This window comes from Pseudonaja textilis, chromosome 3, assembly GCF_049901715.1.
Source record: "Pseudonaja textilis isolate UNSWEBS1 chromosome 3, rPseTex1.2, whole genome shotgun sequence".
Lineage (NCBI taxonomy): Eukaryota > Metazoa > Chordata > Lepidosauria > Squamata > Elapidae > Pseudonaja > Pseudonaja textilis.
Genome location: NC_141992.1, coordinates 34,268,674 through 34,388,762, shown reverse-complemented (window position 1 = coordinate 34,388,762; position 120,089 = coordinate 34,268,674). Strand labels below are relative to the sequence as shown.

The 120,089-nt window shown below is 36.2% G+C and overlaps 4 protein-coding genes across 9 annotated transcripts; 1 reads left to right on the top strand and 3 right to left on the bottom strand.

The window, feature by feature from the left end:
* Positions 1 to 4,293: 4,293 nt before the first annotated feature.
* On the top strand, positions 4,294 to 43,845 carry MMP24 (matrix metallopeptidase 24). 3 transcript variants are annotated; one of them, XM_087929236.1, is made up of 10 exons: positions 4,294 to 4,449; positions 19,012 to 19,160; positions 20,627 to 20,743; positions 28,831 to 29,135; positions 35,493 to 35,654; positions 37,606 to 37,820; positions 39,539 to 39,677; positions 41,043 to 41,309; positions 42,771 to 43,010; positions 43,644 to 43,845. In XM_087929236.1, exons 1-10 carry the CDS (start codon positions 4,294 to 4,296, stop codon positions 43,709 to 43,711), a joined length of 1,818 nt encoding a protein of 605 aa, XP_087785362.1. In that variant the 3' UTR covers positions 43,712 to 43,845. The 3 variants fall into 3 exon arrangements, with proteins under 3 accessions (XP_087785362.1, XP_026553511.1, XP_026553510.1); XM_026697726.2 differs by lacking the exon at positions 43,644 to 43,845 and having other exon boundaries at positions 4,294 to 4,416; positions 42,771 to 43,145; XM_026697725.2 differs by lacking the exon at positions 43,644 to 43,845 and having other exon boundaries at positions 42,771 to 43,145.
* A 2,979-nt stretch (positions 43,846 to 46,824) lies between these two features.
* EIF6 (eukaryotic translation initiation factor 6) lies at positions 46,825 to 54,024 on the bottom strand. The gene is made up of 6 exons (XM_026697722.2): positions 53,845 to 54,024; positions 53,032 to 53,117; positions 51,973 to 52,148; positions 51,071 to 51,247; positions 50,438 to 50,619; positions 46,825 to 49,632 (listed from the first exon to the last, which is right to left on the bottom strand). The coding sequence occupies exons 1-6, from the start codon at positions 53,949 to 53,951 to the stop codon at positions 49,623 to 49,625; spliced, it is 738 nt and encodes a 245-aa protein (XP_026553507.1). The 5' UTR covers positions 53,952 to 54,024; the 3' UTR covers positions 46,825 to 49,622.
* A 4,293-nt stretch (positions 54,025 to 58,317) lies between these two features.
* Positions 58,318 to 73,612, bottom strand: SACK1C (scaffolding CK1 anchoring protein C). The gene is made up of 4 exons (XM_026697721.2): positions 72,744 to 73,612; positions 68,859 to 69,026; positions 65,670 to 65,794; positions 58,318 to 62,520 (listed from the first exon to the last, which is right to left on the bottom strand). The coding sequence occupies exons 1-4, from the start codon at positions 73,263 to 73,265 to the stop codon at positions 61,659 to 61,661; spliced, it is 1,677 nt and encodes a 558-aa protein (XP_026553506.1). The 5' UTR covers positions 73,266 to 73,612; the 3' UTR covers positions 58,318 to 61,658.
* Positions 73,613 to 83,593: 9,981 nt separating this feature from the next.
* Positions 83,594 to 111,488, bottom strand: UQCC1 (ubiquinol-cytochrome c reductase complex assembly factor 1). Of its 4 annotated transcripts, none has more exons than XM_087929235.1 (10): positions 111,218 to 111,488; positions 108,419 to 108,523; positions 107,973 to 108,074; positions 105,754 to 105,855; positions 103,997 to 104,069; positions 100,598 to 100,655; positions 96,850 to 96,958; positions 88,201 to 88,278; positions 86,270 to 86,383; positions 83,594 to 85,230 (listed from the first exon to the last, which is right to left on the bottom strand). In XM_087929235.1, the coding sequence occupies exons 1-10, from the start codon at positions 111,470 to 111,472 to the stop codon at positions 85,096 to 85,098; spliced, it is 1,131 nt and encodes a 376-aa protein (XP_087785361.1). In that variant the 5' UTR covers positions 111,473 to 111,488; the 3' UTR covers positions 83,594 to 85,095. The 4 variants fall into 4 exon arrangements, 3 of the variants coding, with proteins under 3 accessions (XP_087785361.1, XP_026553503.1, XP_026553504.1); XM_026697718.2 differs by having other exon boundaries at positions 111,440 to 111,488; XM_026697719.2 differs by having other exon boundaries at positions 111,449 to 111,488.
* Positions 111,489 to 120,089: the final 8,601 nt, after the last annotated feature.

Sequence of the window (120,089 nt, the reverse complement as noted above, 5' to 3'; positions counted from 1 at the left end):
TATTTTTTAGTAATCTGTTTCATATATATATTTTCAATTAACAGAGTAATCCGTTATTTTTCAACCTTGGCAGCTTGAAAATGAGTGACTTTCAACTCCCAGAATTCCCCAGCTTACCTGCTTGCTGGAAAATTTGGGGAATTGAAGTCTACAGATCTTCAAGTTTCTAAGTCTGAGAAGCACTTGGATAGTTAGTGAAACATATCAGATGTTGTGAATTATAGTTCCCAGCATTCATTGTCACTGGCTGTGCTGGGGCTACTAAATGCTTCTATTTTTAAAAAAATATAAGTCCAATAAGTTGCTGTTGATGGAACAATTTTTATCCTATTTACCCTTGCTCAAAAACAAATTAATAGCAGTACCTTCATAATCTTAATATCTAGGGAATGTCCTTATTGATATTTAAACTAGTATTTTGCTTATTCAGATTCATGTCTACATTTGTCTTAAATTTCAGTTGGCCTCGATACTTTCAACTAATTTTAAACATCAACTAATTTTAAAATTATGTACTTTTAATTGGTTAATTAAAATATATATATGTCTACCATCCTAAAACCAAGTTTGGCTGGCTCACAACCAAAGCATAATATATATTTAAACAGCAGAACAGAAGAACCTGGCACCACAATCAAACTTCCCCAGTGCAGCTCTCAATAATATTCACCTTTGACTTCATCCTATCCCAATGCCTGAGAGAAAAACCACCTCTTGTGTGCTTTCTGGGCGGTTAAAAATGTAGGCTTTCAAAGGGAAAAGTATTCCATAAGGCAGGGGCTCCAACAAAAAAGGCAGACTTTCTAACTCTTGCAAGATAGCATAGCACTTAGACTTACATACTGCTTCGCAGTGCTTTACAGCCCCCTTTAAGTAGTTTACAGAATCAGCATATTGCCCCCAACAATCTGGGTCCTCATTTGACCACTTTGGAAGTGAGAATCAAACTGCTGAACTGCTAGCAGTCAGCAGTATTAGCCTGCGGTACTGCATTCTAACCACTATGGCATCACAGCTCTTAATGGTAATGAGAAGACCTAGACGGCCTATTTTATCTGAACTGATGAGATAGGCAGATATTGTCAGGGGAAGGTGGCCTTGTTACATTTTATATATGATTTTATTAAGCTTTTTAAAAAGCAGGAAAAAACAATGCAAACTAATTTATAAAGTAATTTATAGAGAACAAAAAGAAAGGGAAAAGTACAAGAAAAAATAGAAAAAAGATACAAAGAAGCAGCTTCTGATATTCTTCACAGCAGCTATAAGCACAATTATATTTTAACCTCACTTTAAAGTTACATCATGATATTGGTTTTTTCTGTAATCTATCCTGCCTATCAAAGCATAAATCACAAGTTCATTTTTTTCATTTTCATACTAAATGTAAAAAACAGCTCTCCAGGCAGAAATACATTTACAATTCATAGTTAGGCTAAGATGATAGAAAAGTCAATACCTTCATGCCCAATGTGGAATCCTCCTCAATGCCTTATATCTGCTGTGACAATCTCGTCTGTCATTGTCACTTCCATTTGCATTCTCTCCAAATCTTTACAATTTTTTCTTGCCTTCTGCACAGAGTTCATTCTCGATCTCTGTGGTTTAAAAGTAAAAATCACTCTTTCTAATTTACCAGATCTAAATGGAATTTTCTGTACCATGTCTCACACTGTTGCAGCAAATTTTTGAATCCTTCAGTGTTATTTTTCATGGGCCTATAGAACTGTATGGATGAATTGCAAAGATGGCCTTTCTTCCCCACCGTAGAAGAATTGTAAGTGCTTGTCTAATGCAATCCATAAAACTTACTTTGCAAAATATGAAAATCATATCATTTTCAACTATAAGCAATTTGGTACAATATCTAGCTTATTGATTGAGGAAGGAAAGGAATTTCCATGCTATAAATTAATGTTCCAAAAAAGGAAGAGAGCTGGAGCTTTGTCCATTGAAGACTATAGATACTATCAATTTGGAAATCTGACGTTCTTGGAATTTCATTTTGCCAGGATTTGTATTATTAACACTGACTCCATTGATTGTGCCCAAGTGTAGTTTTCTTCATGGCTACATACTGTATCCTCGGTCACCTTAGTACTAATATTTCACAGAAGTAATATATTAGGAAGAAATGTCTGCAAGGTAAGCGCGATAAGATGACATTAAAATGTACTAAAAGTAAACAGTATTATTTTAAAACTATCTTAAAACAACCTGCATGTTTAAAGTAAAATACATTTAAGTTTTAAAAATAATGTAAAATTACACCCGATATCTATCTCAACATTCACGCTGGCACATTCCTCATTTTTTTTCTAAATACAAAGTTCAGCAAAATATTCTAAAGACCTATGGAAATAGCAGCTTATGCAGCAGCTTCAAATAGATTTCCCCCTAGAATACTACTTCATTATTTGTAGAGACATCGTGACATTTTCATGTCCAAAATTAAATAGAATCTTATAGAAAAATGTTGAGCATAATTTTACATACCAATTCCACTCCCAATACATAAATTTTTTAAAAATGGACTGGGATCCTTTTATGTGCAGTTGTTGTCTTTATATATTTATAGGGAAGGGGGCAATAATTTTAAGAAAAAATCCTTTGGATTATTTATAAAAATGCTTATGAATTTACTTTATTGAGTCTCCTTAAAAATCTTTATAACATTTAAGGTGATATCACAGGCATTTGATATATCCATGATAAAACTATTCTCTTGTATTTAAACTGTTAAAAACAAGTCATATGATACATTATCAGTTGATTTCTATTTTTCAGTGATTAAGTAACAAATGAAGTGGATTTTATTCCATGAAAACGTATACTGTTATACATATACAGTATTTAGAGTGCAATAATATGGTGTCAGCCTTTGTAGTTTTAAGTTAGAGCATAAGAATATCTGCATTTACAACTTCAACATTTTATGCTTGAATAAATGAGTTATGAATACCTATCACTACACAGAGCTAAATATTCTCTTTTTATTTATTCAATTTATTTATTTCAATTTATTCAATATGCTGGGTATATATTGAGGAAGATATTTACAAAAAAAAGTGTGTTTTTAAACCTGGAGCAAGAAACATCAATAACTTGCATTAATACTGATGACACTACTGATAGGTGAAAATGGAAATGAAGTTCTAGTAAGGAAAGTGGAGTACAGTGAACAAATGTTAACTTTATGATAACCTTAATGATTAAGGTTAACTATCAAGAAGACCAAGCTAATGACAACAGGACTTGACAGTACAACCTTAGAACAACCTTGGAATTGACACTAAAGATACTGAAAGTGGTTGATAGCTTCTGCCTTTAGGATTGACTCAACAATAAAAGTAATATGCTGCAAACTGGCACTTTGTATAGTCATAATGGAAAATATTACTCAAATGTATTATGCAACCATCATATTCCCTGTGATACTCTATGAAGGGGAAAGTTAAATTTGAAGAAGATAGTTGTGGCAACAACACAAAGCGATGTTCTTCCTTCCAAGAACAAAGACACTGTTTTAGCCTTTTCACAATTAGCCAAGGTTGGCTAGGGGCTCCTACTTGCTGTATGCATAATAAAAAAGCAAATATCTTCACAATTGGCTATGCCATCTCAGAGGAATAAAATAATGTTTTGACTTAATTTTAGCTTCTCATTTCTTAGAACCAAAAGGGGCAAATCTTTATGATTAAACTTATTTCAATGCCTCCACTATCATGATTGTCATAATTTCTTAACAACACCAAAGTCCTGAAAATGGATTTTCAGGCTGAGGCTGAAGCCCTAGGTAGGTGGGCTTGATAGGAAACCAAACAGCATTCAGCACCCTTCTGTTGAGGATATTTGCATAGGTCTGAGCTGATGTTTTGAGTTTGCCTATACAACTCACCAGATTGCAAGTTGAAGGACAAGTTTTTAATTAATTCAAAAACTGCGAATTGCCACCCGTACTCACCAACAACTTCTAAACGGTTTCCTGCCCATCGCAATCCGCAGATCCAAGCTAAGTTTTCACCGACTCAAATCAGCCGCTTCTGTTGCTAACGCGTTTTGCTGTTCTTGCCGAAATCTGCCATGCGCCCATTTAGGCTTTTCCCGTAGTTTCTAGCTTAGCATCCTCTCTTTCGCCACCCCAACCCCTCCCGCCCCTTAAAGACTTTTTTTTGTTATTACCTCAAAGAACTGAGCGGGGTTGAGTTGCATCGCATCCTTATCCCACCTCTCCGGCCGAAGCGCATGCGCGGTCGGCCAGGCCCTGCTCTCCCTGCCTGAGCGGGTGCAGGGATGGGCCCCGCTATGGAGCGGAGGCAGCGAAGATGCTGCGGAGCCTCAGCCTGGGGGTGCCGTCGCCTGCTGCCCTTTCTCAGCGCCCTGCTCTGCGCTTATGGAGACACTAGCGTCGGTCCGGTAGGGACGGGGAGCAGCGAGTTGGCAGCTATGGTGGGTGCTGTGAGGGACAAATAAGAGGAGCCCGGAGAGGCTTTCCATTGCGGGTGGGGGGGGGGAGCGCAGCCGGGCGTCGCCTCCCCACCCCAAGTGGTCGCTGCCTGACCCGCGCAAGATGCTCACCAAGCTGGGCTGTAGACAAGGCAGGTTGAGTCATCCCTAGTGATGGGCGATGGAGCCATCCATACCAATTAGCCTTCTCCTGTCTGGTTATCAGGGAGGGGTTGGTGAAGATGTTCCCCCTTTCTCTGACAGCGTGGACCTTTCCTTACCTAAATGGAGGGTGGGAGGCAGATCATAGTGCCCCAGTGCTTCGGTGGCTGCGGCTGCGGCTGTGGCTGTCTTCCTATTTCTCTCTCTGTTATAAGGAGGAAGGAGAGCCTGGGGGAGAAACAAGGACAGGGAATATTTGGTTGGGTGCCGCTGTCCTGAATGGCTTGGAGGACTTTACACAGAGGCAGTGATGCAAAACAGTGGAGGGCTGAGTGACTTCCCCTCAGTAGGAAAGAAGTGATAATACTGCAGGTCAAGGGAAAACTCAGGTAATTGAAGCTCAGGGATTCAGGGAAAGTAAAGGCGAATGATTTCATGGACATATGTACCAGACAAATGGGCTGTACTTGGTGAGGTGGGGTGGGGTAGTAGTTCCACTGGACTGAAAACATTTCCTATACACCCTTAAGGATATGCTTCCAGTTTTCTACAGATTGACCTGCCAATCTATCACTGTATCTGCATGTTACTGAATGAGTTAGGATTTGCTTTGTGATAAGCAGTAGAAAAAACACAAAAAGGAAGTCTAGTTATGTCTTAGATAGATTGGGTTTTTTTTGTTGGTTTGTTTGTTTGGTAAATATTGATGATGTGCTGATCTTAGTGTGTACTGATATTTCGGAGCTTTTCTGTGAGCTTTGATGGCATTGTGTGAGACTGCTTCCAGTGGCATCAGCTCAGACGGACAAAAACCATGATGAAAATGCTGAAAATATTGAAGATATGCAGTGAGAATAATGTAATTTAGTTACTCAAGGTGGCAAGCATGCATAATGCTGCCTCCCCTCTCCTGTTTTTTTCTACAACAACCCTGTGATGTGGGTTGTGCTAAGAAAGAGCACAATTTAGCTTTCATGCATAAGAACTCAGAGTTTCTTGGTTTCTTGGACAGTGCCTTTATCACTACACCAACCTGGCTATTAAGAAATAAAGGAAGAGTTACTAAACACCATTTGTATCACTTGGAAGTATACATTAATAGCACAGCTTTTTAGTATTTTGGAGAGTATGAAGAAGTGTGCAATTTTGTTTCTATTCTTGACATTCTTGAATATACTTGCATATACTAATTTTAAGGTGGTATAAATTAATGATGGATCCCATAAGTAATAGGAAAAGGTAAACAAAATCAATTTTTTGATTTTATTTGTATCCCGCCCTTATTATTTTTACTAGTAACTCAAGGCAGCGAAGATATCCAACACACCTTCCTCCTCCTATTTTCCCCACAACAACCACCATATGAGGTTGGTTGGGCTGAAAGACAGTGACTGGCTCAAAGTCATCCAGCTGGCTTTCATGGCTTTCACAGGACTTGAACTCATGGTCTCCTGCTTTCTAGCCTAGTGACTTAACTACTGTTTCCTTTGGCTCTCCTAATAAACTAAGGTGATATAACAAGTTGGTGGCTGGGCCACTTAACCTATTCTTCTTGTGCCATATCCATCATCAGAAATTGGCGGTCATGTTGGCGACCTTATTACTAACCTATATATAATTCTTAATGCATGACTGCATTCGTACAACTGAATCTTCCAGTGGAAGCTGATTGGAAACTGCCGACCTGCGGGCTGGATGCATCATGCTCAGGCCATAGCTGCCCCAGCTCCGCAAAGGGGAAAACCATTGTGACAGCTTGAAACTAAAGAAACTTTCTAAAACAGTTTGAAATAAATATTTGGCAGGAGAAAGGATCTGCTGCTCAAAAAAGGTAATTTTTGGTAGACATGCCAAGAAATCATTTGGATCACATCTTTTATATTAAATAACAAAAAGACATTCTTCTGTTAACCTCATACATACAAAAATAAATCTAAACGGTCTGGATATTTGATATGAAAAACTATCAAATGAGGAAGAAAGAAAATATATATAAATAAATGCTATATTTTGACCAAAAACTATAGTGGTTATACTCTAAGAATTCTTTTCAGGTAGCTGGCAGGACACATTTGAGTGATGCTCTTATACACCCCTCAACATTTTAGACATTTGCTACTTGAACTCTAGAAGTAGCTAATCTTTCTTTAATGCGAGACTTAGATAATTTACTAACATAATTTGATAGTATATTGCGGAAGTTTTCTCTGGAACATAATTTAAAGATGGCAATATTTGGATGGATTCGCTCTGGATTACTGAATCCTAGTTTGTAGAACCTTTCTCTACTATTCATCTCTGCCACTTAGTCTGCTAGATCTACTCAACATTCAGGTGTAGTCGCGTCTCCTATTGTATTAGAGATATATAATGTCATAGGCTTTTAAGAAAAGCATCAATAATGGAACCAATAGAAATGAGAAGTGAGTGCATTGCCTAGGGAACAATACTCAGAAGAATTTTATAAGTGGGATTGTGAGAAGAATTGGTGAATGGTATTGTTAGAAGAATCATTAAACTGAAACATTAGTTGAATTCATATATAATGCTAAACCAGAATTTTTAAAATTAAGGTTTGTTGAACAAGGTATAATTGATGCACTCACATAATGTAAAGCCATTGTGGTTAAGTTCACACATCTTGCTAATCTGAAAGCAAAGAATTAGGAGTAAATTAAGCCTTTAAATTAGTCAATAATAGCTTGATATAATAACAGCTATCTAACTGCAACAGGGTGCAATAAGTAGTTGCCTTCACTAGAAAGAACATGAGACTATCACTAAGTTGAGTGTATTCTGCAGGATCCAATCTGGGTTGGTCATCGGGACCAGAGGTTTAGTCTTCCAAACTTTCAGACTTGTGCTGGAGCCCATCCTCAGGGAAATTCTGATGAGCTCAAGAATGAGTCTGAAAGCTCAGAAGACTAAACCTCTGGCGACTGACCCAGATTGGATCCTGCAACATTATCCTGAGACATGTATATTCACCTTCATTCGTGAGTGTATTCTTTCCACAACTTTAAATTGGATGGAGAAGAATCCATGTAAATTGACATCTTTTCTTGCTTCTAGAAATCTTCAGGTATTGGAAATGTTACGTTCTAATACATCAAAATACATTTTCTAGAGGGTAGCTGACTTTGGAACACTTTCTCACAGGAAGTTCAACTAGGACCAACTTTGCAAATCTTTTCACACTTGGTCAAGGCATTTTTATTTATCAAGGCACTTTAAGCCTCCATCTTCATCATATTTTGATAATATTACTACATTTATCTGTAGTAATAGTTGCATGAAATACTTTTAGCAATTAGTAGGCCATGCAGCTCTTCAGAGTCAGTATCCAAACGGTACCTTGGAGTTGGGAACACAAACATAACTCTTGACTGTGACACTTGAAAGCTTCTGGGTCATTTCCTGGGATTCCATAGTGGTTTTAAGGTGCTGCCAACAAGTGCTGCATTTGCATTCCCTCAAGCTCTGAACCACTTTGGGGAGATTGAATAGGAAGTAGTGTAGAGCCCTAGCAATCAGCCTTTGGTGCTGTTTTTGTATTCATTTGTTAAGTAGAGATGTATTTCTTGTAGATTGAAGCAACAGATCAAAGAACATACATTGTAATTGTTTGTCTACATTAAAATTAAATAGCATGCATCCAGATTCTCCAGTTGGCAGACAACCTTTGAAATGCCCTAGAAGCAATTGTTTAATACTATAATCAATATTTCCTTCTAAAGTAATATACCAGGAGATATAATGCTAGAGAAGTAATTGATTAGTTGCAATGGACAATTATTTTTTTACTATTTTGAGTAAGATCTGCTATTTTTTCTATTGATAATCTGACTAAAATGGATTATATATAAAAATATTTAAAAAACAGAATGTAAAAGGCACAAAACAAATGTTACATGCATATATCTTGTTATTGTAGAAAACCTTTATTTTTACTTTAGGCCATAATACATTCTGTAAACATTTATTGGAATGGAGCAGTGCATTTTACATTTCTGTTCACAATTGTTATTTTGAAAAGTGTATATTTTTACTACAGTATCTATGAAGCCACTGTTATCAAATCACCTATAAAATTAGTTCTGTTCAATAGAAAGTTGCATCACAATCCTTCCCGCACAGCAACTGGGAATTTGAACTAATATAATTTTTGGAGAATTTGATAATTATTTTCAATTACATATCTGTCTGCGATGCTAGCCGAATATCCTATTTCATGGTATTATGCTGGCACAGCAGTCAATATATTCCAAAGAGACTTGTCTGCTGATGCAGCAAATATTAGGACTGGCTTGTTAGTCATTGAGGCATACAATCGAAAATGCACTGTGCCCAGAGTTTACATTATAGTTTAATTATTTTAATAGCTATAAAACTGAAATGGTTGCAGACCAGTAGAGTATGTCCTGTTCAATCTGCTGCTCAACTAGTGCTTTGAGGAAAAAGAAGTCGGGGAAAGCATTTATACATTACAGGTTGAAGAAGGTAAGCTTCCACTTGGGAACTGCTTATGATAATTTTTATATTTTGGTTTTAACCCATACCTGACTATGACAGAGGAAATCTCTGCATCTGATTTCACCTCCTTTAGATAGAAGACTTTTATTCTCTTGATCTTGTGCTGTATAAATGGTAATTATGATGGTACAGTTTATGAAAAATCTTTAGATGACTAGAATGATGAATGTGAAGGGCCTTGCTTTAGACATCAGAATTGCTGCTTATACTTTGTAATTGACAATTGCTTTGTTTTTAGAGAGCTATTTAAGATCTATCCATAGTCTTCTGAGGATTTTAAATTTTTGACCTTTAAATACCAAACCCATAACATAAATAGATTTCCAAATTTGCTTTTGTTTCAAAAAATATTTGCAATCTAGTTAAGTTGGGGAAGGTTACTGTTGTTCAAAAATAAACACCAAACTCCTTTAGGCACACAAACCAAGATATTAGCTTATAGTTATTCTTATAAAGTCTAATAAAACCATACAAATATAATCATCCATGTATGAATTTATAGTTAATGCATAAGATTTACTGTATTATTTCTAACTTTGATCAAGATTTTAACCAAATTACTACTGTACTTCATAATTATTCTAAGATATTTATTCAAAGAAATAAATAAATGATGGCAGTTCTTATTTTAATGATGAAAAATGGGAAGCATATTTCTAATTACACTGTTATGATTTCTTTGCAATCATCTATAGCTTTACAATAGTTTGGGGTATTTTTTAGAGCCTTCAAGTCATTATTGATTGCCTGCAATAGTCCCTGCAATTTTCTTGACCAGATTTTTTTGAAAGTGGGTTGCTGTTGCTTCTCCCTAGGGCTAGAGTGACTGGCCCAAGGTCACTCACCTGACTTTGTGCCTAGGTGTGACTAGAATCCCCAGTCTCTTTAACCTTATAAAGCAAACACATAAATGAAACCAAAGGGAAATGGACACATTGTTTTTTATTTTATTTTATTTATTTATTTTTGTCAATTGCTTATAAGATAATAGGTATCATTGTCTCATGTATAACTATCCTGTTGCTATTTTTGTCCCTATAGGACAGATCCAACAATTGTTGCTGAATAAATGTTTCTTCTTTATTGGTTGGTCTCCTCTACAGATGGTCTCCTCTACAGACAGTAATTGGGACTGGAATTTCCATTGCTTAGCAATGCAGTCATAAAGAGCAATGTCACGTGATCCCAGCAATCCCTGTTAGTGTTGTTAAGCAAGGATCGCAGATCCTTAAGCAGGTCCCAGTAGCTTGATAGCAGGCAAGTAAATGGCTACTGCTGGACCGGGGATGGTGCATAGGTAATAGCTTAAGCATGGCAGGGCTGGAGGTGGCTATTGCCAGGAAGAGAAGGGTGTGGGGCTAGCCATTGAGGTGAAGCAAAGTGCCACATAAGTGCAGCTGGACTTGGGTGTAGCTGCTGCTGGGCAGTGGAGGTGTGTGGATAGCCAGGAGGAACAGTGTGACCATGGCAGGACCAAATGCAAGCAACTTTTGGGAGCAATTTGAAGCCTCCTGCTGCTTTCCCCATTGGTTTTGCTTATAGGAAGCCAACAGGGAAGGTCACAAATGGCACTCGCATGGCTGCAACTTTTGTAAGTATGAGCTGGTTGCCAAGCTCCCAAAACACAATCACATGATCACAGGAGTGCTGGGACTGCCAGAACTTTGAGGACCAGCCATTAAGTATCACTTGTTCAGTGTTGTGGTCATATGAAAATAAATCTTCAGTGGAGCCCAATCCAATGTATGCAAAAATGCAGCAAATCATGCCATCATTAAGAAAATCTGGCTTCACTGACTTTGTTGGAAGCAGGGGTGGGATTCAGCCAGTACAGACCAGTTTGGGTGAATTGGTAGTTCTGGTGATAAGTTGGCCCTGCCCACATGCCCCTGCACTGGGACACCAAAAACCCCAGGGGTCTTAAAATTTTATCCAGCCTCCTCAAATGCTGTTGCCTTCCAGCCTCAGCAATTTATGGTGTGGTTGGGATTTGTCTAGTAGAGCTGCCTGAGGAGGCTTCTGTTTCCTCTTTGGCTTCTTGATTTTTCTGCCTCTGTCTCCCTTCCCTTTTAAGGGAATGCTTCCTTGTTTGTTTCTTCACTCTCAGCCATTCCTCTTGTGACACTACAATATGCTGTTGTTGCTGCTGTTGGTATTGGAATTCCATTCATGTGTCATCAGGCTAGCAGTCCAGTGACTGTTGTAATCAGACTTTGTCTAAGGAACAGGCTTTCTTTTGGGCACTGATTTCCCTGTAAACGTATGGAAAAAGATTTTCTTTGTTTTATTGGGAATAGATTTGCTTTGTAAGCTTGGAGCATTGGTGTTTTTTTTGCACCCAAAAGGCTTGTGTTTACAGTCCCAGGGGAACATCCTAATTCAGATCTTGCTCTGATCTCTATCCTGGCTTCCCTTTTCTTCTTTCTTTTTTGTTTATCCCCTGATTTCCCCTGATATATGTTCTTTTCTTGGCCAACCCTTGGATTTTGATGTCCCTGGATTTTAGATATTGCTTTTGAAGTTCCACTCTTCCAGTCTATTCTTTGCTTTGGATTGAGGGCATGGTCAAGTATTTTGTCAGTTGAAATAAGCATTGCTTTTGTCCCTGTCCTTGGATTCCCTGATTATTCTTTATCCTTTACCCTGTTTAGCCATGTGATACAGTTTCTGGTGTCTTTGTTTATCCTCATGGTGACTATCTTCACCCTGTGATGTACTACCAGTATATGTACAAGTTAGATCTAATTGCTGCTGCCTTTCCACCCCAGCTTTGTGCTGTTGAAGCTGTGACCCTTTTAATAGACAAATTCTCTGAACTTCTTAAGGCAGGGGTCCCCAACCACCAGGCCCCGGACCGGTACCGGTCCGTGGATCATTTTGTACCGGGCTGCAAAGAATGAATAATCGTGATTAAAATATATATTAAAATGGCGGCTTTCTTCGCCTTCGGTGAATGCTGCTGGGATCAGGGATCAAGAACACAAAGGAAAGAAGGGGAGGGAGGAAGCCATAGTTTCAGATCAGCCCCCTGGTTGCCGCCAGGCCCCCGAAGTGCCTGCCGGCCCTCTAGCACCCAAAGCCTGTCCTGCTCTCCGGCTCAGTGGCTTCCGTTTCCTCCTGCCTCGTTCCTCTCTCAGTCGCTCTCTCGCTCCTCCACCAGCCCAGAAAGAAACTACTTCAAAGAAGCCGGCAGAGTGGCTTTTCCCAGCTCCTCCGAAGTGCCCCTTCACCCCGACACAGCCGCCCACGGTTCAATCCAGTGCTCCATTCTGCCTGCCTGCCTGCCTTCGTTTCTGGTTGTTTTGAAGCAGCTTCGGCTGAGAAAAAGAGGTTATATAGTTATTAAAGGGAGGGAGACACCCGAGGGACGAGGCTGAGGAAGGCAGGGCCGAGAGGCGGGGCTTCTCAGCCATCCTGCAGGGACTTGTCCTGAGCCGCAGAGACAGCTGTGGGCCGCCGCCGCCCAGCGCTCAGTTTTGATGGCACTCCTCAGCCAGGTGCAGTTCCTGAATCTGCAGCTGAAACCCTCCCTTTTAAATGTCCCAATAGAAGAGAATATCTGTCACTCAGGGTTGCAATGAGGAGGCCTTGGCGCTCCCTCAACTTGGTGGTTTGCTGGTGGACGTTTTATTACCTGACTAGGTAACAACATCAGATGTTACCTAGTCAGGTAATGAAACATCTGCAAGCAAACCACCAAACTCGGACTCCACCGCCCCCACCCGGTCCTTGAAAAAGTGTTTCTGCATGAAACTGGTCCCTGGTACAAAAACAGTTGGGGACCACTGTCTTAAGGGATCTGCCTAACCATATATGCTTACCCCTGTGATGGTAGGCTTCTGTCTTATCACCTACGCTTGCCTTTGACTCCCCAAACAGCTGAGCCAATTGGAAATAGCACTCTTAAACTCTCCCATTGTTACTGTTGTCAGTTTTTCCTCCCAAGATCCCACCTTCCATTTACATCCTTGACTTTCAGCTATTCATTTTGTAACTATACGAAGTTATAATAGCATTAAAAGAAAGTGAATTATGGCCTTTTTTCAGTTTGACAGCTGTCGCATCCTGTGGCCATATGATCAAAATTCGGACATTTGGCAACTGACATGTACTTTTGATGGTTACATCATAATGGTCCCTGGGGTCAGGTGCTCACCTTTTGTGACCTTCAGAAAAGGAAAGTCAGAAGCCAGATGCACTTAACAATTAATTGTTAAATGTTATTAATTTAACTGCATTGATTCATTTAACAACTGTTGGCAAGTAAAGTCTTAAAATGGGGCAAACTCACTTAACATCTTGCTTAGCAATAGAAATTTGGGCTGAACTGTGGTCATAAGTTGAGGACTACCTGTACCCTATCTCCTGCTGAAAGTTTTTCCACTCATGGTTGTTTTTTATTGCTTATGAACTTCTTTCTCACCCTGATATTCAGTAAAACCCCACTGGAAGTGCTGATTTTTAATTTTATACTTCTGTCACTACTTGCCATACTCCCCCTGAGAAACAGGGTGCTGGATATGTGGGTATGTTCTCCTTTTGAATGTGTTAAATTAAGTTCTCTGCTTCCCTTTGTTTCTGCTCAAGTTGGTGAGTTACGTGCTGTGACTTAAGCTTGTCTTTTAACCTCTAGTTCCTCTATTAATATTTATACAGACAGCTGTTATTGTTTTGAAACTATATCACTATGGCCATCTTTGCCAAAACCATGGGTTTCTCACATCCTCTGGTTCTTTGATTCAGAGTGCTGATTTGTTTCCATTTTACTTAAGCCATTCTTCCCGCTGCTGCTGCTGATAGTATTAAAATGAAGGGCCATTCTCAGTGCCAATGAACTTGCTGATTCTTGTGTTAAATATACTGGTCTCCTGTGGTTTGTATACAGAGTACTTTCCTACTTCTTTTTTTATCTTTGCTGTCTGCTCAAAAACCCGACCTAGCTTGGTAGAACTAGATGCAAACAGCATATTTTCCTAGCCCTCCAGGCTCCAGATGGTCTCCTAGCCTAGGGGTGTCAGTGGTGGCCCACGGCCTGGATGCGTCACACACAGGCCACACCCAGCCCAGCTCCGTGAAGGCAAAAACATGGTGGTACATCAATGTGACGCAAGTTTGACATCCGTATAAGATGATCCCTCACATTGGTCTACCTTTCCATTTAAGCTTAGGCAAAACATACGTTTTCTTAATGTAATGTAGTAGTGTTGTTACAATACTGGCAAAAGGATTTCAGTTTGATTTGTAATTGATGGTGCTTATGAGTTAAAAATTTCTGGCTTTTTGCAACAAATTAATGGTGGATTGACTACAAATAACTAAAGTGGACTGATGCTCTTTTCTTTGCTCTAATATTCATGGACAGTTTTTAGATATTCTTATAATTGTACCTACGTTTATCTGTAAAAGTTTGATCTTCTAGGTAATCACCTCACTATTACCTTATCTGCCTCTATAGGAAGATATAAAACTATCTCGGGGGATATAGGAGGAATTGGTATCCGTGATGAACTACATTATCAATGTTCATGAACTACATTAATTAAGATTCAATGTATGATGCTATTTGTTCATTCTTTAAGACATATGAATTTCTGTTAATATTCAGTGACAAAAAAATCAGAAAATCCAAAAGGAGGTAGATATATTTTTCATAGAAATTTACTGTACTATACATACAACATTTCTCCCCTGAAATATTCTTGAATTTATTACTTAAACAATGACTGAAATATTTTGCTTAAAATTGGATTACTTAGTCTTAATTCCAGGATCATTTAGAACACAAGAATATAAAATCTTCAGTTGTGCTTATTAATGAGTTAATTATTCCATTATTGTCAGTTATTTAGGGAATTTGTATTATTTATTGAACAGGTCAGATTTGATGGGCAGAGCAAGAGAATTTATATCTTTTCCCTAGCTCCAGCTAAGAATTTTTTTTATAATTGAAAGGACTTCATTTGCTGTCACCTCTGTAATCTCATCTTAAGTATATCTTTTTTTTTTCTTAGCACGTAATCATGGATGTTAGAGACAATTGCCAAAAAACAGTTATTCTTGATAAAACCATGACTGTTGTGATCTCCCAAGTCAGTTCTTGTTTTTTATTCTTGTGGCTCAAAATGAGGCTAAAGAAGCCACAACGTGAAGCAAGATAGCTCTTCTCTAGATTTTTTTTTTAATCTCAGTCCTTCACTATTGTTGAAAACTTTGAGTTGTAAAAATGACTAGAGTTTGAAGTATTTGCATTTCTTTGCTGCTATTCTTTGCTGGGTATCTGGAGTTTACATGCAGATCTGGTAACCAGTATACCAAAGAATTATTTTTGAAGTTACGTATGCATCACCAAATTTGGTTAAATCTATATGGGTTATTTTGTTTTGTTGTTGTTGTTGTTGTTATACAATCTAGTAAGGGTCATTTGGAGTGTCTATGAGTGTATTATCACATGGTGTTATGGTGTAGCTTAAAATGTTATTTTCAAATCTAAGTAAAAATAGTGCAATATCCCTTGACATGTGATTAGTCAGGACAGATTTTCTCCTTCCATGAGTGCACCTGCTTGCTACCAAGTAGCAGGTAAGGAAGTATATAAGCAGGTCATTGATAAAATCCCTTTATGTTCTATCAACCTCTTATTTTACACTACTTTACTGAGAAATATGTTGAATTTATTTAAGTTGTAGTCCTTCTCAATACTTGACAGATCTGCAACCAATCCAACACCAGGATTTGCAGCTACTGTATATTTTATGCTGGTGATGCTTTTTATGGAATACTTAGGTAATGATATCAATTAATTAAAATTGCTAAGTTCTCACACCAGGTTTGATGCAGTCAAAATGGCATCATTCATGTATAAGTAGAAGGTATTATCAAGCTTGAGAAATCCCCAAGATTTTCAGAACCATAAAAGAGTGGGGAATGAGATGGAGAAAATTTGAATCGGTTGAAAGGTTTCAGAATCTTCCCAGTGAGGAATAGGATGTGATCAATGGTCATGGCATACTATTGGCATTGCTGATGCATAGGAAATTGTTAAGTTTGGGAAATGAGAGGCTGAACCAGGGCATGGATGCAACAAATACTTTATTAGAATAATAAAGGACTGAACGTGCTTGCCAAGCCTGGAACTGGCTCGCAGCGATCAGCAACTGGTTGGACCCCGCAGCCTGTTTTTATAGCTGGCTGCTGGAGAGAACCAACCAATGAGCGAGGGGGCAGCCGCCCCCGCAGCGCGAACAGACCTGAGTGGGAACTCCTTAGAGTTCCAGGGACATAACAGAAATAATATAAATTTGGGAGGAATAGAATGGGCTGTCTTCCATCCCTGGAATCTTGAAAAGGGAAACGCTGGATTATAGTTGCCATTTCTTCTGTACTATTACCAGTTTTGAATGATTGAAGTTACATACTTGATCAATCAATACTTGATTGTTATAAAATAGGAGGGGTGATATAAAATGCAGGTGAGGTGAATTTAAGAGAATATACGTGCATTAGTGGGAAAATTACATTTATTAGCAAATAAATTATATAGTATAAATAAATTATATAATAAATTATATATACATAGATTATCATCCTACCTTCACTTGTCCAAGCACTTGTTGAAACCCGGGCTTTCTGAGAGATGGAGAGCAAGTTGGGAGATATCTGTAGGAAGATATGGCACAGGACAGGGACAACTTAAACGCCCCTCACAATCTGTAAGCTTTCCTTTAAAAATATCATTCCTTAGCAATATTTGCAGAAGTAGTTTGCCATTGCCTTATTCCTAGAGCTGAGACAGTAACTGGCCCAGAATTACCCAACTAGTTTGCATGCTTGAACAGGAGTTCTAGACAAGAATAGCGCTCATAGTCAGCTAGCTGAGTATCTAGCTGACTATCCTTAATTATTATATCAGTGTTTCTCAACCTTAGGAACTGTAAGTTGTCTGAAGCTTAATACCCAAATTCCTCAGTCAGCAATTCTGGAAGTTGAAATCCATCCATCTTAAAATTGCCAAGGTTGAGAAACATTGTACTATATCAATTTGGCTCTTGAATATACAGTAGTTTTAAACAATCTTAAATATTAATATGTCAATCCATTGTTTCCATTTTTGTCACATCTTTGGTCATATCATGCCTTTGGTTTGATCTAGTATGCCTTCTTAGTGCCGATGTTTCTTAGCCAAACCACAGTATAGACGCCACATTACAGTATGTGAAATGCTCTCTTAGTAGACTTTATATTTGGAAAAAATGTTGGACAAACTGAATCCACGGTAAATCATATTTTTATGCATAAAATAAGAATAGCAACTGAACTGAGAATTGTGTTCTGATAAAATATCTGAATTTGCACACACAACCAAGAAAAGTTGATAGACCAACATTGCTTTTTGCTATTATTCTTATTGTCCTATGGTTATCTTCATATATTAAAAAAAAGCAAGAAAGGTGAATATATCAACAATTGTTAATTCATGTTTCAACTAAAAATGAAACAAGCCAATATACATACATACACACAAACATGCATACATAAGTGTATGTGTGTATATATATGTGTGTGTGTGTGTATATATATATATATATACATACACACACACACACACACACGAACAAAGCAGAATACCATACATGTAAGTACCCGTGAAAACTTAAGAAAACATATATATATATATATGTTTTCTTAAGTTTTCGCGGGTACTTACATGTATGGCATTCAGCTTTGTTCGGGTATTTTCCCACATCATTGTAGTTGTGCTTTTAAAGTTGTAGCAACGTTTCAACAGAATCTCATCTGCCATCATCAGGCTTGTGTATTGTGTTCATCTGTGAGTCAGACTTTCACAGCCGTTTCTGTTTTAAATTTGGGGCTAGCCTACTGCTGTGTTAGAATGGTTTTTTCTTCATCCTGATTGATTGGGAGTCTTGGTCTGTGTTTATTGGTCTTGGAGTTTGCTGTGTTCTGCTTGATTGGTGTTTCTAATATCTTCTGTCTGTTTTGTAGTGTTTTTTTTGTCTTGATTGGCTGGCAACATTGTGTTTCCTGTATTGGAGGCTTTTAGTGCGGCTTGGCTTTGGGTAAATGGACGGCTATCATTTAATAGGAAGCTAGGTTTCATCTGGGTGCCTGGTTGGGGTGTGTTTGAGCTGGAGGTATCGGGGGGGGGGTCGGGTCTGTTTGTGCCCAGTTGTTTGCTTGGCTTGTGATGTGGAGATTTTTTTGTTTGTGAGTGCAGGCTTGGAGATAATTGACAGTCTGGTGGAGTCATCTCTGCTATTCATAGTTTCAGGTCTTTTTTCAATCTCTATGGCTTCTCTGATAATTCTGTAGCTGGGGTTTTCTATAGTGGCTAGAGTTTTGGTGCCATTGAAGTCGATGCTATGACCTGTGGCTTTCATGTGTTGGACTATGAGGAGGAAGTGTGTTCCAGCTTTTTTACTGCATTTTTGTGTTCATCCAGGCAGGTACTTATTCTTCTATTGGTCTGTCTGATGTATGTGGCCGGGCATGATGTGCAGGGGACTTCATATATGCCTTGATTTTCCAGATCAATTTTATCTTTGGGATTTCTTAAGATGGCTGCTATTTTTCTGTCTGTTTTGAAGGCAGTCTTGATGTGATGCCTGTGTAGTATCTTACTGATTTTGTCTGTAGTACCTCTTATGTCCTGCCCTATAAGCCTGATGATGGCAGATGAGATTCTGCCAAAACGTCACTACAAGTTTAAAAGCACAACTATAATGACGTGGGAAAATACCTGAACAAAGCTGAATACCATACACACACACACACACACACACACACACACACACACACACTGTTAATTCGGGCTGTGTTTAAAATCTGGGTTTGCTTTGTCTTATTTTTCAGAGTTGGTTAAAAACCTACGGTTATCTACTTCCATCTGATACAAGAATGTCTGCTCTGCTCTCAGGAAAAGTTATGCAGTCTGCAGTCACCACTATGCAGCAGTTTTATGGCATCCCTGTAACAGGAGTGTTGGATCACACCACTATTGAGTAAGAATGATTTTTGCAGATACTTTAAAATAATGTTCTTGCCCAGACCATTATATATAGCATCCTGAAACTTTATGTGAGCCTAATAAATTTGCTGAGTCAGCTTGCCAACCGTGTCTCTTCCATCACTTAGATCAACATTCTCAACTGTGGCAATTTTAAGATGAGTGGATTTCAACTCACCAGGTTCTTAGAATAGGCAGCGGTAACTAACTTCACATCTCAAAGAATTCATCCAGGGATTTGTACTGATTTAACAAGTGGCTTACCAGATACTGCATAAGTCATCAGATAAAATGGCAATAGAAATGATATGCTGTATGTAATGGGCTACCTTGATGGCCATTCATAGGTTTTAAATGTTATTGTATATGTGCATTGGTATTACGGTCATTCTATATAAAAGTAATCTTTGTTTAATGACCTTAATTGGGACCATCAATTTTATCACCAAGTGAAGCAGTCATTAAGCAAAACATCACACATCAGCTCCGTTTAGCAACAGCAGTTCCAACAATCCTAATTCCGACAATCCTTAAGAGACAACTTGCATTCTTCTGCTGGCTTCCTCCACCGACTTGCTTATCCAAAGCCAGCTGGGAAGGTCCTAAATGGTGATCATATGGTTGTAAGATGCTGCAACTCTTATAAATGCATGACAGTTGCTGAATGCCTGAATTGTGCAGGGACACTGTGACTGTCATAAGTGTAAGTCGCTTCTCTAGCACCATCATAACTTTGAGCAGTCGCAAAACAAATGGTCATTAAGCAAGGATTATCTGTACATAGAAGAACTATGTGCATGGAACCTGGTTTGCACAGGTCTTTTTTTTCATTTCTAGCTTCCAGTATATACCATAGTACAGAAGTAATTTTGTGAGTCCTAAGTGAATTGATAGTGTCAGCAGAAAAGTTGTAATGCTTTTACTGTGCAATCCACAATCTCATTTTTTTAAAGAGAACCCAGGTTTCCATTACCTTCTATTACAACTTTACCGTTTTCCCCATAGTTTCATCCACTGAACATTCAGTTATTGAGAGAAAACCCTTTATGGACTGGTTGCTTATCCATCTGAAAGTATTATAAAATTATAAAATGTAATAATTATACACAATGAAACAAAGCTCTCTACTGCCACACATGGTTGAAGTTCCAGAGATGGAATTTTTCGCTTTCTTTTTGGAGGGAGAAAACTTGAGCATAGCAATACCTTGTAGTCTGCTCCAAACTAACTAGCTCCAAAGCTCAAACTTACTTCTCTAACCTACTTCAAAATTGCACATTCTCTAGACTGGTCAGAACTTTAGTCTTAAACCTTACTTTGACCAACAGGTAGGCAGGCAAGCATGTCCCAATTGACTGGCGATCTATTTTCAACTACACTAACAAAACAGGCTGAAATGGCTCAAAGCCCTATTTTTGTACCATATATTACTGATTTATCAGGAATCTTTTTACTTTCTAGGTGGATGAAGAAACCTCGCTGTGGAGTTCCTGATCATCCCCATCTAAGCCATAGACGAAGGATTAAGCGATATGCACTTACTGGACAAAAATGGAGGCAGAAGCATATTACCTACAGGTATAATCCAACTTGTTAAAAACCTTAATGGAGTTTATACTTTAAATATGATGCAGTGCCACCAGCCTTGTAATTAGTTCATATTCCTTGTTCAAGGAATTGAACTTGACTGGGAATTCTAGGAGGTATAGTTCCAATACATCTGGAAACTTAGACATTTTTGAGTATAATTTTTTTATAGCATGTGGTTTCCTGTGAGCTTCAGTTTGGTGATGTAGCCTTTTCAAAAAATGCAGTTTTAAAAGCTTTAATTTAGCTTTCATTAAAAGAAAGTTTCATATATTCTACATAGACATTAGTAGTGTTACTTGGAGTCTTTTTAGGACTATAATTAAAATCAATATATAAATACCTTAATTAAATATTAAATGTAAGAAAAAAGGAAGGGTATCAAATAATGTATATTCATGTGGGTTACATTTCATTGCCTATTTTGCTATATCTGTTTCATGGCTTTTGAAGTAATTAGTCAAGGTGCTCACTTGGTATACAAGGGAGAACCAAAATATCAGTTAAATACTATGATGGGTGAATTTATGCATTGTATGTTCATTTAAACCATGTGAATTCAATGCAAATTGTTGCTGCCTTCTCTCAAACAATTATAATTTGAGACAGGCAACTACCCAGCTAATGTCTCAATTGCTACTGAATGATTGTGTCTTTCTCACCTTCCTGGTCCTGAATAAAATGCATTCAATTTTTTTAGCTTAAAATGTATCTATTGAGTACAAGACAACTATTCCAAATGCAAAATGGAGTGTTTCAATTATTTTGATAGTGCTTTATGCTCAAAACAATGGAAAACTAAAATTTAAAATGTGTCATTTGAATCCAGGATGGCTCAATACTTGAATTTGTTTGTTTCCCATCTTTATTATTTTCCTAAATAATTCAAGGCAGCAAACAGACCTAATACTCCTTCTATTTTTCCCACAACAACCCTGTGAATTGAGTTGGACTGAAAGAGAGTTGCTGACCCAAAGCCATCCAGTCAACTTTCATGCCTAAGGCAAGGCTAGAACTCAGTTTCCTTTTTTATACTGTGTAGATGGATTCTATAACCAATAGTTGATACTGACTCTTAAAAGAATTAAGGTCAAGGATTCCTGAATAGCTAAAAGTGAGGTTAGATGTTTCAAATTTTAAAACTTTATTAGGTTTAGAAATGAAAATGTAAAGAATAAAAAATAGAAATATAATTAGAGAAAAACCTTTTGGTTCACCCACTCTACTGTATTTAACTGATTAGAGAAACTGTTAATCTTTAAAATCCTACATGGTATGAATCTAAGTACTTGAAAGAGTGTTCTGATATATGTGCCTGTGTTAAGATCTTTATGCTCTGTGTGTGTGTGTGTGTGTGTGTGTGTGTGTGTGTGTGTGAGAGAGAGAGAGAGAGAGAGAGAGAGAGAATTTTAAGGGTTGTTTTCTGAGCAACTTTCAGCAAGTTCTGTTGGTTCTTGTTTTAAAGTAAGCTTCAAAGTGGTTTTATTTTATCTACTTTTTAAATGAAAACTTTTACAGAACAAACTTTTACAGCAAATTTTTTTGCTTTTTTTGGTCAAAGATTTTATGTTGTTATTCATTTAGTTAACTAGCTTACTGTATTTAAATTACCTGTTTATACATTTTTAATTGAATTTGTGTGATTCCTACTGTATAAAAGGTAGAATATACATGTTTAGGGAATAATGGTAGAGATCTTTATAGCTTACTTAATATAAATTTTTTTTGAAGCTGTTTGATTTTGGAAATAAAAATGAATAAGCTACATGAATATTCAGTTATTATTCAATCATCTACTGTTGAAAAAAGATTGCTTTTGTAATATGTCATCATGATATGTGCTGTTGTCATTAGTAAAAGCTTGAAGATCAGGTTTGATCAACTGATTTTGTTCAAAAGACAATGTCACAATGTGATTCTTCCCTTTCATTTTAAAGCTCTTTAATCTTTTATTTTTGCTATCTTTGATTTAGTGTCTGACATGTTATTCTTTCTAAATATAATTCAAAGGTAGTTGTTTTCTCTTAAATTATTCTAGATTTGCAAAATAGAACTGATTACAGGAACAAGTCTCCTTTTGGGAAATTAGTCTAAAACAGAGGTGGGCAACTATGGTCCCTTTACGATCTGTGGATTCAACTCCCAGAATTCTTGAGCCAGCATGGCTGACTCAAGAATTCTGAGAGTTGAAGTCCACAAGTCATAAAGGGACCATCGTTGCCCATCTCTGATTTAAATCAATGTTCCTCAGCCTCAGCATGCTAACTGGGGAATTCTGGGAGTTGAAGTCCACACATCTTAAAATTGCTGAGATTGAGGAACACTGAAGTTGAGATTGATGAGTTGATAACTAGCACTAAATTTTATTTTATTTTTTATTTGTCTACTGCTTACAAGATAATAGGTATAAGTAAAAACATAGTTATGAATACATGGATACATATAAGAAAAATAAAAATATATGAAAGAAACAATAGGACAGGGATGGTAGGCACGTTGGTGCACTTATGCACGCCCCCTACAGACCTCTTAGGAAAGGGGTGGTCAATAGTAGACAGTCTAAGGTTAAAGTTTTTGAGGTTTGGGGGAAAGAAACCACAGAGACAGGTAGAGTATTCCAGACATTGACCATTCTGTTGCTGAAGTCGTATTTCCTGCAGTCAAGTTTGGTGCGATTAACCTTGAGTTTGTATCTATTGTGTGCTCTTGTGTTGTTATGGTTGAAGCTGAAGTATTCATTGACTGGTAGGACATTGCAATGTATGATTTTATATACTATACTTAGATCAGACTGAAGGAGGCATAGTTCTAGGTTTTCTAGGTCTAGAATTTCAAGTCTGGTAGCATAAGGTATTCTGCAACGAGTAGAGAAGTAGAGAACTCTTCTTGTGAAATATTTCTGGACTTTCTCAACTGTGTTAATATCAGATACGTAATGTGGGTTCCAGACTGATGAGCTGTATTCGAGTATTGGTCTAGCAAATGTTTTGTACGCTCTAGTTATTAGTGTAATATTACCAGAGAAAAAGCTACGTAAGATTAGGTTAGCAACTCTTAACACCTTTTTGACTATGTAGTTACAGTGGTCTCTAGCACTTAGGTCATCAGAGATGAATACTCCAAGATCCTTGACAGAGTTTGGATCATCAACAAGGTCTTGACTATTCAGCCTGTATTTTATTTTCTGAGTGTTAGTAAATGGCTATATATATTTTATTCCCAAAATATATATCAGAGACAGAATTTTTTTCAGTATTACCTTAGATTTAACTGAGACTAACCAATCCCATTAATGCTTTGAGTGAGTGATCGTCTGAGATATATTAAATTATCTTAGTGTATGAAGTTTTCTGTTAAAGCTGGAAAACATTCATGAAAAAAACACAGATTATCAAAGGGCTGAAATAGCTATCCAGCGAGGACAGGTTACAGCTTTAAACTTTGCACTTTATGACAATGTAAATGAGACCAAGATAAAGGCATATGATATTAAATATGATATATAATAAGTAGCTCAGGAGAACCCTCCTCAACCCCAACAACAGATGTTGCAACATGGGAACCAGTCACTCGCAGGCAAGAAAGAGCCATTACATAAACATACTATAACCGCTTGCCTTCAAGGGCCCTCAGCATCACTTGAAGTCTGTTCATTCATTCAGAAGGAAAAAAGTATTGAGTTAAAGCCTTGAAAACATCTTTGCACTGCAGTGCACAATCACTTATTGTGAGGATGGTATCCCTCTTGTCTGCAATAAAGATTCAGATTTAGTCAAGCAGCACCCACTAAGAAGGATTTGGTGGGGAGATCAGTGATTTGCTCTCAATTCCAGGATGAAAGCTGTCAACCCTGTTCAAATTTAAGACTGTGCAATTGAACTGGTTGGATATTCAGAAAAGACAAGATGAAATGTTTCTTTTTGCATAAAGTTGGCCGTTTAAACAGTTTTAAAAGTATTTGGAAAAACACTACAGAGTGCTGTTGTTCAGTTCATAACTCAATGGACATAATATCATCATGTTTACTTGTGATTACTTTTTGACATTTTAACGGTACCGGTGTTATCAGTAGGTAGCCATTTTGTCTTTTGTCAGGCTCTTTTCTGATTGCTTTGAAAATCAGGTGTTTCTCCAGCTTTTGCATTAAGTGTCCAAAATATGTAAGCTTTAGCTTCATAGTTTGTTCTTCCACTGAAGGATCTGCGGTTACATCTGATATAACTGAACCATTTCTTGTTCTTCAGGTCCAGGATATTCTCTAGCATTACAATTTGAAGATTTTCTTTTGATTTTTCAACCTTTCTGACAATTCAGCTTTCACAGTCATTTGTAATAACTAAGAAAAACATAGTTTTGACAATACATATTTTGTTCATTATTGGGTCCTATTTTCATTTGTCTAGGGACTCTAGGCTTATTGTAGCCTTCTTCCAAGTAGCAGATGTCTTATTACTTTCATCATCCCTGTGAAAATTTGAGCCTTGGAAGATAAAATCTGTTACTCTTTTAACTACTGCTAATCCTTTTCCTCCTCCCCCCCCTTTTTCTACTTGCACTGAATTGGCATTGATTAGCGACATAACTTAGTTTTTTAAATATTTATATAATATGTATATACAGAAAGCATCAGAATAGCTTTTGCACTCTGTCCTTTCACCTTCCACAAGAACTTCCTTAAGCCTTCCTCATGTCTACAAGCAAAGTGACATCAGTATATTTGAAGCTGTTATTTCTCCTTGCAATATTAATGCTAAATTCCATTACTTCTAGTCCAGCATGTATTGTGCATATAACTTAATTAAACAAGGTGACACTATAAAACTGTAGCATTCCTTCCCCAATTGTGAATAATTTAGTTGCCTCATATTCCATTCTAACTGTTGTTTCCTGATTATCATGCAAATTATTCAATAGATCAATGGGATGGCTTGGTACCTTCATATGTTTTAGGACTATCTGTAATTATCCCCTTCATATAATCAATAAAACAAAAATTAGCATCTTTTAAGAACCTTCTTTTCCATATTTCATCAGATGTTAGCAATGTGGTCTTGGATGCTCCTGCCTCTTTTAAATTAGGTTTATACATCTGGCAGTTCTTGTTGAAATATCAGTAGCAAAATCTCTATTATTGCCTTACAGCAGGGGTGTCAAACTCACATTGTCACAGCAGCATCACATGACATAACGGGACTTTTTTCCCCTTCGTTAAACCAGGCGGGGGCCAGCATGTGATACATCTGGGCCACAGGCCATGAGTTACAGGCAAGGGAGAGAGCCATACCATGGTAGTTAAGTGGCTTGAACTTCCTTTGGCACTGTTTTTTTTTTATATTGGAATAAAAATGGATCATTTTTAGTTTCTTGGCTACTACTGTATTTTCTGTATTTGCTTACAAACCATGAAATACTTTAACTGCATCATCTTGTAAGATTTTAAACAGCTTTGCTACTATCTTCCCCAAGCCCCAAAAACTTTAATCTTAGACTGTCTACTATTGACCTCACCCCTTTCCTAAGAGGTCTGTAGGAGGTGTGTATAAGCGCACCAACATGCCTACCGTCCCTATCCTATTGTTTCTTTTATTTTTTTATTTTTCTTATATGTATCCATGTATTCATGACTATGTTTATACCTATTATCTTGTAAGCAATTGACAAAAATAAATAAATAAATAAATAAAAATAAACTATTTCATCAACTCCTGCCGCTTTGTTGCTAGTGATGTTTTCAAGGGCCCATGTAACTTCATTTTCCTGACTATCACTCTCTGGTTCAGTGGTCACACTTATTTTTGATTTAGGGATTTTTAAAACAATTATTCTTTATATTTACATGATCTCTTCTTTCTTTTAGCCCTATTTGTCTTATATTGTGCCTATTGTTGCATAAAGGTTTCCCTTGATTTCTGTGATTTTCTTAGGAAATAGGAAATAGAATTCTTCATTGGCCAAGTGTGATTGATTGGACACACAGGGAATTTGTCTCCAATGCATAAGCTAAATCTCTTGGCCTTTCTATTCCATTGTATTCTCAATTTCCTTGATATGCTTATAATATTTATATAGAACTATTTGCTCTTCTCTTGAATATAATATTTAGCTGGGCAAGTTTTCTTCTCTCTGTGTCGCCTTTTACTTTCTGCCTTTATTCAGTTATTTTCAGTGAATCAATAGACAGCTGGAGGGTTCTCCTTCCAATATAACGTTGACACTGTCCAGATGGTAAATATCTGTTTAGTTTTGGGGGAAGAATACTGGAAGGTATTTGTCATTTGCTTATTCAATAAATTGTTTTTACTCTGACCTTTCTGGGAGTGTACATTCCAGTGATAAAATTCATACTATATTCATTGGGATGTGCATCTCCTTCGCCATTATAAGATAAATGCCAGACCCAAGCAACCAGAATAGCTCCAAGGTTTAGGTCAAGAGATTTCTTTATTGTTTACAGCAATCTCATTAGACTGTTTCCCTTCTCTTGGGAAAGCCTAAGATAGTCTTAAGTGCTTGATTGAATATGCTCCCTCCCTTTATGGAGTCCAAGCTGGAATATCTCTTAACTCCCCCTGCCACAGCTTCCTTCTTTTCAGTCATTGATTCCACCATAAATAACAGTCCATTTAGGAAAATGTAGGACAATAGCTGTTTAGGAATTCTAATGTCAAAGACAGTTACTCTTTTTATAAAAAGGTTTTCATAAGACATGAAGAGATGGATCAGGTTACTTTGATTTATTTGATTTATTACTGTGTTTCCTTATTATTTTATGTTTTCTACATAACACTGTTTACTCCAAAAGAAAGTATAATAGTATGGGTATGTATGCATGTATGTACAGTATGTATGTATGTACGTATGTATGAATGTATGTATGTATGTCAAAAGCAGTATGCCTCTCAATGCATACTCACTATTTCTTGAAAACATGAATGATGAGGTACTGTTGTTAAGAATTGTGTTTAGCCATCCGACAACTTAATGTTGGTCTGTTGAATAGTGATGTTAAAATCTCTTAAATCCCTTTGAAGACCTCTGTATGGTAACTCCATACAGAGTTGCCAATTCCTCCCTGGAATGTTCTTGGACATAATCAATATGTATAATTTGATTAGGCTTTAAGCCCAATATCTCTGGTGTGGTGTGAGTATTTAGGTCTACAGGAACTTTTGATGGCCAGAGTCCAGTTGCTGAACAACTTACAGTTACAATTAAAGCATTGGAATTCACTAAAATATCTATGGCATATACTTAGTTATCTAAAAGAAGTTATAGATACTCCAATATGGATATGGTTATCTAATGCGAACAAATAATTTTGTTTCTGCCACCTCCATATTATTCTCAACATCACAGATGTATCTTTTCGATACAATTAAGTATGGACAGACAGAGCTCAATAGCTACTAGATAAAAGTTGACCAAAACAGTTCTGCAGTATATGTTTCTAATAGAATATTTTATTTTCAATATCATATTTATAGATTTGAAATGGTTTGAATTAAAAACATTTCACAAATTTCTACTTTTCTGTGACTACTTTTATAAGTGCCATTTATTCTCTTTCCCTCCTCATATGAATAGGTCAATTAAGGGTCTGAATCAGTTATGCTTATCCATATAAGGAACCCATTATTACTCCCAGATTCTGCAGTAAATATATGGAAGGTTGAGCACTGCGGTAATTTTGCTGATCAGACTTGTATCTTGCAAAAGTTTTAGAATCCTTGGGCATCTTTCCACTATATTGATTTAGTCCAGTTTTTTTCAAACCTGGTAACTTTAAGGTGTATGGAGGTTAACTCCGAGAATTTCCCAGCCTGCATGGAATTTAAATTTCACACATCTTAAAATTATTGAATAGAAATTTAATGCCATATTTCATATAGTTCTTTTACATTAAAATAGATGAAACATTATAAAACTGTTAATTCATAGCTGAAATACTTCCAAATAGTATCAAAGGTTACCAAATTTAATGTTGCAATTGTACTAATCCAAAATTTGAATGAAAGTTGTTCATGTAAGAAAGCAATCCTTTATAAATTTTAAATAAGCTCTTCTTCTCCTTTATACAGTGTACACAACTACACCCCCAAGGTTGGAGAACTTGATACAAGGAAAGCCATCCGACAAGCATTTGATGTTTGGCAGAGAGTGACTCCACTTACCTTTGAAGAAGTTCCTTACCATGAAGTAAAAAGTGACAGAAAAGAAGCAGATATCATGATATTTTTTGCTTCTGGTTTCCATGGAGATAGCTCTCCTTTTGATGGGGAGGGTGGATTTCTAGCTCATGCTTATTTTCCTGGACCAGGAATAGGAGGTGATACTCATTTTGACTCAGATGAGCCATGGACACTGGGAAATTCTAACCATGATGGTAAGATCCTATGTATATTAACAGTATAATGCTATTGTAGAAAAAGGATTTTAGAAGATACCCTTATAATGGGATTTCCAATGTGAACTCAATCCAAATGTTGGGAATGCTATTGGATAAAATCAGAAAGACTCTTATTTGATTGCAGTCTGAAAGAAATATAACAAATAATTATATAGCATTCAGTCTTCCAGGCAAAGTGCTGTATTTATAGATTGCTAAAATGTACAAAAACATGGTTTTATTCTCTAGAAACAGAGCAAAGCGAACATGTAAATCCAACTAACATAAACCATCAAGCATATGATGTGATGCTAGTAAATGACCAATCTCTGATTAGTTTGTGACAGTTCAGAATAATTATTTATTTAGAATAATTATCCATTGAAATATATTACTTGTAATTACTAAACACTGCATAAAATGTTTTAATTGTTTTAAATTTCAAAGGCAAAACTATATGTGATACTAAATTCATTACTGAAAGCATGTTTATTACTTATTTAGTAAATGGAGTCAAGAACTGCAATTTTAATTCAATTGACTAATGAGTGGGTATTGGGGTTTTTTTAAAGAACATTATATGCTTCAAATTCAGTTATCAAAATAATCCTTCCCACCAATATGGTTAGTCTGTATCTTCCTTAATCTCAGGTCCCTGACCAGAGGCCTGGCAGTGTGAGGGTTTTGCACAGGATCTTAACTTTTCCATTCACTGCAAACTTCTGAACAGAGAATTTTGATGTTATTCTTCAGCTCTGTTTGAGCCACTTTCCTAGCTTAGGAGTCACATTACTGGGACCACTCTGGACTTTACTTTCCACATCCTCTCCAATTCCTCCTTCAGGTCCTGGTACTTCTCCAGTTTCTCATGCTCCTTCTTCCTGATGTTGCTGTCATTTGGCACAACTACATCTGTCACCACTGCTGCCTTCTGATCTTTGTCTACTAACACAATAGATGGTTAATTGGGCAGTACTTGCCTGCTTGTCTAGATCTGGAAATCCCATATTGAGAAATCTTACTTTCCTTAACCTCCTGTGGGATCTTCAGTCTAGACTTAAGAGTGTGTACAGATGTTCCTGTACCCAATGCCAACTATTTGGTTGTGCTGTTCGGCATATGGTATTCTTGCCTGTATTTTTCACCCTGCCACTATCTGTTGGATTGTCTCTGAGGCCTCTTTGCATAGTTCGACTGTGTTCCTATCTTGTGTGGTAGATCCCTCTTCTATGGATCTGCTGCTTAGTGCTTGTTCTTGTACTGCTACGATCAGTGCCTCTGTGTTATCTTTTAGCCCTTTCCAGCTACTGGTAGGATTTCCCAATGTCTGCCACTTCAGTTATGTGTCAGTGGTACATTCCATACTGGCTCTTGTCTTGCCATGGCACTTCCTCTGCTTGATCTTTCTCCCACATCTGCTGCTGCCATCTTGCTGATTTTGGGTTTCATTCATAACAGTGGCGTTGGCACTCACCAGATCCCCGACTGTCCTCCTTCTGCCTAGTGTACAATTTCTGGGTGTTGGACTTGGGGTGGAAATCTCTGTACATGGTGAGGAACTTCCATGTTTTCACATCGGCAACTTCCATGTCCTTCTTTTGCCAGCTCACTATATCGGCAGGGTATCTGATGAATGGCAGAGCATACGTATTAATGGCATGGCTCTTCTGTTGGATTTTTGGTGGTAATTGGATGTTGCTGTCTTCCTTCCCTCCTCAGTGTAGTTCCCGTGGATGCCAAGGCACTTGTAATGATCTCTATGTCTGCTAGGTGACCCACAGATTATTTTATACAAAATTATTTTACCCAGGAATCTTACTTGCTTCTTATTCTGTTGGGTTTTTCTCTGATAAGTAGTATTAGTGTCTTCCCCACCCTTTCCCTGCCTGCTCCTGTACTTTTAGTTTGGTGATTGTGTTTCTTCCTGTGACTATCTTTTCCCATTTTGTGCATGATGGGTATCTGTTTCCTGGATCTAGCAACCCTGCGTATAATTCTGGAACTGGTAGTATATTGCTAAAATCCCCATATATGCAAACAAAACAGAATAATGAATTTGTAGATCTTAAAAAGGAAGAGGATTATAATTTAGATTTATATAATGGAGAGTAAACATATGCAACCTCTACAAATTTTCATGTTTCAGAAGTCACTAAGGAAAAAAAAATGCCAGTACTTAGTGGTAGATGTTCCAAGAAAGCTAATCCCACATGTTCATTATGCTTAGTATGATGAATAAGAAAAATATTGTCCATTTGGATATGAAAGTACGATACCAACCTCCCCCCCCCCAGATCTAATTTGGAGAAGCAGTACCCTGTAGTTCTGCTGGGCTATAAATATAGTTAATTTTTTTTAACAATGCTTCTGTGTAAAATGTTCTCTAATTATGTTGATTATATTGGAAACACAGATCCTTTAAATCCCTAGTATAAGATTCATTTCTGTAATACCACAGTATGAAGTCAGCCACCCTCTGAGACTGTTACACAGCACTGGTGAAAAATAATTGGACTTAAAGTGTTCATCTGTGCTGAGAGTGCTAGAGTAAAATAGATTCTTGATTGTTTCTGGAATTTAAAAATTATTTTAATAAGTCTCTTAGTTTTTTAATTTCTAAGAACCATATTTGTACTTCTAGTTTTATTTTACATATTTTCCTTTATGCATGTCAACTTTTATTTTGTAAACTGGCGTTGCCTTGCTCTGTTAAAGATGAAGAAAGCATAGAACAATAATAATAGTAGGTGGGCATGGAATGTTGCAAGTACATTATTAGATGGATGAAGAAGAAGAAAAGGTATTGGGATAATAATTGAAGGATAGTGAAGAAGATGCACTGAAGCTAATATACCAGAAAGGCTTACTGAGTGCTGGAAAGATCAAATTGGCTCACAAGAAAGATCAAATGAAGAACAGAAAACAGACATGGCAAGACAAGATATTACATGGTCAGCACATTAAAAAAAATAGCAGGCAAAGCAGATAATAATACATAGCAATGGCTAAGAGCAGGAAAGTTGAAAAAAGAGACAGAAGAGCTCATTCTGGCTGCAAAACCCCAAGACTTAAATGCACACAAAGCCAGAATTGAGAACACAGAAATCGACAGCAAATGCCACCTCTGCAAAGAAGCTGAAGAAACAGTAGATTGCCTGGTTAGCTGTTACAAGAAGATAGCACAAACTGGCTACAAACAACAGCATGACAAAGTCGCAGCAATGATATATTGGAAGATCTGCAAGAAATACCATTTGTCTGCAAGCAAGAACTGATGGAGCCACAAAATAGACAATCTAATAGAAAATGAAGAGGCTAAAGTGCTTGAGAATTCACAGACAAGCACCTGCCACACAATACCACAGACTTAATAATTGTCAATAAGAAAGACAAAAAAGTCTGGATAGTGGATGTGACAACCCCTGGAGACAGCAGAACAGAAGAGAAAGAACTGGAGAAGATAACAAAATATAAAGACTTGCATTCATTCACCCACCATTTGAATTTATGAAAGCGCTGAAAAAGGAGACTTAACACTGATCCTCAATGTTCAGGCCATCACAGAATCCCACCCCCCCCAGTCATCTGATAGTAATTGGCAATAATTGGCTGTCACATCAATTGCAACATCCTGCAATCACATGATTATCAATTGGGAAGTTGGCAGGAAAGATAATAAATCACTCCACTTAGTTGCTTGCACCCTCCCCTGCCTGGGTGCCCTCACCCCTGGCCCTGCCACGTTCATGCTGCTCCTTGCTGGCCACTTCTGCACCCTCTCCCAACTGGCAATAGCCTCCCCTTCATCCTGCTGCACTTGGGCCAGGTATCAAGCCTTACCTGCCTGCCATCCTGCTTGCAAGCTACCTGGCATTTGCTTAATGATCCATGATCCTCGCTTAACACTGGCAAAGAGAGGTGGTGGAATTGCTGTTGCTAAGCCATGTGGTCGTGTAACATCACGTTTTATAACTGCATTGCATACAATGGATATTCCAATCTCAATTACTGTCATTAACCATGGACTACATGTAAAGAGCAGCCTGAATCTGTATGTCAGGTACACTAACAATTTTCTGCCCTAAATAACTTTGCAGAACAAGTCCTTTCACAGTTCTTTTTAATTAATAATGTAAAGGGGTGTGTGCCCTTTTCTTTGAAAATTCTGTTGTGTGCTTTGATCATTGATATATAGGCACTTTGATCTTTAAAATATAGACTCTTATTTGGTATAGACTTTTTGCAAGGGAAGAGAATAGAACAATCAAGATGCTTTAGATTTCTTGATTGATATGTAATATTGGATTTCAAAATGCCCTGCAACCATACTGCATATTATGCAGTTCATTAGTTCATTCGACAATTGAGATCGCAGAAAAACTTGACTATTACAAAATCAGATGCTTTTACATGCTTCTAATCCAGATGAATATTCAGATGAAACTTTTATTGTTTGTGAAATCTTTGTGGATCCATCCAAAACATTCTTTCATTGAGCAGGAGCTAGGCAGAATTTCCTGATGGATAGCATTTGGAAAGTTACATTTGGATGCACTGCTATAGAGACAAAGGACTGTTTTGTTAGATTTAGGTGCACAAAAAAAATTGATCAGTTTGGTCCATTACATTTCCCATGTATTCAGTTAATGATGTGAAGAAGCCTATTAAAAATTCTGTAAATTAGATGGCTGTCAAGGACGGTCAACATTGAAAATGACTGCCAGGAGTGGCAAGATGCAATTAAGAACCAATAATGTAATAGATCATATAGAAGTTGTTGTTCACTTACACTTTTTAAAAATGTATATTTTGTTATTATTAAATTTGTTAAAGAAAATTATTTTCTAAAAGATCTAAGTTCTTCCGTTAGGGAAGTCCTGTAAACTGTAAAAATACAAGTTAACATGCTACAGTTTATTTGTAATAGTTATTTTTTCATCGTTAGCCTTGTTTAACATAACATTAATAGGATGCACTCCCATATATATTTTGACACTGTACTGAAAAATCTATAACTTCTACACTATTACTATAAAGTCTACACTTTGTAGCAATATATTAATGCACGTTATTTTGTGTTCTTCCCCCCACTTGCATCCCATCAGTTAGTTGTCATGCATGAACTTTTATAGAGCATGATGAGAATATTATATAAAAATTAATATTTCATGCTGTTTTTTCTATTGTAGACAGCTTAACCTATGGCTGTGCCATTATGTTTTAGAAAGCCAGGAAACTTAATCATAATTAAAACTATTAACTGAAAAGCCTAAAATACAATATGTTTTTGAGAAAAGTATGCTAATATTTGAATAACATACTCTCTTAAAATATGGTTTTGCTAAAGTCATTCGGTGATCTTTGCTGAGTTGTCATTGCTAAAGTCAATGGTTCTTATTTATTTTAATTTACATTTTCCCACTCTTATGGAACATGGAAAAATAAGTTAGATATGTGTTCCATTGAGAGTCCTCATGTAGACATCAGAAAGCACTAGATCACTTACAGAGTATGTGTTTTACACTGGATATAATGTACATACATAAGCATCTTGAAGACCTCTAGCTCTATGGATTTTAGTGGCTTAAGATACAAAATAAGAATGAATGCCTAAAACTAAAAGAAAAATTGATGTTGGACTGTCTCATAGTATTGTAAGATGTCCTCTTTATTCTAAGTGCTACTAAGAATTTTTTTCCAGACTTTACCTGGATTTGGCGCAGAATATTCTAAAATTAGATTTCATATTTCATCTTTTTGGACTGTACATTGTTTAAAACTGCCTGTTTATATGCTCTGTGCCTTGATAAATGATAAAAAGAAGACACTTTGACCTCTCAAATTCTTTCCCTGCAAATTAATTGTACATTTTACAGTGTATTACAACTAATGTCTTTGATAGCTTAGTCACATACTATCAGCAGTCTTTTGCAAAATCTTGTTAGCAAGAATCAAATTATCTTTAATGAGCAACATTGCTTTGTGGTATGCTTTCTAAGAATGGTGTAAGTCATAATCCCAAAACATGTACAGGGCACCATATTAGAAAATTGTCTATGAACCTGAACTAATTTGCGTAGCTGATACTGGTTTTGATATTGTTGCCAGGACTATTGAGATGATATTGAGTCAATTAAGTACACAAAAATTGTTAATTCTATTATACAAACAGAAACACTGTACAAAAGACACAAGAGATATTGCAATTATATTCAGATGTAGCCTGAATTTCATTGTAAAGCCGTAACTGTTATATCGCTATAATGATGAGATAATAAGAATTTGTGAAGCTTGTGATTGAAATTCTTGTCCTATTAATGCAGAAACTAATAGTTACACATTTTGCCTCTATAGGAAATGATCTTTTTCTGGTTGCAGTACATGAATTGGGTCATGCATTAGGCCTTGAGCATTCCAATGACCCTAGTGCTATTATGGCTCCTTTTTATCAGTACATGGAGACACACAACTTTAAGTTACCCCAAGATGATCTTCAAGGAATTCAGAAGATCTACGGTAAGATAAATTCCTAATGCCATAATTTCAGATGGTTTTTCTATAATTTATAGTACCAAAATTATGATTCTGAAGAGTTGGAGCATTTCTCAAATTTGTTTCATTTACTGTGGGAAAATTATCAGTTAAAATAACTTCATTCTTTATTACCAATGTTTGATGGATTAACCCTTAAGACACCCATTTTATTTCATAAATTGACTTTAGCCCCTTCAGAAAAAAATGTAGTTTTGTTGCTTGCCTGCTCTGCGCTGCTAAGAGCATCATGAACCCCTTGAATTTCCCACCACTGAAATAAAGACACGTCTTCAGAAAACTGCTCAGGCATTTCAGGCTCCACATTCATTATTGAATTTAAAATTGTGTTTTTAAAAGTATTCTATTTTTAGATGTAATTAAACAGAGATTCAATAAGAAATATGCAACATGGAGTTTGCTGCAAATGAAGATTGCCTCCATGAATGCATCAATTGGAAGGAAATTACATCAATTATAAGGAAATGACATTTTGTCAAGCCAAAACAAGCTGTTGTTGGTAGCATGCTATTTCACCACTATAGCAAGGACAACTATTGAGTATAAACCATAAAGTAAAATGCAGTTACTGAAATGTCACACACATTTATTGACTAGCACATGTAACATTACATAAGACAAGCATGGCACCCTCTGTCCTTTTCTCATACCTGGGCCAGCATTATCCACAAAAATATTTAGGCGGCAAATGTCAACATCGGTCATGCCAAGGGATGGACTTTTAATGCCATTCCCCATGGGGTTTCTTTCACAAGACTGCATTTCTGTTTCTTAATCCTTTTTCTCCTTCCTATTTTCATGTGATCACTAAGAGCTTCCTTCTGTAGTATTAGAACAATTTTTCTCCTTCAAAGCAATAAAGAAAAGAGCAACAAAACAGAAAAACTTGAAAAAGATTAAGAGCTACAGCTTTTACCACGTTATCACCATGCTTTGTATCCAACAACCTGCGTGTAGCAAATTGGTGAAGTCGGCAGGGGGAAAGGCTGGAAGTCCCAACATTGCCTCTCAGAAGCCCTGATCCTGCTCTGGAGTCATGGCCTGGTAGTTTCTGCTTTTACTACTTATCTTCCAGAGAGCTTCACCCATCTGGCATCCAATTTATAAGCCCAATGTATTTGAGAGATAGGTCTCTTTCTCTATTTACTGCCCTTCTGCTTAAGCTTTTAACAGAAAACAAAAACTTTAAAACTTTCTAACTTTAAATATATAAAACTACAAGCATTTCATTGAAGAAGATAAATTACAGACATGCCTACATTATAGTAACACCACACCTGGGAAATCAATTAAAGAAGAAAAATGCAAAATAAATATAATGCCACAAATTGGCCCTTGTCTGCAATAAGCAAAGCAGCCTTTCCTGCATCTCTATGCCAGTATCTCCACACATCTCTGTACCCTCAGTCCATCCAAAATTATAATTGAATGACAGCTTGCAGTTCCATGGTACTTCTAGCTTGTATTAGTGTGCAAATGTGCTGCCAGGTTGTAGCAATCCAATATAAACATGTCCCCTGAGCACTGGAGTGACTCATAACCCAATAAATATCTTCTCCACACTTGCAAGAAAATAATAAACGGCTTTAATTTTTTTTATTTTTTTCCAAGCCTTATCCACATGTGATCTGCAATACATTCCACAGCAACCATAAAAGGATTGCATCCACTGATAATTAGACTAATAGCTGAAGTGCTTTATGTAGAAAAATCTAATATTGTTGGTAATTATATTATCCAAAAGTACAACTACAATTTGCTGCAGGATGATGAAAATTATATTGCAGTTTATAGACAAAGGAAATATTTTGATAAAATCTGTAGAAAAATATGCTCAAGCTGTCTGACAGTGTTTAATGTGCGGAAAATAGTCCCAACAGCCTTTTGATTTTCCACCTTCCCTTTTTTTGCTTAGGTCCACCTGCTGAGCCCCTGGAACCCACCAGACCTTTACCAACCCTCCCTGTTCGCAGAATCCATTCAACTTCAGAAAGAAAACATGACAGACATTCACGGCCACCCAGGCCTCCTTTAGGGGACAGGCCTTCTGCTCCAGGCAGCAAACCCAACATATGTGATGGAAATTTCAATACTGTGGCTCTGTTCCGAGGAGAAATGTTTGTTTTCAAGGTAGGAAGGACTGTTCTAGAAGTGCAGTTTGTATTAATCTCTATAAACTACAAAGGAGTGTATAACTGATTGCCTGTCAGCCAAGTCATTTGGTGTTTTGATATCACTAATCACATTCAATAACGGTTGACTTGCAGTGAATTTGCCTGCATTCTTTGTCTGAAACATAAGGATTCTCTTCACATTGTTTCCAAGAGTGGGCTGTGCTCTGATATCAGCGTTTGTTTTAATGTAGCAATTTTCTGCCTGTGGGAATTCTAGTGCACGTGAAGAGTTCTTCCAACTGAGAGTAGTTCTGTTTCATAAATGCAACCTAGGTATCTCCAGGGCATGAGGATGGGGTTTGTAGCAGGGCAAGTATTTTCATAGCTGATATTTTGCTCTGCAAACATGAGAAGTATTGATGCTATGCTTTTATATTAATTTTCTGAAATGAGTTAGACCATTAGAGGATATTTGAACCAGAACAGACCTCTTTTCTGTCAGAAAAATCTGTTTTCTGATTAATTTCTCACTTTTTGATGATTATCTAATTGAAAAGTTTTGTATCAAATGTTTTTTTTAAATCAGAATGTTAAACCTTAACAAAACAAAGGGCCATAATATGCTGAGCTTTGTATCACTGATATATCAAATTGTCTTACATTGGATTGCTTGCACAAATAGAAATAAGTTTGTACATTTTTCTCTGTGATTTAGAAAAAACAAGATTTTACAAGTACCATTGCATCCTATCCCAAAAGTGCAAATATTTTATGGTAGTCATACTGTAGATCTAGAAGAAGTTATATCATAATGTGTAAATCTGCTGAGCAAAGCAGGATGTATCATTAAGCTGAGTAAGCTGTGTAGCATCTAAATGTATTTCCTGCATTGGTTTAATTGTGGAAAAGGAAAGTGATTGCTGTTTCTTTAAAATGTTCTCCTGAGCTGAGTATCTGACTTGGAAAGAAAGATAGATTGGTCATGTCTTTAGATAAAGATTACAGATCTAGGCCAATGGGTATTCATTATATTGAATGAGACCATAGCCAAAGATACTAACATTTTGAATTGTTGCGTGTTTAATGTCTCCATTATATTCTTTAAAAAATCTTTTAAGAATACTTCAGTGTTTTATATATATGTTGCTGTTTCTTCCTGTTTTAAAATATTATCTTCAAGATGGGTTTTTATATTGTTTCATATTGTAAACTCTTGTTATGTCTTGTTCTGAATTTCTGCATGTCTTTAAGTAAAATCAATGGGAGTGGAAGGAGAGCCAATTTGTGCATCGTTTGATACTTGATTTGAATGTAAAGATGAATGTAGAATGTAGAAAAAGGAAGGACATGGATTTGAGATGGTTTTCTTCTGGAAATCAATGATATCAAGTAATCTCAAAGGTGGTGAGAAAAACACACTGGAATCAGGATCTAGTTCTATTATTAGATAGAGTGAGTGAGATAGCCTATCTTACACTTTTACTTCCAGGGAAAGAGGGAGGTATTGATGTTATAAATAATATAGGTGCCTAATAGTATAAGTACCTTTCTACTTTTCTAGAAGTACAATTCCACTAGTGCCAAAATAACTGGGTAGGCTTGAGTACATCTCATCCAAGTAGCAAAATGACTTGCAGTGCTTTTTGAAAAAGAATACAATATAAAACCCGCTTCGCTATTTTGTGTCCTCTTACATCTGAGGTATAATCCTAAAAGATGGTTTTCTTTTTTTAGGACCGCTGGTTTTGGCGTCTTCGTAACAGTCGAGTACAAGAGGGTTATCCCATGCAAATTGAGCAGTTCTGGAAAGGGCTCCCAGCCAAAATTGATGCTGCTTATGAAAGATCTGATGGAAAATTTGTTTTCTTTAAAGGTATTTTTAATTTTATCATGGAAATACAAACAGTTCTCTAATAATATGAATATTTTCAAAACAGATGCCAGCACACATTGAAAACTTGATCTTAATAAATTTTTGTTAAGTTTTTCATCTTTGATGATTTTTGAATAATCAAGAGATTAAAGAAAGTTAGTGATTCTAAAATGTAATTTTAAAATATATACATAATAAAACATGTGTGTGAAATATAATTTGTCACCATAGTAATGTGTGTATTTATATGTATATTTTCTTTATCTTCAAAATTTCCAAACCAGGCAAACCAGATGTTGATTTGGTCAACATCTGTGAAAATATATCAGTTAAGTCTTTTCACTTGCAGTTTCCTCCTCCATGATTGCTGGAGGAACAACTCTATAGGTAACAATTTCAACGAAAAGATACTCTCAAAGGCCTTTGTTTATACTTCAGACTAAAACTAGTTTTTCATTGGTTTTTTATTATAAGCTATATCTTAGAGAACCTTCAATTTTTTCATAAACTGCTGTTAGTTTGGTGTCAATCCACCATATTCTTAAAATATTGTTTGTATAGTATGAGAAGCAGAAACAGTAATGTAATAGAAAAATAAATAATGTGTGTTGCATGCAAAATTGGGTTGTTGTATTGAGAAAGGCATAAATTATGAATTAAGATATTGGATTCCCATAATGCTTTGCAATAAAATGGGTTTATGTAGATTGAACATTCTGTCTAGTTTTGAGTGGGAACTGATCAGGGCTCTTAGGATAAAGAAAAAAGAGATTCATGGAAGCAAGACACGTATAGTCCTTGTTGACCTGGGTGATAACTGATCCAGTATGGGTTTCTTTAAATTACGTGTTACCATTTTGTTAATAGGAGAGACACTTGTCTGTCTCCTCTAAATAAAGCAAAGAGCAAGCCCCATCAAGGTATTTTTATTATTTAGAAAAGTTGGCGATGTTCAATGTTTTTATCAAAATTAAAAGCATAGACAAAGTGTTCTTATTGCAAAGTATTTCTTTTAATCTATTCTTTAGATAATCAATCCGAGAGACACAATATTTAGTGTAACCCATATTTGTATCAACTTTCTGAATTGTGGATTATTTTCCAGAAAACTTTTAAAATTTCTAACACATTGCAACCAAACAGTCAACTTTATGAAAAGGCAGTTTTCAACTGCAATTTGCTGCTACTCAAAAGATTAAGCTCTCTGGCTGATTCGGCTATCAAAAAACCCTTTTGAATCAGATAAGGAAATCAGTGAAAAATTGTTGCCTGCTATTTTCTGAACCTCTAGCATAAAAAAAAAACAGTTAATGGTTTGCTCTTAGTAATTATGTATTATGTGTGTTCTTTCCTCCTCAAATCTAGGAGATAAGTATTGGGTTTTTAAGGAAGTGACAGCAGAACCCGGGTACCCGCACAGCCTAGTGGAGTTGGGCAGTTGTCTTCCCCGGGAAGGGATTGACACAGCTTTACGGTGGGAACCTGTAGGCAAAACATACTTCTTCAAAGGAGATAAATACTGGAGGTATAATGAAGATAGGAGAGCAACAGATCCAGGCTATCCCAAGCCAATCACTGTGTGGAAAGGGATTCCACAAGCTCCACAAGGGGCTTTTGTCAGCAAAGAAGGCTGTGAGTATAAACATGTTGCATTTGGTTCAGTAGTACTTCATGTGTAGTTTTTATTTTTTGCTAAGCGAAGTGTTTGGAGGGCTATGACCAAGCAATCACAATAATGCAGTCATGTGCTTATAAGTGGATTCCTGACCAGACAATACATATTCTGTTCTTGGAAAATAGGCTTCTGTTCTGATTCACTAAATCCTGCATTTCAGCTAGGCTGGATTGATTTCATTGGTGAGCTTTCTTTTGACCTTAAACAATAAATGGATGCTTATTCCTATCCTCATTTTTCAAATTCTTCCTGATGCAAATGAAGCAAATATAATTTTCTACATGGAGGAAAACCTAAATAATTGTTTCTTTTTACTGTCTTCTGAAGTATGGCTAGTTTTGCCACATACATAATTCTCCACTTTATCTTCACTCCTTAGCATGCAAATTTGCCATATCCTTACTTTCAGCAAAGCATTTGATAAAATACTCCATGACATACTGATTAATATAGCAAGTTAGTTAAGTGTGGCTTAGATTGCGGGACAATTAATTGGAATTGCAAACTGAGACTGTATTCCAAATTCTGTTCAAGGTTATATTCAGAGTTCTCAGGAATAATTTCTCATTCAACTATGTTGAATGGGGTGTCACAATCAGTCTGGGATCCTCTATTTTTCAGTATTTTATTATTTGGTTGTGGAGATGGAAAAATACAACAGATCCAGAGTGGTATTCAGCAGGTTCAAAGAACTGGCATATACCACCTCTGACTGGCCCCACCCCCATCTATACTCTGCCTCCCGAGTCCCAACTGATTGGCTGGGTCTTCTTTTATTGCCCTGCACAGGAGAACGGAGCTGGAAAGCAGGTTAGTGGGGTAGGGAGGGAATGAGGATTTTACAGTATCCTTCCCCTGCCACCTTCGCCAAGCCACGCACACAGAACCAGTAATAAAAGTTTTTGAATCCCACCACTGAACAAATCTGCAAATGATACAGTATTGACTGCAGTAGTTAATAGAGGAGAGAAGTAAAATTTAAGATTTTGCTGATAGATTTGAAAAAGGGCCTGAAAGTAAATCTTTAAAAAATATGTAAAAAGTTTTTCACTTATGAAGCAAAATCAAATGCAGATGTGTACGATGAAAGATACCTGACTTATTAACAATAGTCGCAAAAAATTTTTTTGAATTGTTGTTCATTACAGACTGAATATGCAGACAAAAATATATTGTGGCTGAAAAAGATGGAAATTCAATTTTAGACTGCATCAAATGCAATTACCAAATCATAAGAAGTAATCATTCCAGTCTATTCTGTTTATTAGGCTCCACTTCAAAAATGTGCTCAATTCTGGACAGCAATTTGTCTGAGAAGCTTTAATTTGGTCTCCTATATATAATAATGGCCTCAAGGACTGATTCCAACTGTGATTCTAGTGGTTCATAAATGAAGTAATCTCTGCTTTCTTTTTCAGTTTATACTTACTTTTATAAGGGTAAGGAATACTGGAAGTTTGATAACCAGAGGCTGACTGTGGAGCCAGGGTATCCTAGGTCGATTCTCAAAGATTGGATGGGTTGCAACCAGAAGGAAGTTGAACGAAGCAAAGACCGACGCCTCTCTCATGATGATGTTGATATTATGGTAACTATAAACGATGTGCCTAGCACCGTTAACGCAATTGCAGTTGTGATCCCCTGCATTTTATCTCTGTGTATCCTTGTCTTGGTATACACAATCTTCCAGTTCAAAAATAAAGAGGTCCAGCAAAGCGTGACATACTACAGAAGACCTGTCCAGGAATGGGTATGACAAGTTCAGTAGCTCATTTGGTTCATGAGATGATGATGGGCTGCAGACATTAGAAGGCGGTTTGATGGATAGACTGCCAAACAACTTCTTCAAGAGATGTGAGTCAGAGAATTCTGGGACTGAAAACAAAAACAAAAATCAACTAAACCCAGGTGGCCTTGCACTGTAGAGCCGCTTTCCTTCTGACTGCCTCAGTGCCGTGTGTCTCAGTATGACATATTTGACCAACCCACTCAGTGAGTGTTGGGAGACCTCAAGAGAAGTTTGCTTCAACCTTTTTTCAATTCACTTGAGCAATCTTCTTCAGTGCCCTCTTTTAAACCCAGCATTTGCCAGTGTAGCCAACCACCTATTGAGTATTTTTTTTCTACACTAGCCTCATAAAAAGAGACAGTTCTGTGGGTCACAAAAGGAACATTTCAGTACCTTCTGAAGAGGACATTCTGAGGCTTAGTCATTCTGAAAGATTTTAATTTATTACAGGATCCAGGCAATTACCTGAAATATCATTTTTTTTCCAATACCTGCTGGTCAGATGTTTTGTACATTCATGGTAATGTTTCCACTCTTCAGCAACAAACACAAGGAGCTCTTAAGAGGTAATTTTGTGTAGACCACAACTTCAACCAGCTCTAATGTCCTTTCAGATCACCAAAACTAACAGAAATGAAATTTCTGAATTCTACTAGTCTGCAAGACTAAAAAATTGAATTTACAAACAATAATGATGTGAATGCAGACCTTAATGATCTTGTTTTTAATAATGTGTCATGTAATAAATATTTAAATGTCATACTACCACTATTTTAAGTTGGCAACAATAAATTGTTACCATTATAAGATGAAATGTATGTTCCATGATATTTTCACCCATTTATATAAGAGAAAATAAATCACATATGCATTAGAATAGTCAAATTTGTGGGCAAGTTTGCAATGGGAATTTGGTTTGCAATGATGGAAAGGGTGACATAAATCAAAAAATATATTTTAAAGCTTGTAATTCTAAAATTTGACAGTGTAATTAAGCCACTGTTTATTGACATTAGTATATTTAAATAGAAGGGAAATAAGAGATGAAAAACATGACTAAGGGGGAGATAAAGGCCTTCAGAAGATTAGAGTTGGATAGAGCCCTGTCTGTCAATGTTCTTGGTTTTGTCTGCAGCCTGTCTTCCCTAGTCCCCTTAGGTGTTGCAGTCCAAAATGGGACAATTTGCCATGGTCTATTTGCCACTGCCAATTCACCATGGGACAATTTAACCACTCAATTTATTTAAAACAATTTAAAATTATTTTAATTTTTGTCATTTACATTTCGTCTCTGTGATGACCTGGGGTGTGGCACAAAGGCAATACAGTCAAATAATAAGTAGGAGTCCCTTATTTGCTCCAACTTTGCCCCCAATGACCTGGTTACCTTCTGGGCTGGAGAAAAACTCTTCGAGGAACAGCCTTCGGCTGCAGAGATTCAAGTCCAAAACATTGTCAACAAAAACTGAAACTATAAGTCCAATCAAGGCAAAATGAGGTAACTAATCCGGCAGGGCAAGAGAAGGAATTCCAGACATGAAGGAACGGCAGTAATTCAACCCAGTTGGGAGGATGGCAGGAACGCAGATAAGCAGTCAACACAAGATAAATTTGCTCTTTTAAACTCTCTTCCCAAGTGTGGCTAATGAAGAGAATCAGGGGCCTTTCCTCTCCTGTAAGCCATACAACCCATGTCGCTCTCTTCTCTGTTCCTCCCTGCGTGCCTTAGGATGAAGGGGTAGGCCTGGGTCTTCCTCTTAACTCCCTCTCCCTTGTTCTACCTCTTTCCTGCTCTGCCCAGCCAGACTTTACCCTTCCCATTTCCTCCACAGCCAATGGAGCCACACTCCCACTCCATCAGCCATGCTATTTTCTCACGGTGAGTTGGTTGTGGCAAATTGGCCGCAGCAAGTTGTCCTAAACCCATTGCAGCCAATGTCCAGAGATTCAAATACAGCTTGACGGACGTAAGAAAAGGAAGGTCCTGAGATCAATCGACAGAGATTTTAACCGAATTTTTAAATTTATGGTTTTTATTTTATATGGCATTTTATTCAATGTCTGTAAGTTGCCTACAATCACCTTTGATGAGATGGGTGGCATACAAATTTGACAAATAAATAAATGGATAGACCAGTGCATAAGTGGAAGAGAGTGGGAAAGAGAACCAGGCATCTCAGCCTTGTCCTATTCAGTCTCCCAGCAGGGCCTTCTCTGGAATGTCTCAGCCAAAACCCTTAATCCTCTAACATTGCAGGCACTCAGGCAAGTTAGGGAGAACTTATAAGGTAGTTTCATATTCAATAAAAAATATTTTTGTTTTGGATAGTGCCTAAACAAGCCAAACCTAAATATGTTTGAGATCCAATCCACGAAAAGGGTATAGACTAAAGGTAACGTTTTTGTCACGTTCTCATTCTAAAAACCCTGCCTCTTCTAAAGGAATGATGAATGGACTATATTATGGGATTATAGGAATCTCCCCAAGTGGCATAACAATTTATGTGAGCAAGTTCTCACACATGGGAGGTAGTATGGTCCTCTCCTCAGAAAACTTTCTTACTCATCAGAAAAGTTGAACTGGATGGTGGCTACACCGTGCCGATTCTGTTAAGAGAATAGGAATATACAACCCATTAGCAGAATGAAGGCTGTTTCCAGATTTTGTCATTTTTACGCAGATCCATTCAAATCAAAGTGGCAAGTTTTTAATGAATGCAAATCTATTGCTTTCAATCTTTCTACTAGGCAATAACCAAATAAAGGATGAAAAGGTGCAGCTTTTCCAAATTTTTACTGATTCTATTCTATAAATCCACTCCAAGCTGTCTTTTTCAGCTGGGCTGAAACATTAAGGCTCAGCTGGGGAAAATGATTGAAAATTATTCAAGAGAAAAATTAAAGAAAACAGATATGGTAAAGATTAAAGACTCATATTTCACACATATTACAAAGGGGAAGAAACCTAATATAGTTAAGTTTGTTTTTGAAATTGTTAGTTCTGTCTCAGCCCCAACATTGGAATTAATAAAAGTTATACTAACTTTTATGTATGTTGTAACTGAGCACATACCAAATAGTTCAGCTTGAAGATTGTAAAGCACTTCTTTAACAATAGATTAAAAGGCAGTGGTTTTTAGGGGAAGCATGTTGATGTAGCCTTGGGGATGCCTTTTTTGTGCATTCAACATGAAATGCAGTACAGACTGTATGTGATAATAATGTGCTATTATTATGTACCAAATTGGTATGAGCACACCATCATTTCAAGCACGATGACAGAAACACAGGTTAATAGCACATGCATTTTCAGTCCTAATGGTCAAGGTCTTCAGCCATTTCATTGCAAAGACATTTTAAAGATTTGGGCAGAATACCCACTTATGTTGCAAATGTTAATCTTGATTTTAGGCTCATTTGTTTATAAGATTTTACTGTACTGTATGCTATTAAGCAATCTTACAATATATTTCTAGTCCTGTATGAATTGATCTAAATATAGCTTGTACTTTGGAATTAATCCAGATGAGACTTAGAAAATGACCATAGCAACTTTTTCATAGAAAATTAAGAACCATCTGAACGGTTATTTCTTTAGACAATTTAAAAGTGGGTAGGATTGAATTTGATCACTGAGAAGCCAAAGATTTCAAAGTCCACCATACTCAAAACTAAGGCTACTAAAAAAAAATTCCAATTGGATTTAATGCCAAGTTATTAAACTACAGTGTTGGTTAATAGAAATATATGCTGATTTGATATTGCTTGGGGATCAAGTTTGTACTTCCTCTCTTTGATACTGAGTTTAGTATAATTGGCTAGAATAGTGTTGAGGGGTCACATCTCCCACCTTCAGGTGTATTGAGAATTGCTGCTGCAATTTCATCTCAAGCCTTACATCAGATAAAATACTTTATGTACTATGCTCATGCTTGGTTTATAGTACGAACTTGGATTAAATTATTTCAGCCTTAGCTTTTCTTTCGATCATATAGGGCTTAAGAGACATTTTCTGTTTTCAGCGCTGATATGAAAAGGCCTGCTTGCACATGCATTTAAAACTAGCAAACCTTTCTTCAATGTTATTCTGTCAATTATCTTAAAATATTTTTCCTCCCCTTAGTTTTGGGCCCAGATTAAAGCTTTGTAAAGTAACTTGATTCAGTCATTGGCAAAAATATTGCTATTATCCATTTCTCATGCCTCCAAAGAGGCTGAATCAAGTACATAGCTTGTCTTATTTTGTATGAAGAGGGACAGAAGGAGTAAAGTGGGTGCTCTAAGCCTTGCAAAGGTTTAGGGTGCTTTTAAAAACATTGGAGAAAAAAAATCACAAATATTGGAAGCCTGACCTCACCCACTGTTAAGAATATGTCACACATCAGATTCGGCTGTTAACAAAAGCTTTACACTTCTACTATGATACAAATGAAATTTTCATGAAATCAAAGCCTGATAGATTTATTGAAAGAATTTATCATTTCCAAAGGGCTACAATTTTGTCAAATTCATTCTAAAACTAATTATCTGTACCACATCATTAAAATGCTTTAAAATCTGATTATCTCATTAATGGTCCAAGAAATCTTGTCAGTTTCTAAGATGTAAGTTCACTGTTTATTTTTGTTTACTACCATAGCAAAAATGTGAATTTCAGTTTACTGCTTATCTACCTACACTCCACAAGTAGAGCCAAATGATGGAAACAATGTCTGGCCCTGTAAATTCCCATTTAAAAATACAAACATTTCCCGGATTATGTACAACCCGATTTACATAAATTCAGCTTTACTGAACATTTTCTAAATGCATACAAATGTGAACTTTGCACAGAACACAAAATAGTACAGCATCCAGATGAACATGCAACCTGAAGTTATGCAAGATTTTCCAAAACAGTGCATAAATTGGGGATTGGCTATAAGCCACTGGACTCAATAGATTCAGTAGTTAGATGCTATGGTTTATGTTGCAGCCTTTAATCATGGTCGAAGCCATCCTTGGGTGCTATATATAGTTAGCAACTAATTGCCTTTCTTGATATTTTAATGAAAGAATTACTATATCTACAATGGAACTTATTACAAAAGTGTAAGTTAACTTAGCTCTGTCGTCATACTACTTATACTAATCTTATCCTACTAAATTTTACAGTAGTATCTTATACTACTAAAAGTCTATATTCAATTTATATTGACTGTGAGTTAAGTCTTTCCTAGCTTCTCTCAGCAGTGTATGAAAACTGCAGGAGTCCACATTTATGAGTCAAGAGAGCAAAGGTTGATTCTGTTGAGAGGCTAAGCAATAGGCAGCAGTTGAAGGTTAAGTATGTAATATTTTTCATTTACCTCCAGCTTACCCCTTTCTTTTATTTGTGTGTGTCATGCATGAGCTACAGAGAGAACAGATGAGACTGCGTCAGTCTGATCACTTACATGTATCATCACTTCAAATGGGAGATACAAAGCAATTCTGCTAAGGAATACATATATGGCAATGAGTTTTTATCATTTTAGTGTATGTTCAAGACAGCAAACTACAGTACACTAGATTGATAAAGCAAAAGTTGCAGTCTAACATGTAACTTCAATTTGATACAGCCAGCTCTTGTTTCAAGATTCACCTCAGTGTCCATACCAATTAGTTCAAAGGATTAAGGTTTATTAAAGCTTTAAGTTTAACCTGACTGTGTTGCTATCATAAAAGGTCTTTAATTCCAAATTATATAACTGCAAGTTCTTTTTTAAGCAACAGCTAAGATGGTAACCTTGTAAGACATTGAAGCAATACATTTTTATATTAAAAGATAAGCATGAAGGCATCAGAAAAAGAACAGTTTCAAATTAAATCTATTTTTCCTGATAGAGAAAGACTTTCTATTAAAGAACAGATAACAGTTCTCTTTGGCTTTTCAGTGACGTCACATATGGACAAACCAGATTCTATTTATATAACCTCCTAAACATCTTACTGAATGTTTGGCTTTGTTGAAATATTCCAGAGATTCTTTCAGCCCCTTAAAACATTGTTTTGGATATACAATGATGCATGATAGTAACATAGGCTACATTGTTCTGATCTAGCTGGCTAAGGAAATGTTATCTTGAAAACTTCCAGACTGAAATCAAACAAATGCCAGCCATTTCTGAACAGAAAACCATCAGGATTCTTCATGCAGCATTCTGGTGAATACTGGGAAAAAAATAATAATTCTTTTCCTTATTGTGATTGCATGTATGTATCAAGTTCTAAACTTTACCTCATGAATTAATGAAAGGAAAAGAACACATTAACGAAACAAAGGAACATAATGTTTTTTTCTTGTTCAAGTCTGTCTTGCCAAGGGAAGGGAATTTAGAATAATATGCTTTTGAAACTATGATTGTAGTAGAGATCTCCTTCTTGGCCTGGATGAATTTGCTTCAGTGAGCAGTCAAGATCACAATTTGGCATTTCACACCTGCAGTGTTTCTGGAGAACATCATGTTAAGCTACAAAAGGGAAAAGAAATTATTAGCAAAAAACATACTCGAAGGGTTCCAGTTTTACTTTCATATTTGATCTATAAAATCAGACAAAGTCCAATTGAAAACCAGTACCCCAAACTAAAACTAAGTTGCATATAAAAACATCAGTCTCAAAATTAGGAAGTAGCCATTCTATGCACAGAAATGGTAGTTATCAGTGCAATACTGGTGGCCTTCACTTAATGACTGCCCTGTTTAGCAACTGTATGAAGTTATGGCACTGGAAAATTTAAACTTAGAACAGCATTCCTTTGATCAAGTAATTAAGATTTTGCAACCAGAGAATATTTACAACTGTCATAGCTTTCCACAATCTAGTGTTTGCCATTTGCGCACTTCACAGCCAGCTTTTGACAGGCAGAGTCAATGGAGAAGCTGGCAGTAAAAATCACAAGTCGCAATCATGCGATGTCTCACTTAATCACATCATTTAGCAATAGAATTTCTGATTCCAATTTTGAATATTAAGTGAGGACTTCCAGTTGACTTGACATATCATGTCAGTGCAACAATTGTTTTTTTGCCTTTACCAGCAATTAAGCACTATGTGCTCTTCTTGAGAGCAGATACAAGCAAGTGGGAGAGGGAGAAAATACATTTACATATTATTAACAAGAAAGTAGTACTATACATCTTCTCAGAATGCTGAATCCCTTGGGATTTCCAGAAGATTGGAAACATAGTACCACTGAAGAAAGGCATTATTAGTATATATTCTGGCTACTATCAATCGCTAATAATTTTGAAAGTAGATTAATATCTGACTTACCTGTCAATCAAAGAATCTCTCATAGTGGTAGCAATGGTACTTGGCTGTGCTTCATTAAGTTTGAAGACACTCTCAATAACAGATAATTCTGTGCTGGTTGTGTCCAGGCCACAGAAGGCACACCAATCATTCACAACCATTCCAGCTGCAATCACCTCACTGCCACGATTAACAGTTCCAGCCTGGTAAGAAAGATAACTAGTATCTTAAGGACTCCTTTCTCATGTATTATCAGCTCTTCTTGCTTAAGGTTGCATGAATATAAATCTTATTTATAACTATTCAAATCAGCGGTCTTCAAACTTGATAGCTTTAAGACTTGTTGACTTCAACTCCCAGAATTCCTCCTCCAGTCATGTTAACTCAGGAATTGAAGTCCACAAGTCTTAAACTTGCCAAGTTTGAAGACCTTGATTTAAATAGATCAGATTTTTTCTTTGAAAACTTTTCACTTCTCATCCGAGAAGCTTCTTCAGCTCTGAGTTACAGTTAAGTTACAGTGGCATATAGATGGATCAAACTGTCGACGAATATATTCCCAAGTCATAAGATGTTAAGATTCTATAATTTGGCTCAAAATATAGTTTAAAGTAACTGAACACTCTCAAAGATTTGAACAGAAAAAACATTTACCACAAGGGGGACTTGCAACAACGAGGAAAGCTCATCCTGATCTTCTATAGAAGTCTTAGGGTGTACCAATCCTCCCTGGTTGCTGAATGTGCAGTAACTTCCCACAAGTACTTGGTCTGCTATTGTCTGTCTGAATACTTCGACTTTTAATACATCAGCTAAAATCTCTTCTGTCTCCTATGGAAAAAAATTGAGATTTAAAGTTAGGGTTGGTTAGAACACATTTATCTGATTTTAAGTGATCATAAAAAGTAACTGAAATGCCTATTTAGTGGCAACATTGATTAGCTATCAACTAAATCTTGTAAACCTATTTCAACCTCTACTGCACTGCCCAGCAACAGAACATGCCGCATCTTGCCATTCCATCCCACAGCACTCTGCACACTCTTGCTTCTTGTGCTGTGGCAAATCTAGCTCTTTTGTACCCCTGCCTCCACTACTGGTTCTGTCCTACTTCTTCCTCCTGATTGGGACAGGAAAGCTCCCTTCTGCAGATGAAGTTCTGCCACCCTGCTGTGGTCGCTGCACATGACCTGGGCCCAGCACCTGGATCCAAACCATCAGCAGAAGGAACAGGGCAAAGGTCAGTTGGAATGGGAGGCAACAGAGATATGTAGCATAGTGCAGGACAGTCAAACAACAGAGATAGTGGGAGAAAGGTGAGCGAAGAAACTTGATGCAAAGGGCAGGAGAATGTGCTCCTGGGACACTGCAAAGATTGTAAATGCGGGGCAGTAACCAAGTGCCCAAATTTCAATCACATGACCATGGGGGTGTTGCAATGACTGAAACCTTAAGTCTTAATTATCATTCATTCAGCACAAAAAACATTAAACTGTTGTTCAAGTTTAGTTACTGCAAATATAATGTTTAGTACTATGATTTATTTTTATATTTACTCTGTCAATGTCTGGGTGGGCAAGTGCTACGTAGTCATTGCATGCAGTGACATTGCCCAATGCAGAAAGACGTTCTTCCACCCTCTGGATTCGCACTGAGTCAGGAAGGCAGTTTCGAATATGCTGAAGTTCCTGGTCAGTAGTATTGTTTGGGACTAGTAAACCATGCCGGTTACCTAAAATATAGGGAGAAAAAATTGCCTTCAATTCCTATCTCCAACATTCTATGCCGTAAAGTAATAACTCAGGACATGATGAATCTAATCAACGTTCTTTAACAGTATCTGACCTATAACAATTTGCAGTACTGCCAGAGTTGGTTTTCTATCTACAGCACAAATGCAAGCATATATTTGAAAAAAAGAACAATGTTCTGCTTATTTATCACCTCTCTCAATTCCACTACTACTGTCAGGCATAAAATTGAATTTAATAAAAGTATTATAGATGAACAACAAGATAGTAAATGGAAATGGGCAACCATAATGAATTTAAAAGGACGATTAATCGGCTTTATATTACAAAACAACACGTTATTTTCATTAGCACCTCTTACAATAATGTATAAAATTTTGAAAATAAACAAGGCAGTGATGAGAACCCCACCCCATCCTCCCCATTTAATCTCTGTAGGCACTTAGATAATAAGTTTCTCCATCTTCCCAGAAACTCTAGGAATTGATGCAATGAGAGCCCACAGACTGAATCCAAATTATATGAATGTTTTCCCATTAACATAAAAAGATTGTCAAATACAATCCCATAGTATTATTGTTAATGTTTCAATTCTAGAGCCTGGTATCATTTCTAATGGTAAGCAAAAACCTTTAAACTTTTTCTAGTGATCTAAAAAGCTATCAGGATAAACATGAGCAGAACTCAACAGCACATTTAGACTTTATAAATGAAGAGCGCAATAGCAGCTTGCATTCCTTTTTTGAAATATTACAAACTATAGGTAGTCAAACTACTTGTCAAAATATATTAAGGATAAAATAGGATGAGAATTCTGCATTTTAAAGGAAATTCAAAATAATTTATATGAATAAAGCAGCTTACCCACACACATTCTGCCAATGATTCGACATCCAGCAATAGAAGCATGAATTACAGGAATGGTGTCAGAAAGCTCTCCCTCGAATACACTAAAACACAATAGAGTACGATTTAAACATGCGAGGAAGATCATGAAGTTCAATTCAAACATGCTTGAAGACTTTAATAAAGGGACAATTTGCAGAGAACTTGCCTTACGGACATCTTGTGATCAAACCTATTCAGTACAGGTAGTCCTCGACTTACAACAGTTCATTTAGTGATGGTTCAAAGTTACAACAGTACTGGAAAATGTGACACGACCATTTTTCACACTGATGCCCACTGTAGCCTCCCCCGACTCACATTTATGACAGTTGCAGTGTCCTGGAGTCATGTGATCCCCTTTTGTGACCTTCTGACAAGCAAAATCAATGTGGAAACCCAGATTCGCTTATCAACCATGTTGTTAATTTAATAACGGCGGGGATTCAAAGGTGGCAAGAAAAGTCGTAAATTAGGGCAAAACTGACTTAACAAAAATTTTGGGCTCAATTGTGGCCATAAGTAAAAGAGCAGGCCTTCACTGGTGCTGACCCCGATTTAGCCGTCATTTTTGTCTGCTTGGTTTTGACCCACCCAACCGGTCTCAAAAGACGCTTCAAGTCATAATCTCAGAAGGGGAAGAAAAAAAAAGGCCCAATGGGGCTCTTTCGGTATAAAAAGGAAGGGCCTTGCAGCCTTTCCCACTTATTTTTCTTTAAATTTATTGCCTGTCGGATAATCAAAGCAAATCCAGCCGAAGATCCGGAGGGGAGGAAGAGAAAAAAGGCCGACCTGTAGAAGCCCTCGGAGCCTCCAATGGCCACCAGGCAGTAGGCGTTGGTGAGCTTGGCGAAGCAGCCGATCTCGTTGTTGTTCTCGAAGCTCGCCCGGACCGCCATAACCGTCAAAGACCCGGCAAAAACAGGCAGAAAGCGAGTCCGCCGGCCCGACACACGAGGACAGGCCTCGAAGACCGCTGCCCGGAAACGGATAGTGACGTTATTCCGCTTGTGATGTCATCTCACCCGGGTTGGTGCTGATTGGATGACTGCAACCCCGCCTTGGCTCTCCTTTTGGGGCGGGGTGGTGGTGTCTCTCTTCCCGGAAGCTTCCGCCCACCAAACTGAGAAAAGTTGCGGGCGGGGGGAGAGGGGAGGGAGGGAGGGAGGGCGCCGGACTCGGAGGGCGAAACTCCGGGCGCCGCTGGATGAGTGCAAAGAGGCGGAGCTTTTCTACTCCACCTGTAGGGAGAGAGACGGCCCCGCCTTTTGGCTCCTCTTGGGCTTGGGCGCTGTTCCCTCATGGAATCCATTCGTGAATCTTCGGTACTTTTTTTTTTTTAGATGCCTCCTCATACGGCCAGTCCCAGTAGTATTGCGCCTTTTGGCCTTAGCACTCCAGTTATACTTTCTCTTGCGTTTAGCAGGATATCCCCATTTTCCACAGGTGGACTCTTCTGGAGATGGTAGGCCTTGGATCCACATCGCCGACACAAAGTATGTGTCTTTGTTGCGGCGCTTGCCAAAAGAAGATGTTCCTTTTGTCCTTTTCTTTCAGCCGCCAGAACGAGAAAGTCTCCTCTCAGAGACTTGGAGCCATGGCGGTGGTTAGATTTTGTCAGGTATACATACACACCATATACAGAGACCTCACAGAGAGAGGGAGAGAATGTAAATGTATGTAAATACGTATTTATTTGTTAAACTGTTTTACCACCCATCTCCCTCATTTTAATACACACACACACACACACACACACACACACACACACACACGAAACAGATATAGGCATGCAGATGTGTGTGCATATGCACATGTGCATAAAATAAATGTATATGCCCAGACCACTTAACTTATATTTATGTATTAATGTGTATTATTAGGTATGTTCATCACCTTGTTCCTCATAAATTAAAAGGCAGATACAAATAAATGTCAACCTAAGGTATTTCCTGTTTTCCCCACACACCCCGAGAGATGGGCTGGGCTGAGAGTGTCTGGCCTGAAGTCAGAGCCCTCCTAAACTGCGGCCCCCATTAATCTCTGCTGGATCCTTCCATGCACGGTGGCCATCACTTCCTCTGTCCTTCCGGAACAGTCTCTTGGGGGAGAAACTGACGGGGGTTTTCTAATGGGCGAAGCAGATAGCTTTTTAGAGAATTCTGCTAGAATTGCTGATACCAGCCGTAGCAATAAAGTGGGGGAAGGGAAAAGGATATTAACAGAGAGGAAAATGTTTTTGTATTGTTGGAAGAATTATCTTTCTGGGTTCAATTCCAAGTGGGGAAAAAGACACTGGAAACATGGAGGCTGTTTGGAAAGATGGTTTAATGGTTGACAGGACCACATGGCTTGGAGCTCCAAAAAAGGAAGGGCCCAGATGCTGAAAGTGCCTGGGTTTTATACCATCTGTTGGGATTTGAATTTGAGCTTGTATTCTGACTGGTTGTCAGACTCCTGTGGGGCCATGCAGGGGCAACTCTGTAGGCTGTCCTGAATCCCAGGCTTGGTTGAGCCTTGCTGGGTGATGATGTAATAAGGAAAGGACTTTGGGCAATTCCTATTATAGCTCTACCTGGAGATCTTTGTTAGGTAAAATAGGCTGGCCTAGACCAGAGTAATGCCCCATTAGCAAAGTTGTGTGTGGGGGGGTGAGTTTCTGCTTCTGAGGTGACTTTCTGCTTCTGAGTTTCTACTCTTTTTAGGGGAAATATTCTGCCTTTTTAATATTTCCTAGGATATTTCAATTTTCTAGGAGAGGGGTGGGTTTTAACTTCCAACAGTATTCTGGTTGGTTGTGCCTCACCACCTGGAACCATATCCTAGGTCAAAGAGTGATTCCTGTGTTTCTGGTGAAAACTAAGGTACTGTTTTGGAAGTGAAACTTCATCATTATAAAATATACTAATATGAACTTTGAACTAATTATATTAATAATTTTTAAAAAATCATTATTTTCTGTTCCATCATGACTCTCCATACCAATCATTGAGGAAGTAGCTGAATGGGCCCCTTTCTCTGTCAGTGCACTGCCTAATGCAAGAGCTGCCTGGTGCAAGCCATGTACAAGCACTGTGATTTGGGTTGGTCTCCCTTTGTTCCCCCCCTCCCCCAAGTGCTTCAGACATCTTGGATTATAGATCCCAGAGACCTAATAGGGACAACTTATGTACATCAAAGTGTTTTCAAACTTGACAATTTTAAGATATGTGGACTACAACTCCCAGAATTGCTGGCTGGGGAATTCTGGGAGTTGAAATCCACACATGTTAAAAATTGACAAGTTTGAAAAAATACTATTGTAGTTCAATATAAAGAAGGGCATATAAAACTCTCTATGAGCCATAGGGACTTTTTTTGACCTGCATTCAACAGAAAGGGAACTTACTGAGCTGTTCCTAATGCAACAGAATAATGTAGTATCCATTGAATGACACCGATTTGCTGGATTTGAATTGTTGAGTTTGCATAACAGTAAAGTAAAATATTCTTGATTAGTTTGTAGCTCAAATGTGTTGTGCTAACTAGTTAGCACTAACCTATTGCCTGGCCAAACGGGGAAGACAAATTTGGGCTACAAACAGATACTGAACTCTACAGTTGGCAAGAATGTGTTTGTTGTATTTATGTAACCACAGTTTATCTCGTTGGAGGGAATGATGTTTTTTATTCCCAATTGCCCCTTTAAATCAAAGAGTAAGTCATCTGAGGCACCTTCCTAGCATAAGTTACTTAACCACACAAATAACATACATTGATGTAAATACCAGAGATTTTTTTTTTGCTTGTGAAATCCACTGTTACTTTCACTGTAAATCCTCATATAGTACTACTGAAGTTGTGTTTGCATGATGTACAAACTAGCCAACTACTTTTTAGTTCAGTATACTGAGTAAATCAGTTAATGCAGTGTGTTATATAGGCTCACAGCATTGGTTAAATGACTAAATCTCCCTTTTTATGACCTTGTAATCCCTTAATTCAGACTAACCATAGATAAATGTATTGTATAGAAATAGGCTTACACTGTCTGGTAAGCTGTATGGAAATAATAAAATCACCTCATTCCTGATAAGAGTTACCATGGAAAAGGACAGAATGGACAGGGAGCATGAAGATACAGAAAAGCTGATTTCAAGAGTGGATTAATTTTATGCTAATAAGACTATAACCTTAAGCTTTACAGCTCAGGTATTTTGGGTCAAGAGCTGCACGTGGACTGATGTGTATCAGGTCATACTCTAAAAATTATTGGGTGGACTAATTTGCTTTGAGTTCATGTTCTTTAATTAAAATTGTTATAATGAATATAATTATTTCCTAATCACAGATTTAATAGGACTGTGCAATGCTTTAAAGTCTGCATCAAAAGGATGCATCTGCCTATAGCTACACACCTTAAAATTAAGGTTGAGATACACACTTTTTAGAGTTTCATAGTCCAGCTATAATATCTCTACTTATCACAGGGTTTATCACAATGTGAACCTTACTGTAAATTTATGATTTGAGAGGTGGGTTTGGTTTTACAAATGAACTTGGAGAGAAATAGCACAAGTTGGAAGTTGCCACAGAGCAGAGATAGTTCTCAACTTACAACCATTAATTTAGTGATTATTCGAAGTTACAGCGGCACTGAAAAAAGTGACTTATGACTTTTTTCACATGGTAAAATTCAGCACTTGACAACTGGCTCATATTTATGATGGTTGCAGTTTCCCAGGATTTTGTGACTGCCTGACAAGCAAAGTCAATGGGGAACCAAGTTACTAACTTAACTGCATTGATTCCCTTAACAACTGAGGCAAGAAATCTTCCCACCTCTGGTAAGTCTACCAGTCCCAGTCCATCTGGTATTGCTAATGCCCAAAATATGAAGATCATGGTTGTTAAATTTGCATAGCACTTGTGAGAGTTTCCTACATTGATATGAAAATCAAACTTTCCATGTTGCAATTTGTGTTGTAAATTTTGTACTGTATCAATCTACAATCAACCATTGGATGTCCTTTCAGCTTTACCTCAACGCCATCATGCCATGGTCTGACATCTTCATGCTCTTGTTGATGATTGGTTTCAGTTTCTTTAGCAATTTTTAGTTTTATGGGGTAGGACTACGCCCAACCCTCCTCACTTTATTTGGACTTGGGACTGTCTTGGTTACCTCAAAACAGAGTTGTTCCAGATAGAGTTATTTATTTTTTATAGCCTATATTTTTGGCACATAACCTCTATACTTTATTTAGTAGATGATAGTTAAACAAATAACATAGAATACTGTTTATTTCAAAACCACCATCACATTATACATTGTCAAAGTTATGATTAACCAGAGAGAGAAAGAAAGAAGAAAAAAGAAAGAGGCGTTCTTAGGGCATTTATACATTTAATTGCTATTGACAGAACTTCCAGTTTTTGAAATTAAAACAATGTTAAATTTATTATTAAAACAATCATAGCTTTTCTTGTGATTCCTTCATGAAATCTTAAAAATCTGGGTTAAACTAAACTCCCTCGGGAAGCATCAAATCTTGATTTTCAGAAATAACAAAGGTCAGTGGTGACAATTTGTTCTTCCATACAAAGTAAGATAAAATGTTTAACTGCTGACATATACTTAAGTATTCAAAAGACACTGCCTTTTGAGTTCAGAGGACTTCCTAGAACATCACTTTTTTTCTGGTCAGAAAATGGCTTCTTCTGAAGTTACTTATTATAGTGGAAATAAATTGAGCTCAGCTTTGATTGTATAAACCCATTATTAAAATCTGATTGATTTTTAATTACAATGTTAATGTATTTAAAGCATATAGCATGCGAACAGAATCAACACAATGTATCTTAGTTTTCCAGTTTGTAAACAAAATTCTAAGACAAAAGTCAATTAATATTATTTATGTTATTTATCATATAATGCAATCATTATATTATTGATATTTCTTTCTTATATAACTGCCAAAATACTTTTGTAATTTTTTTGCTGCGGCAAAGAGATTAGATTTATTAATTGCATAGAGTTAGTGTTCTGATATTTAAACTAAGAATTGCATTTTACTTGTCTTTTCCTATTTCTGTCATGTTTGCTACAGAAGGAAACAACCAAGAGGGTTTTTTTTTCTATGTCAGGGTGATTGTAATTTGGATTTCTGTATTGAGTATGGTATACTGATCAATTGAGTGAGCAGTACTATTAAAAGGAAATTAGGAATTATATAATAGGATTTCTGCAGTTCTTTATTTTCTGCTACTTTAGTAAATGTGGATTTCTGTAGTTCTATCTATCTTAAACAGAATTGCAGAATAATCCACTTGGGAGATTGAGATGTGTGCTTTTATCAAAGAGATGCATTATAAACACTCTACCAACCCTTTAAACCAAATTGTTTGTATGTATGTATGTATGTATATATGTGTGTATGTATATATATATATAAAAACTCATACCACCTCTTGGAAACGATCAAAGATTTACACGTGGAGCAAGAAGATCTGCTTGTAAGTTTCGACGTGGTTTCACTATTCACTCAAGACCCGATAAAAGAGACCCTTGAAATCATCAAAAATAAATACCAACCAGCTAAACACCTCATGGAACTAACAGAACACTGCTTAACCAACACATATTTCATATACAAAGGACAAAGATACAAACAAATTGAAGGAGCTCGCATGGGATCACCACTGTCACCCGTCATTGCAAACCTGTTCATGGAAGAATTCGAATCCAGAGCCCTGGCCAATGCCATCCACAAACCCAAACTATGGTTAAAATACATTAATGACACATTCGTGATTTGGCCCCATGGAAAAGAAAACCTAAACAATTTCCTAACACACCTAAACAGCACACACCCCAAAATCAAGTTCACCATGGAAATGGAAACAAACAACTACCGTTCCTAGATGTACTAATCTACAAAAAAACAGATGGCACACTAGGACACACCATATACCAGAAGAAAACACACACACTAACCGCTACCTCAACGCCCAATCTCAGCACCACCCAGCACAGATAAACTCCGTGGCTAAAACACTAATTGCTAGAACCAAACGCCTGGCAGATAAGACACACATAAAGACTGAACTATGCACCCTGACTAAGGTACTGACAGCCAATGGCTTCCACAAAAGCAAAATCACCGGCTTGATCCACAAAAATACACTGAAACATAATGGAGACCCAGAAGATGAATGGAACAGCTGTCCTGCCCTACATAAGAGGTACTACAGACAAAATCAGTAAGATACTACACAGACATCACATCAAGACTGCCTTCAAAACAGGCAGAAAAATAGCAGCCATCTTTAGAAACCTCAAAGATAAAATTGACCTGGAAAACCAAGGCATATACGAAGTCCCCTGTGCATCATGCCCTGACACATACATTGGACAGACCAATAGAAGAACAAGTACCTGCCTGGATGAACACAAAAATGCAGTCAAAAAGCTGGAACACACTTCCTCACTAGTCCAACACATGGAAGCCACAGGTCATAGCATCAACTTCAGTGGCACCAAAACCCTAGCCACTATAGAAAACCCCAGCCACAGAATCACCAGAGAAGCCATAGAGATTGAAAAAAGACCAGAAATTATGAATAGAAGAGATGATTCCATCAGACTGTCAATCATTTGGAAGCCTGCACTCACAAACAAAAAAATCTCCACACCACTAGCCAGGCAAACAACTGGGCACAAACAGACCCAACCCCCCGATACCTCCAGCTCAAACACACCCCAACCAGGCACCCAGATGAAACCTAGCTTCCTAACAAATGATAGCCATCCATTTACCCGAAGCCAAGCCGCACTAAAAGCCTCCAATACAGGAACACAATGTTGCCAGCCAATCAAGACACAAAAAGAGCCACAAAACAGACAGAAGATATTAGAAACACCAATCAAGCAGAACACAGCAAACTCTAAGACCAATAAACACAGACCAAGATTTCCAACCAATCAGGATGAAGAAAAAACCATTCTGGCACAGCAATAGGCTGCCCCAAATTTAAAACTGAAACAACTGTAGGGGCCTGACTCACAAACGGACACAATACAGGAGCCTGATAATGGCAGATGACATTCTGCCGAAATGTTGCTACAACTTTAAAAGCACAACTACAATGACGTGGGAAAATACCTGAACAAAGCTGAATACCATACACGTAAGTACCCGTGAAAACTTAAGAAAACACACACACACACACATATATATGTATACACACACACACTATTTTATTTACATAGTGATATTCATCAACTTATTTCCATTGGTATGTATTTCCTTTCCCCCCCACACCCCAAGCTATTAAACTGAGAAATAGCCTTGTTCTAAACATGCCTCTCCAGTATTTCAGGAATTATGAATTATGAAGAATTCTCATTATTTCTGTAAGGAAAAAATACCAGACAATTTCAATGTTCAAAATGCCTGTCCTTTCAAATTAACTCCAGAGGTAAGTAGTAACAATCTTAAATCTCTTTCACAGGTATGTGATCATTTTTCTGGCTTTATTAAGCTTTAAACTTTCCCAATATTTTTGAGCTATAAATCTGATGTATTATTATAGTTTCATTCCACATTTGAAATATTTTTGTTACATTACATTTCAAATCGACTATGAACTGCTTTTGACTTTGATTTACTATAGTTAGTAATCAAATCCAATTTGCTGTGACCAAGTGTCATCCTTTTTTCAGTCCTATTTATGTTGCTGTTGTTCTCCATTGGCATATCATCAGAGCCATCAAGGAATCTAGGAACTGTGCCCTTTATTTCATAATTTATAGGTTTAATAGGGTTGTTAATGAATTCTAATTTGTTGTATCCATGAGGTCCTGATTTATCATTCTTATGTAGTTTGCTTGCATTTTCAACTGGTTGAGTATAAAGGAACTTCTTGTTATCTTTTGTTCCCATATTGTCAGGAAGATGTCCATTTCCTATGTCGTCAGCTAATATTGGTGAAGATACTGATAGCAAAGATGTCTTAAATTTCAATAAATTAGAAGCATCATTGAGTGGAGGCTTTACTTTATCTAATATACCACAGTTAGAGTCTGGAAACTCCCTAGGCTGGTATCTCAAGTCATGTCCCATTAAGCCTGAAATGGTTTTTCTTGTTTCACCTGGTGTTAATTCCTTCTTTTCACAGTATACATTGGAAATTGATTGGTTATCATATGGTGATTTCTTGATGGTCACGACACTGCAAGTTGAAAGGGTGCTTGATGGACTGAGGGCTTCATATTCGTTCTGTTGAATATGTTTTAAAATGGGGTCAAATTTCTGCATGGTCTTGTAAGGAAAAGGTGTGGAATTTTCAGCAGTGGGGATTCCAAGTTGATTCACTGATCTAGATTCAGCATATATACATCGGAACTCTCTGTCAAAATCATCAACAATTTTTCCTTTGAAGTGCATCACTAAACAGGTATGTACCTGGCTGCAGAGCCATGTAAAACTGAAATGAAAATAATTCAGGGACAACATGAAACATCAACATATAATTAAACTGTGCACATTTAAAAAATTGAAAATTCATTGGACAATAAATAATATTCATTTACAACATTAGTACTATTTTAAGTATATTTATCAGAATATCTTTAGCACTATTGCTGCAATACAATAGTGTATTTTAAAGCATTGAGAAAATAAGTGGAACAGTTTGATGGTCAAAATCTTAGATTAGTGTATATGTGCGTTTATACTATATTAGGCAATAAATGAAGGTAATAGCTGGGCATGCAAACAAGTTATTATGGTTAAATAATTATAGATAAACATTTAAATGACAGACTCAAAAGAATTATAAGAAATTGGTTGCAAGCTAATTATAGATTTCAAAGGTCATACTTATGGCTAAAGAGGAGATCTATAGCCACCCAGTGTGACTGGAGCTCATTTAGAGAGGAGTTACAAAATGATATGAGTGAGAAGAATTCTTGAGCATTTAAAAATGGTACAGAAAAATAATTTTATTAATCTCAGAAAATATAATCCTTGGTAGGGGATTTTTAATCAAATTATCAGTGATATCTAATCCCCAAATCCCTTGAAAACAGACCAGACTGCCAAATTATATAACCATGGTCAACTTCCCACTGGAATTTTTTTAAAGCCAACGTTTTGGGATGATATATTGTATACACTAAGATACTTTGAGACGGAGTAATATGGTAACATGGCATGGAGTTGGCAGGCTTCCTGTAAGTAAAAAGGTAAGATAAAGATAAAGCTGCTATTAAATATTTGTGTGATGAGTCAGGTGTAGATTGTTTAGGTGGAGTGTGCATTATCAATCAAGGAAGTAGTTGCAATTAATGCAAAGAAAAACAGTTTCCCTTCAAAATGTAGTCAAAGGTTGGCAACTAAGGCAAAAATAACTGAATGTTAACTAGTACACCACTCTAGTGCTGCTGCTGTGTGAGCTGCAGTGATTCCCAGTAGGCTTTCATATATAATTCAAAATGCTGGTTGCTACTTTTAAAGTCTTACATGGCATGGTACTTGTCTAACAACCTATCCACAATGATTTCCCCTGTCACACCTGATCTGGAAGAGGAGGGAGGTTCCAGGTCCTATCGGTGAAGCAGTGTTTGGGGAAGCATGACTTCTTTGTCACGCTGTCCCCAAGAGATATGCATAGCCCCAACTCTGTTGGTTTTCCAAAGGCTGTGAAGATTTCTCACCAGGTACTAGGGCCAAATTGTTAATATTTAACAATGTGACACACTAGCAATGACATTTTTATAGGAACCTTAACTTGATTTTTTAAAAATTGATTTGGACTATGCACTATACTCTCACTTCTGTTGACTGCCCAGGAGCCCATTCATTAGATGAATAGCCCTGTAAATTATTTACAGGGTTGATCCTCCTTGGAGGTATCTGCCCATTCTACCAGATGAGATAGGGTGGGCATGTTCCAGGTACCATTCCTTAAATGCCATCCGGTAGGACCTTGGAGACACATCTTTTCCACGGCTACCCCAGTCCTTTTCAAAAGTCTCCCCCATGAAATTTGGATAACCCCCCCCCTCCCCATTCTTAGCTTGGGATGCTGTGGCACTTTGGTGGGAAATGCTACATCTTTTGCCGGGTTTGGGGGTTATTTTTTTTGTTATGAAATGTTGATATGAGCCACCTAGGATTATCATCTATAACTTAAGGCAGCCATGTAATATTCTTTTAAAAATAAATATATGAATATTAAATAAGCAAACATATATAATGACTTGATTTGAGTCATCCAGGATGTATTTTTATGTGGAAGTTTGGGTCACTGTGGTTTTATATGTATTTACTTGGAAATAAGTTGGGGAGGTCCTGAGACATGTCTCAACCTATTGTGTTGCCTAAGCTTATTTTTAAAATATGAAGTTTTGTACAAGTAGCCCTCACAATAACCATTTGTTGTTCAATGATCACTTGAATTTGTGATGATCCTGAATGGAGACTATTTATAACTGGTCCTCAAAGCCATTGAAGCACCCCTGTGGTCACATGATCAGAATCCAGAGTTTTGGCAGCCCACCCTTATTTACAACTACCGGGCACTTTTTCAACTCTACTCACCCACCTATCACTCCTCACCATCTCCGCTTTTTGACTGTCCTGCCCTCCACTGCCTCTGCCACTCCTTGCCACTGGAAACAGCTGATTCTCACTTCTTCCCCCTGCTGCGACTGAAGCATGCCCAGCCTGGCCCTTTGTGAGGCAGAAGCTGGGCACACACAGTTCTTGAGGCCTCCACCATGCAGCTTCAGAAAGCAGCAGCTGCCTCACAAAGAGCCAGACCAGGAGCACTTCATCAGTACTGGGTGGAAGAAGATAGCCAAGGTCAGCTGGTGGGGGTGGGGGTAGTAAGGGCAATGGAGTGCAGGTGATATGGGTGAAGGCAGAGTGCAAGGCAGCCAAAAGAACAGAGATGGGAAGAGAAAGGCAGGCAGGTAAAGTTGAAAGGAAGGTGAGCATAGCAGGGCAGCAGGAGCATGATGTCCTGGCCTAATGACCATGTAGTGCTGGCCTAATAATGGCAGTCAGAAGGACTGAACCTCTTCTGCCACCTTTTCAGAATCTCTGAAAAGTATTAGACTGTGGGGCTGGGATAGGAGTTAGAATGTGTTTTAAAACTGGAATCCTAAACTCCTGTTATAAGAGACACATTTTCAAAAAAGTCTTGTTTTATGTATGTTTTAATATGATTTTTTTGTACATTTACAAATAGCATATTCACCATTTGCAAATTTCATTTCCCTTCCGCTAAAATGGAAGATACACAGTTTTGAGTAGCACTAGAACAATCTTAGACACCTGACCCATAAGAAGGATACAAAGCACTGTAATTTTTAAATAAGAGTAATTTAAATAATAATTTAAATAATTTGCTACATTTGTTAAGCCAAGGGTATTTAAAAGGCATGGTTAAAAAAAATCAAGTTGCTAGCTGCAACTGTGCAATACAAACTCTGGAATCTTGGCTTTTTAAAAAAAATCATACCCTGCAATCACTCTGAGTTTGAACGTATTAGTCCCAGAGACCTTTAGACAAACAGACTATGTCCTTTGCAAATGACATCATTCTGAACTATACTTGTTATATCTCACCTGTAAGTCCCTGCAAGCACTTGTTCACAGTCTATCAACATAAATTTCTCAAGGGCTTGTCCTGTAAGCTTCTTGCCAGCTTTACTATAGTATGTATCTCCACTTACAGATCGTATGCGCATATTCTAAATAATAAGAAAAGCATAAAAAAGATTCAAAACAGATACTATTGACTTTCTGTGTAGAGCATATATATATTGTAAGTGTGGGATTCAAATGTTTTAACAACCGGTTCTGTGAGTGTGGCTTGGTGGTCATGTGACTGGGTGGACGTGGCTTGGTGGTCATGTTATTGGCTGGGCGTGGCCAACTCAATATCACTCACATCAAGGCATGCATCTCCTTGCCTGGTCTCTCATGATTGTGGGGATGCTGCAACAGTCGTAAGTGTGAAAAATGGTCATAAGTCACTTTTTCAGTGCCATTGTAACTTTGAATGGTCACTCCACACAAGCAAAGTACCTCAAAGGAGGAAAAAAAAAACTCCAGGAAGTTCCTTCCTTCCTCCAGGAAGTCTAGTCCTGCCAAGAATGTAATAAGGGTTAACAGAGAGGCAGTTTCTGTAAGCAATACCAGAATGTTTCCTTCCTGCCTTCCTTACAGGATTAGGCCAGTAATTTCTTTTAACAACCGGTTCTCCGAACCACTTAGAACGTTAACAACTGGTTCTAGCAAATAGGTGCAAACTGGTAGAATCCCACCCCTAACTGTAACCCTGAGTGAATGTGAATCTTGGAATTAATGGCTGAGAAACATACCTAAATCAATAAATGTTAAAAAAAGAGTAAAATCCAGTACTTGTGCTTCATTAATTCTATCAGTTTTAATCCCAAGTTTATAATTTCTTTTTAAAAATCTCTTGTAAATTTCAAAGGACATAAAATTGCTGTCTAAATTAAGTATATCAAATACTACAAATGGCATGACCAGCAGTTAATTTGCTTCATGTTTAGTTAATGTATTGGGAATAGTGGACATAATTTGGAATTTTGCAAGTTTGATGTGGTCTCTCTCACAAAGTGGTGGTTAAGATTGATGCAGCCAATCACAAAATGTCCATTTTTCAGAAGGAAAATTGAGAATCCCCTGATTTTATTTCCTAAGAAAGTTGGGGGGAGGGGAAAGAAGACCCCCAAAATACATTATTGGAAATTCAGGTTATGCTCAAGATGGTATTTCAATTTGCAGCATGCATGATTCCCCATCATTTTTAATTAAAAGAATAAGACAAAGTTAGCATAAAATATTTGGAAAGTACTAAGTAATATGTTAGTGGGCACCCAGTAGACTGCTCAATCTCTGATGATGGAAAATTAGAAACCAGTATTATTTCAGTAATTTCCAGCCCTTATTTCAATATTTGAAAGCTGCAGTTGCTTTGGAAGAACGGAAAAGTACTGATAACAGCCAAAATGACAATAAGTTTCAAATGGTTGGGGTGATTGAATAAGATACTCTTATGGAATACAGTGAATTAGTCCTCGAATTATGACCATAATTGAGCCCAATTATGTTGCTAAGTGGGACAATTAAGTTTTTCCCCATTTTATGATTTTCTTATCACAATTGTTAAGTGATTCATTGTAGTTGTTAAGTTAGTAACTCAGCTGTTAAGCGAATCTGACTTCCCATTGACTTTGCTTGTCAGAAGGTCACAAAAGACAATCACATGACCCCAGGACACTGCAACCGTCATAAATCTGAGTCAGTTGCCAAGCATCTGAATTTTGATCATGTAACCATGGGGATCCTACAATGGTCTTAAGTGTGAAAAATGGCCATAAGTCACTTTTTGCAGCGCCGTTGTACCTTTGAACAGTCACTAAATGAACTGGTATAAATCAAGGACTACCTGTAATTAGTAGTTAGGCTTATCCTCACATTAAAAATGCCATAGTTACCTAAAAGGAAGGTATCCCTGCATTGAATATAATAGGCTGAACATTTATACATTATAAATCCAAGTAATACTTCGCTTCTCAACCTAGATTTATACACCAGAAAAATAATCCCAGAGATTCTTTTCCCCTGCAAACACAAGCGTCTCTCTGTGTGTGTGTTTGTGTGTAAACTGTTTGCAAAATACAGCATCCTAATAACAAAATTAATTGATTTTGCATATGCCAATCATTTTCACTCTCAGATATAAATGTCAATGCATACACATTCCCTTGCCTTTTCAAACAGAAACAGCAAACAACAGCAACAACAACTAGAATAGATAGCATAAATGGAAGTGACAGCTATTTTGACTCTTTTAATACACACACACATACATATACCTGTACATTCTCCTGGTCTGATTGAATACAGTCTTATACCTAAGGCACCTTTCAATTTTGTTGAGCATCAGAAGTAAACTTTTGTAATATATAAAGGTGGCAAGTCTGGATTTAAGCAAATGTGACTCTGTGCCATCTTTAATTTTGCCTCAGCCAATTAATTAAAATAATTGGATGAAAGCAATGACAGCTTTTCATCTTTTATACTGAAGCACAAGGCTAAAAATATGGACAACTGTGATTGTTGACTGCTTTCCTTCAGTAAATACGGTTCATATACGTATTAACTTTGGGCACTTTTTTGCTCTGGACTTTTGTTTGTTCAAAGGGTATATGGAAGGCAAAGGTTGGATATATGATATCTATCAACACATAATTCTGTCAGCCTTGGAAGCCATATTTTACTTGGAATCTTCAAATTCTTTGAAAAGAAATACATTTAAATTTTTTACTTGCCATCCAGTTGCACCTTATGCTTCAGTCCTGTTGTTTTACATAGAAAATGGATTATAACTCAACCCTCAATCATCCAATAAAGATGTATTAGTATTAGTGATATCATAACACTTAATAGAAAAGGGGAAAATATGCTTGAGAAAGTATCTTGGAATGGATTTTTGATAAGAGAATCATTATGGATCCCCAAACAGTCAATGGTCTATCAAGGACCCTAGGAAGGAAGGCAGACCTTATACTGTTGCTGTTGTTTTTGTTGTTGCCCTTTGGTTTCAATTATTGGCTTTAGCTGAACAAACCAACCCATGCTCATCTGGGTGATGATGAAAATGATTGAAATACAAGCAGATTTAAACTTGTCTTTTTTCTTCACTTTTATGTTCTATCACATTGTATTTTAATATTGACATTAAGTAAAAGAAAAAAATACCAAAACTGATTGAAAACATACCAGAAAGTCATCCATGGTGACCTCCATTTTATTGCACATTTCTGTAAACTCCTTTAGGTTTTTTTCATCGAGGATCAGATAAACAGGAACATGACGTTTGTTTGAAGCTTCTATCAGATCACTGAGTATTTCCATATCTGTGAATTGATCCATCACAATTGCAATCACCTGCACAATTGTTGGTAGGTTAGGGTAAAGTGGAGAGCAGAACAGAAGACATTGTCAAATGGCGATCAGTGGACCTGCCCTATTAAACAACCCATATAAGACTCCTTTTAAGTGCTTCAGGCTGCAATTGTTTTAAACTTTCATCAAGGCCTTTTCTGAAAATATAGGCACAGAATTGCACTATTGGTTTGCTTTAATAAAACAAGAAGGGCAAAAATAGTTAGCACTTAAAAGGTGAGTTTTGAAACTCTGTTCCATAGTGCTTCCTCACTAGTTATTTTTGAATCTTTTTCTTTTCTTCCCTCTGTTTTTATGGGAGAATCCAGAAAAAGTTTTGGCCAAATGAGTGCATTCCAGAGTTATTGAGCTTTTACAATATATAATCCTTTCCATCACAGAGAATTATGAGAAACTATTAATCTAGTGACACTTCCCCTATATATGCATGATTAAGACGCCTTGCATGTTACAGGCTGGTAGATTTGTTCTGGAATTGCTTTCCCTGTCCATTAACATTTTATAATGATGATATTCCAGATGACAGCATTCCAGGAGAGAACCAGGTAATTTGTCTCTATTATAAATCTTGATTACCATGAAGTGTATGTACAAATTGGGAGTGCACCTAATCCATTTTTTTGCTGCTTTCTCTCCTGACAGCAGAACATTTCCACGAAGAATTGATAGAAAACTTGGCTACAAATACAGTAGAATAGGGTGGCAACATTTTGAAGAGACTACAGTGATGTAAATATTGTGAAGATGGGGAAGTAGTTGCCCTGGGGCCTAGAGGCCCACTGTATTTCCCCTGGCAGAACATTACTTGCCCCTTGCCTTCCACAGACTTAATTAGATGGTCAGAAATGAAAAGAAATGAGAAGAAAGGAAATAGATATACTGTAGCTGAGCTGCAAAAATCCAGATGCCCATTAGCAAATTCTCGATTTTGAGAGTCTTGCCTTGAGGTCCAGAGAGCTCTCCTTATATCTCATTTTAAATGTTTTCCTATATGCAAAAAATCTTATCAACTAAGAAAACAGTTCAGAGGACAAAAATAGGTTAACTTTGTCCTACAATATGTTTTCTATTTGCAAGGAATTTCAAATGTAGATGGAGCATTCTGAAGAAGCATCTCTCTTTTGCAATTTAAAATTATCTACAATTATCCACTTCAAACATTAATCCCATAGAACTACTTTTAATTACTTTTCCAAAAAAAAATTAGGAATTTTTTTGACTCTTGGGCTCCTAATATGGCATGTCTGAACACTGCTTGTAGCCCATAATAATCCTACTTACGGTTGCTTAACCTTCTTGACCTACCTATGGGTTTTTAGAAATTGGTTTAATTAAATCAGCATTCTATAAAACAGAGTGTCCTCCTCAAACATTGTTCTTACTTTAAAACATGTCTCTGTATTTCACACTGACCCCAGAGGCATCTTATAGAAACCAAATGATTTGTTTGGAAGATGCCTATCCATCTCCCTCCACAAAAAACTCAAGAGTGAACTGAAGTAGGAGAGAGCCTATGTGGATTAGTGGGAGTGGCAGAAGCCAGTAAAACCTCAGTGTTTACCTGCTGGTAAATGAATAATTTGACATTATCCATGCCTTTCATGCTTCTTATTTTGTAAGACTTTCCTGTGCCATGTTCTCAGAAAACCATATGTACTTAGTGTATCCACTGCTCTGAAGATTTGATTTTAGGCTCTATCAAGAGAACAGTCTCCACTTCAGATAGATGAAGCCCTGTTTATCTATTCATTCATGCCTTTCTCTTCCGCCTGCCGAAACTGAAGATGGTTTACATTTAGAAAGTAAACTCCACTACCACACCTAATTAAACTATGGCAGCCCTTTTACCGTCTGTGCCAAAACATCCTGGAGAAAACTTTGGATTGCAGTGCTTTCTCCAGAGGAAAAAATTGGGAGCACTTCAATTTTCAGGAGGCATCCTGCCTGCTCATTGCCTGTGGGAATCACACCCTCTCTGAAAGAATGTACAGAGTGGCCCAGATTTATCTAAGGAAGAAAATCCTATAGGTATTTATTTGAGCCATCAAGTTTACTGGTTTTAGCATTGGCATTCATTTTGCTTTGTTTTCATAGGTATTTTTGTCAGCCCAATTACACCCCTCTCCCAAATTCTCATCCTGTATATTTGAGATAAATTTATAGGAGTAAATTAGTGGATAGGAGAAAGAAAATCTAATGCTTCTTTTATACAGAAAGCCTCTTTTCAAAAAGAAAAAAAAATCCTATCAGGCATTTTTCTTCAACCTGATTTTGAATTATTCAGAATTTCTAAGGAAAAGCCATTTGCAAAACAGAATTATATTTTTTAAAATAATAATTCCCATTTATTTTATGCAGTATTCTCAGACTTTTAGTTGTAATGTATAATATTAGCTTCAAATAGTATTCATTATTTTTGTTGAGTGGGCTAACTATGCTGACTACCCAAAACCTTCCAGCATAAACAGAATGAAAATCAGTTTTATTAACCTGAATAGGAATGGATTCCTAATCTATTTAAAATTCAAATCTAGCACATCTCTTACAATTTTCCATTCAGTAATTTGAAAAAAAAATTCCATTCAGTAATTTGAATGGAAGTGCACATTCACACAGGAATATTTCAGTATGATTTCTATACAAATGTTAAGACATCTGACTAGAAACTGGGAGACCATAAGTTCTAGTTCCACCTTAAGAGCAAAGCCCATTGGGTCATTTCCTCTCAGTTGTGGGAAGGAGGCAATGGCAATCCATTTCTGAAAAACTTTGCCAAAAGTATTGCAGGGACTTAGACAGATAGTCCCTGTGAATTGCATGCCATTGAACTAAAGAAAAAGAAAAACAGAATAGAACATATATGTGTGTGTGTTCTATGTTCTATAAAATATGCCAAAGTGGGGAATCTATGGTATTTGAGTTTTGAAGCAAATATCTTGGAAAACAAACAAAAGAAATCTGACATCTAATTCATAAACATTCCCTGGGAAAGTCACATTGTATGTAATGTTTTCCATATTTATTACTCATCAAAGTACTTCTTTGTTAAGCCTCAGCTGACTATAGCAAAGGCTGCCAAATTGAAGGCTCAATACCTAGGTGTGTCTATGGAATATTTTTATCTGCCACCTAAGGGCTATACCTACTTTAAATAATGCAGTTATAAGCATTTTCCTCACAGGTTAACACAATATGGAAATTCTGGTTCTAAAACAAAGAGCATATTACTCCTCTGATCTTTGCATCAGATATCCAGGGCATGTTATGACTTCTTTGCTCCATAACTGTGAAGTATAAATTCCAAAACTGCTATGATTTCATTTTAACAAACAATATGCCACCTAATCATTGGGACAATAAACATGGTTCTGTTCCTAACATTCTTTCAACAGTCTTCAAAATAAAAAGTGGCCAGTTCTGTTGACTAGCTCAGAAAACTTAAGAGTCAAAGAACAAAGGAACAAAGAGTTATCTTCATGGCTCATTTCTTTCTACATGTATACCATTTGTTAAATATAAAAGTTATACAAACATAACAAAAATAAACCCATCAAGCAATACATTAAAGGTATATTGCAGAGCAAGAATTAAAAAAAAATTAAAATGGGAGCCAGTAGTTCTAAATTTTTTATATATTTTAGAAATTACACCGATTAGCTTTATCTCCTCTTTTTAAATGCCTTAAAATGTTCAACTTACTGTCTTGGCCTTGCTTATTAGAGATCGATGTAATTCTTTCACATTGTTTGCCTTCTCCCTTTGGAAATACAAACTGACTTCTGTTCGGTTGAGCACTGTGACAGAAGACATCATTGGCCAACCGAGCTCCAGTTGAGGGGGATCAATATCTGACATTAATGGGAAGTATGTCCCAGATGTTATCTCAGAGAGGAGAGATTCCCTGTCCATGCTGTCAGCTCTTGAGAGTCCTGCCTCTAGCCCCTTCTTTGGAGACTCTGGGATGCTTTGGATGTGCTGGCTCATGTAAGCCATGTCCATTGTGGAGAGGAAGGGCAGTTCTTTTTCTTTTGCGATGACTTGCAGATAGCCAGCTTCTCCTTGTTCCAGAAAGGAATCCACAGCTAGCCTGGCAGTCTCACTATGCTGTAGCATTGAAGGGCTTGCTTCTTTCTTCCAGGGCTTTTTCAGATCTTCCAGTCGATTTTTCAGTTGCCCTGTGCCCCCTTGGGAATTCCCAAGGCTTTTTGGGAACCAACTCATGCCTCTGGAGCTGGGTGATAAAACACCACAATCCTTGGTGTTACCTTGTCAGCGGGATATTCTGAGCTTGAGATGCTGTCTTGACTTTATAAACCCCTGTGATTCCACAATGAAGATGTTGAGATGAAAAACGTCACGAACAGTTTTATTTTATTTCTGGTTTTATTTCTGTTTTTGTAGATACCCCTCTTTTCCTACGGAGATAATTAGCTCAAATTTCTAATTTCCATGGCTTGTTTTGATGCTGTCTTCCTTATGGAAATGCTAAGAAGAGTTTCTTATCTTCTTTGTAGGAGCTGCTGCTTTTAGGTATGCTTCCTCAAGCAATAAGACTCAGTTATGTTCCCGCCCAAAAGTGATTTCTCTCTTGCAGTCAGAGCACTGAAACCTGTTTTGCAAGTTTTAATGCCTTGAGAGGAAATGGGAATGTTGAAACTTGTTCCAAGGTCAATGTGGTTTATGCAATATCTACAAACATGCATAAATGTTAAAACAATGTAATAACCTGGAAATGAGAGGAAAACTACAATGCATTTATTAGCATCCATTCTATTTTTCTACTCAAATATTGAAGAAACAAAAAGAGAATCACCAGTGCCACAAGACTGCAAATTGCTTTAATTCAGAGCAGAGAAGTGTTTATTCACAAGGCACCAAGTCCATATTTTGTTGAAATGCAACGAGTATCAGGTTGTTTAACTTTAAAACCTCATGTAATTTTCCTACTCTAATTTGCACTCCTATTTGTCTCCTACTTCCACATGTCTCTCTGTATGTGTATATAGAAAGTAGGACTCTAGGCATAATACAGAAATTTATGGAAAAACAACAAGGTAATAACAAGGTTAGGTTAGGAAATTTAGATAGAAAGAAAGGATTATGGTGCTTTCTGGATTAAATTTGCAGCTTCCACAAATGAGGAAAAATCAGGAGCCCAAGCATATTATTGTTAATAATTTCTCACTATTTTTACCATGTGCTATGGGCAGAGCTGGGAAACAGAAATTTGAGTGGGTTGATCTTTACTGAATAAAAGTCATGGAAGCTGTGTGCCATTTGTATTCATGGTTAACAATTTAATGTTTATATGAATAATATTGGGTAGAGTGAATAATGGCTATATGTGCAATAGATTAGAATCTGAAGGCTTTGCCTTTGTCCTACTAGAATGTGTGTGTAAGTGTGAATGTGTATAGCTCTGATTACCTTGAGCCAATCATTTTCTCTCAGTCCTAGGAAGCAGCCAATGGCAAAACACTTTTGAAAGCTTTTAGAAGAAAACTGCAAGGACTTGTCCAGGCAGTCTCTGAGAATTGGACATGATTGAATAGAAGAAAAAAAAAATGATACAAGAGTCCAGGTTTGCCCAGAATTGTAAAAGTTGTTAAGAGCTTTAAATTCCAGCTATATTTGAGCTAGTTATGTTTCCTAAGTATGGAAGAAAATGCACTCTGGACACACTTGGAGATATATTATTTCCTCTCATGAATGCGAAGCTTGACCCCATTTCAAATTAAGTTCTGCTTAAAGCACTGAATAGAGAATGGATGAACTAGTAGCCATATTGTGAGAGTATGAAACAATTGGACTTCGGATGGACAGATTTGGGTTTTCAAGAAGTTGCCATTGACTTTAACGTGTGTCAATATGTTGGGTTGCTGGTTGCTCTGCAGCACTTATTAAGATGATAGAGATAGCTATGGATGACTGGCATTTGTCAGTATGAAAATTACTGTCTCAAACCATTTTTTTTGAATGAAGCAATAAGTAGTTGAGTGAATATCATTTTAATATTCTCACTCAGTATAATTAGTCTTAAAACTAGAAAATTTGAAGGAAAGGGGTGTTTGGACTGCACTGTGGTGAAAAAAAACTTAAATCCATTTTTTCTAAGATTGTGTGGCAACTGCACAGCCTTAATACATCTATTTTCCTGAAATAGGCCCACCAAACTTATAATTTTATTGATAATTTGTATGTTTCCCCATCTAGCCTTGTGTTGGGCTAAAACTTTCATCACCCACAAGCAGCAGGGTTTTATGTATTGTAGTATTTTGCTATCTTCATAATTGACTCAGATTGCTATCATATAACAGCAGATATCCTTTCTTGCTGTTTCATTTATTATAAGTAAGAAAGATGCAGAAGTGAGAATGACCTGGCTGGAAATGCCAGTTTGGAGATCTTATTAGGATTTATGTCACCTTTCACAAATTACTGATTGTCCCCCAAATCATATAGCAACCATATCTTGCTCTGATTGGGATATAGTAGATACTGCTAGGGATAATAGAAACATCTCAAGCAAATAGCACAAGATATTGAAGAAGAATTAATAGAAACAGTCTTTAAAAGAGAAATGAAGGATGGGAGCAATCAAGGTATCATGAGCATTGTTACACGAAGTAGATACTTTTTTTAAAAGGAGTATTTTCATTTTTTGACAGAGATTTCTAGAACTGACTTGAAGACTGAAGAATTATTGTATTAAATCATAACACTCCAATGAAACATCACATCTGAACTCAAACTGGAGCCTTCTGCATTTTTTATTCTTGTATCCCAAATAATCCAAGCAAACTTTTAACAAAATCCATCCAAGAACCAGCATTTACACCTCAAGTATTTTCATATGAGTTGAGAAAAGCTATGCATTGACTTTTATAAATATGATTAATGAAGTGTCTCAGACAACATTCTTGGCCAAAAATTAATATAATATACCTACTGAATAATTATACTTGTCTCTAAACAAGATGTTAGACCAGAGTCAACATTTCAAAGGCTTGGCTATGAATCACCAAAGAGAGAAGCCTTGGAGTTTACCTTTTAGCACTTCTCTAAGATAAGAAACAAGCAAAACATGTTAAGAATGAATACACTGGATGAAGCCAGAGTCCCACGTATGTTTAATCCCTGTTCTCCTGCAAAGAGGTGAAATATAGAAGAGGCAAGTAAACTCAGGAAAGAATAATTGTCCCACTCACCTCTTGTTTACAGGAAAGAGGGGTTTTTTATAGCCTATCTATGTTCTGAAGGCTCTGTCTATGACTGCTCTTAATACCTATTGTCCTTTTGGACTTTGAGTAATTGGAGTTCCCAGTTACTGTTTGTCAATTTCCTGGTCTTAGCAGATTACTTCCAGCCTGCTGCCAGACAAGATTTCTTACCAGGAGCTCAAACATGGACACCCTCTCTTTTTTAACAGCTTATGTTGATAATCAAAAATTGCAAACTAAAATAATTTCATCTTTCATAATTTCATCAGACCAACCAAGAATAATACCCCAATCAAGGTACTGCCAAACAAGTTAACAGGAATTAGCCCAATCAAAGAATCTCTAAAACCACTCCCATCAACGTTGACAGGGCATGCCACCAGAATATAAATTGAATGCAAACCCCACTGCTTATTGGAACTGATAATGTTACCAAATCTGGGTAATGAAGTGTCTACAAGTAAACAACCAAGCTCAGAGGCACCAAGGGCCTCTCATTTCACTCTGAGATAGAAATATTCTCCTTTATCAATTTCATCTTTCTTAACTGAGTGCATTTACTTGTAATCTGGAATTTAAAGGGATAATTTTAATGTTTTTTCCTTGTGCAATCTATGTTTGTTTCCAGTTGAACATTTCCCTGCTGAAGTACTTCCTCTTTCTGTGAGTAATTGTTCTTACCTGTAACCTAAAATCTAAAGGCAAACATTTTCTTTCTTCTTTCCTGATGAAAACCTACGTGAGTAGGATGAGGAAGGATGTATTTTCACTTATAACATGAAGCTCTTCTTCCTTTTTTTTCTTCCCCGATCGACAGAGACTACCCTCCTGAAATTAAGATTTATAGATTTCTCTTCAAATGGTTGGTCTCCTGAGTGAGTTATTGTAATTGGTAGATTTTTTTTAAGGTTAGGGTTTATTGTGATCTAGCCCCTTGTCCTCATACTTATTCATATACTTAAGAGCAGTTGCACTGAGAGCATTAAGGATTATTCTTTGCAGCCTTTTATGTCTTAGTCATGCAATTATACCATTGTATAGAAAGTTGAACGAACCTATGGAAGGATTAAATTTTTTTAGGTAATTTGCTTTTTTAATTGTGTAAATTCCAAATTTCCTGTTTATGGAGGGAAATGTCCATTTCATTTATGTATATTGTCAACTTCTAGAGTTGCTTCTAGATATGACTTCTAAATTATTAAATTTGATTCTATTGCCTTTTATTTATGTGGCATTATATTATCCTCTAATGAAATTGCCTTGCTTTATTCCTTTGTTAATTTTTAGCTACGTTTTTGCTTGTTTTGACTCTAATACTTTCAATATTATTGAAAGTAATTATCTCCACTCATTTCAACATAATTTTATGATTGGTTTGGGACAGAAATAAATGGTTTTCTTAATATAGTGACTTTTGCGAGGAGCAATATAGATCAGGGGTCGCCAATCTTTTGGACGTCAGGGACCACCAAACTCATATTTTTAAATCCCAGGGACCACTAACTGGTTCTGTGGGCATGGCCTAATTTGTGGGTGTGGCTTGGTGGTCATGTGACTGGCTGGGCATGGCTTGTATGTAAATATTATATTTATATAAATATTGAATTTTTTATTAAAAAAAGAGCAACTTTTTTACCCAAAATCAGGCAAAGCAAGCAGGCAGATTGAGTTGCTCACAGCATCATTCAGTGATCTATCTATCTGCCATCGGCTAGCTCAGTCTCTCAAATTTGCTTGTCGTGAGTCTGCACTGGATAATAGAACCTTCAGTCCTAAGGGAGGTGCTTAAAAGCAGAGCCCAAGATCTAAAGACTAGCTAGAAACCAAGAAATCCAACCATTTCCTGCTTCCTAGCTAATCTAAATCTCCCAGCACAGCCAAACACCTGATGGTAGGAAAAAGGAAAAATAGCAATTTAGCAGGCAAGTTTGCTGGGTAAGGAGTGGGCGGGGAGGGTTCCCACGGGCCATGTGGGCGGCACAGCCTTGTGTTTCTGTGCAGCCTGGAGTAATTGCTCTGGGGGGGTCCTCCAGGGGTGACATTTCTCTGTGGCCCACCAAAATTTTCTCACGACCCACCAATGGGCCACACCCACCGGTTGGCTACCGCTGATATAGATGACAGTTCTGTTGGTCTCCTATCATTTTTAATACTATCAGGTATGGCATCTTAGTAAGCAGCCTTGATAAGAAGATTCACTTTGGCAGGAGCCTGAAGGTTCTAAAGATGTCTCTTCCCATATAAATTATTGCTAGATCACTGCCTATCATCTGTGAAATCTAGAGTGTCACTCTATTGAAGTGATTCAACATCTCAATTTTCAGTCCATAGTATGACCTTTTTCATCAATGCGTGAGAAGTGTGGCCAAAGATTGGAAAATACTCAGCAAGTTAATATGTAACATATACTAGCAAAGGACTGAATTCTCTAAGGAGGTTGGTATTTTAATGATTAAATATTTCTTCTTGACTGAATAACAGAAATTACTTCAGAATTTTTAAAAAATCAATAATTTTGCACTGTTACAGAGGTTTTGGAACAAAACTCAGCCTCCGATTCATCATGAAAAAGTATTGCTAACTGAAAGTACCTGTGTTACCTTGGTGAACATATTGCAGTTATATTTCATATTTGCTTTGTTTTAAAATGTAAGAAATATCTCAGCATCAATTGTGTCATCTTGGTGTTCCCTAATTGAGTTAAGGACTCTTTCGGGAAGCTTTATGACTATTTAACTGTAAGTGGAAGTATTTTCAAAACCAGATAATGATAAAAATAAAAATAAAAATGGTTAATTACCTAAATATAGGAAACCAGACTTTAAAGAGGAGTACCAGTCTACATAAACAAAGAGGGTGATATTACTGACTCCAGTCCTTTGGTGCTACAATAAAGGACATGTGTTTGTGTTAACATATAACTTTTAGTCATAGGTTAGTGTTTTGTGTATATTATATTTTTTAATGAGCCAAGTATTCCATTACCTTGACATACCTTGCCAGTTATGCCCAGCAAAGACATTCCAAAACCAAGATAGTACTCTGGGCAGGGCATCCTAATAATTTTATTTATTGTTTAATGTTGCTTTGAAGATTGGACCGGATCTAGAATTTCATATATGCACAGTGGAAAGCAGAGGGCGGAGGGGGAGGAGGGAATACTTATTACTTTAGTTTCCCAAATTAATTCTTTGTTAGGGCAACATTTTAGAAGGAAGATTTTTTGGATTCTACTCCCGATTCCCAGTTAAAAGCAAGTAACCTCAGATCCATGAATTTACACTTGGATTACATGACCAGGATAGATAAACAAATAGATATATAGATAAAGGTTACAGAGCTGGAACAGAAATCCCTGCAGAAAACATGGCTTTAATTCAAACAGTATCAAGCATTTGTTTTCACCAAAATTACCACATAATAGCAACCCATTTCCTAGGCTATTTTTAAGATCTGTACTTTGTCATTTTATTCTGTCTTTTAAACTTCCATGTGTTCAACCTAAGAAAAAGTCTGCCACTCTCATTTTTTTCTAACCTGGCAATCTACTACTATTCACTGAGAACAAATGATGACCATATCACACTGGATGTCTTTTTACAGTGAATATGTTCTTTGATTCTGGTCACTTTAGTTGACAATAATCAGATTATGTTTGAGGTCTTCCTTATACATTACATTTTTGTCCTCGAGAACACAACAAACAAGAACCAACTTAAGGCAATTGTTTTGTGCAGTTGCATGAAGAATTGGGGCACTGAGATGGTAACCTACTTCCACTTATTAAAATTTGGAGGATTTTTCCGAATAAGACTAGAATTGTGATTTGGCTCTAATTAAAAATAATACTTTACTAGTACATGTGAAACATTTAACTAGCAATTCAGAACTCAAGAAGAAGAATCCAGTTTTTAATGATACCGGGCTCAGAATTGATAATGAAATACTCTTTCTACGGTTTATTTTATTCAAGGTATTCCATAATTCTGCCACCTAAATAGCTTGGGATACATCAGGCACAAAGAATGAGAAACAACACAAGGAGCTAATCAGGGTGGTATATTTATTGCTACTCACCCTCTGACAGGAATTTTGCCAGACTAATGCACTCACTACAGAAACTACTAGACAAACAGTGCAAAGCTTTAGGGCAAATTACCTTTCAGCCACTTCCTCCCCGTCAGTAATTTAAGGCTAGTTAGCCATTCCATTCCTCCCCTCAACTCAGGATTAGTATTATGCTAGGCTCACATATCACTCAAAGCTATGATTATTTAACCATAGTTGACCAAATTAAGAGTTAGCTAGTTACTTTCCAGTACTTTGTGGTGTATGAAATAAGCATGTTGCCCCATTCTAATATTTATCTACATTATCTTTTACTGTTGCCTATGAAAATGTGCTTGTTTAGCTCTTTTTGTTTACAAGAATCTTATACGTATGCTAACTTTTCTTAAATTAGTTAACCAGGAATAGGTATATAAGCTAATACTGTATATACCTAGTGAAGTGCACCAGGTTTGATCAGCTGCAGGCAATACACATTGCCTGCTCAAGGAAATCAAAGATACCTGGGAACAAATGAGCCAAATATTAGTTATGGACCTGGAGGATCAAAGTTCACGTCTACCCTGTCATATAATCTTCTTGGGATACTTAGGGCTGCTCTTTTCCTCTCAGCCCAGCCTACCTCATGTAGTTGTATAGAAAACTTGGAGATAATGCTCCTTTGAACTCTTGGAGAATATTGATTAATATAATAAATCTAATTAGTTCTCCTACTTTACCAGAGTCAGTTTGGTAAAGTGGCTATGGCATCAGGCTAGAAAGAGGGAGAATGGTAATTCTAGTCCTGTTTTAGGGACAAAGGTAGCTGGGTAGCCTTGGGCCAGTTATTTTCTCTTAGCCCTAGGGAAAGAGGCAATGGCAAACCACTTCTGAAAAATCTTGCCAAGAAAACTGCAAGGACTCATTCACGGAGTCTGTGAGAATTGGACACAATTGAATAGAAGAGAAAATGGCTTTATCATATTCAAAATGCTTAGTATAGTTCTGCTTTCCGGTATACTGAGGCTCTTGTGCATATTATCATATAGCCTGCGTTCATGGGTAATACAACAAAAGGCAAGGAAAGTGAAATATGGCCCATTTTGTCCTTCTGTACATATTAATTCAGCCAAGATATTTGTGTGCGACTTTGTGAGCTTTATACAGATAGTTCTCAACTTACAAGAGTTTGTTTAGTGACTGCTCGAAGCTACAATGGCACTGAAAAAATAACTTACGATTGTTTTTCACATTTATGACCATTGCAGCATCTCCATGGTTACATGATCAAAATTCAGATGCTTGGCAACTGACTTGTATTTATGATGGTTGCAGTATTCCATTGTCATGTGATCATTTTTTGCGACCCTCTGACAAGCAAAGTCAACGGGGAAGTCAGATTCATTCAATAACTATGTTACTAATTTAACTGCAGTGATTTACCTAACAATTGTGGCAATAAAGGTCATAAAATGGGGCAAAACTCTCTTAACAACTCTCATGCTCAGCAACAGAAATTTTGGGCTCCATTGTGGTTGTAAAAGTTAAGAACTACCTCTATTGTAAGTTTGTCCACATACCAATGTAGCAAACTTTGTACATTGCAATGTTGTTTTGCAAATCACTCTTGCCGTTTATTTGCATAACAATTAAGATAAAAATACTGTAGTGTGCTCTCTGTCCCTAATCTAAATCTGCTGGTAAGGGGGGGAATAGAAGTTGTACACTACAATTTTCCATAAATTATTACCAAAGTGACATTTTCCTAAGTTACTGATAATATATGTCACTGGCTTATCTCCCTCCCCTCTTTGCCCAATCCTGATGTTGTCTTCCAGGAATCCTACTACACCTAAAATACCCACAATAGTGGAACAACTGCCTGAAATTGTGACCAAGCCATCTCCAGTTCTGGTTCTTTACATTTCCCCTTAAGAAAAATATAAAGATGGCAAAAACTTCCAACATTTTAAACCTCCATGTCTATCTTTAATACCAGGAAGTTAAGAGAACTTCAGTGGCACAGTGGTTGGAGTGCAGTACTGCAAGCTACTTCTGCTGCAGCCAGCTGCCTGCAATTTGGCAGATCAAATCTCACTAGGCTCAAGGTTGACTCAGCCTTCCATCCTTCTGAGGTGGGTAAAATGAGGACCCAGATTGTCGGGGGCAATATGCTGACTCTGTAAACTGCTTAGAGGTGGCTGTAAAGCACTATAAAGTGGTATATAAGTCTAAGTGCTATTGCCAAGTTGCTGTATAATTCCTGGTCCCATAATCTTTGGTCATTTTTGAGACAGTTAACAAACTGAAGCAACATGGATTTCTCTACCCTTCCATCTGTAACACTCAAATATTTATTCACAATAAAATCCTTTTTGGCACTTATGTGATAATCCTAAAGAACCTTTGGCTCCTGAAGAGCTACCAGATGGCAATGTAACCACCTACATCTTGGGGTTTTGGGGGGGAAGTGGGGTGAGCAGGAAAATTCTGTAATTATTTTGGAACTAAAGCACTTGTAATCAGAATCCCAATCCATATAATACAAGAGATATCGTTTATATACAATCTAAAGCCAAGCATTCAAATTTCAGGAAATCTTAAGCGCTGTATGTTCCCAGGTGTAGGATTTTGGTTACAGAGTTGACATACCTATTTTTTGTTGAACTTGTAGCACACCTTTTGTCCAACAATTCAAGCCTGCATAGATTCCTTTTCCAAATTTTCCCCACTTCAATTCTGTGTAATAGACTAAGATAAGAGAGAGTTCCTGGCCCAAAGTCACCCACTGAATTTTCATGATGGTGGACTTGAATTTGAATTTTCTATGTCCTAGTGCAACATTTTAAACTACTATGCTTAACTGTTCATAAATTGTTCCAAGACTGGTGCACCTCAAGCCACTTCAGTGTTTACTGGCACCAGCTAAAGAAGTCAACTCTAAACATAGAAAGGGAAATATTTTAATTAATATCCACATTAAGAATTAATGTATTCAATTTGTTCATTTTTCCTGTGAATTCACAGAGCAAGAAGAGACACAGTAAATTTATTTTGGTTCTTCATTTATATTAAAAAAATTAATCAGCTGATTCTTACACAGCTAAGCCTTGTTTTATAAATATAATACAACCATAATAAATTGTAAGTATTAGTCTCACATATCCTCTGCATAACATTTCATAGCTGTGTAGCACAGCTTGTGACAAAGGCATCTTAAATAAACTGAGGGAAAAGTGCCTGATTTATAATGTTTTTATAAAAGTAGAACGTAACACATCATTTTATTATAGATTTAGCTGAGTAAGCTTTATTTACAAAAAAATAATAATTTAAATGCTTGGGGTTGCATTTAGTGGGCTTTAGTTTTAAGAAACTGACCTATACAACAAAAGAGCATCTAGAATGATATATTTGCCTCATTCAGCATAGACAGTTTTGCAAATGGATTATATTCCTTTCCATTCAAATGATTAATATAATTGCTTACCTTCATTAACAGAAATGTTAGTGAAAAATCAACCTTTCCCAAAGATGTTCCAATAATACATATTATAGGACCAGATTATACATTTGAATTGAGTTAGAGATATTGGCTCTTTAGTAGAATTTCCATTAATTTTCTTCTCTCAAATAAAGCATCTTCTGTATTGGCTTTTTACATGATCATAGAGAGCAAAATATATGCAATAACCAAGTAACAGCATTGCCTGCTTGAAATTATATTTTGAACTTCTTAAACTTCTGGAAAGAATTGGTCATTTTCAAAAGTCTTGCCCCACAGTTCATGTAGAAAAGTATGATAGCACTCAAGAGCTTTTGGAGAACATATAAGAGCAGAAGAGCATTGGTAGAACCTTGATCACATATTACACAATTGTAATATATACATATATACATCAAACTATAAACTTCTAGAATAAAGCACTGCTTAAAATGTAAAACAGACAACTATATTTTAGTTAAATCTGTCGAGAATATATCTTTCTCAACTTTTCCATTAAAAAAAAAAACCCAAAAGGTGAAACAGAAAGATATTTAGTGCTACCTATGACAACAAAAAAATAAATTTCTCTTCTAAAAAGGAATAATGTGTCAACTTGCTTTATATGAACAAATCAGGATAATTTCTAAATGAAGATACATTTGATAAGCTGCAGAGAAAAAGCCTTTGAGTTGCCTTAATAATACTAAAACAATGGATCTTGATACTAGAATTTCTAGCCATGGGTAATAGGACCAAAGTAGATGATAAAATTAGAGTTGCATTGAACATAGTTTTTTTTTAAATGCAAATCACATCCGCTAGAAGAAAAATCTGATTATTACTGGGGCTAAATTAATTTGGCCTTTTTTTCTCCTCCTATAAGCCCTAGAACAAAAGTAGGTGAAATTTTCAGTAGGGATTCCTCTTTCAAAGCAAATACTAGCTTCAACAAATGAGTTTTCTCCAATGAAAACATTTTGCTTCTCATGTAAGACTATTTTTCCCACAAAAGATTAAATTTCTGAGCTGCTAGGACCTGCGGATAATATAACTGTAAAAGAATCCACAAATAAATAATAGCAACTATTTATATATGTATTACTAAAAACACCATGCTATTTAGATTTATTAGAATGTATAATTACAAAAGAACAAACTCTTAATCACTTTTTAACATAGCAATACAGCATTTATTATGCTTTTTCCTAACAATTCCCAGTTCCTGCTTCCAGAAATTGTTCCATGTATGAAGGTAATATACACAACAGCAAACATTTTCAAGTTGGTTGCCAAGGATTCAAAGTCCTTCATCATTATATACTGGAGAAACAGGCTTTACAATGCTTTGTGGATTAGGTTCCACTAGGGGGCGCCAAGTCACTTCCCCAGACAGCAGCAGGTCTTCTCCTGACATAGCATCCAGATGCTGCACCTGATAATCACAGCAAAATAGTGCAAGTCACTTACAGATTTGTTGGAAGGATGATTTCTTCCTTCAGGATACTGATGGAAGATGGGGCCATTATTTGTTTAAAGAGTGCTCCAGAAAGAAAAAAATAGGTTCTCTTTGTTATTAAGAATATTCAAATGCAATTTATGTCAATGTGGTTGCTCTACTGAAATTCTTAGTTTTGTCATCATAGTACAATTCCAGAAGGTGTCTCGATTATCAGTAGGAGCTCTAAGGGTAGAACTCTGAAAACCCCATTGTAAAAGTGTTTTTTTACACTTTTTGAATCCTTCCCCAGAATACAGGGATTCCAGTCTCATTATTTCTTTATTTACTAGTTTAATGTACATCCAGTCTTTCTATCAACAAATAGCATACAAATGGCTTGCTATATGCTAAATAAATACAAAATGGCTAATAATATAATATTAAAACAACCAACTATGTACATTAACCATAATTAAAACACAATTGGAAATGTATTATTAAAATAGCACCCATTCAGCTTCAAAGGTGCTTCACAACATATGGGAATATGAACACCTAAGTTTCATTAAAGCAGCTACATTTCCTTCAAAGACTACAGAAGCAAGCTCCTCAAAGTAGCTGTGCAATACTGGAAACAGATGTAAATGTCTTGATAAACTGCAGATGGGGGTTGCTGAGAAACACCAAGTTCCTAAATAGCCTTTCCCAATTAATAGAATTCCATTGATTTACACATTAAATAGGTGCTTGAATAAAAACTTTTCTGCCTGCCAGAATACAACAGAAAGGCAGATAATGTGATTTCCTTTGGGGGTGAGAAGTCAAGAACTTTAGATAGGGAAAAACTGATTTTTGAAAATTGCTGTAAGAAGCAGAATGGCCAGAATCAAGGCATGTATTTTGGAGACACAATATTACGGAAAACCCTGAAGTTTAATTACCAAAATGAAAATCAAGACAACTTAGCTTCTCACCGATCATGATTTTTTTTCCTCACAAAATAGTAAAGGAACCCTTATTCTATGGTACTTACCTGCTTGCGCACATATTCTACCATCATTGCCAGCTGCCTAGGATCCTTGCAATGTGTTTCAAACAGATTTCTCCAGATAGCTGCTGCAAGTACATGATCATCTGAGAGTATTCCCTAAAATACATTTTTAAGGAAGATGCTCAGCTTTTCTTTTAAAAGCTGTAATTCATACAGGACAATCCCTTACAGCAAAGAGGCAACATGATTTACCAGAGGCTTACTGTAAAGAAGAAATTACAGATAGAAAAAAAACAGACAAGCAAACAACTTAGCATCATTTAGGCCATGCCCTTTTACTGTTTTGGACCTTTGGTGTGCTGCTGCTAGTGACAATGGGAAATATGCTGTCTCAGATTGGCTAGGGGGAAATTGGACAAGGCTTTCATAAAAGCCTCCAGCAACTCTGTTAAACATCACTGGCCTCTTACAGCAGAAAGTAATTGAGATCTCATTACTTTCCTCTTGTTTTTTAAGGATTTTTTTTTTAATTCTATCTTTGTTATTTTTTAAATAAATAACTCAAGGCAGTGAACAGACCTAATATGCTTTCCTCCTATTTTTGCCCCAGCAACCCTGTGAGATGGGTTGGGCTGACAAGAGAGACTGGCCCTTGTTTGCATGCCTAAGGCAGGACTAGATCTCCTGGTCTCCTGGTTTTTAGTCTGGTGCCTTAACTAGCAGTCCATCTCAATGTTATAGAGGATGAAGGATTTATAATAAACCCATTATTATAGACTTGCCATGCTTGAGATATCTGATTCTGCTTCACTTCCTACCTTCTCCTAGCTATTTTTATACATGACTACTAAATAGAAAGGTTATTACTACTCTGTTCATTTTCAGCTCTGTAGGGGAGACCAGCAATGGGTCTTCTTCTGTCACAATGTGTACTATTTCCCAGAAGAAGTTGCAAATCAGTCCGTTTGAATAAGATAAATCCTAGTCAAAACTATTGTTCTTTACATGTACTACAATCACTTAATTATTTGGAGATTTAGGATTACTTGTAGCTTTTGAACTGTCTTCAAGGGTAGCGCCATATAAAATTGCATTGCAATAGTCCAAAGAAGAGGAGACTAAAATATGGATAACTATAGGAATTTTCTTAAAACCTATTCGGTAAAGCTGGACAATCCCCAAGAATGGATCCCTGAACCCAAAGCTCATTTGTTTTACTATGGTCAAGTTTACCCCTCTAGAGCCTAACAACCTCTAAGCACTTCAACAGAAGCCCTTATTTGCTTTACTAAACAGAATAAAGATTATTTTAAAAATATTTAAAAGGAAAACAATAAAAAGGATACTAGGAGATTACAGTTTCTGTAGATAACAATATCGTTTTTAAATACATTAGATTTTGACTACATAAAATAATATTGTGTGCTAACAGCTATAGACAGGACTGCAGAATGTGCAATCAATCTGTGGTTAGAAACAAGTATAACACAAGGGGATCCAGGTAGCAGATTCAACATTATGATGGGTTATTCAGGAGCATGTATTAAAACAAGTACAATTCAATAGAGAGCAAAAAAGTTAAATTTCAACAGAATATAGACTCCTATGAACAATTTGGTATCAGGTTCCCAAAGAGATGCTATAGATAAGAGACAGAGTGAGGTCCTCTTCACTGAATGTTCAAGTAGACATAGACAGGCATCCATCAGGGATATTTTATTTTGGATTTCTCTAATACAAGGATTGAGTTTTATGTCCTAGATGGCTTTTTCAACATTGTTATCTATGATCGTTTTCTAGTGGCCACAGCACATTCTCTTAGCTTCATTTACCTATCACCAATAGCAGAAATATTAGGAAACATTAACAAATATTCAGGGCATTTGACCACACAATGAGTCTAACTCATGTTAATACCAGTATTTTATTTCTGTTCTCTGCATGTTCAACTTTAATTTAACTGTTACCATTACCTCATCATATCCAAAAATAGATGCATAGAAAACTTCTGTCAAGGTTCTCAGACTTCTTCTTAGGATAAGAGAATTAACCTGAAAAATAAAACCAATGTGTTCTCTGAAGTAGGACTGGTATTAGAGGCAAAAACAGCATAAGAAAACCAAAATCTATTGCCTACATGCCAATAAATAAAAAGATGAGTCTTAAACTGAGAAGGGGGAGTATACCCTGGATAACAACAGCACAATTTTAAGAGGGCTATCCTCATATGGAGAAACTCTATGGCTAACTCTAGAGACACAGTACTTCATTAAAGAAAATAAACTTAGAGAGGACTCTGAACAATCTGTCTCAATCCTATCTTCCCAGAACTACACCAATCTCAACATCTAGCTTTCAACAATAATTACATCTTAAATTACAATCCTGTCTCAAATGTTATGAATAGTGGAAGACTTATAATTACTGATAACTATATCTTATTCTCCTGCAAAATAAGCCCTGCACAGATCTGTGAAGATCAGAACTTGGACAGGAATTACTTTCCTATTGGCTTTTGATCAAAATAAATGAGGAATCTTTGGAAAAAAACAGGCAATCATTCTAGAAGCTCAGAAGTTTTCTAAAGGCTTCAGATTAAGGACTGGGCTCTAAATCCCACAAAAATATAAATTAAGCACAGATGCATTAAAGGCCACTGAAATCTATGGCTCAAGATTACTTTCAGAAGGTATACAGCGCAATTTTAGATACAACTAAACCCAAATGAGTCCAACAGTGTTTAACTTCCAGATAAATATGCATAGCTTACAGCTTTAAAATTGTTCCCAGATTGTCAGAACTAAGGAGTTAAAAGATACACATTCAAAATGTGCTAAGATTCTTAGTTTTATATATAACATAGGAAAGCTATCTTTGAAAAGATCCCTTCACTGTATTCAAAGATAACATTTAAACTATGACTAATACTTACAGGAACAAACACTAGGTGTACATGCTTTCTGTTTTATATACAGCATAGCCCCAAGATGACTTTATTTCAGAGTAACATTCTGATGCAAATCATGATTAGCTCAATTATGATTAGAACAAGTAAGGTTCAAATCCATATATGAAAATGGTCTATTTCAAAATAATCATAATTGGAAGTAATCACAGCCATTTGGATATTATGCAAAATTATAGTTAATCAACAACAAAAGCAAAATGTCTTTTTATAGCCAAAGGGAAGAAAGGAAGGGAAATCACATACACCTAAGGCCCCTTTCATTTCTCATTACAATCAGCAATTGGTTATACAGCAATGACTAATTTGAACATTTCAGTGTTTTCATCCAACATATTATAAAGAGATAAATATACTTGATTGCTAATTATCCTTCTTTTCTCCCAATCCATTTATTATTAATTTCTGCCGCATTTCTTGTTATTTTTATATATGTGGATTTCTGGACTGTGTTTTTTTTAAATGGACATTTTAATTATCCATAAAAGATGGCATATATGTTACAGGATTTTAACTTTTCCCACATCTTTCAAAAGTAGAGGAAGAGAATTTTGCTTCTTCAAGGGTTTCTTTTACACAAGGCATGCCTGCCACAAAACAGTTAATAGTTAAATATTTTCTTGCCAATATTTTAAGAGTGCAGAAGGTTCCAAATTGCTGGTAAAACAAACAATGCCAGACTGTGAAAACTCCTGGCTGCCATGCTCCTTGATATTAACAAGAGTTTCTTTATTGCTGTAACCTTTCTGAAGTGAATAAAAATTATTTCTTTGCCCTAGTTCTGCCCTCAAGTAAAGGGAAAAAAGTGAACCACAAAATGTTACAGAGAGTAAGTTGACCAGACTCCTGGAGAATTCCAGTCTTCAATATTTATTTATATATTATTATATAAATAGATTGCTCCTCAGTTGTAACAGCCAAATGGTTCATCAATACCACCAGTACTGTCTTTGCGAATTCTAAGAAGTTTGCGCATTTTTAATGACAGATACATACAAGGGATACTTTATGGCAAAGTTTTCATCCAATGTCTTCTAGAATCAGGCAAATATTTTTCTTTCTAATATTAGGGAGAGGGGGCTACTTATTAATTGACACAACTTGAAACATTATTGGGAGATAGCCAGTCTTAAAGGTTTTTTATGGATTTCTAACCTTGTACATTTAGAACATAATACAGTACTTTTTATTTCAATGCAGGAGAGATTGAGAAGAAAGAATCTGCTTCTATAAATCAATGGATTAGCAAGATTCTCAATGAGACAAACTGAAAATTATATTTGTTTTCCTGAGGGAAAGTTTTAATAAGTTGTGAGGTCTTGCATAAAAAACTGAATTAATTGTATCGTTATACCATAATGTATGCTGAAGTGAACTGTATGCATTTCAAAATAGGCACTGCCACCCTGCATTTCATAAACAAGGACAGTATCAGAGCAATGCTGAAGAGAAGGATATAAAATTGGTATGGATCACTTTGACCTCAATTGGGTATTGACATTACCCTAAGACAAACAAAATACAGAAGTACGCATCAGCTAAAGAAAGAAATATAAAGCAATATTCTTTTAACAACAGAGACAGAAGACAATTTAGAATTAAGAAACAAAAAAGCATTACTTTTACCAAACTTCAAAATCAAGTGGTGACTATTACTGTTTTGGGGTATAGCATATATCTGGAATAAAATCTAGTCAGAGATGGGTACCAGGGTGGTCTTTCAATAGACTTTAGTCCTGTTTATATCTTGGTGAACAGATCAGAATATTAGTATTTGAAACTGGACTGTAGGAAAAAGTTAGGGTTCATGCTGTTCTACTGTACTGCTTACCTTTCTGCTTATTAGCATGTCTACTGAAACCTCTACCTGAACACCTGTCTTATCCTGGGGCTATTTTTAGATTCTTCTGTTGTCAGTGCTAGGAGCTTTCAGTTCCCGTGTCTTTAGAGTGGAGTCTGGAATGGTTCAGGAATTCACAACATCCATGGGTTTGTCTTAAATGTCTAGTCTTTACTTTGAAATAGATGGTTTGTAATTTGAAAGTGGACATCATGGTCCACTCCTTGGTCATAGCCAGACCACAGTCTGGTGAGTTTATGGTTCATTGGCATGGTAACATTGCAACTGATCCATACCAAATCTGTTGCTCTAAGGGATTTTCTCAGCAATTTTACAATCTCAGCAACTGGTCAGTCTCTGGAATTCAGAGAAAAGGATATTCAAAGTGATTACCCTGAAATAACTTCTTTCCACATCTTGAGCCTGGGACACCCTTAACACCCTGGGACATTGAAAAATTCCAGAAGGAAAACCAGCAGAAACACAACCTATATAGTGCCAATGGCAATAAGATGAGGAGTGAATATTTTATTTATGGGACTTTTAGACTTCAGTTGTATCCTACTCCAAATTGTATCCTATTCAAACAACTATTCAAACAACATACAAAATAAAACTTTTAAAATAAAAAAATAACAACAATGTATCTTGATACAACATTCAAAGTGTTACATCCCTTTCAGAATGACAATCTGTTCCCCAAAGTCCTCTGAAGTAACTATATTTAAACAAATGTTCAAAAGACTATGAGCAATGAGTTCAATCTTGCCTCTGAGGAGAAGAGCTCTTATAGAAAATGCTTACCTCTATGTTCCTCTCATCAAATACAGACCATCTGAAAACTATGTCAGAATACAGTGAGTGGGCAAATTCTAACTGGAATAGGCAGTCCTGAAGATAAAATTCAATGTTTCACAGGGAGAAAGACATTGGGATACCTTATCCTAAAAAACATCTCACTAGAGATGCTCAACCTTCATTTTTAGGAAAGTTTTTGTGGAAGATAGCTCACAGACAATCTTGGATGAAAGGGATTATCTTGGTTCCTATACTTGGGTTTCAATTCAGTTATCAATTCTAATTCAATTTATAGATTCTTTTTCATTATATACATTGTTACTTTAGACTTTTGTTACTTCGGGCATCTATGAAATTCAGAATATATTAATTGTAACTACTACAATTAGACAAGGACATCTTCTGGCAAATCAGGAAAAGAAAAGAAAGGAGTGGAAGTTTTATTTTAGTTACTTAACAGCCAGATTCTTTCAGATTTACTACTGCAGTATGAAGTAACTTTAGCAAACTTCAGTCAAATCAAGTCATAATGAGGGAAGGTAAGAGGGCTACCAAGCATAAATAGCTTTACCTAACATGAAACAAAGACTTCATTGTACTCCATTTGCAGAATCAATACATGAATTCAAGAAACACTTCAATGTGTTTCTGGAAAAGGAGGGGCCTGAGTGGTCTGGAGGAAAAGCAGGAAGGTAGGATTAAGATAAATTAAAATGTGGTTGGCATATTGAGCTGGATGGCCCCTTCCTGCTCCTATCATCTTGTACAATTTTTAAGGCAGACTCAGCTACAAATCAGGATTTTATACTGAACAAACAAGTCTTAGATGTAGTGGGATTACAGTGTCCCTTCAACCCGAAAGCAACGTTTTGTTTAAATAAATGTTTATTTGTCACAAGGAATACTAATTTCAAAATCTGATTTGCACATATTTTCCACAAGATTTAAGCTTTTCTTGAAATTTTTAAAGAAACGAAGGTCGGGAATAAGTAAATATTAACAATAGTTTATATATCTCAGCAACTTGTAGGTTTGCTTCTTTCTGTTTGATATTGCAAATCAATTTATATAGAGATATTATTCAAAATTTGTTTTGATTGCACAATTTTAGATGGCTCTTCATGTGAGTTTAGATTAGCATTCAGGAGAGTAATATTATTGAAAGTTGGTGAATTGCACATGTTATCCCCTGGAAAAGCAAGAAAAAGGGACAAGAGAAAAAGATCCATTACTTAAATCCAAGGTTTCATTTACTGCTGAAACAGTAAGAAAAGGAATTAACAAGTAAGAATGCTAACGATAAAGGCTTTCCTATTTTTTATTGTGTGTAGAAAGTATCAAGTCAAGGCTTCTCGAGGAAGGATGGCAGACTACAAGATAATGCCATAGTGTTAGTACTTATTGTGAGAAGACAGAGTATGTTATGTAATTAATTATCGACTCTAAAAAACATACTTTGCAAGTTCAGGTGCTTTTTCAGAAAAAAACAGCCGTTAGTAAAAATAAGCAAAAGTAAGAGAGAATGTATCCCAAGATCAGGAGAAGGAGCAATGATATCAAATGCAGTTTTTCCTATTGGTTTATTGGTTTCCAGTTACAGCAGGGGTATCAAACTCATGGCCCGCGGCCAGGATGCATTATGTGCTGGCCCCACCCCCACCCAGTTTAGCAAAGGGGAGGAAAGTCCCGATATGTCACGTGACGACACTTTGACAACACAAGTTTTACAGCATTCACTTCATAGGCTTCCAAACAACAAAAGCAGGGGTGGGGGGGATTTCTCTAATTGTAAGAATAACTCCTTATATGATAAGAGTGGGCAATGGTATGAACTCAAAAGAGGAGACTACAATAGTACCAAAACTATTGCTGAAAGAAAGAAATACATTAAAAATAACCACGCCATGCCTGTTTTGTATAAATCTGAGAATACAAAGCAAGTAACTACAGTACCATTTACTTTCTAAAGTAAAGGTAAACAGCTTTCAGAACTATAAACCATTTAAATGCTGAGAGTCCATGCTACAAGTTATAACATAAAGGCAATAATGGGAATACAATGAAAAGCAATGGCCTGGAAAATGCTCCCATTTGGTATCCGTTGTATCCATTTGGTATCCATTTGGTATTTCATTGAGAAAAACCAGCAGGATCTACTTAAAGAGAATTCACTGACAGGTTTTTACCAAAATGCTCAGTTCCAGAACAGGGAATGAACAACTTTGTAGAACTGGCACTTCACATTAGAAGAGGGGAGAGTTGCTATAGATTCACAATGATTCAAAGTAGGCAGAACTGCATCACTTACTTGAATAAGGCCATTTAAAACTATGCTGGTTTTTGTCTTTTTTTTAATTATGTGAAGTGAGCATTAGAGCTGATGGTATCACTTTTCTCCCTGCTTCAACATGGTAGCAAAACATGCTGTCAATTTTCAAAGTTTGAGGGCTGCAGAACATAAGTAAAGGGCCAAGTATAAATCTGATACCATTGTTTGACTACTTTGCTTTATAACAAAAATGTCGAGAGAATCAATGGCTCCTGAAACTTTAGCTGTGGCCTTCACAAGAGTTTTAACTTTTGTAACGAATTATAATTTTTATCGACTGAAGAATTGACATGATTGGAAAGTAACTATATTCGTGTTAACTAAAGTTAATAGTAAATTAAATCAAATGTAAAGATAAATTAAATGAAACTAACTTAATTTTTTGTTCAGGCTGATTCCCTAGCTTTTTGAGTGTAGCTTTCAACCCATCACTTAAAGGCCAAATGTGATCCTTGTTTCAGAAAAAAAAAACCACTCCACTGTTGTACACCACTACTCTAAAATATTTCTAACTTTCATATTTCTCAGAATATGAGCAAATTTACAGCTTACTATGAAGTCCTCTGTTTCATATTTATATACAAATAGAACCTGTAGCAATATATAGACAATTATACCTTGCTTAATGGTAGTTAGAACATAAGTTGTTTGTAGCATTCTACCTGCAACAAATGACTACGCCACAAAATCTTTAATTAAACACAACTTTTTGTTTAAATCAAAATGTAACATTATGACCACCAACTTGTAACAAGATGGGATGATACGAAGATCATTTAATATTCTGATTCTCAAGTTGACTTCCACTATATATCCCCATTTGGATGGAATATAAAAATCATTTAAAACTGTAATGCAACTCAAAAAAGAGAAATATAGAAACTGAGGGCATAAGCAAAATATTCAAGTATACGCAGATAATAAAATAGGATATGATTACCCATACACTTACCTTATTGAGTCACATTTATCAAAATGATGATGGTGGTGATTGAGATGAATATTGTTTTTCAAGCAGCAGTTTACATATTTACATTTTACAAAAATAAAGCCCATGTTTTAGCTGAAACTCACAAAACTGAATAGCTGGCAGTTTTGACAACTATGTCTTTAAATTGCACGACCAGAATGAAATTAAGTTTTTTTTTTTAAAAAAAATGATACCTAATGTTACAATCAACACTTTAAATCACAATAACAAATAAATTTTTATGCTTTTTTAAAAGTTTGGTAGAAAAATCAGAAGTGGAAAAATTAGATAAACAATGTTTAGCCACAAAACTAGGCACACCTGGTACATAACCAACAAAATTAACTTCAAGTTTTAGGGGCAGCAGAATAAAATTTATATATGAAACCTGCCAGCACCAGTAGAATTGCTGAGGCCAAAGACTTTCATTTTGTTTTTACAGCTGTGTCAAGTTTTGGTTACCTCTTGCCAACAATGAAAAGTGCTGAAAGAACTCAGGTTAAAGGGTCCCAACATTTTGCAGTTGAGATTCAAATTGCAACAATTTTAGCAGCCAGTCTATGAATTAATACACTGTTTAAAACTAGGAAAACATAAGTTGGAAGTGAAAATGCAGTAGGCTGTCTTGATTCAAATCATGATGTTCTCACATTGACAACATCAAATAGCAAGTTGTAAAACTAAAGAAAGTGGCCATATCTCAATCTACAATCATATATCATTTCTCCATTACTTACTGTAATTTCCTTATCATATTTAGAGACTGCCCATTTCTCTTATAAAGCGACTCTATGTATACACTAGTTATGTGTTACCACAACATGCAATTTGTTGTGGCAGTTTACTTGCTTTTCCAAATTACTTTGTTTTTATTTTCTTCAGCAATATTATTTTTTAAAATTATTCCAAAGTTTGCATTTAAAGAAAGCTTCCTTGAACAATTATATGTAGTTAGACCTTATGTTTCTTTATGGCATTTATATTGTTAGAACTAGTAACTATGGTTGTATAGTAATCAATTTATACTGCAAAGTACATACATGAAATAAATGTAGTATCTGGAAATCAAACATTTCTATACTTCGGCTTAGGAAGTTTGTAGACGGTACTTTCTCTTTAAATTTTTACTGTTTATGCATCTTTAAATTTTACTGTTTAAGAGAGATTTACTCTCTCTGCTAGAAATCTTGATTAAACAAAGTGAATTGTTCTGAATTAAACAGCAAGTCTTTTTAAAACTAATACTATAAGTTGAGTTACTGAGATTTTTTTAAAAAATTCAGGAAATACTAATATGATTTGTATTGGGAGGTAATTTGGGCTGAGAAAGAATGACTGGCCCAAGGTCACTCAGCTATACATTATTATTGTTGTTACTGTTCATAGTACTATTAAGTAAAGTAGTATTTATTAAATTATTTTCATATAATATTTGGGATTTCAAGTTTAAAACAATCTGGGATTTTCTACTAGCAACATCTTTCCATTTCTGTGATAATAATGAACACAGCATTGTGCCACAACTGCTGTCGGGAGCTGGGGAGGGGAAACACATATAGAAAATGGTAAGGACTTGAACTAAGATGATACAATTTGCCAGTCTATTATTCATACTACACAGTAGCTTCCAATTTTTCCTCATATACTTCCCCAATATATGTGTATTGTGAACAAAGAAGATAGTTAAGTGATCAGTGAATCCATATCAAGAAATACTCACTCCCATAACCTTCCCACGTTGCTCAGCATCTTCCCACATAGCATATACAATATAGTAACACATGTATTTTCCTGTTCTGCCCTCTTGCTTCATTCGTACTAGGCACATCCTAGAGGAAAGCAAATCATTTTTTTAAATATAGACACATACAAAAATGGAAAATATATTGAAAATAAAATAAACCAAAAATGAAACAAATTTCAAGAGACTGGTTAAAAATTCTGATGTTAAGAGTATAGTATACAGTAAAATCACTTTGGGATATAAAATAACACAACTTCTGGTAGAGCATTCCACAGAACATAGCCACGGTATTCCACAGATAACAGGAAACTGGCTGATTAATTTATATTATCTCTTTTAGCTGCCTTCCAGCTATAGGGCTGCAATATTAATAAATTTTCAAAAGTCAGCAAAGGAAATCCATTCAGAATCTCACTTTTAAACACATGTACTTGAAATTTTAATTGTTTTCAACTAATGTTTAATCCCAGGCAAATATGTTAAGACTGAGCCACAGATTTAATTCATTAGAATCAATATTCAACTAAACATGGAAATCAGGCTATTGTCAGAGTTCCTTGAAATATGGCTTCCAAGGCTGACAGCTATCTCCTAAAATGAAAACATGTAAGGTTATTATATGCCTTTTGGTACAAAACTGGAACAGTATTAATTATTCCAAATAAAGAATCAACTCCTTTGAAAAAGAACAAATCCAATGTATGTATCAAGGAATTTCAATTTCTGTGCCAAAACAATGTCACTCTTGAAGCTGACAATTCAGTGTATTAAAAGAAGTACTGGTTTTGCATGCGTTACTCTAAATTTGAGATTTAAACAATATTTTGAAAATACTGTGTGGGTGCTAAAATATACAATATAGATACAATTAAACTAGCATGAACCACAGGTAAGAAATACAATTCTAATGTATAAGAAATAGCTATTTTGTTTCTTTTGGTCTAGTTTTTTATAAATTTTCAGAGATTGACAAAATAAAAATGCTCCTCCTAGAGACAAGAGTTAATGCTAGAGTTTGTGTTAGAAAATATCAAATGGCACCATTTTAAAGTTGAGACCTGGAGCATTCTCAGTGTATCAGATCTTGCTGATGGAAAAACTTTGAATTGCACATGGAAGCTTACTGGCAACTAAAAAAGGGGTTATATGAGCATACCAACTGAGGTGGCCGTAGGATTATAAATCAGATGCAGTTTCCAAGTATTCTTCAATAGCAGCCCTATATACAGCATACTGTGAATATTTGTGGCAAAAGTACATGAATTTCTAGAACTATCAGATCATGTGATGGGAAAATCAGAGTAAGGTGTTTCGATTAATAAGATGATAATGAAGTGTGAGGTTGGGAGCAACAGAATTCTGGGGATTGACTAACCTTGGATGGATCTAATATTTGTACTTCCAACTAACAACACAAAGCTGCTAGAGAATCAGTAAATTCTTGCTGGCTTGTTAAGGTCTTCAAAATGGCAGACTTCCACTAAACGCTTTTTGCTGCTGATCCAGGATGGATGTACTTGTTGTGGAATGTTCTCTCACACCAAGATCTATTTCCTCATGATAACAAGCAAGCACATTTCACTTCCTGGCATCTCCCTCCAGCCCACTGCCTTGTTGCAGCCCTTTCTTGGAGAGCAGCTTTCAATTGGAGTACAGTTCTGACACAAGATGTGGCAGTAAAGTAATTACCAGCTAGTTAGAGGGACTGAGGCATACAACTACAGCTACTGTGTCCAATAATCTATCACACCTCCAATTGCCATATTTAAAAAGAGGGGATTCAACTAAGAGTTTGAACACAGTATCTATCAGGAAGTCTTTAAAATAGCTCCCTGCTGCATAATCCTGAGAAAATAAAGATCTGCTTTTAAACACCTGTAAATTGGTGACCCTACGCAGTCCTGACACACATTTCTGGAAGCAAAAGACAAAGCCTTGCATAGTTCTAATTTAAAAAAATCACAAGCTAATACAATTAACATTGGCTGAAATAAAAATCTACACTAATTCCCAACATGCCTTTAACCCAATGCTTGAAAAGTTGCAATGAATTTAGATGCATTGTGCTGTCACACAGCAATTTAGCAACACTCTGAATGAGGTCATGGAAACTGGAATGAGTCTCCCATTTACAGTAACTGCCACTTGAGATTAAAATGACAGATTTTCTAGCCAGATCAACACAGCTGTAAAACATATTTTTTACTATACGGCTACATTTAAACAGTTAATAATTTTATAAGTTTTTGAAATTTTCTTTACCCACATTAATTTCTTAAGTGAAGGTTCTGCCGCATTATCAGAGTTTAGAAACCAGACTATACTTGCTTTGATATCCATTTTTCCAAATTCATGTTTCATAATTTACACAGCTTCTCAATTCATAAACAAAGATTTTAGATAGATCTCATGCTCTAGTGCTGACTTCTCTCCTCATACCTGACAAATCAATCATTGCTACATATGTCAATGTATTTTCTTTCCATACATCAGCCAACCTCTTTCTTCAATGAATTCCAGGCAATCCTGGAACTGAAGGCCTGGGGTAGAGCTAAAGCTAAAGTTGTATACATCGCCCAAAATATTCTGATTCTGATAAATATAATATTGTATCACATAATAGGAAATGCTGACTTTTCTTCCTAAAACAAGTACAGATTTTTAATTCACATATTCATTCTTACACTTCCTTCATTATGATAAGGATATCACTGCTGCTTATTTTAACCTATCATCTGTTTTTAACTCATTTTCAAAAAGGTAGTTGTTTGACAAAATAAATTGCAGTGACTATTTGTTTGATGTTGCCCACCTTCAAAAATATTAAAATAGTCAAGCCATTAATTTTAGAATAAGGTTCATACTAATGTTTACTAACTTGAGAACTGGTACTGCTAATCTATGTGAGAGGTAATTCTAAGTAAACTACAGAATTGCATTTATACTTTATGAAAACAGAAAAAAATAGGAACATTCTTTTTAAAAGTCACAACAGTTTATTTATCATAGCATATTCCAATTAAGGTTTTCATTAAATGTATTTTAAAATAAACATAACAATTTTTTTCAGAAGTACTTACCACAAAAAACTTTGATTGTAAAACAATGAAATGTATTGTTAAAATTAATTTGACAATATTTTTACAAAATAATTTACATCTAATGTAATCAATTTCTAAAAAGGCAAACAAATGGAAAACAATTATTCCTTTATATCATTATTCTATCATTCTGACCTTCTCAAGCACCTAACTTTAGATAAAAAAAAAGTTTTTCCTAGTTATTTTTCTTGGATGATTATTTAACTAACGAAGGAAAAATCACTTTGAGGTGTTAAATATTCCACATGAAACAAACTTGGCACCCATGTAACCTGTAGTTAGATTTTAGAGGTGAAAATGTAAATGTTAGTGCTATAATTTGTTAAAGGCTTCTGACAACTAGTAAGTCAAGTTACCACAAATTCTCACAATTCAAAGAACTTCTACGTAAATGTGAGCTTTTCCTAAAAACAGATAAATTAATGACCTTTCCATTCAGGCTGACGAAGCTTTTAAAAGAATGAAGGTTTTAAACTAGTAGAGTGAAGGAACTATTAGAAGTAGCATGTTGAAGTTTTTTTTTTAATCTGTCAGAATTTAACATGGTTTAGCTGAGTGACAAATTTCTCCTTTCCTTGATACAAAAAACTGTAGTAAATGTAACTTTGAAGAGCTTTACTTACCAGACATGAAGCTGTGCTACTAAAAACCAAGAGTTGAAAGTGTCAGGGAGCTGTAATTCTTAAAAATGAATGTGAAAATGAGTGAAAATGTATTTTATACTTACACATTTAAAAACATACATGAGTTGTCTTGCATACACATCTATTGTGAACATACAAGGAGGAAAAAGTCTGCACATATGCATGTGTGTACCTAAGCTAATTCTTTTTCTCCAGTGCTAGATTGACACATAAGCCTATGAAACTTGAGAGAAGCTGGAGGAGATCAGAGCTTTGGAGGAACTGGTGATAATGGGGGTGGTGATGGTGGATAAAATTATCTACATTAACACGGTATTTTAGTGTTTCAGTTAGTAGGGAATATGTTGGACTATGCAATTTGCCTTTTGATAAACTAGTACTTTGTAACAAACCACATGATTGATTTTAAGCAATGCGGTATAAAAACAAAAACAATTTGTGCATATCATGTAATTACCACAAATTACTTAACATAGGAATTCAAAGTCAGCAATCTTTCTAGGCAACATCTTATGAGCTTTCACAATGGTATTAAGTGCTCTGTCCAAAGCCTTTATGAAATCTTAGCCTTCTAAGCAGCTGTGCCAAATCTTTCAGGGGATGCATAATTCCTTTTATGGAATGATGTTTCATTCCTATTGGGGCACATTGCAAAGCACCACTTTGAATGTTGCAGCCCTACACACCAACAACAGCCAAGCCTCCTACAACTGGCCCCAACCCATTGGGTTCACAACCTCTGGTGATCACAGAAAAAGAAGTGTAAGATCTATTACACAGACAATAGCCAGGAAAAGCACCAGGGCCAGACAAGATAACTCCTTCTTGCTTAAAAGTCTGTGCTGACCAACTGGCCCCTATCTTCACCCAAATCTTCAATAGATCACTAGAGATGTGCTATGTTCCTTCTTGCTTCAAATGCTCTACTATCATCCCAGTGCCAAAGAAGCCCTCCATCAAGGAACTGAATGACTACAGACCAGTTGCTCTGACATTTGTAGTTATGAAAATCTTTGAAAGGCTTGTGCTGTCCCACCTGACAACCATCACGGATCTGCTGTTAGATCCCATGCAGTTTGCATACCAAGCAAATAGATCGACAGGTGGTGCTGTTAATATGGCTCTGCATTACATCCTACAGCACCTTGAATCTCCAAATACCTACACAGGGGTCCTCTTTGTAGACTTCAGTTCAGCATTCAATACCATCATTCCAGACACTCTTCTAAGTAAATTAAACCAAGTAGCGGTACCTGAACACACTTGTAAGTGGATCATAAGTTTCCTAACAGACAGGAAGCAGCAGGTGAAGCTAGGCAGAATCACATCTGATACCTGTACAATCAGCACAGGGGTCCCCCAAGGCTGTGTGCTTTCTCCACTTCTCCCTAGATACCAATGATTGTATCTCAAAAGATCCATCTGTTAGAAAACTGAAGTTTACTGATGAGACAACAGTGATTGGTCTCATTCGAGACAACGATGAATCTGCATACAGACAGGAGGTTATACAACTTGCATCGTGGTGTAACTGGAACAATCTAGAACTGAACACACTCAAAACCGTAGAAATGGTAGTAGACTTTAGAAGAAACCCTCTCATACTACCACCTCTTACAATACTAGACAAAGTAGTATCAACAGTAGAGACCTTCAAATTTCTAGGTTCTACTATATCACATGACCTAAAATGGACACCTAACATCAAAAACGTCATCAAAAAAGCACAACGAAGAATGTTCTTTCTATGCCAACTCAGAAAGCTCAAAACTGCCCAAGGAGCTACTGATTCAGTTCTACAGAGGAATTATTAAGTCTATCATCTGCACCTCTATAACTGTCTGATTTGGTTCTGCAACCCAACATGACAGACACAGACTGCAGACGATAATTAGGACTGCAGAAAAAACAATTACTACTAACCTGCCTTCAATTGAGGACCTATATATTGCACAAGTCAAAAAGAGGGTTGTGAAAATATTTACAGACCCCTCATATCCTGGACATAAACTGTTTCAACTCCTTTCCTCAAAACAACGCTATAAGCACTGCACACCAGAACAACTAGACATAAGAACAGTTTTTTCCCCGAAGGCCATCACTCTGCTAAACAAATAATTCCCTCAACTCTGTTCAACTATTACAAAGTCTGCACTACTATTCCAGTTAATCTTCTCATCGCTCCTTATCATCCATCCCATCCCACTTATGACTGTATAACTGTAACTTTATTGCTTGTATACTTATGATTTATATTGATCGTTTCCTAGTATGATTTGATTGCTTATTGTACCCTATGACTGTCATTGTGTCGTACCTTATGATTCTTGACTCTTGATGAATGTATCTTTTCTTTTATGTATGCCAAGAGTATTTACACCAAGACAAATTCCTTATGTGTCCAATCACACTTGGCCAATAAAGCATTCTATTCTATTCTATTCTATTCTATTCTATTCTATTCTATTCTATTCTATTCTATTCTATTCTATTCTATTCATCATAGAGGTCTTGTGGGTTTCCTGCAGGGATAAGGTAGTGTATAAGAACATGGTCTGGGATGGTGCTCCCCTTCCAAGACCAGGCAGCACTGTTGTGGGACTTCCCTTAAACCTCTGGGCAATGGTTTTTACAGAAACAGGAAGCTAACTGTCTGACGCCTCCCTGTAGCCCATGTCTGTCTGTCATGGTCCTACACCCTTCTTGCTTTTCCTGCTGAAGCCCAAGTAAACTAACTGAGTAGGAATAGAGGGATAGTTCTGAATTGACTTTGACAACTGCCTATACTTCTGTGCTAACAGAGATAACAGAAATACTATTTCTCTCCCATTTCAAGATTGGAGATGAAAATGATAAGGGTGTGAATAATAATGTCAACTTTGGAATCGTTATTAAAAGATTTTAACACATTACAATTCATAAATGTATAACTTATATAAGTATATAAGTTATGTAACCTATAACCAGTCTTCTATGAAATCTTCATCTGCAAAACCAACCTATCTTCCTCTACCTTTCCCTATCCCATCCCAATATATTTAAATCTTACATCAGTTAAGCTATTCCCTGTATCTGATGAGCAGCAACTCACAAAAATTTATGCCTTATAATAAAATGTGTTAGCCTCAGTCAGCAAAGAAATCAGTGCTCAGTTGTAATGGCAGTTACTTTTTACATATATATTTTGTTTAAAGAAATTGTCAATTAGATATAAATAATTTCCTTCATTTTCTTTTCAGTATGCATTATGTGGCTGTGTGATAATCCTTTCAAAGCAACTTAGAGGAGGCAAATGGCAAGATTTGAGTTTTGTAAGCTGTCCTATTTCTATTCACAATAACCGGATAGCGAGAAGGGAGGAGAGGATGGAGAACTTACTGTTAAAGAATTCCTCATAGTCTATTTTCTCAACGCAACATGTATACATGCGTAGTGCTGCTATTCTAATTTTCTGAAGAGAAAAGACAATTATGCTTAATACAATGTTGTATCATTTCTATTTTTCACTTAAGAAACTTCTGCAAAAATACACAAATGTTCCTCTATATTTTGTGATATTCACATTTATATATCATTTATTATTAGTTAAATATGCATTATTTATTTATTAAACCTCTTAGGTCCCTTCTAGGTCCCTTCTAGCTCTATATAGCTGCCCATCTCGCAAACAGCAAAAGGGCAGCATACAAAATAAAAACCAAACTAAAAAGATTATTGAATCACAACATATTGAACTAGTTATTTAATTTCATTTAACAACATTCAGTTTAGAATAACTTAGATTAGCAATACTTCATTTCCACTAACATATGCTCCTAACCTCAGTACAAGAATCCAAATTGAAATATTCTTTTCATATTTTATTTTATCTTATTACTTAACCGGAATCTGCTTTCCTGTAACTTCAGAGGATTATTCTCTACCTTGTACCCCAAGGCTAGATCAATCAGGGGTTGTGTGGTGAATTCTGCAGTGTGCACTTATTGGACTTGCTAATCTCTTAGGTCCCTTCTAGCTCTATGATTCAATGGTAGTAAACATTCTTGACTTTATCTGAAACATCCTGTCAGGTACTTTAAAAATGATGTAATCTTCTTAAGAAACAATACAGTATGCTTAGTCTTTCCTAAAACAATATTTAAAGTAAATAAACCTTGATGAGAAGATCATATAAAAACACCCCATGGCTCATGCATCTGTAATCTGTGTTTACAGATATTGCTAGGTAAATTGGAGATTTTATAATGCCACATCAACACATCAATACCCAGAAATTCTAAAAACAACTTTTAGATTAAAAATAATATGGATGGTGCTATTTAAAATGCATTCCAACTATCTCTGGAGAAAGCTCTAGCAATATATTATATTAATAAAAGTTATATTATTATCATGCATTTGAGTTTTACTCTACTCATTAGTCTTTTTAACAACCTCTTTAATAAACAATTGAGTAGATCTTAGTTATAAAAACATTATTTTTTTAATGCTTTTTGGAGAGTCAGTTGAGCATTTGATTTTTAAAAAAAACTAAATTTGGAATGTTCTTTATTTTACTTAGTCTTTCCTTTTAAAAATAAATTTCCTTCCATAGTAAGTTGCTGGGTTGCAACAAAAGAGATGCAAAGTCCCAACAATATGACTTGTATTCTAAATGCACCATAATTGTTCCAAGCACTGAACAATCATGTTTTATACTCTTCTGAGCATTGCTTCAGATTCAGAATTTAAAGTTGAAACAGCCCATTTCAAATTCAATACAATTATTTTACATTTATAATGTATTCTGCACTATCATTAACATGATTACAAGCTACTCAAAGACCACTCAAAGGTCAGAAAAGAAGAAAAACATTAAGTCAGTTCATAGCATGTTGGGTCACAATTAGACATGCAGAAAATATTCAGCCAAAGTTAGCATTTTTATCTTCAAGTATAATAGCTGCATTCCTATAAACATCCTTAGTATGCCAAGGATAATTCAATGCTTCTTAATAAGCATGAATAGGATTATTCTATAAAATACAGTCATCATTTCTCTGGACTAGGAATTTGGTGTTACACCAAAATTTAGACCAAATACAAGTAACAAGTTTATGAAAAAGAGGATCAAACTTAAAAAGAAAAATATTTACCCATTTTTTATATTTTAGTGGCCCTGTAAATCCCATTGCTTCTATTATCTTTGTGAAAGTGCCTACTTTCTCTTCAGATGGCTGAGCGGAATTTCTAAAAACCTATAATAAAAGCAAAAAGTTATAAAACTCACATTTTGATTCATAAATTTCAAACAGTTAAAACTATAATCAGTTCTAAATGCCAGATCTAAATTGATACAAGTTTTCCCATTTTTTTCCCAATGACTATTTTTGAAAAAAATGAAGCAAAAAGATACTTTCCATCTATATGTTGAACCCAATTAATGTAAACCCTAGACTAGAGACATCCCAGCTATGTTAGATATGACTTGCATCCCTTTACTGCATAATCTGAATCCCAATTAGCTATGAAATAAGTTGAAACTGGCACAAATAAATGGTACCCACCATTCTTTATTCCACACTCCATAGAGCAGACATTTTGCTTTTGATATATGATTTAACGTATTCTTGTAATTGAGATTCTTTGAAAAAAAGGGGATGGGTACAAATACTTTTGACCATGTCTCTACCTGAATATACTGTAAAAGCAATGTATCAAATTGGATAATGTTTGCCATATTTTTCTTCTCCACCATAAGCCTTCGACTTATGAACAGAATTGAGCCAAAAATTAATATTGCTAAGCGAAACATTTGTTAAGTGAGTTTTGCCCCATTTTATGATCTTTCTTGCCACAGTTGTTAAATGAATCACTGGAGCTGTTAAGGTAACAAGTGCTGTTAAGTGAATCTGGCTTCCTCATTGACTTTGCTTGTCAGAAGTTTGCAAAAGGGGAGCACATGACCTTAAGACACATCATAAATATGAACCAATTGCCAAGCATCTGAATTTCGATCACATGACCATGGGGATGCTGCAACTGTCATAAGTATGAAAGCGGTCATAAGTCACTTTTTTCAGTTTCATTGTAACTTTGAACGGTCACTGGACAAATGGTTGTAAGTTAAAGGCTACCAGTATCATTTAAAATTTCACACGGAATAAAGGAGACAGTTTCTTTTTAACTTCACAAGATGAACTTCTAAATACTTCTAATTATTCAAGTTTATCTAGATAACATTTGTGACTATGTAATTGAAAGAATGTATTGAAAAAGTATGTAGTTTATAAACACAATTCCAATAGCAGTTCTGCTGCTACTGATGGGAAGGTAGAGAATTGATATTTACTTCCTAGGTTTTGTAGATTATTCCAATCTGGAGACTTGGAATAGTATTAAACAGATTTTAAAAAAGCAAGCGCCACTGAGAAGAAGAAAAAACTGGCCCAAGTGGATGCCACAAAAACCTTAAGGTTAACAGAAAAATAAAGCTGATTTGACTGCCTTAAGAAAGGCTGGCTGGAAGTCTGCTGTACAATCCTCCAAAGGTAGAAACTTTCAAAGCATGGACAATTGGTGTTTTGGCCACAACCAAAAACACCTACTGACTGATCCACTGTAGCTTTGCATGGGAGAACTCTCAGAAGGCCCTGCTGAAATGTTCTTAGTAGATACATGCCTAATCTGATTACAATGCCTAAGAAAGCCATTGTTTTAATTGGTCATAATAAATAACACATCAAGACCTGCAGCTCTGCCTTTAGGCTCTTGCTGCTTTCATCAAAATGATCAAGAGAGCATTTTTTAAATAATGAAACCCTATCTCAGGGCTGTCAAACTCGTGGGACATGGGCCAGATGCGTCACACACTGGCTACGCTCATGCCTGGTTTAGCAAAGTGGGGGGGAAGTGATGACTCCATGACGCCATGAGTTTGACATCCCTGCTCTATCCCTTTTGCGAATTTGTGTGGCATCATAACACACATAACAAATAGTGAGGCTTGTGTCACAACACTACTTGCATCACTCACTATCCCTCTCTGCAGATGCCCCTCAAAATCCGACTCTGCCTATACTGCTGTTTTTCACTGTTACGGTAGTCTATAGATGTCTCTGTCTCTAGAATAAGCAAGCACTGCTCAACAAGAATCAGAAATACTGCACGCAACAGCCCTTACATTAGTTTTCTTATGAAGATTCAACAAATAGGGAAAGTTCTTTGAAAAACATAATGCTATAAAGGTAGCCTCTAAAATTAGCCACACTTCTCCTATACAAATCCAGAAATCTCCAGATCCAATAAGACCACAACTGTAGCCCAGTACATTTGAACAACAAAATTGTAACAGAAAATTTTGCTTTCTCCTGACCTTTGTGTGATGAAATGTTCTGTTTGGTTGTTTCATTGTCCTGATACTTTGTATTAAATTACAGCAAACTTTGGTTAATGGAAACTGGCCATTGTTGTGTCTCTGATAAAAAAAAAAAAGGACATAAGTATGCAAAAAATAATGCAGAAGAGAAACATTGTTAACTTAAGAGATAACATAAACCTGAAAGTTACACACTGGAGTCAACCATGTTCTGCATAGCACAGCAGATAAAATTAGCCTTCAGGAATGATAAAGGAAAATACAGTAAACCACATCAGGTTCAAATTATTTAGCAGATCGCATTTCTTTCAACATTCCCATAAAATTCCCACACAATACAGTACACTGATAAAGTTCTAATTCTTTCAGCCTGTATACCTGTAAAAATATGTTATCCAGCAATTTCCAGGGAGAATTCTGCCCCATTATGATTGAATTCCTACCTGGAGAGAAGGATGGAGCAATCTGCCCCATTGTCGTTGAGCTAATGTTGTTTGTATCAATCCGTTGCATAATGCAATCCAGTGAGGTTCTCTAGTACAGTGTATCTAGAAAAAGAAAATAAAAGAGAATATATCAATGGTCACTCATTTGGAACAAAATTTAAATTCAATAGACTGTTCAACTTAATATAAAATATAAATGTACTGGTCTTCTGAAGATTCTGAATTTCCACAGTATACTTCAACCATATGAATTTTCAACATATTCAATTACAGTTCAAAGTGACAAATTATTATGCAGATTTGTATTCTAGTAACTTTTCAGTGTATGGTTAATATTTTTAGTTGGGGTGGGGGTTGAGTATGCATTCACCTCATGAACCTAAGGGAAAAAAAAATCTTTTCAATGGAATATTGTAGAATGCATTGATGCATGACAGTAATGATATGTTCTGTACTACTATCCAGTTATATTATATTATATTATATTATATTATATTATATTATATTATATTATATTATATTATATTATATTATATTATATTATATTATATTATATTATACTATCTATCTATATATTTGTTTTCTTAAGTTTTCGCGGGTACTTACATGTATGGCATTCAGCTTTGTTCGGGTATTTTCCCATGTCATTGTAGTTGTGCTTTTAAAGTTGTAGCAACGTTTCGGCAGAATCTCATCTGCCATCATCAGGCTTCCAATAGTATGTACGTGTGTGTGTGTGTGTGTGTGTGTGTGTGTGTGTGTGTATATATATATATATATATATATGTTTTCTGAGGTTAAGGGGTTCATGGGTATTTGTATGTGGATCTTTGGTTGTTCGGGTTTTCTCCCGCGTAAGATTCGAATCTTACGCGGGAGAAAACCCGAACAACCAAAGATCCATATATATATATACACACACATACATACATACATAATATTGCAACACTGATATGTGCCTAAATCATCCTGAAATATCCTGTTAAAAATTATATTCTAAAAGGAACACTCATTATAAGAACATAGTAATTTCATTAAATTATAAATTATTCAATAGGTTTTCAATAGATGCATAACACTTGTTAGATGAAGAACATTTCTAATTTCTATTGTAGAAATGCCACTGAACTTGGCTATTATCTGTATATTATAATGTATTATATTTTATAGCGCGATAAAACAATTAACTTGGGAAAAACTATTACATTATGAGAAAATTAAAATGAAGTATGATACTAGTATAATTAAAATGCTATATCACATTAATAGTGATCATCAAAACAAACACCCTCCCACAACATATAGCTTCCATATAAAAGCATATTTAAGGAGTCAGTATCAATTGTAACCAGCTACAGTTTGAGCCAGAATATTTCACAATATAAAGCTAAACATGGTTATAATTGCAACGATAAGATAGTCATATCTTATTTGCATAATATTTTGATATCATATCAAAATAGTCAAGATAGTCATATCTTATTTGCATATCATATTTTGCATAATATGAAAAAAAAATCACTTCCATTAACTGCAGTCTTAGGAAAAGTATAAACAAGTATTTGGATACAAGAGATATAACTGGATCTAAGTGATTTAGTTTAGTAAAATTGTTCTTTTTCTCTGGACTGTGTGTATAAAGACACATCTCACTAATAGATATTTAAACTACATACATGGTGATATATCTGCCTTGCAAAATGTTCATATTTCTTCTAACCTTTTAATGTTTATAGTTACTATAAGAAAGTCCAAGGAAGAAGCAACCTAGAACTAAGGAGAAATTTCCTGACAGTTAGAACAATGAATCTGTGGAACAATATGCCTCCAGAAGTTGTGAATGCTCCAACACTTGAAATTTTTAAGAAGAGATTGGACCATTTGTCTGAAGTAGTGTAGGATTTCCTGCCCTAGTATAGGGTTGGACTAGAAGACCCACAAGCTGCCTTCCAATTCTGTTCTTCTATTATATATGCTGGCATTATTGAGCAACTAACAGGCAAACGGGAAAAGCAACACATCAGTGGTTACAGGAAACACAGACATGCAAAGAATAATGGGAGTGCCAAATGAATTCAGAATAAACCATCTCCATTGACATTTCCAAACAATAGTGAACAATGCTTATCAGCACAATAGAGGTATAGAATTAAGTATGTTAATTGTTATGACAATTAATGTTTGGCTGAAAAGTTCTGCCTTGAGAAGGTGTAGGGATGGATTTCTTTAGCCTATCAAATGTCTATGGAGATTCTTAGTCATCCAGGTCATGGTTGTCCCAAAGGTGCTTTTTCCAGAGGCAACTGGACTTTGTTTTCTTTGAAGAGATTTCACTTCTCATCCAAGAAACTTCTTCAAGCTTCTTCACTGAATGGTGAGGAATGGAAGGATTTATACTCCTCCTAGCAGATAGCTGGCCATCTGCATCCTTTTAGGGAATCTAGGTGGCCTTAATGACTCTCTAAAAAGAATGCAAATGTCCAGCTTTCTGCAAGGAGTTGTCTGCAAGGAGTTGTCTGCAAGGAGTATAAATCCTTCATTCCCCACCATCCAGTCAGAGGTGAAGAAGGTCCTTGGATGAGAAATGAAATGTCTTTAAAAAAAAAAAAAAAACCAACAAAGTCCAGTTGCCTCTTGAAAAAGCACCTTTGGGACCACCAGGTCTTGGATGACTGAGAATCTCCACAGATATTCAGGGAATGTACTTAGGCAGGCAGCCTCTTCCTCGGCTCCCACTTGCAGCTGAAAACCATCCTGCGACTCTGTAAACCGCTTAGAGCGGGCTGTCAAAAGTACCGTGAAGCGGCATATAGTGCTCTTGCTATCGCGTGGGGCTTGCCATTCATACATCAAGGTTCGCTCTTGACCGAGCAACGAAGGCAAAACAGGGCACCCCGGGCAAAAAAAAGGAAAAAAAATCCCTCCCCCCTCCCCCACCTCAGGAGGGAAGCCTGCAAACATCGCACCAGCGCCCCGGCCACCTTGAGGAAAGAAGCTCCCCACCAACAGGTCACGCACCCGACTCACCACGACTTTCACCAGCGCCGCCATCTCTCTGGCGGGACGCGCTTCCGTTTCCGCGGGAACGTCCAAGCTCTTCCGTTTCTCCGCCACTTGCCGGGTATAAGGGAGAAGAAGAAGAAGGAGGCGCGAACCGAAGCGCGATTTCCACGGAGATGCTTCTAGAACGGCTGCCTTCGGCCGAGCCCTGAAGGGAGCCGAGCTAACAATCGCCGCGTTCTCCTCAGCCCCCTGGAAACCTCGGCAACTTTAAGCCTGGAGGACTTCAACTCCCAGAATTCTTTGCTGGCTGGGGAATTCTGGGAGTTGAAGCCCTCCAGGCTTAAAGTTGCCGAAGTTGGAGACCCCTGACCTGGAGACCAGCGGGGCGGGGAAGATCATTCCTCCTCATCTATCCGTGGCGCGTTAGATAAGCTTGCCGGTGCCTGCGGATGTAAATCGTGCCGCCATTCGCGGTCGTGGGGAAACTGGAGGAGAGAGCCGTGCGGGGGCGGGGGATCGGTAAAGGAGAATGGGGGGAGGGCTACTCTGAAGTGCCTTGTGCTCCTCTGGCATGAAGCCTCCAGGAGCAGAAGTGGCAAAAACATTCCTAAAGAAATCTCCATAGATGTTCCTAAAAGAATGTGCAGAATACAGGTAGTCCTTGATTTACAACAGTTCATTTATTTGTTTAAAGTTCCAAGGGCACTGAGAGCAGTGAACTTATGACCATTTTTCACACCATTTTTCACACCCCATGATCATGTGATCAAAATTCAGATGCTCAGCAGCTGGTTCAGATTTATGACCACTGCTGTGACCCAAGGTCATGGGATCCCCATCTGACAAAGTCAATTCACTTAACAGCCAAGTTACTAACATCAACTGCAGTGATTCCCTTATAACAAATGAGGCAAGAAAGGTCATAAAATGGGGCAAAACTCATTTAACAAATATCTCACTTAACAGAAATTTGGGGCACAATTGTGATTGTAAGTCGAGGACTATACTTATTTTCCCTTATGAGCCTAATAAATAAGTCTCCCCTGGATGCAATAAAAGCCTGGCGCCCCTTAGATGCGTCATTGTTTAACTTGGTCTTTCTTTGGTGGTCTTGAGAGCATTGTGATACAGAATGGGTTCTTGGTGAGGTGTTGCTCTTTCATCTTCACTTCAATCTTTGAGGCTGCTATAAAAGGTCAAGGAATAAATGCATTGAAGAAAAGTGAGAAAATTCTAAATGGAATCAAGATCTACTTGGAAGATTGCTACAATAGGCACATCTGCTGCTGCTGTAGATATCCTAAATGTCAACAGTTTGTTTTAGTGACTGTTTGAAGTTATAGTGGCACTGAAAAAAATGACTTATGACTGCTTTTCACACTTAACTGTTGTAACATCTCCAGCAGATGTTAAGATAGCAACTGCAATACATGCACAAAAAGACAAGACTTTAATTACATAGTTGTAATTGCCATCTTGACTTTTTTGCTCTATGGATACCATTGGTTCATAGAATTATATGCTTGGAATGTACCACTAAGATCATCTGGACCAACATTCTTCAATTATACTTATTCCCAGGAAAGGGTATAGCTGCAGCACAATTACAACCAGAATCAGATGGTTTTTACCACATTTGAAACTTTACAGCAGTGCTGAAAAAAGATAATCTCTTCACCTTTACACCCCCATTTTCACTTATAATGTTCCCAAAATGAGTTTTGCAAATCTCTTCTAAACAAGTTATCCCTAGGAAAATGTTACAATTTGTCCTTATGCTACTTACACTCACAGATTGCTGTGTTCTTACTGTTGCTCAAGCAAGATTTAAAAACAATATTCAGTCCTACATTATAGATTTTGCCATTAATTTTCTGCAGAAACATACTTGTTTCCAGGATCAAGAGGACTGATAAAATGGGTATTAATCATATCCTGAAAAAGGGAGAAATAAGGAATGAAACTATCGGTGCTGTTCAAAATAACTATTGATTTCAGTTACTTAGGCTGGGATTGTTCTCCAGCAACATTTTGGAGTTATGCTTTGAAAAACAGATAATATTAATGGTTCAGTGAGTAAAAGTAAGTGATCAAGGTCTAGAAGACAACTTCTTCCACTGAATATGCTGTATACCTGTCTTGGAAACAAGGTTGGGGGTTTGGAGAAATTGTTGGTTTGGAGAATTTAAGGAGATAGGAAGAAGTTTTTGGTATTTTGGGAAAATTTTGGTTTTGGAGAAAAGTTTCTATATTCTTAAGAACTCAGAATGTAGATATCAATAAGCTTAACTTGAGAAAAATAGTAAACAAAATGTACCTACTTGGTAATCTATAACTTGATGTTTCATGCAGAAAAATATTTCGGCTATATCCTACAATCCTACTGAAAAAAATGATTTGCAATCGGCTCTCATGCTTATGGAGCACACCTATGGGTCACATGATTGTGATTTGTGTACTTGATAACTATTGTATGTTTATGATAATCACAGAGTTTTGTAGTCATATGTCTTTCTTAACCACTAGGTGATTTGCTTAATGAATGCAATTGAAACTGCTGTCACTAAGTAGGGTGGAGTTGCCAGTTCCAGTTAGGATAATTAAGTTATGACTCTCTGTAGTTGGAAAATTGAACCAATAGAAAAAGTGGCAGCTGCATTCTGCATCATTTTAAAAAAAAAAGTCATTAAAATTAGTTGTCTTTGGAAACAAACTAATCTTTTTGTTTGATGTAGCAGTATACAGAAGGAACCTTTGCAGTCAGGAAATAAGCTTGTGGAACAGCAGAGCCTCAAGTGACCAAGTTTAAGGACAGACCAAAAGGTTCTCATATAGCAAATAATGTCCCTGATATCCAGTTTAGAAAAAGAATCAGATGGTAGAGATCTGTCTCAGAGACATACTGCTGGATCAAATCAACAATATTGGGAAATAAATTTATTTATTATAAAACATCCTCCAATGCCTATTTACAATGGTCAAAGATTTGTGGTTTAATTCAGGTCTGGACACACTTAACCCTTTCTAGTTTCTTGAGCTACAATTCCCAGAATCATCAATCCTGAAGAAAATGCAACTAATTTTTTGCAACTGAATGGAAAAGTATGCCAACTTGTTCATTATCTTATCCAAATCCTTAGGGATGACTCTACTCTATTATACATTTTGTTCTGGGGAATTCTAATATTTACACATGCTTATAAGCCTGAGCACACACTGTCAGAACCATTCACTATAATGGTTTATCTGACTGCAACACAACTATTTAAAACAAACTGGAGGTAAGTGATTATAGAAGCCTATTCAGTGGCAGACAAACTTCTGCATTCCATCTAAAATAACTTGTTTTGATCATATGATGTACAATACAAACTTTAGGCTAAAGTACCATCTAGGAGGAAACATGTTTCAGATTTTGGCATTCTCCTGCTAGTATGCAAGTGCAATTAAAACGATCCTGGAAATACAGAATACAGTACCTTATTCAAAGCTTGTTGTATGAGCTGAACTCCCTTCATTGATAGGTTTCCAAAACACACAGCTGCAATAATCTTTATCCAGGGCAAGGAATAAATTAAATCTGAACACCTCCTTTACATATAGTGTGTACAGTGTGCAGAGATGTACGCTGTATAACCTCTTATTGGTAATGGAAAGCTAAAGCTGGCAGGAATAGAAAAGCAGCCCAACCAGCAAAAGTTTTCTCCTTTCAACAGCACTCAGATGAGAAGCAATGTGTGATTAAGTAGCTGAATTACTCTGATGCCTGTTGCTGTAACAATGTCTGCTGAAGTCGTCAAACTTTCCAGTTAGGCATCATGCCAAAACATATTCAGAAATTGACAGGGAGGGATGAAATGGCCAGAATATCATGCTGGGCAGGTAGCAGCAAACAGAGCCTCCACAGATGATCAGCTAAAATAAATAAATGTGCTATTCAACAGGAGCAGTAGGAACCATTCGACTGAAAGTCAAGAAAAATTTTCCACTTCTTCCTGTGATATTTTCTTTATCCTTCTATGTCCACTCCTGAGATGGAAATTTGAGGACAGATGCTTTCCAAATAATTTAGTAAAATATGTAGTAGTGACCTCTGCCCAGATACATTTTTGTTTTATCATTCCCAGTTGCATTGACCAGAGAAACAAGACAAAAGAATCTTAAAAAACAAAGATATCAACATTCTTAAAGTATATAGCATGATTTAATCAAATTTAATCACACATATCCAAATTTATAGAGAAAGTAGTTCAAAATCTCAGTGAAGAAAGTGCACTGCATACTTAAAAATGCAAAGCAATAGGAATTGCTTCTCATTTATTAATAGGAAACATCTGTAATTCAGGATAAAGCTTAGTTTAACCCCAACATTCAGTTTTAGCTATTGCTACTCAAATCATTTAGTTATCTACTATTAGACATAGTAGACCACTACATATACCTTGGCCAATGGATCCAATGGAAGGCGATACAATAAAGGAAATTACATGGCACGTTAAATGTGGTTGGCAGACATAGATAGATAGATAGATAGATAGATAGATAGATAGATAGATAGATAGATAGATAGATAGAATTCTTTATTGGCCAAGTGTGATTGGACACACAAGGAATGTGTCTTGGTGCAAATGCTCTCAGTATACATAAAAGAAAAGATACATTCATCAAGAGTCAAGAATCATAAGGTACAACCCTTAATGATAGTCATAGGGTACAATAAGCAATCAAATCAGACATTCAGCAATCTAAGCATAATTTTGAAGAACAACCTTCCCTTATGCCTGAAGAGAAAAGTTTTTGATCAGTGTCTACTAAGCTCTTAACATATGCCATTAAAACATGAACACTAATCTCACAATCGATTCAAAAGTTATGAGTGGCTCAAAGAGCCATGGAAAGATACATGCTCGAATTACAAAACAAGACAGAAAGACTTGCACATGAATTAGAGAACAAACAAAAATATACTCTATCATCAAAAGAGTAAAAGAATTGAAATGGAAATGGGCTGGTCACATAGCAAGAAGTACTAATGGCAGGTGGACCAAAATAGTCATAGAATGGATCTCTCTTGATAAAAAAGCATTCATAAAAGAGACCTGAAACAAGGTGGATCAACGACATCAGCAAATATTATGGTTCCAATTGGCAGAAGAAATCTCAGGACCGTATAGGTTGGAAACATGCAGAAGAGGTCTTCATCCTGCAGTGGATAGACAATGGCTAAAACAATGATAATGATAGCTATGTCTAATCAATTAACTCAAATGCTATTTAAATAAAAGCTATATTAATGTAAACTGTAATAAGATAGAGCAGTCAATATACCCTAATGTCAGTAGGATAATTAATGTTTGGAAATACAAGATCCCTTCCTCTCAGCGACAAAAAAAATCTTGCCTATAAGTTTTTTTGAACACATCTGGAATGTCCAACTTAGGTATTTGCCCTGACTCAGCAGGAATCTTACAGAAGTAAATGTCCTTTGTTGTTATTCTACCAGCACTACCTGAAGTCATATTGTGAAAGTGCCACAGGCAGAAACCTCATACTAAATTCACTATTGAAACAAGGGAACTAATTTTAAATGAATTTTTTTTATTTTAACCAGGATTTTCCTTCTGTTAACTGGGACCATAAAAATTAAAATCATTGTGTTCTTTTTGACAAAGTTCAAAATATTTGTGAATTAATGAAATTAATGAAGAAAGCTGCACATATACTGTATAAGTCTCTAGAAATATTGCTAGTATTTAATAGAACAATATGGAAAAGTAGTGAAGTAACTGTCAAGGTGAACTTCAAAGCACAGAGAAAACAATAACTAATGTTGATGCTGTAAGCAAGTTATCTTAGAAACAATTCAAGCAGGAATAGGATTTCTCAGAACTCAATTAAGTGACTTTTCTTTTTCAATATTCACATGTCACATAATTTAAAAATCCCCTAAATACTCTTCAAAGACTGAAGTGAAGCTGCTAGAACAGGAAAAGTCTAGGAATTTTCACTCCTAGGTATTGCCCAAAGGTAACAATGTATGTATACAGTACTTACCTGGAAGTAAAGTACTATTGCATAAAATAGTAATTAAAATAGGATAGTTGACATTAATGAAGAAGACTGGCTTTATTGAGTCTGGAGTTCAGCAAAGAGTCATGCTATCTAGGTGGGAAAAAAGTTACAGTATTGATGATGAAGACACAAGAGACACAAGAGAATCACAAGAGATGTGATTCTTAGTGATTTTTGAAATGTTCTTTTATTGAAAAAAATCAGAAAATGGAGCAACAGGTTTTTATATTATCTAGTTATAATTGGATATTAAAGGGTTGATTTAATTTCATATTAATAGTATATGATTTTTCTTATTTCAATTTTAATACATTTTAATCACCATGATTTATTTCTTTTTTGAAACAACTATTTCATTTTTGAATGTTTTTAATTATTTAAATATGTAAATTCTAATTAATCAATGTAACATTTATTTTAATTATTACTTGGTTACTATTTACTAATATAAATATATATTTTAAATACACATTATTTAATTAACTTTTTAATTATTATAATTTCATAATTTTTATACTTATATTTCATTATTAGAAGTATTGGGTAAATCAGTGTCTATACATAACCATTACCGCAGTTGCCAAACACTTTTAAAATTCTTCTCCATTTCTCTGGCCTTGTCAAAGTATTCATCAACTAAATAAAATATTAATCTATGAAAAATCAACTATGGTTGAAGATTAGTGATAATTTAATTTAATCCACTGACTGTACAACCATAAAAACTCTTAAAAGTAAGATATGCCAAAACCACAGACTATTTTTTTCTAACAAAAATCCTATTTGGACTGGTTAGGATGTCATAAAACAGTATCACTAAATACTTTTTATTACATGAGCATGAAAGCTTTTTATGTTTCTTTAAAGCAGCTTCATATAGCCCACATACTGGGTTATTTGCATCTTTCATATGGCTGTTATATAAACAATCACATTTTATATAGGAAATGACATAACCATACAAATTACACATGGAATTTAGGCACACGTTCAAACACTAATGGCAATGCATTGTTTTAAATGGCATACTTGCATGTTTACCCATTCAGCTCAGTTCTCATATTTTAGCCAAATACAACAAAAATTACTAGCACATACCTATCTTATAGTATACTATTTAGTTGAAATTTGAATCTTTACAAAGACTCACTTGGGACAGAGAATGACTTTAGAAAGTTGATACAAATGAGGCATTTTCTGTGAAAAAGAAGAGAGTGAAACCTGCCATAGGAAAGCTGAACTTTTAACCAATATCATTTTATCAATCTTCTCCTCTGCCCCCAATGTTTACTGTTCATTAATAATGCCAGTTCCCTGCGGGAAAGCAGTATAGTTGACCATAATAATAATTTGAGTTGCCACTCTTCCTACTTTCTATTAAAATCTAAGTGGCTAAGAAGTTTATTGCTAGGGAGACTTATGTCTTTGAATGTTCACCATATTTTGATGTGCTTTTTGATATGGTAATCATGGGCAAATACAGCCATGATAAATTTAAATATTAATGAATATTTAATTGAAGAATACTTCTTAATCTTCATTGTAGAGTTTTTAAAACATTATAATCTCTACTGAATCCAGCTAATGGTTCATCTAGATCAGATTTTTCCATCCATTTTTGTATATATATACTTTTTATTAAGGATGTTGATTATAGTAGTAAAAACTAATACATACTAAACTTAAAGAGAAAAAAGAATAGTAAGAATGTATAAAAATTGCAACAAAAAAGGAAGGGAAAATGATAAAAAAGAGAAAATAAATATATAAAAATTGATTTTTCAATCTTTATTAAAAGGTAGACAAAATTAGTAAATCTTCACCTATAAGTTTACAAACATCACTTCATTCCATATCACATCCCTTCTCTATAAGCAAATCCATTAATCCATCCTTTTCAATCCTGGTATCAGCAAAAAGTCTGTAAAGGATTGCAAAACCCTTTTTAAAAAGTCTTACCTTAAGGTTGATTAAGTACACTAACTTTATATTCCTTTCTCTTCTAAAAGTCTTAATCTTTAGGTCATTCAAATATTATCATAGGATTTGATTCTCTTTAATTCTTTACTCCATTACACGGAATTCTTCAAGGAATTAACAAGCTTGATTTATCATTTGTATGCCCCCTTTAATTTTTAAAGCTTCAATCATTTTCCTTTGTATATTTTTTCCCCCAAATTCTTGTCTTAAATTGTCATTTCATTGTAGTTTCTCTGTTGGCACATTGTAGTTTCTCTGTTGGTACTTTATCCTATTAGACAAAATTTGCTTCACATTTGTCATTCCCTGATTAACATTTTTGAAGATAATCTATCCATAGAATCTGACATCATTATTGACATTTTTGATATTCTAAATAATAATTGCTGGTTCTGTTCTTCAGTGTTCTCCTTTAATATTTCTGTAGTTCCAGTAAACTGACAGTTAATTCTAAAATCTTATAGCAAAAGTCAATATTCCAAATTTAACTAGATTCATAATCCATTTATAACTTTCTTGGATCAAAATCATATTTGGCTTTCTGTTGTTTATTTCAAATTCTTTTAATTCTTAATCTTGTAATTAATTTTTTACTTGTTCGGTATTGAAGCTA

What these genes read in the sequence shown, in the direction of transcription:
- SACK1C (XM_026697721.2), bottom strand. Translation starts at nt 73,265, where the DNA reads ATGAGTTGGTTCCCAAAAAGCCTTGGGAATTCCCAAGGGGGCACAGGG. An exon ending in TCACCATGGATGACTTTCTG is followed by an intron (nt 65,795 to 68,858) that starts GTATGTTTTCAA and finishes CTTATTATTTAG; the next exon opens with AATATGCGCATACGATCTGT. An exon ending in GTGCTTGCAGGGACTTACAG is followed by an intron (nt 62,521 to 65,669) that starts GTGAGATATAAC and finishes TTTTCATTTCAG; the next exon opens with TTTTACATGGCTCTGCAGCC.
- MMP24 (XM_026697725.2), top strand. Translation starts at nt 4,294, where the DNA reads ATGGGCCCCGCTATGGAGCGGAGGCAGCGAAGATGCTGCGGAGCCTCA. An exon ending in GCAGCGAGTTGGCAGCTATG is followed by an intron (nt 4,450 to 19,011) that starts GTGGGTGCTGTG and finishes CTTATTTTTCAG; the next exon opens with AGTTGGTTAAAAACCTACGG. An exon ending in GAGAAATGTTTGTTTTCAAG is followed by an intron (nt 37,821 to 39,538) that starts GTAGGAAGGACT and finishes TTCTTTTTTTAG; the next exon opens with GACCGCTGGTTTTGGCGTCT.
- UQCC1 (XM_087929235.1), bottom strand. Translation starts at nt 111,472, where the DNA reads ATGGCGGCGCTGGTGAAAGTCGTGGTGAGTCGGGTGCGTGACCTGTTG. An exon ending in GTAGCACAGCTTCATGTCTG is followed by an intron (nt 96,959 to 100,597) that starts GTAAGTAAAGCT and finishes GCTTTCCTCTAG; the next exon opens with GATGTGCCTAGTACGAATGA. An exon ending in CTATTTTTGGATATGATGAG is followed by an intron (nt 86,384 to 88,200) that starts GTAATGGTAACA and finishes AATGTATTTTAG; the next exon opens with GGAATACTCTCAGATGATCA.
- EIF6 (XM_026697722.2), bottom strand. Translation starts at nt 53,951, where the DNA reads ATGGCGGTCCGGGCGAGCTTCGAGAACAACAACGAGATCGGCTGCTTC. An exon ending in GGCTCCGAGGGCTTCTACAG is followed by an intron (nt 53,118 to 53,844) that starts GTCGGCCTTTTT and finishes ATTGTGTTTTAG; the next exon opens with TGTATTCGAGGGAGAGCTTT. An exon ending in TGTTGCAAGTCCCCCTTGTG is followed by an intron (nt 50,620 to 51,070) that starts GTAAATGTTTTT and finishes CTTTCTTACCAG; the next exon opens with GCTGGAACTGTTAATCGTGG.